Below are 144,179 nucleotides of genomic sequence, written 5' to 3'. Positions count from 1 at the left end.
AAAGGGGAATTACCGCCCCATTCCAAGGTTGGCGGGGCGGTAATTCCCCCTTCCACCATTGCCCTTCCCCATTTCCATTTTTGCCCATAGGGCTCTATGGGAATGGGGAAGGCGCTAATTACGGTAGCGCAAATTGTGGTACCGTAATTAGCTCCCTGGTCCCTTTGCGGGTTGGTTTTTAACGCCTGCAAAAAGCAATTCCCCAACCCGCAAAGGGACCTCGTAGTAAGGCGGTAAGGATTTACTGGTACCGGTAAAATACTGGTACCGGTAAACCCTTACCGCCTACCGTGTAATGAGGCCCATAGTGTTGCTGTATACAAAAATCCCACAAATGGCAACACTGAATATGGTTGAAGAGACATTGCTAGAATCAAGACCAGTAGGTAAAACACTGAATTCCTTCATATTATGGTGCACCGAAATGTCCCTGTGTGAGAATGACTTAATGGCCAACTCTGTAAGCAGATACATGATACTGCCATGGGCTCCGCAGTGGCACCCACTTTGGCCAATCTGTATGTAGAAACCATCTAAACCCATGTCAAATTGAACAACACTAACCCCCACAGACAATACATCAAACTGTGAAGAAGGTTTATCGACGATATTCTCATGATATGGTCGGTGACATTGTAACATTTGAGTTGTTCATTTTGTGGCTAAATGCACAAAATCCATTTTTGAAGTTTACTAATACCTTGAGTAAAGGTGAGATCATTTTTTTGTATTTGACTATTTATGTCAATAAAGATGAGTCAGTACTTCAAGTCAAACCATACCATAAAGTTACTGACAAAAATGTATTGCTAGTATACTCCAGCTTCCATCCAAACATACCATTCAGTCAGTACCTGAGATTGAAGAGGAACAGTAGAACCAAGATGGATGTAGTGCACGAAGCTGATAAATTGAAAGTCTTGTAGAAAGAGGATATCCCAAAAAAAATGGTAAAAAAAATCCTACAAGAGGGCTTCTAATAATAACAGAGAGGCATTACTTGAATATAGAGAGAGAAAGGAACAAGATGACAGCATGGTCTTTGTGAGTACATATCATCCGTTCACCAATGAAATCACAAAGATTATAAAACACATTACCCATTACCACAACTCTGATGTGCATTCAGGAGAAGAACGAACCTTAAAGAATTGACCAGTAGAAATTATGTTTTTCTTAAACCTAATGTAAAGACTACCCCTTCTGAGAAATGGGGTATGGATAAAGAAACAGGACATAGTCCTTGTGGCCAGTGCAGCTGCTGCCCTCAAATTAGAAGAACAAAACAAATAGATTTGGGATTGAGCAAAATGTGGGAACAGAGAGTTTTAACAAACTGTAATTGTACCATGGTGGGAACACTTCTACTGCAATTTTCCTTCGGGCAGTTACACAACGAGATGCCACACTAAAATCATTGTTCAACACTTACAAGTTACTACAAGTGTTCTGTAGAAACCACCCTATGTTAGACTTATTGTGGTCTATTTAACTGGCGTATTCACCCCTGAAGAAGTTCCTAGAGCAAGTTTCAAGTTTTATAGGAACGAAAGGAACGAAACATGTAGGGTTATTTACAACACTAAGTTAAGTGTTGATAGGGATATCAAATCCATATCTGATGTAATATAGACATTTTTGTCATTACATTTATTACAGAGTCACATATGAACTAAGTACTCTGAATTACGTCATATATCTTGTGGTTTGTTTACTTATTGGATGTTCTCAAACACCTAACAAACTTTTTGTATATGCATATTTGCACTGTTTAGATTGTACTGAGGTTCTCCTGTACTGTTTCCCTGTACTTTAATTGCACATATAATCATCATTTATGTGAAAGGTACGGGACACTTTTCTAAGCACTTGTCACTTTGGAGATTTTATGATAATGGTTTTACCTGTTTTTTATTAAAGATGTTGTATTTTAGAATAATATTTACAAAGTCTGGTTGAATTCTCCATGTACTTTAAATTGTTTTGGTGGGCCCAGTTCATAGAATCCAGCACAGAAGCAGTGCAAGCGCCGCGCGCCTGGAAGGAGCGTGCAGCACGGGTGCGCAAACCAGCAAATGCGCGGCACGCGTATTCATGGATTTCCCGAGGCATCAGTAGCTGTGGTGCAATGAACACCAAGCAGCACCAGTAATGCCCCCAACATACCCCCGTGCACAGGAAGGAGCCAGTGAAATGCCCAATACGGCACAAGGCCTCGCGCCATCCGTGGCCCAGCACACAGCACCCCAATCATAATCGTGTGAAAAATCAGAGCGTAACCCATTCGCACCAGCCAAATCGCATGGAAAGGCCCGCGCGTACCCTGTCCACACCTCAGCAAAATCACCTACCCCGCTTGCACCAGCCAAATCGCGTGGGAAGGCATGCACTTACCCCATCTGCACCCCAGCAAAATTGCGTACTCTGCTCGCACCAGCCAAATCGCGTGGGAAGTCTCACGCGTACCCAATTCCCAGCCCAGCGAAATCGTGTACCCCACTTGCACCAGCCAAATCGCGTGGGAAGGCCCGCACATACCCCGTCTGCACCCCAGCGAAATCACGCACCCCGCTTGCACCAGCCAAATCGGGTGGTGTCAGCCACCGCCTACCCCGTCCGCACCCGAGGGAAATCGCATACGCCGCTCGCACCAGCCAAATCGCGTGGGAAGGCCAGCGCATTCCCTGCCCACACCCCAGCAAAATCAGGTATCCCGCTTGCACCAGCCAAATCGCGTCGGAAGGCCTGCGCGTACCCCGTCTGCAACCCAGCAAAATCGCATACCCTGCTTGCACCAGCCAAATCGCGTGGGAAGGCCTGTGCATACCTCGCATACATGGACAACTTCCCTGGAAGAAGACGCCTCCTCACAGGACAGCTAGACCCCAGCAGTGGACCATACCCCAAAGGCAGCCCACACCACATGACCCCCAGCACCCGTGACCCTACCCAACAGGCAGGACGCACCACATGGGACAGCCATCACCTGTATCCAAACCCTGCAGGCACCCAACACCACATGGGACTCCCAACATCACCTGTGACCATACCCTGCAGGCAGCGCACAGCACATGGGACCCCTAACATCACCTGTGAACATACCCCGCAGTCAGCCCACACCACATGGGACCCCCAACATCAGCTGTGACCATACCCTGCAGGCAGCTCACACCACATGGGATCCTCACCATTGCCGTGACCATACCCCGCAGGCAGCCCACACCACATGGTCCCCCCATCACCCATGGCCATACCTCACAGCAGCCCACACTACATGGGACCCCCAACATCACCTTTAAACATACCCCGCAAGCAGCACACACCACATGGCACCCCCCATCACCCGTGATCTTACCCCGCAGGCAGCCCACACCACTTGGGACCCCATCACCCGTGACCTTACCCGGCATGCAGCCCAGACCACATGGAAACCCCAACATCACCTTTGAACATACCCCGCAGGCAGCCCACACCACATGGGACCCCCAACATCACCTGTGACCATACCCTGCAGGCAGCCCACACCACATGGGATCCCCACCATCATTGTGACCATACCCCGCAGGCAGCCCACACCACATGGCCCCCCCATCACCTGTGGCCATACCCCGCAACAGCTCACACCACATGGGACCCCCAACATCACCCTTGAACATACCCCGCAGGCAGCCCACACCACATGGGACCCCCACCATCACCTGTGACCATACCCTGCAGGCAGCCCACACCACATGGGACCCCCACCATCACCATGACAATACCCCGCAGGCAGCCCACACCACATGGCCACCCCATCCCTTCTGACCATACCCCGCAGGCAGGCTCCGCCTCATGTCCCCAACCCCCACCAGTGATGGCAACCTGCAGGCAGACCCCGCCACATGTCCCCACCAGTGAGGGCAACCTGTAGGCAGACCCCACCTCATGTCCGCACCAGTGAGGGCAACCTGTAGGCAGACCCCACCTCATGTCCCCACCAGTGATGGTAACCTGCAGGCAGGCCGCACCTCATGTCCCCACCAGTGACGGCAACCGGCAGGCAGGACCCGCCTCATGTCCCCACCAGTGATGGTAACCTACAGGCAGGCCCCGCCTCATGTCTCCACCCCTCACCAGTGACGGTAACCTGCAGGCAGGCCCCCGCCTCATGTCCCCACCCCCCACCCCAAAACACATTGGACCAACCTACAATCATGCAGCACATACCAAATAAAATGCCTCCACACGCTGCACCCGCCCTGGTGCTCCTCAACACCCATCCATTGGTCATGCTCCCTAGTACATGCCCTGTGGCATCTGAATCCTAACATCACACATGCATGCATGTGTGCACACACATGGACATCATTGGTGAACAGCAGGGACACACAAATGAGTCATGGAGGAGTGAAACATGCACTAAACCATTGAGACCAGACACCACTTCGATTTCAATGTAAAACAATTATATTAAAAAACATGTATCTAAGTCACACACAGTAAAAACATCAAATTAAACATGCATGAAACAAATCAAAAACCAATAGAAAGTGAAAACCAAACTCAATTGGGGTCATTACGACCCAGGCGGTAAGTACACCAACTTTACCACCATGGTGTAAACTATGTTTACACCATGGTGGATGGCGGATTTACCGCCCCATTCCAAGGTGAGTGGGGCGGTAAATCCCCATTTACCATTTACCCTTCCCCATTCCCATTTTTGCCCCATAGGGCATAATGGGAGTGGGGAAGGCGCTAATTACGGCACCGTAAATTACGGTGCCGTAATTAGCACCAAGGCGGTTTAGCGCCATGGATTTTAACGCCTGCTAAAAACAGCCGTTAAAATTGGAATCAGGCGTTAAGGGTTAACGATGGCGTTAACCCTTAACGCCTGAGTTGTAATGAGGCCCAATGTGATGTAAAAAATGAAAAGTCTCAAAAATGTGGTCCATGTCCATTAACGTATGTGGAAATGAAATCACATATCATGTGAAAACCATTCCTTCATGGTTAAAACAACTGTTCAAATTAAAGTCCAAATATTTACAAAGATCCAGGGTCCATGGTCCCAAAAGATGTAGAAAAATCCTAAAATTACAATACAAAAATAACTATATACAAGATGCAGAGCAAAGTCCAGGAACTCCAAATAAAAAGAAAAAACAAATGAAACCTACTCCTAAAGAACTATATATAAAGGCAGCGGGCTAGTCCATCTCCTCACCATGCTCTCGCATAGTCTCTGCCAGGGCGTCCACTTCCAGCAGGCGGGCCTGGGCTTCCCCTTCGAGGGCTTGCAGGGACTCCTTCATGCTCCTCTCAAACTCTCTGCAAGTCTCCTCGAGGACCTCTGCCCGCCTCTCTGCCCGACGCAGTGAATTCTCCACCCTGGCCATGGTGAGTCACGCCTCCTTTGTCCGCTGCTGCTCTGTCCCGATTTACTTGCCCAAACACTCCAACACGGAAGACATCCTTGTCGTAAGGTCCATGTTTGCCTCCTGCCCGATGGTCGATACCTGCCCCTCTGATGATAAACGCCCGAGTCCTGTTGTCTCCTACCCGGAGCCTGCTGCTGCCAAAATGCCTGGTGCCTGCGCCACCTCTGGGATGATGACACCCGGGGCCGTCGTGCACGTGCACTGCTGCTTGGTGCCTGCACTTCCTCCATTGCCATAGCCCCTGTAGCTGAAGTGACCTCCTCTGCTGATCCTCCTTCAACTCCCGACTGTGGCACGGATGTGATCTCCACCAGACTGGCTGCCAGGGTTGGGATAGATATAAGGGGGCCCTGGTGGTATCTGGGCCGGAAGATGACAGGGAGGACGGCTGGCACACAGAGGAGGAAGAGGAGGAGGGGGGTTGCAGTATTGACCAGCACAAGTATGAAATTTTTGACCAGGAATGGAGCTAGCCAATTAATGAGACAACAGACCTCATTGTGATGATGTGCAAGGCCCCGATTGGAGGCCTCCACATCATCATGAATGGGGCCTGTACACCTCACAATACCGGCTTGCACCGGTTCCACCCTGTCACAAATTGCTTCATCCGCAGGTAGTGGAATATCCATTTCCGTGGATACATCCGCCACCTGCGGATGGTTCCAGCCTGAGGCATGCCCGCAGGTCCATACTTGTGCAGTCGCAGTTCCAGGTAGAAGATCAGTCACAGGCCCCTCCACGGTGACCTGCACTGCCTCAGGCCCCTGACCATGAACTGCAACACTCACACCTACCTTATCACCCCCGCCGTGCCCCATGTGCTGGGCTGATGTGGCTTCCTCCTCCACCACCACCAACATGGATGACTCCCCACTGTCTTCCGCATCGGATTGCACCTGTGTGGGCTAACCTGTCCCTCCCACTGCAGAGGAGCCACGACCAACTTCACCCTCTTGGGCCTCCCCTCAGCAGCTGCGGCCGCTGTCGTGGACGCAGCACCAGTCTCATTGCTCCCGGAAGATAACGGTACCTGGGAGGAGGACTGGGCCCTGCGTCTGTGCCTAGTGGAGGCATCCCTGCGGCGGTGTTCCACAGCGCCTTCTCCGCCCTCTTCTTCCATCGTCCCTGTGGATAGGGTAACATAGAACACAAACATCAGGCTACTGAACATATGTGTGTATGTTTGTTTGTCACAATGCAAATCTACATCAGTGGCACTGTCAAAGGTCACAACCATCATCACCCTCCAATACACACAGGGATGCTATTCACACACATTCACAAACATGTCTGTCATTCACAACAGACATTCACATCCATGGACAAGGCACTGACACAAGATCATAATTGTGTATTCAGCTCACACACATCATGGGACATACACATCACATTCACACACATCACCTGACAGTCATGAGGCAGGCAATGGAGCTATCACGTCACAGTGCACTCCAGGGCAAATTGGCTGCATGAGGCAATCACAAATCAAGAACTCAAGTAACATACGCGCGCGGTGTTGAGCAGTCACACACTCACTACTCAGACACACGCATAGGTACACCATACATGTCCATGATGGTGACATATGAACCCATGTGTCACACCTCTTGCATGCTGTAGACCAGACACAGGTATGCAAACATGTGCGCATCGTTACATGCCTGTGCGCATCACGCATTGCAACACAGACACCAATGATGTGTGACACACTTGATTGGACTCACATGCAGCACTGTCAGGGAGATGCACACAGACATCTGTACAGGAGGCATGCCAAATATAAGGCCAAGGTGCACACTCCAGCAACACTTCAACATGCACATGCACTATGGTGGAAAAGAACACATGAACACTTACCAGTCGACTCCAGACTCTATGCCTCCTTGGCCCTCAAGACTCTATTTCTTCCTCTCTCTCTCTCAACTTGGCTGTCTTCCCTTCCTCTCACAACTGAAATTTTAATTCCTCTGTCTTGTCTATGAATCTCTCCATGACCTGGCGCCCCCCTACCTTTCCTCCCTTCTCTAATTTTACTCTCCCTCCCGCTCTCTCCGCTCAGAAAACCTCTACCTCCTAACTGAACCCCCAGCCCCATGTTCCTCCTCACGCTTCCACTCCTTCCAACTCTTGGCTCCCCTACACTGTAACTCCCTCCCGCTCTCCATCTGCTCCACCCCTACCTACTCATCCTTCCACCACTCCCTGAAAGCTCATCTTCTACACCCCCCCCCGACTTCCCTTCCCCTCCTCTTCTACCCTTGCCCCCTCATTTCCCCCATCCTCTCTCCTTTCCCTCTGACCTTAAATTAGTAACAAATACTACTTAAAGACAATGAGGACACCAGATCACTCCCGGATCACTCCCCCTTCCCTTCCCCTCCTCCCTCCCCCCACCTCAAATCCTAAACCGCAAATCCCTTCACCTACCCCCACCTCTACCCTATCCCCCCCCTCCCCTCGTCCTTGTAAATAGTTCTACTTATTGTTCTAATGACCTGTTCATGTTTGTAAACATGCTTCTCTCACTTTGTACCGGTTGTTATATTGTAAAGCGCTTTGGCTTAAAGCGCTATATAAATTCAATAAACATAAACATAAGACCTGGGGGTACAGTTTTGGGTAAAAGTGCTACAGGACCCTCATCTTGTCAGTGGTCAACCGGCCCCGGCGCCTCGCTCGATCATCACCAGCCTTGATGAGGAACCGGGCCTTGTTGTGGGTCCTGGACTTGAAGTCTTCCCAGTGCTTGTTGACATGATGGTAGTCGCGTTGATGGCACCCACAATGTCTCCCTAGATATTCTTCCGTCCTTCATTGCCGACTTGCGATGGGCCGTGGAAGAGGGCATCATGATGCTCCAGGACTTGCTCCACAAGGATGCCAACTTCCCTGGGTGAGAAGCTGACAGCCCTCTGCCTCTCTGCCGGGGGTTGCCACTTGCCTCAGATGGTGTTGTGTCAGACATGGCAACCCCCGAGGCAGGTGTTGGTGTGCAACGTGGTCCTGGGCCTGGGCTGTGGAGCGGTGGTATGACAGTTGGGAGTCTTCAGGATCAGCAAAGGTGGTCACAATGACAGGATCACTGGCAATGGCTTCAGAGCATGCACTAAAATACAGGGCACATGGGCAGCAGGCACACAGAGTGGGCTGGCAGCAGCAGGTGGCTAGTAGGAGGGAACTGGGCAGTTGGAGGCAGGTACATGGCCTTGTAGGCAGGAGTGTAGGTCTTCTGTGTGCTTTCGTGTGGGCGCCCAGAAACAGAGTGACTCTGCACGTGCGGAAACAGTGTGTTAGCGTGTAATCAGAGGAAAGGCCCTAAGCACGTAAGTTACGTGACACGCACTAGACGTTGGGCGTTGCCATTCAGTATTGGGTAAAGGTCTGCATAGGACAACAGTGCACTGTACGTGCTTTTCGTGGGGACGGATGCGTGAACTTCATATTTCTGTGGGCAGTGCATACTTCTTGTTTTGGTATGAGAGTGTCCTAATGATTTTTTTCATTCTACGAGGCAGACGGTGTGTTGTGCATGCATTTTTCCCACTGTGGTTGCCCCTGTGTGTCGCGTACCCCATTTCCGAGGTCATAGTATCCTACGTGTTCCTCGCGTATGCATTTTTTGTGTTCCTGGGTGCCACAGCGTACTGCGGGACGTTTTTTACTCACACGTGGGCTACCAAGGGGTCGCATACACATTTTTATTTGTTTTTGGGGTGCACGGCCTGTTATTTTCTCACCAGGGGTCACATAGAGCCTTGCTGGAGCACAGTGGTACGTTTTCCATCACATACCTTGCCCCCTCACTCCAATTGCCCAGGACAATTGTTGGCTGCACCTCCCATTGCTCTAGTCCATCAGTGCCATGACTGGGAGGGCAACAAGTGGGAAGGGAGGCAAAGGTGGGCGACCTGCCAGAGATGGCCAAGGTAGGCGACGTGGCAAGGGTGGCCAAGATAGCCGACATGGCCAGGGTGGCCGAGCTGGCCAAGGTGGGCGAGCTGGCCAAGGTGGGCGAGATGTGGCCAGGGTGGCCAAAGTGGACAAGGTGGGCGACATGGCCAGGGTGGCCAAGCTGCCCAAGGTGGGCGATGTGGCCAGGGTGGCAAAGGTTGTCCACGTGGGCAAGGTGTCCAGGCCCATGTAGCTCCTGCTGACATCCCCAGCACCCGTGGGCCAGGGCAACCAGTGCCATCTGCTGTTCCGATCAGCAAGGGTGTGGACGCTGCAGGGGCAGCTGCGGCTACCACCACCCAGGCTCAGGGTTAGCCAGCCCGGACTGTTGTGGTCCTGGCCCAGGCACAGGGTGACTCAATGGCCGATTTCCATGTCGCGAAAGCCACGACACATGCAGTGCAAGTTCCTGGCACTGGCACCTGGCAATCTGGAGCAGCAGTGTCATCTGGATTGGTCCCGGACCAGTGTGACTCAGGGTCCAATCCCCTTGTCACTAAGGCCAAGACACGTGCATCGCAGGGTCCTGGCAACAGCACCCAGCTACCGATACCTGCAAGCCGACGTTCTGTACTAACATCAGTGGCTGATTCCATTGGCCAGATTACCTGTACTCCAGCCCCTATTGACCAGAGCGGTACAATCCACTCAGGGTCTGCATCACTTCATAAGAGGCAGAGGAGTGCTTCAGCGGTACAGGCTGGAACTCCAGATACGGCACAGGAGTCCCACACATCGAGAAAGAGGAGTTTCTGTGATGAGGAACTGGACATGCTCATGGACTACATGTTGGAACATGGCCGTGACATGGTGGTGTAGGCAGGGAGCACACATATGCCTTCTCAGCGTATGGCCCACTGGCAGTGCTTCGCAGACCGTATTAGCGCCTTGGTCTATGAGAGGCGCACATCTGGTGATGTCGTGAAGCATTGGAATGACCTCCGACGCCGAGCAAAAGACAAGATGGCTGCCAAGTTCACCTCTTCTCTGGTGACTGACAGTGGGTCACCACCAAAGGACGATAAACTCACTGGACATGAGGAGATTGCTAGTGATTTCATTGCAGTGGAGCAGATCCAAGGCGTGGGAGACCTGCATATATATGAGGCAATGTGTGGTGATTGTCACAGGTTTCCCCTCTTCTTACCTGTTTTCTTTGCTTGGCGGAATCCTTCTCTGGGATTTTATTCTGTGCAGTTCGGCTCTTGTACAAGCCTGCTCGGCCGTCTTCGGATTCCAGGATTCGTTCAGCTTCTTCGCCCGGGATCAAGGGAAACTCCAGGAAACTAGGAAAGGAGGCAACACACGGAGGCGGGCTGCACGGAACGTGGAAAGAACAGGGTCAAGGAAGTAGAGGGAAATAGAATAGGAGGAAAGTCCGGGAACCAGGGAGCAACACAGTTCCAAGAGTACGAACTACGGCACACGTCAAGCCACAGCTATCAGTAGTGTTGAGATGCGTGGAACCGCATGGGAGTGGCTAATTTATAGAACGTGCTGCATAGGACTTAAAGGTCGATAGACTGCGTTACGTGTATACGGCCATGTTGGGTGTACTACAGCGAGTAACCCCCGACGTGCCAGGGTCCAGGAAGACCAGAAGGGGCGTGATCGATGGATCATGACAGTGATGCGTGTGTGTCCACGCCATGTGTATGTTGCTTGGGTGATGTGTTATGATTGTCTGCCAGTTCAGGCTACATTGACATGACTGCCATGTGTGACCCATGTGATGTTGGACTGATACATGCTTGTTGTCATGCAGACTGCATACAAACCATGTGCTGCACAGAGAGGCAATCCTCATCACCACACCTGCTCCCTCCTTCCATGACACTCTTTTTAAAAATATTTTACTCTATGCTTGTTACGTGCCGAAAGCCCGCAGGCATCAGGGCGCGGTGGAGCGCGAAGATGACCACTTACATTTAGTATTTCTCAAGTGGGTGAATGACTACGCTGGGGTGAAAATAGCCAGTTATTGGAAAAGTCTGGTTTGCAATGCTTTTCTAAAACTGGCGTAGTTTTCTTGTTGTCTTAGATGCGCAGGGAGCTCATTCCAGTATTTGGTTGCCTTGAAGGGCAAGGACTTGCCCCTTCCCAATGCCCGCTTGGCTTCTGGGATGTTTAAGATGCCAGTATCTGCCGATCTTAAGGCTCTTCGGGGGACATACCAAGAGAAATGCTTCTTGAAATAGGCTGGCGCCTTTCCGAATAGGCATCTGTGGACAATCGTCAGTGCTTTAAACTTGACTCTGTCCTCTATTCTAAGCCAATGTAGTTCCTTCCTGCTATCTGATATGTAGTCCCTTTGTTTTTTCTTTTTAATTATGCGAACTGCATCGTTTTGCATAACTTGGCATTTAGCTAACTCCTTTTTTGAGGCTCCTAATAACAGCGCATTTCCATAGTCCAGGCGTGATAACAGGATAGCTCTGGCTACCGAAGCTGCATTGATCTCGTTAATGTATGGTCTAATAGCTCTCAGGAGACACAGGTAGTACAAGTTGTTTTTATATAGGTAACTAACCTGTGCTCCTGATCCTAATGAGGCTTCAACCATCATACCCAAGGTTTTTACCTTGGGTACCACTGGTATGACAGCGTCTTTGGTACGGAATGTCTTATATTGGGGCTCCAACTTGGACCTGGCCTGATTGGATCCGAATATCATTAATTCCGTCTTTGTGTTGTTTAAGCACATCCAGTGCCTCTGCAACCAGTTGTCAATGATATTATATATTTTCTCGATCATGGCACTGTCCACTGGATGGTCTCCAGTTAACCCAAAAATTAGCTGCGTATCGTCAGCGTAATTGGTGAAGATCACGCCAATGTTTTCTAACAGCGAGCATAGACTTCTTATGTAAAGGTTAAAAAGGAGAGGGGACAGACTAGCACCTTGGGAACTCCAAATAAAATTGGGGTTGCTTCGGAGAAATTTTCGCCCCAATGTATTCTTGCCATCCTGTCTTTCAAGAAAGAGGCCTGTGCTTTTGTTGAGCACCCTACAAGTGTATCCAGTGCTGATTGTAGCAGCTGATGGTCTACTAGTCGAAGGCAGCGCTGAGGTCCAGCTTTCTCTGTCAGTTCTAACATGTGCGTCTGTAGCTCTAGCATGGCAGAGTCAGTGCTGTGCGCCGCTCTGAAGCCAGATTGTTGGTCATGGAACACGTCTGCAGATTCCACATGTTTCTGCAGCTGATTAGTGGCAATTTTATCCAGAATTTTTAGGATAAAATTGGAGTTTGTGATCGGACGGAGGTTATTGGGTCCTTAGGATCCAAGCCTGCCTTTTTCACAAGCGGCGTAATGGTCCCTTTTTTTAAGTCCTTAGGGACTACCTCTTCTAAGAATGAGGCCTTGACTAGCCTTGTCAGTACTGGGGCGAAGAGTTCTTTATTTTCCAGTATGATCTTCGTGGGGAGCAAGAGGTGGGTTTCATGCCTGACATTACCCTGCATAGCTCTTCCTCTGAAACCTCTACAAAACTGAAACTTTCCCTTTCTACTGATATGGGTTTTTCCCCAACAGGGGACTCTATGCTGGTGTTGTCTCTAGCCAGGATTATGTTGTTCCTGGCTAGATTTATTTTGGCGGCAAAACCCTCTTGGACTCTCTGTCCAGCCTCTCTTGGCCCTATTCTTGCTCCAACCTGTGGTCGCGGATAGCCTGTGATGATCTTCCACTCAACACTTGCCTTCTATCGTCACATGACTGACGTCTTTGCGAGGTCACCCTGCAAGCTGCTCCTCATCAGAGGCATTCTTCCTTTTCTGTTCAATCCCCAGCAGCTCACTGTCTCCAGAGGATTGGTAATTCCTATGGTGGACTACTGCAACAGGCTGTACCCGAATTTCTGTGAACATACACTCTTCCCTCTGCAACTCTGCCAGACCTGGACTGTGTGGAACGTCCTTTAGGTTTGGTGCAAGGTATGTACCTAGGACTGTGATGATGGCACAGGCTCACAGTGGCTATGAGTGTTCATTCCTGAACACTGTGTATTCTTAGCAAGTCCCTATGGGTCCTGGGCCAGCAATTCCTTCAACTCCATCTCCAGTATTTACTTCCTTCTTATGGTCTTTGATCATCCCTTTCATATTCCCTCAGGGTCAGTTGCTCCTCATGAAAATTAGTTTGTGTTTCTCGTCTGTGTTGAGCTGGGGCCCCCCTCTGGTACAGCTGCCTCTATGTAACTGGAGGTGTAGCTTCTACGGGTCTGGAGGTAATTCTGATGCCTCCTCATGTGTTGTGACTTCTGTCCTCCTCTCCCCTGCTGTAGTCCCAGATGACTGAGAGAATGCACTTGCCACCTGCCCACACTGTCTGATACAACACGGTCCTCTGAGCAACCATTTTGACCCATGCACTGCCTCCCAGCCATCCCCCGCCCTTGGGGGTGGGGTTTACTGTATCCCTAGAACCCACTACCAACACTTTACATATGATGACGGCACTTACCCTTACACTGCCATCAGGTCACAACATTGACATTACTGGATCTGTGTTTTTATTCATAGTTGAGGCCGTACCCATGTACTGCACTGCACCCACACACTTCTAAACCCTGTTATCCCTTTCAATATGCCTATTCTCTTGCGTGATGTCAATGTGACCTAGCAGTATTGAATCCGTATGCCTGCCCTCACTGTATTACAACACCCTAGCGTTGTTGCAGCCTGTGACACGTGTGTTTTCTAATTGTGAATTCCATGAAATGTCATCGGACATGCATTGTACATGGCTCATGGACAGTAGTATTCAACTTCCATCTGAGGCTGGTTGAGAGTTCTGGCATGGCTATGCTACGTGCCACCTGTGTATTGGCATCAGTCATGTTTGTGGAAGGACTATGCCAGTCACATGCTTGTGTGTGATGCAGGTGCTATGCAGCATGCAGTACATGTGTTATTTTGCCCTTTGACACGCATCCGTGTCTGCTTTCAGGCTCCCCTTCCATTTAATTGACACTATGTGCGTGCCTGAGTTTGAGTCATGTGTGACATGGCAGGTTTATTTGTTGGCTGACAACATTGTAATACCTATGTGTGTGGTCTATGCTATTAACTTGTGTATTCATGTTTTATTTTAATTTGTGCAGGTGATGAGGCACTGGATGCAGTGGAGGAGGACGTGGAGGAGGAGGAGGAGATGGTTGAGTGATGGGTGTGCTTAGAGAGGCTCAGCTTCACCTCACTGATGATGCCCAACAAGGCTGAATCACGTGTATGGGGTTGCTGTAGGTACTGGGCGGGACAAAGACTGATATGCAAATGGATATTTCCCACCTGTGATAGGTACATTGAGCAAAAAGCAATGGCTGCAAACTCTCAATGTGGTTAATAACCACTGAACAGGTTATCATGCCTTGTTCTTTCGAGAGAGGGGCGCCTGCTACCTTTTTTTGTATTTTTGAAAGGAACTTGGGGTTGGTCACCCTAGGTTACCTGGGGCCAACCAGACGTGGACTCCCTGCTCACTGTGCTTAGAGAGACTCAGCTTCACCTCACTGATGATACCCAACAAGGCTGAAACACGTGTATGGGGTTGCTGATGGTACTCTTGTTCAGAGAGGAATTGCCATAGCATTTCGGTGCTGGACTGCCCTTGTGGGCGGGACAAAGACTGATATGCAAATGGATATTTCCCATCTGTGAAAGGTACAGTGAGCAAAAAGCAATGGCTGCAAACTCTCAATGTGGTTAATAACCACTGAACAGGTTATCATGCCTTGTTCTTTCGAGAGAGGGGCGCCTGCTACCTTTTTTTGTATTTTTGAAAGGAACTTGGGGTTGGTCACCCTAGGTTACCTGGGGGCAACCAGACGTGGACTCCCTGCTCACTGTGCTTAGAGAGGCTCAGCTTCACCTCACTAAGGATGCCCAACAAGGCTGAAACATGTGTATGGGGTTGCTGATGGTACTCTTGTTCAGAGAGGAATTGCCATAGCATTTCGGTGCTGGACTGCCTTTGTGGGCGGGACAAAGACTGATATGCAAATGGATATTTCCCATCTGTGAAAGGTACAGTGAGCAAAAAGCAATGGCTGCAAACTCTCAATGTGGTTAATAATCACTGAACAGGTTATCATGCCTTGTTCTTTCGAGAGAGGGGCGCATGCTTCCTTTTTTTGTATTTTTGAAATGTTGGGAAACCCTGAAGTTCCCTGCAGGAGGTTGTTGCCTCCAAAAAACCAGGAGAGAGCTAAATTCCAAACAAGAAGACTGCATTGTGTTTCAAGGACGTCAGCAAACCTCCCGGGTGAACGACAGAGTTGGGGAGGTGAGGCCAAGCCTGTGGTATTAACTTTGACACCTGAATTGAAGCCGCAAAGTGAATGAACTCTGAATGCTTAATGGTTGAGATTAACCCCAGCAAAAGGGGAAGTGAAAAGGTAAGTGAATGCTTGAAGAGGAAGATTTCTTTTAACTTTTTTCTTATGGTACAGAGCTACCAAGGCCAAGAGACACTGGGGAAAGTAACACAAAAAGAGAGTGAAAGCGAAAGTCAAAGTGGTCCTGCGGAGGTCCATATTAAAAGCCTTGCTCATTTGAAAGTCTTCGACATTGGTGAAAGGTCTGAGCCTGACTGAGGCAGACCTATCATGTGAAATAAGTTAGGGGAAGGAAACCCCTAATGAATGTGAATAAAGCTTGGGGAAGGGAACCCCTGCAAGTGCTGTGATTGCGAGTTTCGAGAACGCCTCCAGGAGATCTATGTTGAATCAGGTACTTTTTGCTTTGAGAGGTCCGAGCCCAACAGAGGGAGAGCTATGTGAACATTTTGTTGAACTATGATTTTTTGAAAGGTCCGAGCCTGACCGAGGGAGACCTATGTGAACTTTCTGCTTTAAGAGGTCGGAGCTCGACAGAGGGAGGCCTATGTGAACCTTTTTTTGAACTGTGAAAGAACTTTGGTGAACTAGAGCGGAGTGTCAAATACATAACAATGAATATTGGAGCAGAAAGTAGCAATGCAGTGGGCAAGAGGTGCCAGTTAATGGTTGAAGAGCAAGGGAGAGAGGTTAGACCTCTGGGGAACACCACAAGCAGAGAGAGAGATACAAGAGAGGAAAGACTCCAGTTGGACCTGAGAGAGTCCGTCGGTGAGAAAGGAGGTCAACCAGGCCAGGGCCTGATCAGTGATACCCAGGTTGTCCCAGAGATGAATGAGCAGGATGGCATGGATGACCGTGTCAAAAGCAGAGGATAGATCAAGGAAAATGAGGAAAGAAGGGAGATTAGAGTTTAACATTGGAGAGCAAGTCTTCACAGGTGTTTAGGAGAGCAGCTTCTAGCAGTTCTGAAGCCAGAATGGTGGTCATGGAGGCAACCTTTCCAAGAGTTTGCCCAGGAAAGGATTGATGGAGATTGGGCGATAGTTAGCAGGAGAGGAAGGATTGGCCTAGGGCTTCTTTACAAGGGGGTACACAAGAGAGTGCTTAAGGAGGGAGGGGAAAGTTGCAGTGGCAAAGGAGTGATTGCAGAAATCGGACAAGGCATGAGCAACGGTGTCAATGTGGTCCTTGATTGCGCTGGATGAGCAGGGGAGAACCTGCGTTGATGAGACTTTCATAGAACAGACTTGTCTAGAAACATTGTGAGGGGTGAACAGGGGAAAGGAGGAGACAGGAGGAGGAGAGACGGCCTCAGATGGGCCAGGAGTTGTAGAGGTGGAGGAAGAGGAGGTAGAGGAAGAGAGGGTGGACAGGATGTCCTGAGGTTTAGAAGTGAAATGGGAGGCCAAGGCAATGCAGAGGGTTGGGAGGGACCAGGAGAGGTAGAGAGTGCTGCAGGATTGGACAGCTCCTTGCAGATTTTGAAAAGTTCAGCTGAAGAGTTAGAAGCTACAGAGATGTGGGCTTGGATGTAGACTTAGAGAGGACAGAGAGTCTGTACTGCCTTTGGAGCAGGCAGCAGGCCAGTTTGCCAGGGGGAGCGCCCAACACCCTCCTCTTCCTCTCCACTGCCCAACACTTGCATTTGAGGGCGGCGAGGTCAGAATCGTACCAAGAGTTGCACTTGGATTTGGGCTTCAAGCAGATGCTCATGACAGGGGCAAGGACATACAGAGTGTTAGGGATAGAGAGATGAAGGTTAGAGAGGGCTGTGTCAGGGTGTGAGTCAGCCAAAGGTGCAGGAGGAGGAAACAAAGTAGTAGTGAAAGCCTCAACTGACACATGCTTCATGGGGCAGATGACCGAGAAGGTAGGTGGCAGTGCTGGAGTCGGCTTGACCTGCGGGGAAGAGAGAGGTGGGTAGAAAGGAGAAAGGAGAAAGTGAAGAGAGAGGAGTGTTGTGAGAGTTATAGAAGGGGGGGTCTGAGGAGATAGAACATCCAGGGTGTGCCCTGCAGAGTGAGTCGGGCCGGAGGGAAGAATAGAAACAGAGAGAGAGAGAGAATCGCAGAGGTTATGAAAGAGTCGTGAAGAAGGTGGATTTTCAAGTCTCAGAGGAGGACAAGTTGGGTGGTAGGAGCAAGGAGCGAGCAGGAGAGGTCAGCCCATGCCGAGAAGAAGAGGGCGGCCTGTAGATAGTGCCCACAGTGAGAGAGAGGCCAGGAGAGATGGAGAGGCTGCAGACCAGGCGTTCAAAGGAAGAGTAATGCTGCATTGGAATGATCGAAGCAGGGATCTACTCTGGGAAAATCAAGGCTACACCCCCACTGGGACAGTTGGTTCTGGTTTCAGAGAGGATTTTGTATCCATCGGGAAGAAGAGTGTTGAAACTCGTGACAGAGCTGGCTTTGCACCAAGTCCTGTTGGGACCGAGTACATCCAAATCAAGGTCTTACAGGAAACCCTCCTTCACTATCTTAGGTCATTGCACTGGCTTGCACCCCCCCTCCCCCCCCAAGCCTCACACAGTAGGAGCTACTGCTGCACCCTCCTTGGCCATCTTACATCACTGCACTGGCTGGCTGGCTGCTCCTCTAAGCCTCACACAGTAGGAGCTACTGTTGCACCCTCCTTGACCATCTTAGGTCACTGCACTGGCTGGCTACTGTCATGGTCATGAACTCAGGGGCACAGGCATGCAGGGGTAGCATGCACAGGAGACCTGGGTGGACACTGTCCTGGCGCCCTTGGCACCAGGCTCATAAACAAAAGTAAACAAGAACATCCATTTAATACCAAAAAGCTTTTATTATGGACATAGCACTTCAGATGCATTAACCTTGAACATTCCATCCATTAAGCAGCCCAAGTGGTTGCCTTCACACGTGCTCACTCTCTAGGAGTGGCAGGGAGTGGCTGGTAAACCGCCCCTAATGGGCGTGCCCACGATCTCAGTTATATAAGCTGCCCCGATCCTCAAGACAGGCGCTTCGTGTTGTTCTGCACTTGCAAGCAGCGTAACGCTCACCGTCGCCTGAGGTCAGACTTACCTTTGAAGATACTGCTTCCTGGACATCCTGCTTCCTGCCAGCATACTTACCAACTGGGGGAAGCTGTTCTTACCTGTACATCTCTTTGGTGAACCAAGTATTCATCTTTACACTTTCCGGAACGCCAAAATCTACATCTTGGCAACGCAGCACGACATGGTCCATCGTCAACAGCAGCACCTGCAAGGAAAAACAGAAGATAAGGTTAGACATCGAAAAAACAGTCAGTTTAAGGTTGTGCTTCGCCATACTGCGTGCTTTTCCTTAAACCATCACTTACCTGCTGTCGAACATTGCGGTAGCATCCATCTTCCATCCGGCCGCGTCTCGCGTCTCACAGCTGCATTGAGGCCGCATTCCCATTTAAGGGAAGAAAACAGAAGAGAGACATTGCGGGCATAAATAGGAGCAACATATAAAGACATTAAACAGAACGAACAGCATCACAACAGCTCAAGAAAGACTTACCAATCATAAGGAGAAGCATAGTCACAGCTGAACTGGACTAATCCTTATCAGGGATCAGTGAAGGAATTAGATCCCATTCGACGCGCCCCTGCCAGAAGTAGCAGGACGGAGAGCTTATCTTCCATAATTCACAGGTGGGCTTTATGGGCCGGCGTATGCTCACAGAAATCGTACTTTGGAGTGAAGGGTTCGAGAGGTACAACAATCACAGATTGGCGCACTCAACACACTCTTATCTCCACACAGGAGCAGCATCACCGCTTACCATCGCTCACAGCTTTTCTACTGAGCTGACGGAGAGGCCTGAAGAGGGCGATTCAAGTTCAGGGAAGGCTGCAACCGTACCCCAACGCCTCTGCAGAGATCAGGTGAGTGTAACAGCTACCAGCCTAAGCCTCACACAGTAGGAGCTACTGCTTGACCCTCCTTGACCATCTTACATACTGCACTGGCTGGCTTCCCCCCTAAGCCGCCTCACAAAGTAGGAGCTACTGCTTTACCCTCCTTGACCATTTTAGGTCTCTGCACTGGCCCCCCCTCCCCCCTAAGCCTCACACAGTAGGAGCTACTGCTTCACCCTCCTTGACCTTTTTAGGTCACTGCACTGGCTGGCTGCCCCCCTAAGCCTCACACAGTAGGAACTACTGCTGTAGCCTCCTTGACCATCTTTGGTCACTGCACTAGCTGGCTCCCCCCCTAAGCCTGACAAAGTAGAGACTACTGCTGCATCCTCCTGGACCATTTTAGGAGGTCACTTCACTGGCTGGCTACCACCCTAAGCCTCACACAGTAGTAGCTATTGCTGCACCCTCCTTGACAATCTTAGGTAACTGCACTGGCTGGCTGCCCCCTAAGCCTCACACAGTAGGGATTACTGCTTCACCCACCTTGACCATCGTAGGCAACTGCACTGGCTGGCTTCTACCCTAAGCCTCACACAGTCGGAACTACTGGTTCACCCTCCTGGACCATCTTAGGTCACTGCACTGGCTGGCTGCCCCCCTAAGCCTCACACAGTAGGAGCTACTGCTTCACCCTCCTTGACCAACTGAGGTCACTGCACTGGCTGGCTGCCCCCCACCCCTAAGCCTCACACAGTAGGGACTACCGCTTCACCCCCCTTGACCATCTTAGGTCACTACACTGGCTGGCTCTCCCCTAAGCCTCACACAGTAGGGACTACTGCTTCACCCTCCTTGACCATCTTAGGTCACTGCACTGCCTGGCTGCCCCCCCCTAAGCCTCCCACAGTAGGGACTACCGCTTCACCCCCCTTGACCATCTGTGGTCACTGCAATGGCTGCTCCCCTAAGGTAAAGATGTCTTCTTGGGGCATGTCTTCTTCTTGGCTGTCCCTCTCCCCATCACCTGGTTTATCGCCAATGTTAGAAAGAAGGACGCAGCACGACATGGTCCATCGTCAACAGCAGCACCTGCAAGGAAAAACAGAAAAACAGAAGATAAGGTTAGACATCGAAAAACAGTCAGTTTAAGGTTGCGCTTCGCCATACTTCGTGCTTTTCCTTAAACCATCACTTACCTGCTGTCGAACATTGCGGTAGCATCCATCTTCCATCCGGCCGCGTCTCGCGTCTCACAGCTGCATTGAGGCCGCATTCCCATTTAAGGGAAGAAAACAGAAGAGAGACATTGCGGGCATAAATAGGAGCAACATATAAAGACATTAAACAGAACGAACAGCATCACAACAGCTCAAGAAAGACTTACCAATCATAAGGATAAGCATAGTCGCAGCTGGACTGGACTAATCCTTATTAGGGACCAGTGAAGGAACTAGATCCCATTCGACGCGCCCCTGCCAGAAGTAGCAGGACGGAGAGCTTATCTTCCATAATTCACAGGTGGGCTTTATGGGCCGGCGTATGCTCACAGAAACCGTACTTTGGAGTGAAGGGTTCGAGAGGTACAACAATCACAGATTGGCGCACTCAACACACTCTTATCTCCACACAGGAGCAGCATCACCGCTTACCATCGCTCACAGCTTTTCTACTGAGCTGACGGAGAGGCCTGAAGAGGGCGATTCAAGTTCAGGGAAGGCTGCAACCGTACCCCAACGCCTCTGCAGAGATCAGGTGAGTGTAACAGCTACCAGCCTAAGCCTCACACAGTAGGAGCTACTGCTTGACCCTCCTTGACCATCTTACATACTGCACTGGCTGGCTGCCCCCCTAAGCCGCCTCACAAAGTAGGAGCTACTGCTTCACCCTCCTTGACCATTTTAGGTCTCTGCACTGGCTGCCCCCCCCCCCTAAGCCTCACACAGTAGGAGCTACTGCTTCACCCTCCTTGACCTTTTTAGGTCACTGCACTGGCTGGCTGCCCACCTAAGCCTCACACAGTAGGGACTACTGCTTCACCCACCTTGACCATCGTAGGCAACTGCACTGGCTGGCTTCTACCCTAAGCCTCACACAGTCGGAACTACTGGTTCACCCTCCTGGACCATCTTAGGTCACTGCACTGGCTGGCTGCCCCCCTAAGCCTCACACAGTAGGAGCTACTGCTTCACCCTCCTTGACCAACTGAGGTCACTGCACTGGCTGGCTGCCCCCTAAGCCTCACAGAGTAGGAGCTACTGCTTCACCCTCCTTGACCATCTTAGGTCACTGCACTGGCTGGCTCCCCCCTAAGCCTCACACAGTAGGGACTACTGCTTCACCCTCCTTGACCATCTTAGGTCACTGCACTGGCTGGCTGCCCCCCCCCCCACCCCTAAGCCTCACACAGTAGGGACTACCGCTTCACCCCCCTTGACCATCTTAGGTCACTACACTGGCTGGCTCTCCCCTAAGCCTCACACAGTAGGGACTACTGCTTCACCCTCCTTGACCATCTTAGGTCACTGCACTGCCTGGCTGCCCCCCCCTAAGCCTCCCACAGTAGGGACTACCGCTTCACCCCCCTTGACTATCTGTGGTCACTGCAATGGCTGCACCCCTAAGGTAAAGATGTCTTCTTGGGGCATGTCTTCTTCTTGGCTGTCCCTCTCCCCATCACCTGGTTTATCGCCAATGTTAGAAAGAAGGATGCATGCCTCCATCACAGGTAAGTCCTACAGCAGCATCTTTATTAAGCTTTATAGGTTACAGGTAAGAACGTAACGTCAGGGGTAGATTGGCACATCTGTCCTCAGAAATGTCGCCCTTATCCCTCATGGACCTTCTCAGTGTAACCTTGGAAAAAAAAGATTACTTTTCTTCTGCTGACCCCTACAAAAAAGAAAGCCATCAAGGACGAGAGGTCATGATTCCCTAAGGAATGTTCTGCAACCAGCAGTTCTCCAGATGACGTAGACTGTGACTCCCAAGAACCTTCACAATTAACTGTGCTAACTAAGGATGATTATGACAGGCCAGAGAAGGAGGGAGGAGAGATTAGGTTTGAAATGTTAGCAGACCTTACCCTAAAGGAACTGGGGAAATTCATTCATAAACTGGGCTGCTGGAACTTTGATTTTGGACTCTGACTATTGTTTGTCACATTGTTTACTTGGGGCCATAGGGTTTTATTCATCCAGTTCCAGTAGAGACAAAACCACACATAAGTCTGGGATCAACCTTATCCATGCTATTCCTTCTCAATACCAGGATAGCCTCCGACACGCCCACAGATCTCTTCCTGCAAATAGAGAAGATGACTGCACCATAAACTAGTATCTCAAGTGCAAGTTCCCTCTGGCAGAATGTACATTGTGTCAGACAAAGAGGCACTGTACGACTATTTGGCACTTAATCTACGCAATGGCTTGATTGCAGAGTCCAAATTGCCTCTTTATTCTGTCCAAACAAAAACCCACTGATCCCAGACCATGTATCGATTACAGAAGCCACAATAAAGTGACGGTAAAGGATAGATATCCTTTACCCTTATTTCCAGATATCCTGTAAGCCTTCAGAGGAGCTAAAACATTCCTGAATTGTACCTGAGGGGCACCGACCACCTCATAAGAATACATGCTGGTGACGAATGGAAGATAGCCCTCCAGACTCAGTTTGGTCACTTAGAGTACCCTGTAATGCCCTTCAGGTTGGCTAATGCTGCATCTACATCCCAACGCTTTATGGATCACATCTTCACAGACCTACTATTACATTGGGCTGGGGTTTACTTAGATGATATCCTCATGTTCTCAAGAAGCCCTACCTACCATCAGCATCATGCCAGAGAGGTATTGAGAAAACATAATTTATTAGCTAAATCTCAGAACGCTCCTTTCATCAAAACTCCACTGCCTATCTGGGATAAGTACTTACATCCGAAGGCACAATCATGGACCCCCGGAAGGTCAGCACGGTCTCTGAGTGGACCTCAGCCAATACCATCCATGGGATCCAAAGATCTTGGGGGTTTTGCCAAATTTCTACAGAAAATGTATCCCTAACTTTCCCAATGACTACAACCCACCACCAGACTCTTAAAGAAAGGGAGATGATTTGTATGAGACGACACCGCAGAAAAAGCATTCCAGGACTGAAAAAGAGCATTCTTCACACCACCAACATTAAAACAACCAGATGCCAAGAAGCCATATAATCTGGAAACGGAGGCGTCTAATGCAGCCATGTGAGCTGTATTAAAACAGCCACAAGATGACAAAAAAAAGAGCATCCCATTGCTTATCTCTCCAGGACCTTAACCCGACCAGAGATACATGACACTCACAGTTGCTCTGTATACCCGAGTGCACCACGCATTCCCTGCTGCTCATGATCCGTGAGGAGAAAACACTTCATACACAGTGTCCTTTCAGAGCCAGTCTGTTATTAAAGATGGTTCAATATTTTTTCGGGAGTGAGCAATTGCCTTCATGGATAAGTGGGTGCAGACCTGGAGAGGACACATGTTCCTTCCAACTTCATGTCTTCTACTTATAAAGCCAATCATCAAAGTGCAGAAGTGATTGGAAACGTGACTCAGTGCAATAGCACTCACATTAGTCTTGTTTATATAGGAATTGACGTTCAAGAAACCCATATGTCTCAAAGCATCAGATTTAAAGTCATAGATAAGAAAGGGAGCAGGGGTTTAGTATTCAATGGGCCAAAATGCATACCACGATTTGGCTCAGAAGTGTTTCAATCATAAAGAGTTGACAGAATGTTACAAAAAGAAAATGGAATGCATGTATTCCTGGCAATCCAGGCACGTGTCTTCCTGGTCCATCCCGCCAGCACCACCTCCAGCATAGTGCCGCCTTTCCCTCGCTCATATATAGCCATATATGGGGTTCTGCAATGAATCCTGCTGACTCATCACTGATTCCCCAGTGATGATCTCCTCCCACAAGGCCTGGGGATGGCAGCCACTACCTGATCCTGACGCTAGGGGCGATATTATGAGGGAGGATCATATGGGAGAGCACGACTATCGGGAGGAGGTGATAACTCCATTAGGAGAGACACGGTATACCTCCCTTTTGAAGAAAACACTATAACATCTAAAATGCTAATGGCATACTGTCAATCGGAGCAGAATACCATTACACATAATGCTCACTTGACATCTCCTGTCTCTGATGGTTTGGATTTCAACCAAGATCCAAAACAATATAAAACTTTAAAAGGTCAAAGATTCCTATGGACTCCAACTCACATAGAGCCTCAAGTACTGAGAAGAGGAAGAAGGAGTTAACGTGGATTTAAGGAAACACCAAGCTAAACGCGCGGACTAGTTGTCACAATGGAAATCAGCTGCCCAGGACATTTAAACAGGATGAACACCTTCAATTGACAGATGCAGAGCAGGTAAAACAGGAAGCAGAACCGGAACCGGAGGCAGAAGCAGATGCGCTGAAGCAGACCGTGCTGAGAGAGGCAGTCGCTTCCAAGCTACCGCTTATGAACATAACTTACCCGACAGGCGGGAGACTGAGAATCACAGCAGATGCTCTGGAAGGACCGCTGAGCAGGAGAAGCCTTCCCAGAGTGAAAACTTTCCTGCATCAGTTTCCCGTGATTTGGAGCCGCCATCAAACACCAGTGAGTCTACCCATAGTTACTGGGGACCTGTCAGGAATCGAGGGTGGAAGTTGTGGGATCGCTGGACGCTCTAGTCCTCACCCATCATGGCTGCCACCACTATAAGTCTAGGCTCCGCCCCCAGCTCAGCGCGTTGTATGTGTATTGCTTTCACTTCTATCAACGCTCTGAGTTGCTCGCAACTTTCTTCGCTAGTTTTTTTCCTTCTCGTTCTCGGCTTCATTGTGAGCTGGTGTTTCTTTCCGTGTCCCTCTCCCCTTCTGTCCGCTCTCTGTTAGATCTGTGTGTATTTCATGTTTAAAGTTCTTTCTTTAGGTACTCTACTTATTTTTGCCTTGCTTACGTACCTGGCAGTTCCTTTCCTCTTTACCTGTGTTCTGCCTTTCCTGCTCGCGATACCTTTCGCACTCCGCTCCTTGCTTTGCCTTCCTGTTTATCTTTTCTCCGCTCGCGAACCCTTTCGCGCTCCGCTCCTCGCTTTACCTTCCCGTTTACCTTTTCTTCACCCGCGAACCCTTTCGCGCTCAGCTCCTCGCTTTACCTTCCTGTATACCTTTTTCCCCATTCACGGCTCCTCTCAGTTTCTGTGTCCGGAGCATTTGGATCCCCCGGTCCTTAACAGTTTCCTGACGTTAGAGATAGCCTTCGTTTCTCTGACCGGTATCCTGCATCTTCATTCATTCAGCCTGGGAGAACCTGCCATATACTCACCTTTTGGAACCACTCCTCATCTCGCCTGCAGATCTTTATTCAAGGGTTTTTTCTGCTGTTCCGGCTTTTACCCTTGGGGACCAAGGCTGGCCCACTGGGAGCCCCCCACGGCAGGTTTCCATAACTGCCAAGGTGGCCTCCGGAGGGGCCAGACCTTACTTGCACGATAAGAAGGTTAGAACACCTAAGGATCTTATCTCTACTAAGAAGAAGGAACGTCCCGAACTCGGGACACGGTAAAGGACTCTGTTTCAGAAGATTCAGGTGAGGAGAAGGGGGAGGTGGAGCCGAAGTCTGACAGCATACAACGCCCGATTACAAACATGGCATCCTTGGAACAATACCAGGAACTGGTGGCAGCTATGCAGAACCTGACTGCTGAGGTGCAATCCCTAAGAGCTGCCTCTCTCATTCGGCAAGTACGATGGTCATCCAGGAGGTCTCAAGGATTTCCTAGACGCCTGTAAGGTATACTTCACATTCAGACCTCATGCATATGAGACCTGTCGTTCTAAGGTCGGATTCATAATTGCTAACCTCTCGGGGAATGCCTTATCATGGGCAACACCACTGGTCTCCAATGAGGATCCATCTCTGAATAACTACGATCAGTTTGTGACAGCCTTTAAGGATCGATTTGATAGACCTGAGGTTCTGTACTCCTCATTAGAAGCCATACTTGATGTCCGTCAAGGAAATACGGACGTGCAGACATATATCACACGCTTCCTCAGATTGGCTGCAAAGGCAGACTGGCCGGATTCGGCTCAACAGACAATCTTCCGAAGAGGACTTCAGGACGAGATCAAGGACGAGCTTGCTAGGATAGCCAGACCACCGTCATTTCGAGACCTGATGACCTTGTCTCTCCAGATCGAGTTCAGGCTGCATGAACGCCGACAAGAAAGGAGACGCCCACGGGGAACCTCACTAACTATCGGCCTCCCGTCCTAGACTCCAGTTCAGAGACCTGTTTCTTCCACAAAAGAGCCAATGCAGGTTGGAGCAGCTTGCGGACCTCTGACTCCTGAAGAAAGGAAACGGCGCCGAGAGGCGGGACTGTGCATGTATTGTGGATCATCTAAACACCTGTTGAGAAACTGTCCAGAGGTTCCTCCTAGGAAGAAGGAAAACCTCCACCCCCGGGCTGTTGCAAGGGAAGTCTCGGGGGACCTGCCTGTTACCCTTGCAACCACTCAAGAATCCTAGAAGATGGCAAAGGCAATAGCTTAATGGTATTCAAGGTCCTCTTGATGTTGATTGAAGCGAAATCAGTGGAGGTACTGGCAATGTTGGATTGTGGTACCACTGGCAACTTTATGGACCTAAACTGGGCTAAGGAGAACTTAGTCTCTACAAGACCCAAGTCCAGACCCATTCCTGTCGAGGGAGTTGACGGTGAACCTCTTTCTTCAGGTCCCATCCTGAGGGAGACGATTCCATTGCAGATGAGAGTGGGCAATCACCAAGAACTCCTGGTATTCGACCAGATACGTGCAGCACATTTTCCTTTAGTTCTGGGAATACCTTGGTTGAGGAGGCATAATCCTCTTATCGATTGGTCAGCCAACACGCTGTACTTCGACTCTCAGTTCTGCAGATCTAACTGTCTGATTACAGCTGCGGCTAAGGTGGTGACTGGAGAAGGCTCCGAAGCTCCCAACTCCTTAACGGTAGCTGCTGTTCCGCTCCAATACCAAGAATATTCCGAAGTCTTCCTGGATACTCTCACCAAGCAGCTACCCCCACACCGGGCAGAGGACTGCTGTATCGACTTGGTGCCTGATTCTATGGTGCCTTTCGGAAGGATGTATCCCTTGTCCATTCCTGAACAAAACGCCATCAGAGAATATCTGGACGCTAATCTTAAGAACGGGCTGATTCAGGAATCCAAGTCATCCTGCGGTGCTTCACCGTTTTATATCCCCAAGAAGGATTCGGAAGAGTTGCGCCCATGCATAGACTTCAGAGGACTCAATAAGATCACCATAAGGGATAGGTACCCCATGCCCCTTATACAAGACATCCTGGAGGCGGTTCAAGGGGCCGGGTATTTCACCAAGTTGGATCTAAGAGGGGCCTATCACCTCCTTAGGATCAAGGAGGGGGACGAATGGAAGACCGCTTTTCGCACTCCGTTTGGCTTGTACGAATATAGGGTCATGCCATTCTGTCTTGTGAATGCCCCAGCGGTTTTCCAGAGGTATATGAACAAGGTGTTTGCTGACATGTTATACCTATCTGTGGTGGTCTACTTAGACGACATCCTCGTCTATTCCAAATCTCTTGCCGAACACAGATCTCAGGTCAAGAAGGTGTTGAAAAGACTCCTTGACCATCGGTTGTTGGTCAAGCCCGAAAAATGTCAGTTTGAAGCTACTTCTGTGTCCTACCTTGTATTCATCATTTCTCAAGAAGGTATCGAAATGGACCCAAGAAAGGTAAAGGCCATTCATGATTGGAAGGAACCCGGAAACATAAGGGAGCTACAGAGCTTTCTGGGTTTAGCCAACTTTTATCGGCGCTTTATCCCCAACTTCTCACAAACTGTGCTCCACCTTACCTCTCTACTTAAGAAGGGGGTACAGTTTTCTTTTGAAGGAGAACCTCAGAAGGATTTCCAACTCCTTAAGGAAAGATTCTCCACGGCTCCCATCCTAATCCAACCTGACCAGACAAGGCGGTTTATCTTGGAAACCGACGCATCCATTGGAGCAGTGGGAGCCATACTTCTCCAAGAATCTGAAGACGGTCTTGAGCATCCTGTAGCTTATTTTTCCAAGACCTTAACTTGCAGTGAACGGAACTACTCCGTATTGGAAAGAGAGCTATTAGCCATCAAATTAGCCTGTCAGGAATGGCGTCATCTCCTACAGGGAGCTGCTCATAGCTTCTTGATTCGTACTGATCACAGGAATCTCAGGGTACTCCAGCAGATGGAATGCACCAATGCCCGTCATGCCTGATGGGCTTATTTCTTTCTACAGTATGACTTTGAGATAACGTACATCCCTGGTACTGAAAACAAGAAGGCTGACGCCGTGTCCCGAAGTAAGGGGGAAGTGTCGGGATTATACCAAGGACATGACTTAGTATTTCTCAAGCTCAGGATTCTAGCTTCCACGACCACTTTTCTCAAGGAGCTTATACCCCTGTATCAGAGCTGCCCAGAGCTCCCACCTGCTATCACCCCAGGGAAGGATGGATTGTATTACCATGAAGAGGCGCTTTATGTTCCCACCAAGAAGCTTCAAAGAATGGTTCTTTCCTGGTGTCATGACTTACCCTTGACAGGTCATCCTGGCATAAGAAAGACATACGACCTATTGAGCAGGGGTTTTTGGTGGCCAACGCTCAGAAGGGATGTGAAGCAGTACGTCTCTACTTGTTCTGTTTGTGCCGCTAACAAGTAGAGACGGGTAGGCCAATTGGTTTGTTGCAACAGCCTTCTCTAGCTGAACGCCCCTGGGAACACATTACAATAGATTACATTGTGGATCTCCCGTTGTCTTCTGGTATGACGGTAATCATGGTTACTTGTGACTCCTATAGCAAGTTGGCACACTTTTCAGCCTTTCGACAACTGCCTTCGGCTTCAGAGACAGCTACCGTCTTCCTTCATGACATAGTCCGCCTGCATGGTTTGCCTAGGACTATAGTCTCTGATCGTGGTTCCCAGTTTACCTCAAAGTTCTGGGCCACTCTCTGTCATGTTCTGGGAATCCATAGGGCTCTCTCCTCGGGCTATCACCCCCAAAGCAATGGCCAGACGGAGAGACTCAATGCCAGCTTAGAACAGTACCTAAGGTGCTTCTGTAGTCCACAGCAAGAGAGGTGGTTTGACTTTCTCTCCCAGGCCGAGTTTGCCTATAACAATGCTATTCATACCACCATACAGATGAGTCCGTTCTTTTGTACTTACGGATTCAACCCACACCATCTACCCTGGGTTAATACACGATTTACCAACGTTCCGGCCTTAGATGAGGCTCTCAGAGATCTGCACGAGGTACAGGAGACGGCCAAGAAGGCTTATCTAGCCAGCCAGGGTTCCCAGAAGAAGTGGGCAGACAGGAGCAGACGCTCCAACCCCGACTGGAAGGTGGGACAATTGGTATGGCTGTCAACCAGATTTCTTCCCAGATGGATTCACAAGGGGAAGTTTTCCTCTAGATTTCTAGGATCCTTTCCCATCGCCCAACAGATCAATCCGGTGGCTTTCAAACTCAAACTCCCGGATTCCCTCAAGAGAATACACCCTGTCTTTCATGTCTCCCTTCTCAAAGTGTACAAGGAAGACCCATTTCAGAGGCCTGTACATAAAGGACTCCCCAAGGTGGATCCTGCCCCGGACGAGTACGAAGTGGCTTGTTTGATCGATTCCCGGTGCACAAGGGCAGGCTACAGTACCTGGTACATTGGAAGGGTTATCCCTGGAGAGAACCTGGGAGCCAGACTACCACATAAATGCTCCTCATCTTGTGAAGAGGTTCCATCGTTTTCGCCCAGGCAATCCGGGGGGACCCCCAAGGAAGAGGGGGTATACCATCAGGAATCGAGGGTGGAAGCTGTGGGATCGCTGGACGCTCTAGTCCTCACCCATCATGGCTGCCTCCACTATAAGTATAGGCTCCGCCCCCAGCTCGGCGCGTTGTATCTGTGTATTGATTTCACTTCTATCAATGCTCTGAGTTGCTCGCAACTTTCTTCGCTAGTTTTTTTCCTTCTCGGCTTCATTGTGAGCTGGTGTTTCTTTACGTGCCCCTCTCCCCTTCTGTCCACTCTGTGTTAGCTCTGTGTGTATTTCGTGCTCGAAGTTCTTACTTTAGGTACTCTACTTATTTTTGCCTTGCTTACATACTTGCAGTTCCGTTCCCCTTTACCTGTGTTCTGCCTTTCCTGCTCGCGATACCTTTTGCACTCCGCTCCTTGCTTTGCCTTCCTGTTTACCTTTTCTCCGCTCGCGAACCCTTTCGCACTCCGCTCCTCGTTTTACCTTCCTGTTTACCTTTTCTCCGCCCGCGAACCCTTTCGCGCTCTGCTCCTCGCTTTACCTTCCTGTTTACCTGTTCTCCGCCCGCGAACCCTTTCGCGCTCCGCTCCTTGCTTTACCTTCCTGTTTACCTTTTCTTTGCCCGCGAACCCTTTCGCGCTCACCTCCTCGCTTTACCTTCCTGTATACCTTTTTCCCCATTCACGGCTCCTCTCAGTTTCTGTGTCCGGAGCATTTGGATCCCCCGGTCCTTAACAGTTTCCTGACGTTAGAGATAGCCTTTGTTTCTCTGACCAGTATCCTGCATCTTTATTCATTCAGCCTGGGAGAACCTGCCATATAGTTACCTTTTGGAACCACTCCTCATCTCGCCTGCAGATCTTTATTCAAGGTTTTTTTTTTGCCGTTCCAGCTTTTTCCCTTGGGACCAAGGCTGGCCCACTCGGAGTCCCCCATGGCAGGTTTCCATAACTGCCAAGGTGGCCTCCGGAGGGGCCAGACCTTACTTGCACGATAAGAAGGGTAGAACACCTAAGGATCTTATCTCTACTAAGAAGAAGGAACGTCCCCGAACTCGGGACACGGTAAAGGACTCTGTTTCAGAAGATTCAGGTGAGGAGAAGGGGGAGGTGGAGCCGAAGTCTGACAGGACCTCACGGCGTGCCGAGAGACACATGATCAATTGAACACTTATTTTAACGACCAACCGAGTAAATTAGAAAGACAGAATGTACACAAATCCCCATTTAAGAGAAGTCAATATGGGGAATATTGGAGAAAATGCCATTTTAAAAAAAAATATATCTTTTATTACATTTTGGTTTATAACAAACCATTTAAAAATATTGGATAAAACAATCAAGTTAAATAGTAACCTCTCAAAACATTACAACTAGTAGGGCCGTCCTTATCCTTCAGTGTTTAAACAAACTTTTTCCAACAATGCTCAACATTACAATTCCCATTTCCTCGGTGTGCCATCTCGTTTGCTCGTCCTTTCTTTTTTTAGAATGCCAAGAATCGAAGGTGGTGGACTTTTCCAATCTACCATTGCCTTTAACGAGACAAGCCCTACCTCTTGCTGGATCACCTGGATAGTTGTAAAGTTTGGTAACTCCAACATCCTTTTCCGCAATATGCCTTGAACAACAGGCCATACGCTCCGTTGTATAAATAAGAAAGGTTCAGAGCAGTAGTTCTATGTCGCAGAGTAAATACTATCACCAGCAGATGAACATTAATGAAGAAGTTGAAGGCAAAATCTGTACAAGTCTCCATATATGAAATGGCAATTTGATAAAAATTGGAACAAGCATTGCCATAAGCAAATGAATACCAATGAAGAGGTTAACAGACAAAAACAGTGAACAGCATAAAGAGTTAGTGTTACGCTCACCTGACTCCCACGGAGGCGCTGGCCTGGTTCGTGCTGCGGTGACCTCTTCTAAGGTGATGCGCGGGGCTCAGAAGACGGATTGGACCGGACTCCCAAATCCTGCTTGTCCGGCTTGCAAAAGTATCCTTCTGTAGGCGAGAATAGGGGATTAACTGTCTGCGGGGTATGCTACCAGCCTCCCCCTTTCCCCTCTCACCCTCCTCGAAACCCTTCTGTGATTCCCGTGGCCTCTCACCTTAGGGTCTTGAAGGGCAAGCTCTCCTTCCTGCTTCTGATGCAGGGGCGCGTTGGTATCCAGTTACTTCACTGGATTCTTGGATTGATGAGAACCAAACTTGCTTGGCTTCCAGGTAAGTTCCTTGAAAGATTCCCCTTTTGTCCTTGCATCAATATGCTAATGCTAATGTCTTTTTCCCCTTAGGGGCCGGGGTCCGGAATGCCGAGGAAAAGGCACCGACCCGAGATGCGAGGTGCAATCCCTGTAGAAATCAGGTAAGTCTTGACGAGCGTTTTGTTGGTAATGTCTTTTCATTTGCTCATTAACGCTAAGGTCTTTTTCCCCTTAGGGGCCGGGGTCCGGAAATGCCTGGATGCAGCGCGGACCCGAAATGAAGAGGGAATGACCCAACAGGTAAGTCTTAACATGGAGGTTTAGCTTTCCTCATTCCCTTCTCTCTCTCACCTTTTGTTCTTGCCTTTTTCTCCCTAGGCGTGGGAACGTGGCTGCGAATCCGGGTGATCGCTGCTGAACATGGAGGCACCCAGTGAAGTTGAGTGGAATGCGGCGCTGCAGCGATCGATGCAATGTGCTTTTAAAATAAATGTCTTCCTTTGCAGGATCGTCGGCGAGATGACTCCGGGATGCGGATCTTGCAGGTAAAGACTTTTCCTTCTTCTATTCTCTCTTTCTCTTCCTTTGCAGGTGATCCAGGATGCTGGCAGGCATGGCAGAAGTCAGAATGCAGGAGCAAACACGGTGAGCGTCCAGCTGCTAGATGCAGAACAACGCGAAGCATGTGCTGCTCTTCGGGTGTGGTTTAAATAGCCTGTAAAGTAGTTCCAGGTATGTATCCTTCCACTCAGGTATGTATCCTTCCTCAGGCCACACCCGAGTGGTTACGTAGTCCAAAAGACCAAGTAGTCCCATTCAGGCCTCAAGAGGGCCTGGATGTAGCAGCACGGTCTGCTCCAGGTAAGTGCACATTAAAACACTTAAACACATGACTTGCTTTATGAGCCTGGCGCCTAAGGCGCCAGCACTGGGGCCCAAAATGAGCCTGGTGCCGGAGGCGCCAGGACTGCGTCCAAAAGGCCCCAACTTGGGCCCGCTGAGACGTCCTTGGGGAAAATGATGTCTGCCTCTGGGGTTGCTGGGCTGGGCCTGGCTCCTTGGAGGTAGGCATCATGACAGTACCCCCCCACAAGGCCCCTCCCAAGGTTGTTTCCTCTGGGGGTTTTGGCTTGTTCGGGAATCTACAGTGGAACCTTTGTATTAATCGAGGTGCGTGAATATGGTTACTAGGCTCCCACGATCTCTCCTGAGGTCCATAACCCTTCCAGTCAACAAGATAGAAGAGTTTTGACTTTAACATTTTGGAGTCTAAAATGTCTTTTACTTCGAATTCTAATTCCCCATCAATTTGAATAGGATCTGGAGGCTTGGAGAGTCGGGTTCCTGGTTGTACCGGTTTCAAAAGTGATGCGTGAAAAACGGGATGAATACGCATGTTGGAAGGTAAATCCAGTTAAAAGGCCACTGGGTTGATTATAGCTTTGATGGGATAAGGTCCAATGAATCTGGGATTGAAAGTTCGTGGGCCCTTGAGAGATAAATGTCTAGTTGCTAGCCAAACCTGGTCTCCTACTTGGTAAGGAGGTGTTTTACTTCGGTGCAAATCAGCGTTTTCTTTGTACTTTTTCTTGGCTTGCTGTAAATGAGCTGTAGCTTCTTTGAAGGCTCGGGTTATTGTGGAATGCAGATGATTCACTGCAGGCATTTCCAGGGTCAGAGGTGGATCTAGGTCAGAGGTTCGAGGATGGTGACCATACAAAGTATAAAAAGGAGTTTGACCGGTTCCAGAATGCATAGAATTGTTGTATGCATGTTCTGCGATCCAAAGAATGTCTTTCCAATTGTACTCGGATTGGTGCAACATGCACCGCAGATATTGCTCGAGAGTCTGATTTGTCCTCTCGGTTTGTCCGTCGGTCTGGGGGTGGTGGCTGGTGGATAATCGCACATCTATTTGTGCCAGTTGGCAACACTTCCTCCAAAAATGGGAAATGAATTGACTTCCACGATCTGAGACTAGTATGGAAGGGAAAACATGTATTCGAACTATATTCTCCAGGAATTCCTTGGCCAGGATGGTAGCTGAAGGCAATCCTTTTAGAGGGATAAAGTGGGCCATTTTGGAGAACAGATCCACGATTACTAGGATAGTGTTGTAACCCCCACAAGGAGGCAGATCCGTAATGAAGTCCATAGACAAGGTGTGCCAAGGTGCCGGTGGAATATCCAGGGGTTGAAGTAGGCCGGCTGGCCTGTTCCTTTGACCTTTGGTTTGGGCGCAAACTCCGCAAGACATCACAAAAGACTTTATGTCTTTTCTCCAAGAAGGCCACCAGAATTGGCGTTTGATCTTTTCTTCCGTTTTAGCGATACCAGGGTGTCCTTCCATTAACGATTCATGATAATGAGCAATAACTAGTTCTTGCAATTCCTTACTTGGCAGAAATAACCGCTCTTGGAAGTAAGGTAAGTTATCCTTAACGGTGAAGTGGGGACCCTTTTGAGTCCATTCCAGTAAGGCTGAAGGGTCAAAAAGTAGTTTGACTCGAGTTTCAACGTCCTCAATGGTTTGCAATGAAGTCAAACCTAAAATTCTTTGTTCAGGTATTATCGGCACAGGTTGTAAACATGAATTGGGTTCTTCCATGCCAATCCGGGATAAGGCGTCCGCTTTGCCATTCTTGCAGCCAGGGCGATAGGTAATTACAAAATCAAATTCTGCAAAGAATACAGCCCATCGGAGTTGTCATGAAGATTGGGCTTTGGTCGTCTTTAAATACTGCAAATTTCTGTGATCCGTAATCACGGTGATGGTGTGTCTTGCACCGAGGAGATAATGACGCCAAGCCTTAAAAGCAGATTTAATGGCCAGTAACTGTTTGTCGGTAATTGCGTAATTAATTTCAGGAGTTGAGAATTTCCTGGACCAAAAGGCTACAGGGTGTAGCTGGTTAGTTTTCGGATCCCTTTGCGACAGGACAGCTCCCATGGCTAAACTGGATGCGTCAGTTTCAACAATATACGGGAGATCAGGACGCGGGTGCTTCAACACAGGTGCAGAAGTGAATTTGGTCTTAAGGTCTTGAAAGGCTTGTTCGGCCTCTGGAGTCCATTCGAAACGTTTATTCTTACGTAAAAGAGCAGTAATGGGTTGGACTATTCGTGAAAACTCTGGGATGAATCTTCGATAGAAGTTGGCAAAGCCAAGCATACTCTGAACCCCTTTCACTGAACCGGGAGAGGGCCATTTGAGGATGGCGTCTACCTTTCGTGAATCCATTCGATTTCCTTTAGGAGTTAGAATAAATCCGAGGAATTCAACTTCAGTGGTATGAAAGACACATTTTTCAAGCTTGGCAAATGTGCTGGCGCAATTTCTCTAGAACTGCTTGAACATGTTTTCGATGATCTGACTCAGAAGACGAGTACACCAGGATGTTGTCGATGTATACGATGACACAAACATCGATAAGTTCTCGAAGAACATCGTTCATGAAGAATTGAAAAGCTGCAGGCGCGTTGCACAAACCGAAGGGCATAACCTGATATTCGAAGAGCCCGTATTTGGTGCGGAAAGCTGTCTTCCACTCGTCACCTTCTTTTATTCGCACTAGGTGATAAGCTCCCCGGAGATCTAACTTGGTGTATATATTCGAGCATCTTTTACTTGATCAAGAAGTTCAGGGATCAGAGGCAGGGGATAACGATTCTTTATCGTTATCTGATTTAGAGCGCAATAGTCAATACAAGTTCTAAGGTCTCCTTCTTTCCCTTCTCTCTCTCACCTTTTGTTCTTGTCTTTTTCTCCCTAGGCGTGGCAACGTGGCTTGCGAATCCGGGTGATCGCTGCTGAACATGGAGGCACCCAGTGAAGGTGAGTGGAATGCAGCGCTGCAGCGATCGATGCGATGTGCTTTTAAAATAAATGTCTTCCTTTGCAGGATCGTCGGCGAGATGACTCCGGGATGCGGATCTTGCAGGTAAAGACTTTTCCTTCTTCTATTCTCTCTTTCTCTTCCTTTGCAGGTGATCCAGGATGCTGGCAGGCGTGGCAGAAGTCAGAATGCAGGAGCAAACACGGCGAGCGTCCAGCTGCTAGATGCAGAACAATGCGAAGCATGTGCTGCTCTTCGGGTGTGGTTTAAATAGCCTGTAAAGTAGATCCAGGTATGTATCCTTCCTCAGGCCACACCCGAGTGGTTAAGTAGTCCAAAAGACCAAGTAGTTCCATTCAGGCCTCAAGAGGGCCTGGATGTAGCAGCACGGTCTGCTCCAGGTAAGTGCACATTAAAACCCTTAAACACATGACTTGCTTTATGAGCCTGGCGCCTAAGGCGCCAGGACTGGGGTCCAAAATGAGCCTGGCGCCAGAGGCGCCAGGACTGCGTCCAAAAGGCCCCAACTTGGGCCCGCTGAGAAGTCCTTGAGGAAAATGATGTCTGCCTCTGGGGTTGCTGGGCTGGGCCTGGCTCCTTGGAGGTAGGCATCATGACAGTTAGAGAGAAAGAGAACAGTGTAAAAAGTCCTGGTAAAAAAAAGAACATCACACAGAGAGACTTTTGGAGAAAGAAACCTGGCAGGAGAGTATACCAGGCATCTATAAAACCCAGAAGGGGGTTCCTGGCAGGGGATCATACAAGGTAATCCATATGAAACACATGAAAGAAAGAGACATTGGGCCTCATTAACCCATTAGCGCCTAATTACGACGTCCCTTTGCGGGACCCGACCTTAACGGCTGGTTTTACGAGCCGTTAAAGTAGGGACCCGCAAAGGGACCTTGGTGCTAAGTACGGTGCCGAAATTTGCGGCACCGTACTTTGCGCCTTCCCCATTCCCATTGAGCCCAATGGGGCAAAAATGGGAATGGGGAAGGGCCATGGAGGAAGGGGGAATTACTGCCCCACCAACCTTGTGATGGGGTGGTAATTCCCCCTTTCTCCATGGCGGACTCCGGCATGGACCATGGTGCTAATAGCACTATGGTCCTACGCCTGGGTCGTAATGAGGACCATTGTGAAAAGATACCCGGCAGGAGAGTACACCAAGGGATCTAAAGAATCTACTGAAGGATTTGTGGTGGGGGAATACACCAGGAGATCGCTACACCAGGAGATCGCTACACCAGGAGATCGCTCTAAGAAGTTATTGGGCCGCATTACGACTCCGGCACTAAACCATGGCGCTTTTAGCACCATGGTCTATGCCGGAGTGCGCCATTGAGAAAGGGGGAATTACCACCCTATTACAAGGTTGACGGGGCGGTAATTCCCCATTCCTCCATGGCCCTTGCCCATTCCCATTTTTGCCCCATAGGGCTCCATGGGAATGGGGAAGGCGGTACCGTACTTAGCACCAAGGTCCCTTTGCGGGACCCGACCTTAACGTAATTAGGCGCTAATGGGTTAATGGTGCCGTTAACCCATTAGCGGCAGGGTCGTATTGAGGCCCATTGTGTAAAAGAGACACTTTTGCCGAAGAAAGTCATGTGTGAACGAGACATTTCTGCTACTCTTAAGGAATCATTGTTTGAAAAGAACACGTTCACTATCCTACCTGAAATATACCAGGGAAAGGGAACCACCCCCTGGGTTCAAGGATTGTTTGTTGAATTTGCAGATTGGATTTTCACACCCTTTTTGCTAAATCTAAAACAGAGACACTTACCTGACACCAATTTCTAGTGTGAGGTCAGATACGTTTTGGACACAAGGACAGTTTGCATAATTTTGATGACAAGACATGACTGATCTTTAGTTTTAGTTTCCTAGGCAGGGAAACTTTCTTTAGGATTGGGTCAGAAAGGCCTTTATATTTAATAAAGATGTCTGATCTTGAAAACATTACAGCTTTGTGTCCGCCTCTCATTTCTCACCCTCACATATGGTGTCAGTAGTGGGATCAGATTCAGTTGGTAAAAATTGGGGGGCCCTTAAGTCTGAGAAACTTAGTAAGGGAGCCTCCAATCCTACCATTGCCACTGAACAGTCTATAGGATTTATATTGTAGTAGGGGAGATTTATTTCAACCTGCCGACTGAGCTCTGATACCAACCAACGTGGTCCTTATTCAACCTCCAAGTTCTTATATCAGATTGGCCTCCACGTCCTCTATGGCTCAGGCATATTGGCTGTTGTCTTAGACCCTGATTATAGAGGTGATGTAAAAGTGATGATACACAATAATTGGAAAAACCCTATAAAAATAAATTTAAGCAGGGGAGTGAATAGGCCAAGGGATTTTGGTGAAGGATCTATTTCCTAAACCCCAAGAAATCAAGGTTTGTGACGAAACTGGGAGAGGAACTAAAGGTCTTAGAGAAGCGAACAGAGTCTTTCCTTAGACCAGCAGTAAAATCCATCCCTATAGCAGAAGACGACTCTGAGGTTATTCCTGACCTAGTTTTTGGCCAAAGAAATGATCCCTTACTGGCAGAACATTTTATTTAGGTATTACCCGAGGAGGAAGGAAGTGAAAAGGGCAGACCTTTTTTCTTAAAATCTGGCTTGTTATAGAGGGGAGATGTTGGACCTGACGATATTCCTATATCACAAATAGTGGTAACTAAAAGTCATAAAGCCATTGACAGGTGGGCATCTAGGAACAGCCAGCACCCAAGCCTAAATCCTGAACCAATTGTATTGGCCAAGAACATAGGCTGATATAAAGAATGGTGCCAGTGCTTGTGCCCTTTGTCAGAAAATGAGTACCCAGGGGCCTCCCCCAGCTCCCTTACATGATAGGGACAGAAAGGCCTATATCCAACATCTTTATTTTAACACATTTTATTTATTTATATAATTGGGCACTTGTAAGGTGTTTATACATCAAGAAAATGGTGCACACATCTTTGCAAAGAAAACAAGTTTTATTGCATGCAAAAGTATCAGATGGTCCTGTGGAACTGAAATGGAACTCATCTAAATCCAGTGTGTTACATCTTTTATAGAGAGATAAGCTCTCATTAACATCACTAAGGTTACACCTTCATTGGCTACCACCTATATACAATTCTAATCATCCACTATAGACCATTGCCCTATTGGTCAAACATTATGTAAGCACATTCCTGTACATACATGGTATGCTAAATCATCACTTCTGAAACTCAGAAAGTGATTGGTTACCAGGAGAATAACATGTGTCTCTAATAAAACACTCTTGACCATCACATGATGTGCACCCCTCTTCTAGAAACTGATCACAGTTTTAACAGCGTGGCCAAGCCGGTTTAGATAATACACTGGACCTCCATTTGTAGGAGACACTCTGGCACACACAAGTAGCTTCCTGACCATGTCATCATCTCTTGCTGCTCCCATCTCAGAACACAGTACCTACTTAGCAAATCTTCCTCCTTAATTCTCTGGGAACCCAGGTGCCGCCAAATGACGTACATGGGCACCACTCTTAATTCTGAATTTCTCATTTCTTTTGCTTTTGGAGGGATGCAGCCTGTTCTAATCTCTGTGCAGCCATCAACGTGCCAGATCCTCGCGCCCCAGCTCTCCTGAATATAATCTTCTAAGAACACATCCCTACTCCAATCTTCCAGACTTCCATTCCATTACCAGCTATACGGGGCCTTGCATCTGAGTCTAATTCATGCTATTGCGCCAGGCTGATACCTTTGTCTTTGCCCAGATAACTTCACGCTGGGGCCTCAAGGGAAAGGGGGGGTTGTTCTGGAACTGAATAAACACTGCCGAGCTTCTTCACCAAGGACCTGCTTTTCACACTTTCAGGAAACCATGATGTCAGCTTCAGCATGGTGGAACTCCTGCTCGTTGGGCCTATAGCCCACCCTCATACGTCGTCACCTTCTCTGACTCCATTTTACATTACATTCCCTTCTCACAACATACTCGCAATCCACCTACTCGTCCCATGTATCAATCTCTTTGTGCATCTATATATCCTGCCGCAAAATACCCTGGGTTAGACCTCTGCATCCGCGACATATATAAACCTTGTTTCCTGCACCAGCCTCTCCCCACACTCCCCGTTATATGATATGGCATTTATAATGCACCTATACACAAGTCTTTCAAGTTCTCCTCTGCACCCCTTCTAAAACCAAACCCTAGACACACTCTGCTCTCCATTAGCTTCATTCTTCTCTGGGCCTCTGTGTGAGATGGTAAGATTGTCCATGTATTTCTCTGCAAAAGGGGGAGAGAGGGACTGTGGAGGTAGGTTTTCTCTGCATTTAACTGTTGTGTTTTCCATTTCACTTACAGACTGGCAGAGCCGTGCTGTGCACCTCCACCTTTTCACCAGTACAGTATCTCGGCTACTTCATGGGAATGGAACTATCCCAACCTCAGACAGAGAAAGTGAAGGCAGAAGCCTTAACAGCTCCCTAAAACCAAGAGAAAACTGGGCATTCCTATGTTTGGCTGGGCATCCCGAACTTCTCGGCTATTGCAGCAACCTTACGGATAAACTGAAAAATTACCAGACTATCAAAATGTTCTGGACTCGACAAGATCAACGTAGATTTGATGTGCTGAAGCAGATCCTTTGCAAAGCACCCAAATTAAGCAATGTGAGTACTTGTGTTATATTGTGCACTGGAAAACGTGCATTTTATATATGAAAACATACTGGCAGTTATTTTCTTCTGAAAAAGCAAATGCAAAGAGGGGACGTTTTACATTTGCACATCGGTGCTAACAGGTCACCCATGCACCGGTAGAGAAATGTTTTTAAAAACCAGGTGAAATCACCTGCACGCCCTCATTTTGCCTTTCGCGGTGCACATTTCTATACTCAAAGAACTAGAGTCCCCAATTGCTATACCTGATGTCTGTACTAAGGACAAAAGCTGGTGTACAGACATCCAACATGCCTTAGCTAAAAAAATGAATACACTCCAGAATATAATTCAACAAAAAAAAGAAGTACTGAACTTACAGCACTCACCCAACACCCTCTTGCCCAACGATTCACCATCAGCACACAATACTACCTTCCATTTTTCTAAAATGTCTATCCTGGAGGTAGAAACAATTATCCTATCACTGAAGCCCTCGAACTGCAAAGGCGATATTTGCCCAGCACAATTAATAAAAGATGCTGCCAGAGAACTCTCCCCATTCATAACTAAACTGATAAATGCCTCATTTGCCCCAGGTACCATACCTGCTAACCTCAAACAATCTTGGGTGCTACCCCTCCTCAAGAAACAGACACTAGATCCTCTTATTCCCACCAACTAACGGCCCATCTCCACGGTCCCATTTCTACTAAACATATTGGATAAAGCTGCATACATCCAAATTCAAAAACACCTGGAACTGCACAAACCTTTAGGCAATAGACAATCTGGTTTCTGTCCACTACACGGTACAGAGACAGCCTTAATTGACCTAAAGTCCCAAATAGACGAACAGAGAGACACAGGAAGGACAGTACTCCTGCTCCTACTTGATCTTTCTGCCGCATTTGATTTGGTCAATCATAAGGTCTTATGCCGGCACCTTGACTCTGCAGCCCACTTCTCCACGGGTGCCATCAAATGTATCGAGTCCTTCCTGAGTGAGAGAACCATGAGAGTCTTCTCCCCCTCAGCAGCTGCCGACCCAATACCTGTTCCCCAAGGGTCTTGCGTCTCGCCTACCCTCTACAATATCTTCACTAAGCCACTGTTCGACGATCTGGACCAGCTGCGTATCACCTACACTAACTATGCAGATGATACTCAGATTCTCCTCCCACTTTCTGGGGATTACAGTACGGACATGGGTTTAGTGAACAAAGTTTACCTTATCATCCAAGCATGGATGGCCACTCATGGCCTGTGTTTGAATGATGATAAGACTGAACTTATAATTCTGGGTTCGCAGGCCAACATCAAAAACCTAGGCCAAGAATTCTCCTCATTTAATATTGACGGAAACACCACTGTCCTTCGATAAACAGGTAAAATCCCTCACCTCTGCCACGGCTTACACCTGCAAGCTACTCAGAGCTGGTAAGCCGTTCCTCTCTGACAATAGTTGCCTGATCCTGGCTAGAGCTCTAATACTCTCTAGAATTGACTATTGCAATGCCCTATACAGTGGTGCCAATAAATCTACCATCCAAAAGCTCCAAACACTTCAGAATAATGCCCTAAGAGCAGCCCTAGGTATAAACAAGAAAACTCACATCTCTTCCCTGAGATGCCAACATAAATGGTTATCCACATCCAACAAAATACAACTAAAAACGCTTTCCTTGACCTACAAAGCCCTCAACAACGCAGCCCCTAGTTACCTTATAGATAAATTCCAGAGAAGAACCTCTCTCAGACCCACCAGAACTGGGAATGCTAACTGTCTGACTATACCCAAATATACGCTCACCACTTTTGGGGGCAACAGCTTTACTGTAAAGGCAGCTAAATTCTGGAACTCACTGCCTCAGGAGTTGAGAGCAGACCAACCTTACCTACATTTCAGGAAAAACGTAATAAAACACATCATTGCTACTGACCCTTAGTCTCCCATTACCCACTGGGGACCTGTCCACTTCCAAAGAGACTTGGTCATCCTGTATTAATAGTGCACTACTGCGCTAACTCTGAAGACCTTGCGATCTACTCGGGAGCCTAAGTGCTTTATGAAGGCCCCACCTTTGCACCTATATCCTCTTGTACAGTGCCTATTGTTTATTTATGTAACTATTCTCTGTCTTCGCCCTATTTTGTACATTGTATATATCCTGTAATCATGCAAAACTGTATATTTTGCAACCTTGTAAATACTGTATCCTGTGTATATTCGTAACTTTGTATGCTTTGCATTTCCATATTGTTGCGCCCTTTTACTCACTGGTCTGGTGCGCCTAACGAATGAATAAACAAGCAAGTGAATTTGATAGGAACCCACAGCATTTTTGCCACCATGAAAATAAATGTCATGCTGGCATTTATATATTTATTGTGCATTTGTTAGGCTCTTATACAGCAAGTAAATTGTGTGTTAAAGCACCCACAGGGCAACAGGGAGGGAACATGGTATTGAAAAAACAATTAAACGCTGAAGGATAAAGACGGCCCTATTAGGCCTGTGAGCATTCAGAATGTGCAAGTGCAGAGATATGAGAGGGGAAGAGGGAGTAGGGCTAAGTGCTGGGAGTGCCCGTGAGTCAGCAGAACATGTAAGTGCACAGTGGAGGAAGTGAGGGAGAGATCAGCTGCCAATAAATAGGTTAGTGCAGGCCTACAGTGGCATGGGCCAGTCGGTGCCAAGTTAAGTGCTGGGAGCGGGCTGAGGCTGAAGGTGATTGAGTGTGGGAGGCCAGGGCCCAGAAGGACACATGGCCCAGAAGGACACATAAGGGCCCTGGTAACCAATATCAGCAACAGTGGGATTAGCAGAGGGAGGAAGGAGGGGGTGGAAAGGAAATTCTTGAGGTGTTTCTGGAATTTGAGGAGATCCGACTCAAGATGAAGAGGAAGGGGGAGGCTGTTCCATGAGAGGGAGCCAGCTGAGGAAAGACATTGGATTACGGCCCTCCGTTTAGCAAAGATCTACAGTGAGAGTATTTAGTAAGAGCAAGTTGTAGATAGCTTGGTCCCTGGCCCCACACAGCCTTATGGATGATGCATAGCAATCTGAATTTGATCCTTGCAGGAACCAGGAGCCAGTGGAGAGGTTTTAGAGCTGGAGAGATGCAGTCCCTGGGCTTGAGGCCAGGGATAAGTCTTGCTGCCCTGGAGTAGCTGAAGGGGGCGTAAAGATGAAGAAGATAGATTCAGGAAAAGGATTTTGCAGTAGTCTAGCCTAGAGAGAACCAGAGCTCTGGAGACATCGAGCTTCTGGGAGAAGTGGGGAAGGTGAGAAAAGGGAGAATTCCTTTGAGAAGGAACAGTTTAAAGTTGACTTCTTGACAATGTCCTGAATGTGAGGGAGGAAGGAAAGAGAGTAGTCGAAGATGATTCCAAGATTTCGGCTTCAGATGAAGGAGATGGGGGAGAGCGCCCAAAGAGGGTGGCCAGAGTGAGGGGAAGAAAGGGGAAGCAGTAGTCACAATAGGAAGGCTCTCATTCTTGCTCGCATTGAGGAAGATATCATTGGAAGTGCACCAGGACTGGATGGCAGAAAGGCAGTCCAGAATGACGGAAGAAGTCAGGAAAGGGTCAGAGGGAAGTTTGAAAAACACTGGAAGTTAGGAGAGAAGGTGCAGATGAAGTGTGCCATTGGAGCAATATACAAGTTAAAGAGCCAGGGAGAGAGGAGCCCTCAGGGACACCACAGGTGGTGAAAGGGGTAGGGGAGGGGAAAGTGCCCAAAACACCTGGAATGGATGGTCACTGAAGAGGAGGTCAGCCGGTCCAGTGCCCGCTCTGAGATACCAAGGGTGTCTTGGAGCAGTTTTATGAGGATGGCGTGGTTGACTCTGTCAAATGCAGAGGAGAGGTCAAGTAGAATGTGGGCAGCGGGAGGGTTGGAATCCAGTGATACGGGCAGTTCTTCACAGGTGTTCAGAAGGGCCGTTTCCATGCCTTTGGATGCTCGGAATTCAGATTGATGGTCATGGAGGCAACCAACAAGTTTCCCAAGGAAGGAGGTGATAGATATACGGTAGTTGGATGCGAAATTGGGGTCTGCTGAAGGTTTTTTCAGGAGGGGTGCACAAGGGAGTGCTTGAGGGAGAAGGGGAAAGATCCAGTGGTAAAAGAGTGGTTGCAGAAATCAGCAAGTGCAGGGGCGAGTGAGCCAATATAGTCCTTAATAGTTGTGGAGAACGGGGAAACTTGTTTGGTGGAGACCTTAATGGAGCGGACAACTCTGGTGACTTCATCAGGTGTGATAGGGGAGAAGGCGAAAAAGGAGGAAGGACGGTGGCAGGCCATAGGAGGCAAGGGGGTGAAGGAGTGGGCGGGAGAGGGACGCAAAAGCTGCTCAGGATGTCCTGAGTTTTAGTAGTAAAGTGTGTGGCCAATGCGTTGCAGAGGGCTTGGGAAGGTAGGGGTGAAGAGGAGACTGCGGAAGGGTTGGCTAGTTCAATGCAGATTTTAAAGAGTTCAGCCATGTTGTTGGATGCACCAGTCATGCGCACCTGGATGTGGGCTCGTTTCTTGGCGCAGATGGAAAGTTTGTATTATCTTTGGAGCAGGCAACAGGCCAGTTTATAAGAGGGTAAGCCAAAAGTCTGCAACTTCCGTTCCGCAGCTCGTCACTTATGTTTTGGGACTGCAAGTTCAGAGTCGTACAAGATGATATGCTTAGAGGCAGGTTTCAGGTGCATCATCACGACAGTGGCAAGAATGTCCAGAATGTTAGTAGTGGCCAGATGGTGGTTGCTGAGAGCAGAGTTAGAATCTGCAGTGGGGGAGAGGGAGGGATGAAGGTGGATGTGAAAGGCAGCATCTGCCACCCGTTTTATAAAACGGATGTTTGTTTACGAGTTTGGCAGGGCTGGAGGAGGTGCCGTCAGAGGGTCAAGAGGACTCAGGTGAGAGGAGAGAGTGGTTTCACCAGGAAGGAGGGTTGATCAGTGGGGAGGAGAGTGAAAGATCAAAGTGGATGAGGGCATCAAGAATGTGTCCAGCCGAGTGGGTTGGACCAGAAGGGAGGGTGGAGAGGGAGAGCGAGGTGCAAAGGCCATGGAAGAGAGTGGATGCCATAGGGAGAGGGAATTGAAAAGGTCACGTTAGAGAGTGGATGCCATGATAGAGCAGTTCAGATGGATATTGAAATCGCCCAAGAGAAGGAGTTGAGAGGTGGTTGTAAGGAGTGAGGCCAGAAATAGGCCCATTCAGAGAGGAACAGGGAGGTACAGCCAGGTGGCCTGTAGATAGTGGCAATGGTCGGAGAAGAGGACGGAGAGATGACCACCTTGCAGACCAGGCTCTCAAAAGGAAGAGTAAGGCTGGATGGGTATGAGAAAGGAAGGGACCCACTCAGCTAAAATAAAGGCAACCCCACCACCTGCACAGGTAGGGTGAAAGTGAGAAGTCCCCCAAAACACATGAGAGAAAATAATGGACACACCCCAGGAGGGAATGAAACCAAGACCAAGTGCGGGTGAAGTTAAAGGTGAAGTTTATCTGAATCAAAATTGAGCAAGCAGAGGACTCTGCAAGCTCCGAGAGCAGTCTGCCCAACATTACACTGTCATTGCATTAAAAAGGGTTACAGCCTCATTAGTGACGAAATTGTATAAGGTACAAAAGTTACATTTCATTGGAGGAGCCTCCGATCCAGTATAGCTCCATAGGCGCCGCCTCCAGATGATTGGACAGTTGTTTGGCGGAAGGTGGACATCACGTGCATCAGCTGGGCTGGTCAGCGCGAGGTGACTGTCGTGTGGGTCTGGATAAGGTGATTGATACTAGCTCTCTAAACAAAACACTACTTCAAAGTATACAATAAAAGACACTCATAAAAAAACAACCTTTAACATCATGACAGTTGGGGGGAGAAGCATATATTTCACTTGTTAAATGTCCATACATTTGTCTTGCATCACTGATCGGGAGAGAGGTATGGGGGTCATTTGTGTCAGGGGGCATGAGGGTGAACACTCCGTGCGGGCCCAGTGGAGGGATGAGAGGATATATTTGTGCGGCGCTGCTGGAGGGATAGAAGGCCCTTTGACTCTCCAAGTGTGGCCTTTTCCAATAAATGAAGTTATAAGTAAACCATTAGGATGGGGTTTGAACATGTTTTCCGTGACTTCATTTGAAACAGTTAAAGAGGAGCTTCTGATTATATTGTGAGCTAAATCTTCATATATACAATGGTCACCGTGCTACAGGTTTGCTCTTTTTACTTTGGCTCCATAAGCCTGCCGCGCCTTTTGCATCACAACACATAAGTATCTTAGCATGGAACGCATTTGCAAGTGTACACGGTGCTGAAAGACAATGCACCTACATCACAGGACACGAGCATGTGGATTCTAGATTTCTTCTTCATTACAATCTGTTAGGTGCGTTATTTATCAATCGCTCTGCTAAATCTCATAGGCACTGTTTTATCATTTATAGTCACAGATGAGATTAGTATTGTGTGTGATAGCAGGGTGGCACGCAGTCGCTGGGCATACATCTGCTACATCAAAAAGGGTGCGAGGTCTGAGGATTATATAGGTTATATACCTTATGGGCAGCGTCTGTAAGTTAAGAAGCAGGTTTCCAGGACCAGGCCGTATTGAAAATGCACTATTCTGCAGCCGCAAACTCTGAAATAAACACAACCATACTGCTATGGTACCACAAAGCACACCCACTTCACAAGACCTAACAATCACACCTCAACAGCATTTGACTGCTACCAACCGAAAACACATCGATGCTCAGAGTCCAGTTTCTCAGAACTGAAGCTACCAACAGCACAAAGCTCTCTCGCTCTTTTCCCACTCAATCTAACAAACCCTGCCACCCCCTTGCATTGAGGATTCACCAGAGTGCCAAGAGACCACACAGGTGGCAACAGTGCGCGGTACAAGAACCTTTAACATAACAAAAGTTAATATAACTCTGTGCAGTCGCGCTTTGAAAGACTTGTGTATGGTTGTGCTATAAATAAAACATCATATCATATCACTCGCAGAGTTTCCCCCCAGGGTGGATCCTTCGATGGCTGCTTAGAGCCGTGGAATGACTGAAGCTTTTCTTGCACTCGGTGCACTTGTAGGGACTCTCTCCAGTGTGGATCATGAGATGGCTTTTCAGGTTTGAGGATTGACCAAAGCTTTTCTTGCACTCTGTGCACTTGTAGGGACTCTCTCCAGTGTGGATCATGAGATGGCTTCTCAGGTGTGCGGAGTGATTGAACCTTTTCTTGCATTCTGTGACTCATAGGGCTTTTCTCCAGTGTGGATCCTGAGATGGCTTCTCAGGGTTGAGGAATGTCTGAAGCTTTTCTTGCACTCGGTGCACTTGTAGGGCTTCTCTCCAGTGTGGATCATGAGATGGCTTTTCAGGTTTGAGGGTTGACCAAAGCTTTACTTGCACTCTGTGCACTTGTAGGGACTCTCTCCAGTGTGGATCATGAGATGGCTTCTCAGGGTTGAGGAATGTCTGAAGCTTTTCTTGCATTTTGTGACTCATAGGGCTTTTCTCCAGTGTGGATCCTGAGATGGCTTCTCAGGGTTGAGGAATGTCTGAAGCTTTTCTTGCATTCTGTACACTGGTAGGGCTTCTCTCCAGTGTGAATCCGGAGATGGCTTCTCAGGTGTGTGGACACAGTGAAGCTTTTTTTGCACTCTGTACACTTGTAGGGCTTCTCTCCAGTGTGGAGCATGAGGTGGCTTTTCAGGTTTGATGAACGATGGAAGCTTTTCTTGCACTCTGTGCACTTGTAGGGCTTCTCTCCAGTGTGGATCATGAGATGGCTTCTCAGGTTTGAGGATTGACTGAAGCTTTTCTTGCACTCTGTGCACTTGTAGGGCTTCTCTCCAGTGTGGATCATGAGATGGCTTCTCAGGGTTGAGGATGAACTAAAGCTTCTCTTGCACTCTGTGCACTTGTGGGGTTTTCCTCCAGTGTGGGTCCTTTGGTGGATGCTCAGAGCCGAGGAACAAATGAACCTTTTGTTGCACTCTGTGCAATCGTAGGGCTTTTCTCCGGTATGGACTCTATGATGAATGCTCAGCTCTGTTGAATCAGTGAAGCTTTTATTGCACTCTGTGCACTTGTAGAGATTTTCCCCAGTATGGATCCTCTGATGCTTGCGCAGTTTTTGGATCCGTGTGTAACTTTTCTTACACTCTGTACACTTAAAGGGTTTTTCAGCCATGTGAGATTAATTATTTAATCTTTTATTGCACGCTTAATACCAGAGACCGGTGTAAGCATGAGGCCAGGATTCGAACCAGTGTTGCTCAGCATTTCCTGCTTCCAAGACAAACCTGTTGCTTCTGAGCTATCCTCTCACCTATTTGATTGGACTGGACCTGTGAGTAAATTACAAATGCCTTTCACTAGGTATGGATCCTCATAGATGTGCCGGGCATTGGGCTCTCCCAAGAGGATGGTACTTTCAGTAAAGGTTCACTGGAATGGCAGTGCCCTTCTTCTGCAGTGCGTCCCTTATTCCTCAGCATATCTCATCGTTTCATGTTCACGTCCAAATCCTCTGTTTCGGCGATGGCTCTACTCTCTGTTGAAAGAAACAGAGGTTTAAGATATTATTTCATGTCAATGTAAACTCAGCAGGAAGTGCACCAATATCTTACCAGTAATCTTCACTTCTCCTAATCCTACTCTTCCACATCACAGGACATAACATACAAGGTGACCACCTTCCTGCTGGAGTCTATTCTCAATGTTGTGTTTATTGTGTCCATTGTATTCCCCTGTCCCTGTCACCCGGCATATAAGACCCCCATGAAAGACACTGTATGCAAGAAAGTATGGGGTATATGTCTTCTTCAAGTTAGGAGAGGTGGATGTGAATGCTTCAATGAGGAAGAATAGATCTAGGAGTAATGAAGATTATTCTTGACAATGAAGGCAAAGCCAAATGATTAATGATTGCACCCTCTGACTTTCCAGGAAAAGAGGCAGACACGTCGCATCTCACAGAAAAACACTTGGTTTTGCAGCAACTAAAAGCCACTTTCAATGGGGCAGAATGGGACATGGATGTGTGAATGCGAGGTGGGATCCTGCCATTTCCCGCTCCGCCTTATTCTGCAGCAGTGACTTGGTGACAGCTGATGGGCAGAGAGAAGACCTCTGCCGTGCGTTGTTGGCATTGTGGAAGGGGCAGTAATACCAATGCTTTCACACCACATCCCACACTGTGGAGAGCCAGGGACTGTGTTCACTCTCAATACCCACTCTCCGCCTATGGGGCAGGTTAGGTTATAGTAATGCCGTCTACCTTAGGTTAAGAAGGGTCTTTGCTCTTCTCTGACCCTGTCGCAATGTGCTTGCATTGAGAGGAATACTTTTGGTTTCCTTTAGTCCCCTTCATTTAGATGATGGACAGCACGGCTGGCATTAAGACTCTGTGGATGTGGAGCACTCTGTGTTGCGTCGGTTTGTGGAACGTTTACCGAGAGGTGCTGCAGCGAGTGCTGTCACCAGATAACTGCCAATTACATGGTATCAATCTGTTATAATTGAGAGCAGATTTTAGGCAAGTGTTCTTTCCAGAGGCCTGGGGAGTGTGTGCTTTTAGGCACACTGACGTTAGGTGGATATGAACCCATCAATGGCACAGCACCTGTCTTATCTCCAGACAGTAAGATGCATTTCCCCCTCACATGTCACTTTTACTGTGTTATTGGCAAAGAGAGCGCGTTGGTCTTCCTACGCCTTGCGGCCTCTGCTCATTGAGGAGTGAACCATTGGACAGTTAATTTGCACCTCATCCCATTTTCCTGCCCAGCGGTAAAAAGACTCAGTAAATCCGATGTAGGCCTCACGGAACACCACCAAAGCCCAGAAGTAGGGTCCACCTTGAAAATATGAGTATTTTGGATTTATTGATATTTATGAAGTGCTTTCTGAAAGCACTAAACATAATACACACCAAAAGGGCACAAAAAAGCACGCAGTAAGATGACTAAAGACATGCAATCAGTAGAAGAAGAAAATAACAAGCAGTTAATGAGTCGTTAGAAATAAGTGACAATAAATTAGATTTTAACCAGGTCCACAGGGGATTAAGGAAAGGAGAGGAATGAATGGATAGCGGAAGAGAGTACAGTGCTTGCAGGTGAGACACGCCTAAGAGCAAAATCAAGAAAGGGCTCAAGGTGACTGAGCACAGATAGGAGGTGCAGAGATTAGGAATGAGGAGCAAGCGAAGGAGAATACAGAGTGACTAACGAGGAAAGATAATATAGAGCAAAGCCATGAGTACATTTATGGTGAAGGAGAAGACAGGAGTCAAAAGCCAGGAGAGCGATTGATAGATGTGAGGAAGTGCTAGAGGAGCACGAGTAGAAGTAAGACAGAAGACAAATGGCAGAGATAAAAACAGAACAAAGGGAGTTTTAGGGTGTTACCCCATTTGTCCTGTGGGAAAGACCTAAAGGTTGTCCTTTTAAATTATTCCTCTAACCCCATTAAGATTCAAACAAGGCTTGAACATTCTTTAAAATCCCACTAGCCCTGCATGTGGAGTCATTTTTATCTACTCGACCTAGGAGAAATGCACTTGACCCACAGACTTGTGAGATAAACACTTTTTATTGAAACAACAACAAGCAACGAATATCAAACTTTACCAGTGCTGCTGATGTGCCTTTTCATAACTGTACTGATTAATATCCCAAATATTCTGAATATAAATCGCAAGCACTTTTTCTCAAAAAGAAATGTTGATGCAATGAAGCAATACCAGCACTGCCTATAAGGTTCCTTAGGCTTTCCCTAGCGATGACAAAAGGGGCAGTCTTACTGGAATGGCGAACGAGTCGAAGAAGGAAGGCTGGATGAGAGAAGGGAAGCTTGGTATCCTACAGAGAAAGTGTGTGCAGGAAATGGGATGTGGAGTGCAGGAGTGGAACGGGATGGAGTTGGGGAGCAGGAGGTTACTGAGCACATTGAGGACATGGACAGTCTCCACTGTTCATGCATCTGCTCACGATGAATAGGTCCTCATGACAAGTAAAGAGGCACTTGACTATATTGTGGGACTCTGACATGTTAGTGGCAGGATGTGGTCATGTACCTCTTCATGGGAAGTTCAGTTACGACGGGCTTGATAAAGATTCATCTGTGTGGGGCTATCTCAGAGAGATGAGGTCTTTATCAAGACAGTCGCAGGGGGACCTCTTTGTGGGCAAATGATGCGACATATGCGGGCTATTTGAGAGGAACCTCCTATGGGTATGCATATTGTGAAATTGTGCTTTTGATAAAAGCACAATTTCACAATTTGGACACACAATTTAAATCCTTTAAATGAATCCTCACTAGAGGAGAGTCAAGCCGGCTCAACGGGACTCAAGCAAGGATTTATTTAAATGATTTAAATTGTGTTTGCAAATTGTGAAACTGTGCTTATACTAAACCATGTTTAGTGAAAGCACAATTTCAGAGTTTGCACAAATTAAAATGTGTTGCTTCTGTTGTCTTAATCCTAACCAACTCTAGAGGAGTGTGGAGGATCAATTTAAGACCTGTGTGCACTTTGCAGTCACACATCTGCTCATGATGAACAGCTCAACATGAGGAAAAAGGAGGTGCATGGATATACGGCTGGCATGGCAATGAGGCATGGCAATGAGGCATGGCAAGTCTCACAGCACCTTCATGCACCTCTTTATGGGATCCTCGGCTGCATAAAGATTTCTCCGAGTAACTATCTCCGAGAAATAGTTATTAAGCTGGTCGCAGTATTCCTTCTAGGTGGGCAAATTATGCCTGTGGAATCTAAAACCTTTACTAAAAGCACAACTTCACAATTTTCACACATATTTAGGAGGCTGGCTCTGCAGAAGGACATCAGAGCCGCAATCATGCATAAATCAGGTGACCTGCTTAGATGAATAGGATTGTGACATAGGTAGCAATGGCTTGCTTAGCTTTGAAAGGGCAAGCAAGTGTGTCCGCCCTGGGCGAGCCCTACCACGACCTCCACTTTCAAATATTCTCTCTGGTGGATGGTGGCAGTTTGAGAGTGCTGAGTTCATGGCAGACCCCATGGGAGGGGGCAGGAGGGGGAAGAAAGAGAAAAAGAGAGAAACAGAAGTACAGAGGGAGAGAGAATCTAGCCAGAGCGTCAACTGTGTGCCGCTATAATGTAGATCGATGGTACTCACGTCGAGGACTCCACTTCAGGAGAAGCCCCATGTGTAGCCATAAATTATTGTGACTTTCAGACCATGTAGCATTATGCTGCATTGGAGATCTACGGCAGAATGAGTGTCCCTGCTCATGGAGGAGTCTCTTATTTAGAGAGGGGAGGTGTAGAGGAGCAGGTAGACATGTCATCCCTGGCTCCCACCCTTCACCCCTGTCCCCTGTCATGTTGGAACAACAGAAGAGCCCTATGTGGGACACCAGGTATCACCCCAATATCACATCGAGTGTATGAGACATGATATGCACTCGGCAACCCTACCCAAAGTACCCTCGCACTGAAATGGTGGAAGCATGTCTGCACACAGCATTGGACATCATGGAGCGATAAGTGAAATCTGACGAGGGCCGAATGACGTCATGAAGGACATATATGAAGACGCACTGATACAATATAAACACACAAGAACAAAGATTTAACTGAAGTAACAAGAAAAACATGTAATCAAAGATTGAGACAGTTAATGAATCTATATACATAGAAACTTGCTGCAGAGGAAAACAATGTGGCTAGGACGGCCATACTGAAAAGATGGATGTCGTGTCGGATTAAAACCAATCAAGCTACTTGAGAGGCAGACCAGGGCTGCAGAGTCAAGAGAAGGTGGATAAACAGCTTTGTGTGAGGAATAAAGAGGAGTCTATTTGGCTGGGGATCAAGGATGTTATTTCAAGAAATAATTACAAGGCGCAAGGGGAGTCAAAAGGTTAAGCCATGTACATAAAACATATTTTGCTTAGATTAAGGAAAGAAGAAAACATCTGCAAGAACCAAGTATTGGATAATTACAAATGCACAAAGCCTACACAAGGAGGAGCGAGTATGTCTCCAGAGGCCAAGAGAAGTAATGAAACCCAGTATAATTAAATCAAATAGCAGTAAAGAAAAGGTCGAAATTGAGAAATTTGCGGTCTCCTCACAAGTGATTCAGAAGTCGAAAACAAGGGCTATTCATTAAGCTTCGGATGACGATAGTGGTGTGTCTACACTAGGGGTGTCACGGTATTAGTTTTATGACGGTACAATAACCTTCTTGCCAAATGACGGTATATCATGGTTATCGCAGTATAGCAGGTGGAGTTAACTAATCTTAACAAATATTTTCTAAAAGGTCATAAATTGTCAGATTTATCATCACAAACAAAACCAGGCACCCAGTGGCAGAATTGGGCTTTTCAACATACTTTCCACTGAAATGCCACCCCTTGATTCCACCAAACACAAACACACGTGTGGAGAGGAGGGGGGTGGGGGGCGAGCCCTGCTGCGACTGGCAAAGCAATCTGAATAGCTTTTCTTAAGTGGTCATTTAGGCTTTTAGCTCCCCCACTGGCTACTGGTGAAGATGAACATGTTGCCATCTCGATAACCTGCATGTCACAGATCAATGGAGTCTGATGGTAGTATACGCTTGTGCGCATACACGTACACACGCACTCTCTTTACGTTACAGCCTTTAGTTTACTTGCGGGCCAAAAGGTGTTCAGTAATCACAGACATCTTAACCTTTGGTATGGCAACAAGGAATACCCACAGAGATGAGTACATTTCGCAGTGTGACTTATATGTACATTCAATGATAGAACCAGGGAAATCCCCATTTTCATATGTTTAGAAAACATTATCCATTATAAATATATAAACCCCAAAGTCTCCAACCCAAAGTAAACCCTTTTCCTTCTTGACACTGTATCTATTCTTCCTATTGCTAACATATTGATTTTGTGTCAGGCACGTGTGGTTTATGGAATGGCATTAAAAACTGCTGCAACTGAAACTACTTGGCAGACGGCACATCCAACAGTGCAAGACCAAGACTACGCAGCACTTGCTTACTGCAGCCTTTCCAAATCAGATTGAAAAGCAATGGTATGAACGGTATACCGGTATAAACAATGTGACGGTTATTATTGTTCAATTAAGTGGTTCACGGTATCTTTAACGGTATACCGTAATACCGTTACATCCCTAGTCTACACTTCCTTAAATGTCCTAGAACAGAAAACAGGCTGCAGGTTCAACTAAAAACTAGACATCTTGGCTTAGGGCTGGACTGATGAGACCATGGACTAACTGGGAAAAGTGGGCAATAGTCTGATGTTACTCTAAGCACCTGGGGGTCCATTTGGCTCACGTGCTGTTAACGAGCCGAAAGTCCAAGGTTGGGGCAGCATGCCAACCAACCAGAGGGTCTATGAAACAACATGCATTACAGTGTTGCATAGGCCAACCCGTTGCCATTGTTCCACTATAATCAGTATTATCTGTATTTAGAGGTGGCTCGAGACGTGCCTAACAGATAAGGGCAGCCAATGGTGTCGTTAAAACTTATGTATACAATAGGTAGCTATGTTCCCTTAACCAATACCTCCCTTCAATAGGTTATATAGTTTGCCACGTAGGGTGATGTCATCAATGAGGCATATCGAGGTATAAGACCTTTGTGTAATACATTTTAGTTGTGAGTGTGTGAACTTCAGCCCGTTCGCCAGATTGCCCAACTTTATTCTATGTTAACAATAATGTAATACTTTGCGATATTATTTGAGTCTGTCCGGTTCTTTGGGTCTGAGAACGTTATTGTTAATTCCATAAAGCAAAAGAGATGCTTCAAGGTGCTAAGAACACATTTTGGTAGCAGTGCGTATGGTTCTGGTCTAATTGACCTAGTGCCAGAATCCGACTCTCAGACTTTTGCCTGCTTCTGCCATTAGCAAGAAGACCGTGGAACTTCCTGTGGAGATTGGTGTGCAAATACACATGTGTGAGAAGAATCGGTTGGCAGGTACCACTTTGATGAAATGCTTGTCCGGCCCCCGCTGGTGCCCCGCAGACTGATGGTGAACTGATGGATTGGGGAAGATTCAATGCTGAGGGACTCGAGCTGAGCCACGGATGTAAGTTGAAGGGGTGGAAGGGTATGTACTATAAACTCCAAGTAGGGGTACTAAGGTTTCCTGACGCAAGGCCAAAAAAGAGTGTCTATCAAACTCCAAGATGGGGTAAAAAAGTAGATGAGATAAATGTACTAAAGATAGTAAAGGAAGGCGTAAAAAGGTGCACGTGTATGGGGTTATAAAAATATCACTATAAAACTATAATTGTGTTTAGACTAAGAGATAGAGGACAATAGTAAATAATTAAAGTGATTATTAGGTTTTTTAAATCAGGAGATTGACGTCAATCAGGAAGATAAAAATCAAAGGAGACAAATAATGACAAGATTCTTAAAATATCAATAATAAAACCATGCGAGCAAAAATTGATATAAAGTGTAAATGAAGAAACAGAAACGGTCATCCTCACAGAGACGTTTAAAAGTGGTTAAAAAATGTTTTGATGTTCAGATAATAAGCAGCGGTTGATGGTGCCTGCACAAATTGATAAAATAAAGAAAAGAATAAATGGCTGGGTATGTATTGACCGTCGAGATTGACTTTGGGAACCACTCCTCTTCTACACTTATGCAGGACATTGCCAAAATATACATCTAAGATAAGGCAGTATCACGTGGAGTGGATCTGAGGCACGGCCAATAAAACACTCATGCCATGGACTCAAGAGGGTTTGTTGTCAAAAACAGTATTGAGACATGTAGCAACGTATTTGCCTGCTACATATAACGGGAAGAAGCTACAGAAACGTTTGGCCGTTTAAGAGTTGTGGAAGATGCATCAGAGCGAGAAAGAAGATCCAGCTGAGAAGGAGTGGATGCTTAGTCAGCATAAAGGGGAGGATAAAACGTCTTTGGCTCCCTTTTCCCCTTCTGAACACAAGAGTGTAGTGTGAGAAACCTGAGGGTGTTCTCCCACGTAAACCTCGGCAAACCCTTATTCAGGTGGCCAAGGGAGGGCTGGCACTCTCAGATTCCAACCCTGGTGGCGGACGAGTGAGGGAGGATCACCTGGATAGAGGAGCCTGAGGTATGCTCGGGGGAACGCCCTAGGAGAGACGCAGTGCTATGCCAACGAAGAAGGCGAGACAAATAAAATCTCTGAAACCTTTATAGGCTATAACACATCAGCCTCACCTTCTCCCATTAAATCTCTTCCATCTAGATCCAATGACCCCACCGTACAGAAACAATCCCCTAAGATTTCAAACCTCCTTGCCTCCAAAGATTATCCATCCCAGAATCCCAGTTTGTTTGTCCCCTACCCGAATACTCTTGGGCATTCTTTTCCACATTCTTCTAGTTACTCTGTCCCGAACACCCACTCTACTCAGGGCACTACCGTTCCCATAATCCCCCTGGTTTATTTCACAATCCCAGTTATTCCTGCCTGCTTCAAGAAGCCTACCAATCACGTTCCTCTGATTGTCACTTACCGAGCTCCCAGGCTGCCTTGACAACTCACTAAGATTCCCACAATCCCTTATGTTCTGTTCTCCATCCAGGTCATGTTCATCCATTTCGCAAACCTTCCCCATCATATCCCGTAGGACAATCCAACAATACCTTTTTTTCTCCATCATACCCTGTAGGACACTCAGAAACTCTACTCCCCTCCTTTTGCATCCTGAACACTTCCTCACAATGTAACAGTCAACAGACTTGGAATGCACCTGTTTACCTGGCATGTCCCGACACAAGGATCAGGCAAAGCCAGGCAATTAATCAGCATCACAAACACCTGACAGCTCTTTCCTTTCCCCATAGGGATAAAAGGTGGAGCAAAAGAGCACAATACGAGCAATGTAAGTAAGGCAGACAACACAGCTACGCAGGTGTGGCAGTTCAAACGAAGGAAAAAGGTGGCAGCAATCGAGAGGGTAGCAAGGATAGAAGTGACCTTGCCCTTTTCAACCCAGACCCGCAGATAGTTCATGAAGGAGAGCTTAAAACCATGAACAATAGCACAAGTGTATTGCAGGAGATGTGAACGGTACACGGGGCAAACCTATGCCGATAAGCAGGACTGAGGGTAGCTCCCATGCATGTGGTACCGGCCTTGACTCCAGGAAAGCCAAAAGCCAAGCGGTCCATCTCAGCCGGTGAGTCGAGGGGTGAATCGATAAGAACTGGGCTGTGTTGAACCAAGTTTAATGAATTTTGTGAAGAACTGTAATAACTATTGAAGGGGAAACCAGCTGCAGAGAGAAACCGGCACCAAGTGGGTGCTAACTCGAGAGACTCTCGCCGAGCCCCATATGAGAGAAACTACGGATACCAGAAGGCCATAGGCGAGCCAGCGGAATAGGTCAAAGTGGTCATACAGAGGGTCAAGCAAAATCCCTGTACAATCGAAAGATTTTGCTCTCCAAGCACTGTGAAAGCAAGGGAAGTGAATCCCGCAAACATTGAACTGTGTTAAAAGATAACATTGAAAGTAAAGAGGGGTCAGCACCCAGAAGAGGGGAACCCAGGGGCGAGCCACTATCACTGTGATCGAGAGCCACAGTAAACCATGTGAAGGGATGCTAAGAATCGAGAGCCCCGCAGAGGGTGATCCAAGGATGAAAGTTGTAACCCTGAAGAAAAGTGAAAGTAAAAGTTAAGAAATGGCAAGAGTGACCCCGACAGAGGGAGATCCAGGGGTGAAGACATCACCCAAGTACTAACAGTGAAGAGGGGTCCGGTCCCAGCAGAGGGAGATCCAGGGGTGAAGACATCACCCAAGTACTAACAGTGAAGAGGGGTCCGGGCCCAGCAGAGGGAGATCCAGGGGTGAAGACATCACCCAAGTACTAACAGTGAAGAGGGGTCCGGTCCCAGCAGAGGGAGATCCAGGGGTGAAGACATCACCCAAGTACTAACAGTGAAGAGGGGTCCGGGCCCAGCAGAGGGAGATCCAGGGGTGAAGACATCACCCAAGTACTAACAGTGAAGAGGGGTCCGGGCCCAGCAGAGGGAGATCCTTGGGTGAAGCTCTCGCCCTGTGTTCAGGAGAAAGGAACTGATACGCAACAATGTGGTAAACAATAGAGAAGGTTCAGCGCCCAGAAGTGGGGGACCGAGGGGTGTACCCATCACCCAGTGAATCTTGGAAAGGAACTTTTATTTATCAAAAGAACTTTTGTTTTTGATTAGTTGAACGAGTAAGGCCCCGAAGGAAAGAGACATTTTAAAAGGAAATAAGACTCGGCCATCGACGGTCCCGAGAGCTGCCATTAGACCTGTTGTGTCATGCTAGAGAAGCCCAAGACTGTACTTTCTCCAAGCTCCCATCTTACCCTGTGTCAAAAACTTGGGGAAGGGAGACCCAGGCTACTGCATCCTGACATATTATTTCAGAACTCTTCTTTCTTTTCTTGAGAACTATCCCACACCCATTTTTTTATTAGTTCTAAGGCTTGGCAAAATGTTTCTTAGTATAGGCCCTTTTTTATTTTGACACAACACCACAAGGACTGCCTTATTTTTCATTTGATGGTTGACGCTTGCTCCCATCTTAGATTTAGGATTAGATTAGGCATTTTTCCTACCAGCATACAGCAGTCATTGTTCCATAAACACCCTTGAACTGTGATCACTTGTGTCTGTCTTACTTGTTGCCACCATGAGTTCCTCACAGTTGATACTGAGGAGCAGCGATTGTATTCTTTAAAGGAATTGAAAGCAGCAGCAGGGTATGGTAATCGGACATATGAGCCCCCGCTTTTAACAGTGAGGACAATGCGAAAGAAAGGAAAAGTAGAGAACGCAAATATATATCGACACACAATGAAAGTAAATGAGAGAAAGGACAAGCAGGCTAGACAGATGAAGATAGAGGCAGAGGCAAGGAGACCGATAGAAATAAAGGACACGGCTAAGGGAATAACAATAGTACATAAGAAATGGATGGGAGGACAGGTATTACTTAAGCTAGATGATAAGGGCATTAATGGGGTTCGAGAAAGAGAAGAAAGCGAAGAGTGGGAAAAGAAAGAATCCGAGAGAGCATACAAGGAAGAGAATGAAAAAGAGAAAGCGAAAGGAAGAACTAAGAAGGTACGAGGTAAGGAAAGAAAAGGAGAGGCTACAAGAGAAGAAACGAGAGGAGATAGAAGCTTAGAGACTGAAAGTACATATGTTGCAAAGACAGCAAGAGGAAGAAGACTTGAGAGAGAGGAGAAAAAGAAGAATAAATGAACAGAATTAGGTGATTCAAGGATGACAAGATAGATGACAAGCTAGATTATCTATTTCTTAGGAGTATAGTGTCGATCAAAGCACAAGAACGATTTGAGGAAGAGAGAGGGTCACAACAGCCCCGCAGGGAGCTGCACGGGATACCGAGAATATGAATACGAACATGGGCTGACGAACATGAGGCAGTGGACATAGGTAAAAGGACTGGGGATTTATACAGGCAAATGAGAAATAAAGAAGGGTAAAAATCCAAGAGAATGTAGAAGGATCTCTATCAAGGGAAACAGGTGGTAGGTCAGATGACGTCAAAACAGACGGGCACAGAACGTTATCTTTAAGTAGACTAGATCTTGATTATAACAGTCATACAAGCTGCAGCATAATAATGTCAATAAAAATCCAAGAGAATGTAGAAGGATCTCTATCAAGGGAAACAGGTGGTAGGTCAGATGACGTCAAAACAGACGGGCACAGAACGTTATCTTTAAGTAGACTAGATCTTGATTATAACAGTCATACAAGCTGCAGCATAATAATGTCAGACAAAGAACAGGAAGAAAATGAAAGAGCGTATGTGGGTTTTCAAAAGGATCGAGTGTAGAAAAAGGGATAAAATGGGCAAATCGAGAGGACCCTAAAGAAAAAACCCAGAATTGACACCATACACTGAGTCACCACAAGCTCAATCGTGCAGTGCAGTGGATGCATCCCCGCCTTATGTAAGCAGCTTAGGTGCACTACCAGGACAGAGACAAATGGGCGAGACGAGCCCCGCTGGAAGATGAGAAGCGTAGGTGGGAATGGATATGGATCACGTTTATCAATATTCCCATTATTAGAGAAAGGGGAAGGACGACCACAATACATTCTGTGGCCAGAAATGTATAAGGACAAAATAAAATGTAAATTAGAATTTAACTTCCGGTGTGGGAAATGGATTTATGAGCTAGAGATATTAGATCAGGGATGATGTTAGCCACAGGTGACATAAAAGGTCTGCTAGCAGACATATTTGGAGAGAGAGCTGACATTCGGAAGCAAGCAGGATACGCAGGTGTGACTGCACAAAACACGACACACAATGGAGCGCCATTTAATAATTGCCAAGCAGATATACAATAATCCGATACATCAGATATGGGTGCGATTATGACTAGAAAATGAGGGATGATGAAGACCCTGTTGCTTTTATTCAAGACATTTAAGAGTGATGGGGTCTTCAGACGAGAGAGGCTTGGGACAAAACAATGGTATTATTTTACCACATTTTGTGTCAAGGACTGCCCAAGCCAGTGAAACGGCAAATGAAGAAACAGGTAGGGATGGAGGAGAAGCCATAGCCAGAAATACAACGGACTATTGTGCACCATTGACGATTGTTACAGGAGAAGAAGAGCCGAGAGTAGGTTCCAGGAGAAGGCGAAGTTAGTTCAGAAAAAGTTGTCAAAAATAGCCATAGAGGGAGCGGTAATGACGAATAGTGAATGTGTGTGACACAAGAGATGCGACCAGCACAGCAAAACACGGTAGTGTATCCTATGGATCAGAGTGGGTATCATTTTTGGCCAAGAGGAAAAGGGAATGAACCTAGAGGGGGACGAGGTTAATTTCAGGAATCTTAGGGAAGAGGAGGATTTAATGGTGGACAGATGCAACAATGTTGGAATTGCGGAAGAATAGGACATATAGCCAAAACATGTATGATATGATATGGCATTTATAACGCGCATATACACAAGTGTTTCAAGACTCAACGAGGCAAAGAAGGGGAGGGGAAACAGAGGGAAGACAGAGACAGCAGCCCTAGTAGGCCAGGTGAAATTCAGATCGCACAAGTTCAGGGGAGGGGGAAAAGGGCGGGGGGGAAGTGGAGGGGCAGTGCAGTACATGGGATAACAGTAAAATAAATAAAGACAATAAATAAATAATAAATACATGTGTGGCCAGCTGGTGGCAAGTGCAAGGGTAAGTGCAGACATCGGGTGTCAAGTTCTAGTAGGGGCTGTAGGGACACAGAAACAGTCCCTGAGTGTAAGGGTTGCCAGGAGAGGGAGAGCCGGTGTGCAACTGGCAGGGAGCGGACCTGGGCCAGAGATCAGAGGGTATGCAGATGACCAGAGCAGTTTCAGAATCAGCCATGAGATCAGAAGGGGAGAGGAGGAGAGAAAGCAGAAGCAAAGAGGAAGGTCCTGAGGTGCTTCCAGAACCAGAGATGGTTCTCCTCAAGTTTCAGAGTGGCAGGAAGGCTGTACCAGGGGGAGGCCCCTGCAGAATAAAGTGATCTACCACCAACACTCTGCTTGGAGAAGCGCCAAACCCTGAGGGAGTTGGAGGCGGATGAGCTAAGAGCTCGAGAAGGAAGATATTTAGGAAGGGAGAGTTGAAGGTATTGAGGCCCCAGACCCCAGAAGGCCCTGTGGACAATGCAGAGGGTTTTGAACTTAATCCTCGCCGCTCTGGGAGCCAGTGCAGAGATTTCAGTCCTGGAGAGATACGATCCCCGGGCTTGAGGGCAAGGACAAGGCCCGCAGTCCTGTTTTGGATGAGCTGCAGAGTGCAGAGAGTAGAAGCAGGCAGATTTAGAAAGAGGCTGTTGCAGTAGTCCAGCCTAGAGAGAACCAGAGCTCTGGAGACAGTGAGCTTCTGGGGAAGGAGATGAAAGGAAGAATACCTCTGAGGAGGTGCAGCTGGTAGTGTGTCTTCTTTGAGACATCAGAGATATGAGGAGAAAAGGAAAGTGTGGAGTCGAAGATGACCCCGAGATTTTTATCCTCACAGTTGGGAGCAGGAACAGAGCCCAGAGAGGCTGGACAGAGAGTGAAAGAAATGGAGGGAGCAGGTGTGCCAATGAGGAGAAACTCGGTCTTACTGGCATTAAGGCAGAGATCATTGGTGGCGCACCACTCCTGGATGGCGGACAGACATTCAGAGATGAGAGAAGGAGAAGAGGTGGCAGGAGGGAGCCTGAAAATGAGTGGCGTGTCCTCCACATAGCACTGAAAGTTGGGTCAGAGAGCAGCAATGTGGTGGGCAAGAAGGGCCAGGTATTGGTTTAACAGCCATGGAGAGAGCTTAGATCCCTGGGGAACACCACAGGTTTTAGGGATAGAAGAGAGGAAGGACCCAAGTTGGACCTCGGAGGGTCGATCAGAGAGGAAGGAGGTCAGCCAAGCCAGGGCCTGATCGGTGATACCCAGGGTGTCACGGAGACGGTTGAGCAGGATGGCATAGTTGACCGTGTCAAAGGCAGAAGAGAGATCAAGTAAGATGAGGACACAGGGGGTGTTGGAATCAAGGTTGGAGAGCAGGTCTTCACGGGTGTTCAGGAGAGCAGTTTCCGTGTTTCTGGCAGCTCTGAAACCAGACTGATGGTCATGGAGACAACCAACAGATTCAGTGTGAAGATTAAGCTGGGAGATGGCCAGCTTTTCTGGGAGTTTGCCTTGGAAGGGAGTGATGGAGATATGCGATAGTTGGCCGGGCAGGAAGGGTCGGCAGAGGGTTTCTTAAGGAAAGGGTGCGCAAGGGAGTGCTTCAGGGGGGAGGGGGAAGACTCCAGTGGTGAAGGAATGGTTGCAGAAATCAGCCAGTGCAGAGCATGTAGAAGTAGAGGGGGCATGCAGCAAAATTGGAAAACTCCAAGAGGGGTCATGGGCTATGTTCCACAATTCAGTGCAGAATCACAAGAGTATTGTGCCCAAGATCACAAGTAGACTCAGACATGTGCGCCACAATCACAGCAGACACAGCAAGCCCCATTACAAATGCAATCGCCACAAGGACAACCCCATGCAATCGCCACAAGCACAACCCCAGCAAGTGCCCATGCAAATAAAACAGATACAAACCCAGCAAGCACAGACATAACAGGCCATGGTAGCACAATGGAATATGAATGTAGGAGCCCCACAAGCACCCACACTCAGACTAGGGAGTGTGACCATGGTAGGAGGAAATATACAGGGATGAATTTATATCCACAATAGGACCACCCACAGAGCAACCTGATGTGTTCAGTACGATCAGTGACACCGGCGGACCCCCAAGAGGAACCAAGGGTCAAGGTGAATATAGGAGGTAAGACATTCTAATTTCTTGTGGGCACTGGAGCAACTCGTTCCTGTGTCCGTGAGGGATGTCAGGCATTTGTATAGGCGTGTTATAAATGCCATATCATATCACTGACATGAATGCGCAGGGATTCTCTGGGGTGATGAGCTTAGTTCCTTTTACAGATGAATTGACAATCTATATAGGAGAACACAACATGTCAATGCCATTATTGACATGTTGTTAATGACAAAACATGACAATGGGCCTCATTACACGTTGTGCGGTAACCATGGCGCTATTAGCGCCATGGTTGCCATCGGTATTTTAACGTGTCCGCATTGGTGGATGGCGAATTACCGGCCTACTCCAAGGTGAGCGGGGCCAGTAATTCCCCATTCACCAAGGCCCTTCCCCATTCCCATTTTTGACCCCATAGGGCATATGGGAATGGGGACGGTGGTAATTACGGTACCGCAAATTGACTCGAGAGAGTATTGCTGCTTCAATTGCAGAAGATTGGTTTTCACCAAATGTATTGTAACACGTGGCACAGTTTATTGTAAATTGCATCGTGTGTCAGAAACTTACTGCAGGGGACACTTTTCGAACAGTAAGAGGAGCAATTCCTAAACCTAATGGCCCATTTCAGCATCTACATATAGATTATGTAGATATGCAGCAGACATGCAATGGCTATAGGTATATGCTGGTTGTGATAAGTCCTTTTTCTAGATGGATTGAAGCAGGTACATGTACACACCCTGATGCGACATGCACTGCCAAATTCCTCGTGCATGAGGTATTTTCAAGATGGGGGTGTTTGAAGTCCTGAGGTCGGACAATGGCCCACATTTGGTAAATGAGTTGTTTGAACAGATAGTTCTTCTATTAGACATAAAGCATATGTTTTCCTCGGCCTATCACCAATAGGTGAATGGCGTCTGTGAGAGATTAAACTGGCTGCTAAAAGAAAGGACTGCCAAAATTAAGATGACGTTTTGCTCTGTCACCGCCGCCGTTTCGGGGAAGCCTTCGGAACTTGGCATACTGCTAGCTCTGTGTCCATGGCACCCTCACACCGAATTTCATACGCTTGGCATTCCCAGGTCTGAAGTGAGACAAGTGCGCCCGGACCAGAGTAAACGCGGTTGCCGTGTTGCCCTGCGGTGGCAACAACTTGTGCATGTTCGCTGCATTTGTGACTGCCTTGACCCTGAATCCTGCTACCACAAAAACTACACGGTGTCGAGACGTCCTGATTATTGCATTCGAACCTGCCAGCAAAGTGAACTGAACTGGCGAAGTCTGGGTCTGCCTGCGACGGGGACCGGTGAGTAGTCCATACCCCAACCAGTGGCCCCTAGCGCAAGAGTCCATTTCTCTTCTACCGCTGTTGCGAAATAGCGACTCCATCCCGCACTCTCAACCTGCCTCTGGCTGCAAGTGGAGGCCCTGCTTGAGTAGTGGGGACTTGTTCTTTATCGACTGCATCCACCTTCCTGAGCTGCTAGTGACCCTTGAAGAGACCCCATTTTGTCCATTGGCACCAGCGCATACATGTACTATTGAGCATAAGGCTCCTCTCTTCGTAGGGCTTGGACTGCCTCTGAGTTAGGTGTATTTCTGATGTTGAGCCATAGTCTAACCCTATCCACCTTGTCGAAAGCAAGGGAAAGGTCAATAGAGGCCAGATAGATAGGACTCGCAGATTTCCTGCATGCCTTTTCGAGTAGTAGAGTAAAGAGCAGGCCTCCTATTTCTGTGCCTATGCCCTTTCGAAAACCGAACTGTCGGTCCGACAAGATGTGATTTGCCTCAGTCCATTCCACTATGCACCTCAATACTAGGCCCGCAAAGATTTTAGAGTCCACGTCCATAATTAAGATAGGGCGGTAATTGCTCAGACACCTTTTATCCCATTTTTTATATACTGGGATGATTTTTGAGACCCTCCATAAAGACGAGATGGTACGTGTCATTAAAATATCAGAAAATAGGAAAAAAAGTGTTTTAGCCATAAATTCTGAATTTCTCTTAAGCGTAATGTTTGTGAGTCCATTTGGGCCAGCCGCCCTAGAGGGATTAGATGCAGTAATCTGTTTTCCAATAGAGGGGATAGTAAGATTACATTCCCAAGGACCATTTTTTATTTCAGCCGTTGGTTTTGACAATGCAAATTTCCCTGCACAGAAAGAAGAGGAATACTTTGCCCAGGTGCCCTCCTGGACACACACTGATTGCACCGCCACCTGTGGATTCTCCATCGAGTTTATTAATGACCAGAACTGGTGGCCTGAGACTTCTTTTAAAGCTCTTAGCATGGAGGTGCTGCCTTTTACTAGCATTGGCATCTTATGATTTATTAGCCCTTTTTTATTGTTTGATTGATCTAATTTGCTTCGATTTTATGTTCTGATCTAAGTTGGAGCTTAAAATCGCACAGATGCTGCGATTCGAGTTTTTTTTTTTAGATCTCACCATTGGATCATATACATGCGTGCGTGAGTGTCTAGCGGCCCTGTTATTCAGGCATTTCACAGAGCTATCAATCAGACAACTTACATATTCTGGAAAAAAAGGCACAGAAAATAGAAGCGATCTAATAGGCCACGAGGTACACTGGTATTCATGACCAAATACAGCATTCGATTTGCTTATATTCCCGTCATGTCATTTTATATGGTTACCTCCAAATGAGACTGTTAAAGCTGTTTATTTCCCTTGGTTTATTGTGCTAAAATTCCATGTTAATGTAGCCTCTAAGAACCTGTGGTCACTCATTTCAGAGTCAATCACTGAAAATTTGAAACACACATCCAATAGGCTACGCGACATAAATATATGATCAATGCTGGATTTATAAAGCCCATTCGACCATGTAAAATCTTCTACAGAGGATTCAAGAGATACGTTAATGTGAGTAAGACCCCATGATTCAAAAACGTACGCCAAATCTGCCCCTGAGTAATTTTACGGGTAGCAGCAAAGGGCGCCCCTTCGATCATCCCGGAGTTCCCCATAGATCGAGTAGAAGAACCCATCTTTTTGTTCAGGCCTAGACCATATTTGATTTCGGAATTAAGATCCCCCGCTACAATGATATTTAGTCCTCTGTATTTAAGCAACATGGTCGAGAAGCAGGTATTCAAAGACACTATTATACTGCCAAATAATGCATGAGGATTCCAATATATATTGAGCACCAATAAAGGGATCGAGTGGTGACCATTAGATCGTTCCAAAACTACCGCTACTACCCCACACAATATTTCCCTCGATTCCAGAATTCTCGTGCCAATTGCTACTTTAACTGCAGTTAAAATGCCCTCGGCTGGCCTGCCACGGTGTCCTGATCTGGCAAGTTGGTGTATACATTCAAACCCATCTAGTTGAAGTGGGGAAGTCATCCATAATTCTTGAATGCAAATCAGGTGAAAAGTTTTAAATTTGGTACACAATGCTTTAGAAACCAGAAAGTTGGAATGCCCCCTGGAATTCCAGGATAAGAGACGCCAATGTTGAAATGCTTTAGGGCGACTAAAGTTTCTGATTCATGGTTTTAATTTGGGAGATGGACTCCCTCAGGGATACGCAAGCCATCTCCAATCCTCCCCCTGAGTTGAAACTTTGTCATCTTTACATTCCTGCACATCCTGCATCATGGGTTGAGGTCTATTCTGCTGGGCCCTCAAGTCCCTCCCTTGGTCCCACCCATTGTTGAAGATAAGTATATCGTACCCCATCCTGTTAAATTGCTCTCTTGTAGTATTAGATGAAACATTTTTGAGAGTTGTGAACAATTCGCACATGCTCAAATCTTGTTGGATGAACCATGTCAACCAGCCAAATATCTGCAGAGGATATCAACCTCAATCTTGGGACCTCATTAAACAGCAACAGGGCCCGTGATCTATGTAGGGACAGAGGACCTCCAATGTCACAAAGATTATACAATAAAAGGCTGGGATAATCAGAGAAGGCTATTTTCCGCCACTTTACATTCCGTAGGTCGCTGTCCTTAATATGAGCTGGCATGGTGGGCCCATGTGCCTCCTGGACCCCCTCTGCCAGTACCTCCTTTACCTGGGCAATGATTCAGGAATTAGCGGATGGTGCTGTACTCATCTCCTGCTCCTTTTCACATTTGGACCCGGACCTAGCAGCCCAGCCTGTACCTGGTATATTTGGCTCCTGTTACACAGACCTGTCGTTTTTCGGGGGACACTCCCCTGGATCCTGTGGGGGAGTTACGTTAATTTTGTGGGGTTTGGCAGAGTGGACCAATTGTTTAAGCCAAGATAGATCCGGAAGTAGTTCCATCATAGTTTTTTTTTTTAATGATCTTTGACAGGTAATGTTTTGGTCCCCATTCCCCTCCCCAATTATATGCATTCCAGGATGTGTAGACAGCACCGAAGCATGAACATTGGAAGCCGAGTATTCACCTGAGCTTTTGCGTCATTACAGGGGGGGGGGCTGAATGGTTTAATTCCACAGGAAGGAGCAGGCCCTGGTTTCCAGACCTTGGTTGGAAGAGAAACCTAATTTGTTAGACTCTGCTGATGTCATAGGAGCATCAGCCATCTGCTGCGCATTACCAGTGGCACAATCTGTCTGGATGTCTATTTCTCTACTACCCTATAGAAGTTAGACAGTTGCGATTGCTTCACTTCCTTTGAAGTCCCCCCCTTCAATATTTAGGGGTAAAGGAGGTTTCTCATTCTCTACCCCCGCATCGGTATCAGACAATCCAGTATGGCCCCCCAGTTGTTTATTTGCATTTTTATTTATTTTAGATTTTTTTAATTTTGTGTTTGCCAAAGTTGCACTAGTTGGTATGATACCAGCGTTGGTATTATGAAGCTGCAACGCCAAACGGCTTTCTTCATTCAGTTGGATCAAGTCTAAGAGAGCAACTTCATTTGTCAGGACATTGACTTCTTCTTTTATTTTTATTTGAGCCTTATTAGACTTCAGGCTTTTCTTTAGCAACCTATTTTTTGCTTTCAAAGCCAAACGTTTTTGACGCCTGGATAATGAATATCCTTCAAAATCCCTGCTTTGGACATCTTCCGGTATTTGGCTACTTATGACCGGTCCCTTTGCACGAGAGGTATTTTCTATGATGTCAGTGAGGGCAGAAGGGCTATCCGGGAATTCATATCAGGCAGGAGTTTTCATTATCTGGAACCTGCACAGACCTCCCCAAAAATGGAATAGAAGTTGTCTTCGACCCAGGTTTGTGAGTCCCTGTTCCAGACTAGTAATTTTCAAGGATAGCTCTTAATGGCTTTAAGAATTTTTTTCACGCTCTCCTTCGGCCCTTAAAGCGCTATTCCCGGCTGTCAGGTCAGCCTTGTTTGGTTTAGTTTGGTTTGGGAATGGCCCCCCTAATCTAGGACCCCCCACAGACTCCCTCAGGGGTTTGGGTGCCTTGAGGGTTTGATGTCTTGTTTCGGGTAGAAGAGGACCCGGTCTCCAGTGTGCCATATCCGTAGGACGTGCCCATCAGGAAGCCTTCCACTCTATTGAGTTTAGATTGTGTTTCCAATGAGATTCGTTTAAGCTCTCTCACTTCCCAGTGGGTGAGCTCATGCCCCTTGTCCAGGAGATTTAATATGCTGGTAGTGATTCCTCTAAATATTCATTATTTTCCGGAATAGGAGAGCTAGTCAGTGAAACCAATGGAGTAGGAGCTTGAGTAACAGGCAATGGGAGGGCTACATCAGCCTGTTTATCAGACATCACTGACCCTTCCGGTGATCCTGGCTCACTTGTCCCATCCCATAGTAATGCCGTTTGGACCTGGGTACAGAGCGTGGCAGGAGGAAGAGGACATTTAGCATTTGCAGCAAAGACTATGTGGGGTGAAAAGGTCCCTATTCGGGGGATGGTATTGAAGAGGTGTACATTATCAATGCCGTTTCGCGCAGCATTCACAGGAGTAGAGGGACCCAGTAAGGGTCTGGTTTGCTTGCCCAACTCCATTTTAACTGCCTACGAAATCATAGAGACATCTAGGTTTATGTCGTTTGCATCTTCACTGACATGTTGGGTTTATGTGGAACAATAGTTTCCTATTTAAGGAAACCCGCGTCCCCTGCACACTATCAACAAAAGGCTAAAAGCCTGTACAGAAGTGTTAATAGGCACAGTAAGTAACCTAGTAGTTTTCACAGTTTTTAAATAAATTTCATTGCTTTGTTTAGCTCACAAAGCTATTCTTAAATCACCTAATTATTTCTTGACAACTTTTCTGTTTATCCAACAAACAGTAGTTTATTCATTTTATAACAAATCATAAAACACAATATAATGTGGCCCAACGCGTTTCGAGTATCACTTTTACCCTTCTTCAGGGGCAATGTGTTCTGAATTCTTATCATTAAATACAATTTCTGTAGAAAAAGGTAATACATTAAATTAATTATCTAATGATATGTATTCATGTTTATACTTTTGAAACACAACAAGGTACTTCATTAGTTAGATAGAAGCACAAAAAAGAATATACGCATACTCTTGTTATGATTTCATATGTCTAATATGTTCCATTTGAACCCAGGATTTAAAGGGTTTTCATCCTATTTGGTAAAGAAGTGTTATTGGACATGCTACAAACTAGGGAACTTACTAAAAATCAATTAGATCTAAAAACTGTATGGTATTAAAAATAAGGGGTGGTCAAAGAAATAAACAGTTTAAGAGAAGAGGTACCATGTCTGTGTTTACAGATAAGTACACATGCTCACAAAAATGGACCCAAATAGTATTCCTCATTTAACCCTAAGGGGTACATAGCATCTAGTTTTTGTATCCAATACAACTCTCTTTGGGCTAAGATTTTTTGGAGCTCACCTCCTCTTGAAAGTGGGTGGACAACTTCCAGAACTATCATTCTCATTTGTGAAATGGTATGTTTTTCATCTCGATAATGTCTGTAGACCGGTGACTTCATGTCTAAATAGCACAGGATCAGGATCTTGTTACACCATTCCCCACTTTTTTGATCTTAATGGGTTATTAATCACACTCCCAATCTATTGATGATTTTGTCTACAAACTCAATAGGCTCCCAAGCATTTGGTGAAAAGGTTCATTCTTTTTACAAAACAAATCTCTTAAGCTAATGTAATTGGTTGAAAATATGCAATGATGCCATTAATTGTATATTCTTTTTTGTGCTTCTATCTAACTAATGAAGTACCTTGTTGTGTTTCAAAAGTATAAACATGAATACATATAATTAGATAATTAAACGCAACATTACTGCCAAAGCCCTACTTCATCTGGTCCTACCCACACTCAATGCTCTCCCAGCCAACACTGATTTAAACCTATTGATCGACACCTTCAATAACTCCATGGCTAAGGCGATGGACACCATTGCCCCCCTGAAACTATGTAAAAATGAACCAAAAGCTCATCTAAACTCGTGGTACACCCCTGAACTCAAATTACTCAGAAAAAAGAAAGCCAAGGCACAACTCACATGGAAGACCAACCCCTCTGTGGAAAATAAATCTAACCTCACAAACATTTCCTCTATACAAAAGTGAGATAATTCACATGAAAAAAGATGTATACAACACCAGGATTGCTCAGGCAGGGTCCTGCACTAAAGAATTATTTAAAATTCTAAAAGTATTAGAAAACCCTACTTCACCGCCAGACACCTGTTTGAAAAACAAATCCTGGTGCACCAGTATCCAAAACGCCCTCAACAACAAAATTACAAGACTCCAAACTAAAATAGAGGACAAACGCCAACAACTTGCCAATAACAAGGTCATCAACCCTAGCCTACCTACGCCCAACACTAGATCGGGCTTCACATTTAAGAAAGTTACCACAGCTGAAGTTCAAAAAATCATCACCTCCACTGTTATATGATTGCCTCAGCCTAGACCGGCAAGCTTATCAGGGCCAGCAGACCTTTCTTATCACCCAACAGCTGTCTCACTCTCGCCAGAGCCCTCATGCAATCCAAGCTGGACTACTGCAACAGCCTGTACCTAGGTGCTAACCAATCCATAATTAACAAACTCCAAGTACTACAAAATAACGCTCTGCGCGCAGCCCTCAACATTCCCAGGCGAGAGCATATCTCCACTGTTAGGAAATCCTGCAAATGGCTCTCCATACACCAGAACATTGACTTGAAAACCATCTGTCTCACGTATAAGTCCCTTAATCACCTAGCACCACCATATCTAGCTAATAAATTCACCATGAAACCTGCAACCAGATCCTCCAACACTCTATGCTTGACAGTGCACAGATCCCACTTAAAAAGAGCCGGAGGGACCAGCTTCACAGTACTCGCCTCCCAACTCTGGAACAACCTACCGCTCAACATCAAAACTATCGAGTCGTTCCAGATCTTTAGGAAGCAGGTTATAAAGAATAGCACCACTGACTCCTGACCTCACATCCCTGCTCGGTAAACTGCTGCGTGTATTGTAAATGACTGTATATTGAAATTGTATATCGCCAACTATATATTGTTTAAACATATGACTGTAAATTGTATTCCTTATACAATATATGTATGTAACATAAGTATGGATGTATGTATTAAGTATGTAACACAAAGATACTTCACATTTACTTAACCGTCATCTTAAGCGCCCTTCTACCTCTGGGTTTGGAGCGCTATACAAATAAAATAAACAAACAAACAAACAAATGCGATAACTCTAACTCCTGAATAATGTCTACCTTCTTTATTTTCTGCACCCCTCTCGAGCCTGAGGCTGCCCCGTCCCCTTTCACACTACCTGGGGCATCTAAGTTATTGTGAATGGGGTCCTGTACAGCGTCACTCAGCGCTTCACCTGAGCGTGTTACGGTAGTGGATGTGGATTTGCAGATTTTACCATTCCTTAGCACTGTTGCCATTTTACCAGAAATGTGTGTTGGACCTTGGTTTGTACTACACCCCAAAGAATCACCAAGTCCCCCCAAGCTTTTACCCACCAGTCTACAGACCAAAATCTCCCCCTCCCCCCCAGGACTGGGAGGAACACATCAGTCCGTGGGGAGAGCGAGTCAGACCTCAGTAGTGTATGGAACAGTGCACAAGTCACAAGGAAAATGGAAAAAAGGTTCTCCCAATAGTTACAGCCATTTCAAGGTGACAAACTCAGCGAATATGTAAACTACCATACAAATGCTAAAAAATAAATACTGCCAATCTTTCCCAGCAGTGGCGCTATGCTCACAATATTGAGACTATAGAGACAACACGCTTTCTTCCCCCAATACTCACTCACCCTCTCAGCCTAACAACCCAACAGCCACCTTCACTTCCAGCTCACTTCATGCGCGCGCGCGCACCATGCGCGAGAACCACAGCCTAAGTATTGAAAGGCAGGAGTCTGGGAGCCTGGGGGCGTGGTCAAGGCGTGCACAGAATCTATACCAACAAGAGAAACAAAGCACCGATTAGGAACGTGCTTTTACAGTCCCTCCTCTAGCTGGACACTGAAGCCCAACCCACTGAAAACAGAGCCCAACCACTCTCCCGATGGAATATGGCAAAGAAGCCGATCATGCCGAGTTTGGTGTACCCGGTAACTGCCCATTCGGGGGTGCCGGTAATAAGGGACTCCCCATCCCCATTCTGCCCCATTCTACCCCACCCATTCTCAATGGGAATGGGTAGGGTGGTAGCACTGGCACTGTTAATAACGGTACCGGTATTACCATCAAGTTCTGCTTGTGGGTGCCGGAACGGCCACCTGGTCAGACCAGGTGGCTGCAAGGGCACCCTCGAGCAGAACTCGTAGTACAGTGGTATGGTAACAACGGTGCCGGTAGGGATACCAGCGCCATTGTTGCCTTACCACCATACTCGTAATGAGGCCCCTTGTGTCAAAACCCCATCCTAAAAGTAAAAGACTTTTCGAAAGAATTTGTGTTGCAAACTGATGGCTCTCTTACAGATGTATGATGGATTAGAACACCCCATTCTATTCACTAGTCGTAAACACTTCCCATGCGAGAAGAACTACTCTGTGTTGGAATTGGAGGTCATTGCCATCAAATGGGCAATTGTCCATTTAAGATACTACCTTCTAGGGAGAAAGTTCACACTTGTCACCGACCACTCACCTTTAGTATGGAAAAGTCAACGGAAGGACTCTAACCCCCGAGTCATGCGATGGTTCTTAGACCTGCAACCCTACTGTTTGACTGTGGAACAAAGAAAACTAAAGAACAGGGGAACGTCGATTTCCTATCCCGGTATCCCTGTGAAACATATGCAGCTACATCGTACAGGGAAGGGGTATGTGAGAAACTAGAGGGTGCCTTAACAGCTGGTCCCCAGGGATCTCTCTGGCAGGTAGCCAGGGCACGGCCATCGCCTTTGGATCGAGACCCTAGGTGTGGACCAGTGAGGGAGGATCACCTGGGTGAGGGGTCTTCGGGGAGTGGGGGTGAGACAGCCAATGGTGAGACATGGAATCCCCCCCTTTTCTGTTCATCTACCTCATCCTATTTTGTAGGATTTCCCAACTCCCTTACTCCCCTTTTTACACAAACACTGGAAGAGAGTCACTGATAATAACCAGACCAACTCTCTAACATCGTACTGAACATGTCCCGTTAATCGGGTCAGACAAAGTCAGGCACTTTATAGTAAGTGCATAAACACGATACCAGTAAGCTCTCCTCACACAAATAAAAGGCAACAAATAAAGACACACTCTGAGCAAGGCAGAACACGAGTACGAGCAGAGCTTCTGGGGTGAAGGCACACCTACTTGAGCAGAGCAAGGGACCAAGGGACGAGAGCAGCGAGCCAAAAACCCCAAGGGTTTTCTACTGGAGGTTGTTGCTTCCAACAGGCTGTGAAAGAGACGTGTTGAAGGCCAGATCCCACGAGTGAAGATTGATTTGGGTTTCAAGGATACCAGCGACCCTCCTGGGTGAATGGCAGAGTTGGGGAGGCGAGGCCAGGTCTGTGGTACTAACCTTGACTCGTGAATTGGAAAAAGCAAAACAAGAAAGAAGCGCACACATCCAGTGAGTTGGCAAGCAACCTGAGAGACCGGTGTGTGTTAAAGCGAATTAAATGTCAACATTATAAAACAAGAGAAGGCGGAATACGTGTGGATGAGACGCGAGGAAAGGCAGACCTGTGAATGAACATTGAAGTAAAAGGCAGATGTAAGATCAGCGATACTAAGTAACGGAGTGGTACGGTGAAAGAAAGTAGCCCATTCGAAAGTCTCTGTAAAAGGTACATTGTTTGAAGCTAAAAAGTGAATTAAGCGAGAGTTAATGTGAACTTTGAGTCGAAGTGGTCCAGCGGTGGTCTGTAAAAAGAACCAGGCACAATCGAAAGTCTTCGACATCCGAAAAGGTTCTGAGCCCGACAGAGGGAGACCCAAAGTACAATAAGCTTGGGGAAGGGAGCCCTGCAAGTTTATGTTGAACTGTGACATGAGCGGTTTGAGCCCGACAGAGGGGAGCCTACGTGAACTGTGCACTGTTAAGTCTGAGCCAGGCAGAGGGGGACCTTGCTAAACTTTACATTGGAATACAATTTTGAAAGTAAAGAAAGAGACTTTAATGTAGAAAGCCAGGTGGGCCTCAATCCATGGTTTAAAACTGCTTAGTGTTAGAAACTGAGCCTGCGTGTGTCATCCTGCATACAAGGACAGCCCTACTCCGTGAGGTTTAACATGAGGAGGAGAGCTGGTTCAACTACCTTTGTTCTTTTGGACACTGATGATTTTTCCTTGGCATACATTTCTACTTTTTACACTTTGTGTACAAGAGATAGGGCAGGCATTAGGTTTTGTTTGCATAGGCCATTTTGATTTGACAGTCTCCATCCACTAGGACTGTTTTGTTTATCATTTGATGGTCGAGACTACTCCCATCTTATTTAAGGGGCAAAATAGGAGTTCCTACAACTTCAACATTTTTAATAATGGTTTTACAAATTGTAAACATTGGGCCTCATTCCGAGGTTGGCGGTAAGGGGTTAATGGCGCCGGTAATGGTACCGGTGCCGTTAACCCCTTACCACCGCATTACGAGGTCCTTTAGCGGGTCCCACTAAGGGCAGCTGGTTTTTCCAGGCGCTCTTAGTGGGAGCTGCTAAAGGACCTGCATGCTAATAACGGGCCCGTTATTAGCATGGTCCCCATTCCCATTGAGCCCTATGGTGGCTCAAATGGGAATGGAGAAGTACCGGGTCTGGGTTCCTTGAATGAGGAATTACCGGGCCCTCCAAGGTTGGAATAGCCCAGTAATTCCCCATTCAGGGAACCCAGACCTGGTATGCGGTAAGGGGGTAGCCATGGTGCTAATAGCACCATGGCTACCTCCAACCTCGGAATGAGGCCCATTGTGTCAGTGTCATACTTGTGATACCATGCCTTTCCTACAGCTTACACTCCCTTAAATGTCCTGGAACAGAAAACAGGTTGCAAGGTCAACTAAAAACAAGAATTCTTGGTTTAGGGCTGGACCGGTGAGAGACGATGGATTAATTGGGAAAAGTGGGGATTAGTCTGACATTACTCTAAGCACCTGGGGGTCCATTTGCTCACTTGCTGCTAACGAACCGAAAGTCCAAGGTTGGGACAGCATGCCAACCAACCAGAGGGTCTATGAAGCAACATGCATTACAGTGTTGCATAGGCCAACCCGTTGCCATGGTTCCATTATAATCAGTATTATCTGTATTTAGAGGTGGCTCGAGGCGTGCCTAACAGATAAGGGCGGCCAATGGTGCCAATAACACTTATGTGTTCCCTTAACCAATCCCTCCCTTCAATAGGTTTTATAGTTGGCCACATAGGGCGATGTCATAAATGAACATATAAGACCTTTGGCATAATCGTGCACGAACGTGCTCAGGCAACCAACGTTTCCACGGCAACCCCCAGCGTTGTCTGATACTCTGGAAACGCTTCGGCTCCGTGTGTTTTGGAATTGTGGAACGTGTAGTTTTGACATAACGCTTGATGGAACGGGGAGCAGACGCTGATTTCTTGACAGTATCCTCCCCCAAAGATGCCCTCACCCCCCGAGAGGCCAAGAACCGAGCCAAAAGAACCGGAGCATGTACATTGGATTCAGGCTCCCAAGTACGATCCTCGGGACCATAACCCTTCCAGTCAATAAGGAAATACCGAACACCTCGGGAAACCTTAGAAGCTAGAATAGCCTTCACCTCATACTCCTCCTCCCCCTGTACTTTGAGCGGAGGCGGACGAACGGGGAGCCTGGTCCCCTCTGAACAGGGCTTCAAAAGAGATACATGAAAAACCGGATGGATCTTCCAATTATACGGTAGTTCAAGTCTCACTGCAGACTGATTAATTATATCCTTGACAGGATAAGGACCAACATATTTGGGTTTCAAACAACTCCTCATGGGAATACGGAGATGTTTGGTGGAAAGCCAGACCAACATACCCGGGTGGTAATCGGGCGCAGGAGACCTATGCCGATCGGCGTACTCCTTAGAACGGTCCTGAGCTTCCTTCAAACGGGAATGCACCTGTTGATGTAGAGAAGCAATATCCCTAAGACTGTCTTGGACCACGGGATTGTCTGACAAGACTGGAAGATCTAATGGCAAAGAACGGGGATGGTAACCATACAAGGCAAAGAAAGGAGAAGTACCTGTGGAAGTGTGAACTGAATTGTTGTACGCAAATTCGGCGGTCGCTAATGCCGACAACCAGGATTCCTGATGCTGCATGGTTAGACAACATAAATACTGCTCAAGTGTGGCATTCAAACGTTCCGTCTGACCATCTGTTTCCGGATGATACGCAGTGGAATACCTCGCATCAACACCCAGGGACGTAGTAAGATGCTTCCAGAAACACGAGGTGAACTGCGAGCCTCTATCGGATATTATGATATCTGGAAGGCCGAAACGGCGGAAAACATGGCGAAGAAACAGATCCGCCAGAACCGGTGCCGTAGGCAAACCTTGACAAGGAACAAACACGGCCAGTTTGGAAAAAGAATCGACCACCCATATGGTGTCAAAACCCTGAATGGGAGGGAGTTCTGTGATGAAATCCATAGATATCATGGTCCATGGTTTGTTTGGAACCGGAAGGGGACATAATAAACCCACGGGTTTCGTGGTGAGGACTTACACTGGACACAAATGGCGCAGGTAGAGATGTACTCCGAGACATCTTTCTGCATTGAAGGCCACCAGCACCATCTCTTGAGCTGTTCCAGAGTCTTGCGCACGCCAGAATGGGCTGAAACCAAAGAATCGTGACCCCAACGTAATGCTGTTTGTCTGGAGTCGACATCTGGGAGATCCAGACGACCTTTGACATAAGGCATGGAGTTAATTATGGTCATATTCAAACTCTCAATCTCCGGAGGATTCCCCGAAACCCATTCTCTAATGGATTCCTTTAATAAAGGCTTCAAGGTACAGGAGCATATTACCTGATTTGGTAACAACATTCCACCAAATTCCTTGGGAGAGGAGTCATCCCCATATCTCCTTGAAAGTGCGTCTGCCTTGGAATGTAGAGCCCCAGGACGATACGTGATCTGGAAATTGAATTGTGAAAAGAATTCGTGCCACCTGGCATGCCTGGCTGTGGTGCATTTCACTGACTGCATGGCAAGAAGATTGCGATGATCAGTGTAAACTTGTACAGGAACAGCAGTACCCAGAAGATGATGTCGCCACACCTTGAAAGCATCACGTACAGACAATAATTCTCGCTCGGTGACAGTGTAGTTTGTTTCATATTTGGTAAGCTTCCTGGAATGAAACACCACAGGATGAAGGAAACCTGTGTCTTTGCAATACTGAGACAATACCGCCCCAACCGCTTGATCCGAAGCATCAGCCTCCACATAGAATGGTTGCATAGACTTGGGATGCTGGAGGACTGGTGCGGAAGTGAACGCTGTCTTGAGATTGTCAAAAGCTTTTTGTGCTTCCGCTGTCCACTTGAACCCATTCTTAGGGCTGGTAAGGGCAGTCAAAGGGGCAACAATAGCAGAGAATGAGCGAATAAAACGTCTATAAAAGTTTGCAAACCCTAAAAAAGACTGCAAGGATTTGATAGACGTAGGAGCAGGCCAGTCCAATACTGCCCTTACTTTGGAATCACTCATACCGACTCCCTGGTTCGTGATATCGTATCCCAGGAATTCCACACGCTGGGCATGGAAGATGCACTTCTCTAGTTTAGCATAGAGATGATTGTCTCGGAGCCTTTGTAGCACCGTGGAGACGTGTTGTACATGAGTATCATAGTCCGGGGAGTAGATCAGAATATCATCAAGATATACAATGACATAGTGGTCGAGTAAATCACTGAAAACATCATTAATAAAATACTGAAATGTAGCCGGGGCATTGCTCAAACCAAAAGGCATGACTAAATACTCATACAGGCCGTACTTGGTTTTAAACGCCGTCTTCCACTCGTCACCCTTCCGTATTCTGACCAAGTTATAAGCGCCCCACAAACCCAAATTAGTGAAGATGGTAGAAGAACCCAATTGGTCTAGAAGAACCGAGATGAGCGGAATTGGGTATTGATTACGGATGGTGACAGCGTTCAATGCACGGTAGTCGATGCAAGGGCGCAAATCGCCTTCTTTCTTTGGAACAAAGAAAAGGGGCGATGCTGCCGGAGAACGTGATGGCCTGATGAAGCCAGAAGCCAAAGACCTGTCCAGATACTCCTTGAGCACTAAGTCCTCCTTGTGGGTCAAGGAATGGACACGACCGGATGGTATAACAGCATTAGGAACCAAATCAATAGGACAGTCATACTGTCGATGTGGTGGTAGGATCTCAGCACCTCTCTTGTCAAATACGTCCTTAAAGTCTCGGTACTCCCCAGGTAATACCGGGTTCATGACTGCTCCAATGACCAGAGCGGAATCCAAGAGATGAGTACTGGGTCCCAAAGACGAGGATCCTGATGTCCCACAAGACGTAGCACAGTATTCAGAATGAAAAGAAACCGTCCCTTTAGCCCAATCCACTAACGGATTGTGCTTCCTTAGCCAGGGCAACCCAAGGATTAACTTGAACTGGGGTGCTGTAATGACGTCAAAGGCTATGGTCTCGGTATGCCCAGAGGACGTAGTCATAAAAAGATCTACCGTTTGTTCGGTAACCAGACCAGATAACAAGGTTGTGCTGTCAACGGCGTTGACCAGTTCAGGAGAAGGCTTGGGAATCAGAGGAATACCATGATTCTTAACAAACTGGCTGTCAGCATAATTCCCAGTGGCCCCTGAATCCAATATAGCGTCCGCTGTACAAGAAAACATGGAAGGAGCGCAGACATCAACAGTTATGGGAAACAAAACCATGGTATCAGAGCCCATATTCGAGGGACTCGATAAAGGGGCTCTCTCTATTGCCGAGCTTTGGAGTTTCCCTGTTTTCGTGGTTTTTTGGGGCATTGTCTCAGGAAATGTTCCGAGGAGGCACAGTAATAGCATAAGTTGTTCTTCCTATGATTCTCTCTTTCTTCAGACGAGAGTGGAGCCCTGAGGGTACCTATCTGCATAGGTTCAGGCGTAGCATGGCTCTGACCAGCAGCTACTGGCGTAGGATAGGGAACCAGACTCTTTTCCCCTTTGCGTTCTGCCCTCCGTGCATCGATTTCAAGGACTAGATCTACCAACTCCGAAAAACCAGTAGGAATCACTGGGACAGTGGACAAAACATCCTTGAGAGAGTCTGAAAGCCCTTTGTAAAATAGAGCCCCTTTCTTTGCCTCAGGCCAATCCGTCTCTGCCACCAGCTGGTTAAACTTGGCTAGGTAGGACAACAAAGACAAATCCTTCTGTTGTAAAGAGAGTAGTTCCAAATCCGAGGCTTGGGATTTATACCGTGTGTCAAAGACACGGGACATAGCAGAGATGAGAGCATCACAATCGTACAAAAGATGGCTCCCTTGTTCCAGTAATGGGTTTGCCCAGACCGCTGCTGTGCCCCCAAGGTAGGATAACACAAAAGCCGCCTTGGTAGTGGCATCAGGGAAAGACGTAGGACGGCACAGAAAATGCAGCCTACATTGGTTGATGAAAGTGCGGAACGTCTTAGGATCCCCCATGAAACGTTCCGGAGGGGCCAAGGGAAACTGGGCCGTCATGTACACAGGCGCGTTCTCTTGTCGAGGAACGCCTGCTCCAAGGGCAGAACCAGAAGGAGGGGCGCTAGCACCACCACCCGCCTGCAAACCGGCCTGAATGGCGTCGATCCGACGCTGGGTGGCATCATGAGCCGCAGTCATATCTGCGCGTAAACCAGCAACCAACTGAACCAAAGCTGCCAACGGATCGTCGGCAGTTTCCATTATAATGGATATACGGCTTCTGAATATGTGAGAAACCACCCACGCAAAACTTGGTAATACCAGGATTCAGTTGAGCGCGTAGTGTAGCCGTAGAAACCTTCCAGACAATGCAACTCCCAATAGTAGAAAAGGGACTATTTTGGAAGGGGAATTGCCCAGAAGATTATATGATTCGGAACACAGCTACCTAGACAAAGAACACAATGTCAGGAGTTGGGTTCATGGAATAGACATAAGCAAAGCAAAATAAATGTAGATCAAACAACGTACTCACGTAGGGAATACCTCTGGACAAGGATAGTAAATCGGGTAGAACGGAGGGCCAGGATATCCAGGAGACCAGATTTGGTGCTTGACAGTGTAATATTCTTGTAGTGGAAGGGAAGATGAAAGGAAGTCCGTCCGATGATGCCAGTTCCGGAAACAGGGACAATCCAACCTAAACCTATACCCGCCGGCACGCAGACGCCTAATGAAAATTGTCCGTGAATAATCCCAGTTCCTTGTGATAAGTTCCAAAAGAAATGTGTTCCGTGTGGAAGGTCCAAACAACAATGTTCTGAGAGACAGTATTTCTGAAGCAAGTGAGTTCCGTGATAAGTGAATATCAAGCCAATGATAGAAAAATGCAGGAAAAGGTCCGAGACGCCAAATGCAGAAAATGTCAGGCAAAACAATGGTCGTTCGTTCCGAGGTCGAGTACACAGGTGGAATCCAACACGAGGTTAAGGGTTGTTCAAGATCAATCCGTGAGACAAAAACAGGGTCCAAGATAACAGGCCAGACAAGAACACAGTAGGGAGCTCCAAAAGTCGAAAATTCAGAAGCTTCGTTCCGAATGCCGGGCGGAGATTTAAACTAATCACGTGACCCTGCGGGGAACGTTGCCATGGCGTAATCGTGCACGAACGTGCTCAGGCAACCAACGTTTCCACGGCAACCCCCAGCGTTGTCTGATACTCTGGAAACGCTTCGGCTCCGTGTGTTTTGGAATTGTGGAACGTGTAGTTTTGACATAACGCTTGATGGAACGGGGAGCAGACGCTGATCTCTTGACAATTCGGTGGCTATGCAGGTAGTGAGGGTGGAGAGACAGCTTTTGAGAGGGTGGAGTTCAGAGTGATGACATTTGTAAGTATATTTCTGTGTCCTTTGCATTTTGGTGGAAATGGCATTTGTGTTTGTGTTGTGATGTGCTTGTTGGTTTGGTGTGTGAAAGGAAGGAGGTGTGTTGTGAAGTGTGTGAAAGGAAGGAGGTGTTCTTGTTGGTGAATGTTGTGTGGTTGTGCGTCATTGGAAAGGAAGGAGATGTGTGGTGAAGTGCTTGCCTGTGAATGAGAGACCCTGTGATGTCATGTGGAATGTTGATGTGTAAATGCTGTATGAGTGTTCTACCTGAGGTCAGTTAAGCCTGGGTGATGGGACCCAGTCGTTGCCTTATATGACAGCTTAATTTAACTGACAATAAAGCCTATGTCAATAAGCTACAAGAGTGTACAGATGTACCATTATTACACTGGCGACGAGGATTACCAAGAACCCATGCGAGCTGGAGAAGAAGGTTGCTGTGGGGGGAGCAGCAGAAGAAAGGAAGGAACCACTGTCCCCCAGACATCAATGAAGTAAGTCCCATCACCCAGGGGTGCAGAGCGCAGGGCGTTTGAGAAGTGAAGATGGTCCCACCGCAGGACCAGGGCACAAGGAAAGAAGAAGGGGCAGCTCAGTGAAGTGTCCAGGGGGTTATGAGGCTAAAAGAAACAGAAACCCCAGGACAAAAGTAGGCCCCAAAAGGATACATTGGTGGTGCAAAGGGCCAGGAGAAGTGAAGAAAAGCCCCAAGAAGCAGTTGGTGGCAGAAACAAAGAGCAAGGGGAACTGAAGTAAAGAAAACCCCAGCATGGGTGCCATGGGACATTAGCCTCTAGAGTAAAGCACGTTCCCCAAAGCTAAATCAAACAGCATCACCCATCACAGGGTGTGGGGACAGAAAAAAAGGAAATGTGAGGGTCCCAGGAGTTGAAAACCAGAGTGCCCATAAAGGAGAAATAAGCTGCCGTGCGTTGCGTTATCAAAGTTTTAACGTTGGAACTTGAAGTAGAAGGTACCGTTATGTAAGGTAGATGTGGCAAACGGTAAAGCAGCAGTGTGACGGTTGGGAGCTGGAGATCCGTCCTGCTCTGAGGCCACGCAGTGACTGGTGACGTCACACATAGTACTGCTGGTGATGGCGATTGGTCGAGCGCCATTGTGAAGACCAGAGTGAGTGACCGTGGCGCTCAGAATATGGCTGAGCAGAGCTGTGCTCCGCAGTATGGTGAACGTTGAAGATCAACGTGAGAATTGAGGAAAGGACGCGGAGATAAGTCACGCAACGTCGGAAGCAAGCAGAATCGTCCGGGAGGAAGAGAAAGCCCTGAAGATTTGAGTTTAGATACGTATACATCGGACACCGCAGCCTTAACAGCAGGATCATCTTGCAGTGCATAAACAATTCGAAGCAAAGTGGTAAAGCAGCCGAGCCATTGAAGCGGAGTGGTAAAGCAGCTGAGTCATTGAAGCGAAGTGGTAAAGCAGCCGAGTCATTGAAGCGAAGTGGTAATGCAGCCGAGTCATTGAAGTGAAGTGGTAAAGCAGCTGAGTCATTGGTAAAGCAGCCGAGTCATTGAAGTGAAGTGGTAAAGCAGCCAAGTCATTGAAGTGAAGTGGTAAAGCAGCCGAGTCATTGAAGTGAAGTGGTAAAGCAGCCGAGTCATTGAAGTGAAGTGGTAAATCAGCCGAGTCATTGAAGTGAAGTGGTAAAGCAGCCGAGTCATTGAAGCGAAGTGGTAAAGCTGCTGAGTCATTGAAGCGAAGTGGTAAAGCTGCCGAGTCATTGAAGTGAAGTGGTAAAGCTGCTGAGTCATTGAAACGAAGTGGTAAAGCTGCTGAGTCATTGAAGTGAAGTGGTAAAGCAGCTTAGTCATTGAAGTGAAGTGGTAAAATTGAAGTGAAGTGGTAAAGCAGCTGAGTCATTGAAGTAAAGTGGTAAAGCAGCTGAGTCATTGAAGTGAAGTGGTAAAGCAGCTGAGTCATTGAAGTAAAGTGGTAAAGCAGCCGAGTCATTGAAGTGAAGTGGTAAAGCAGCCGAGTCATTGAAGTGAAGTGGTAAAGCAGCCGAGTCATTGAAGTGAAGTGGTAAAGCAGCTTAGTCATGAAGTGAAGTGGTAAAGCAGCTTAGTTGGTAAAGCAGCCGAGTCATTGAAGTGAAGTGGTAAAGCAGCCGAGTCATTGAAGTGAAGTGGTAAAGCAGCCGAGTCATTGAAGTGAAGTGGTAAAGCAGCCGAGTCATTGAAGTGAAGTGGTAAAGCTGCTGAGTCATTGAAGCGAAGTGGTAAAGCTGCCGAGTCATTGAAGCGAAGTGGTAAAGCTGCCGAGTCATTGAAGTGAAGTGGTAAAGCAGCTGAGTCATTGAAGTGAAGTGGTAAAATTGAAGTGAAGTGGTAAAGCAGCTGAGTCATTGAAGTAAAGTGGTAAAGCAGCTGAGTCATTGAAGTGAAGTGGTAAAGCAGCCGAGTCATTGAAGTGAAGTGCTCATTGGGAAGTGAAGTCGGCTCAGCACAGGAGGGCATTGTATGTGCCCAGGAAGGCGCAGAAGAATCATTACTGTCCATGAGCAGAATGATAATGTCGGACGTGTTGGAGTAAAGGGAAAACACATGAACATGCATCCTTTTAATGTCACGCTGTTTATGGGAAGTATATGAAATGGGTGCGAGTGTCATGCACGACAGGAATGAGTGTTGGAAAGCCATTACGGGGGTGAATAGCACAGTCTAAGGTTTTGAGCAACTTCAGGTAAAGATGGTCGGTTATAGACACGGAGATTCATTTGATAAGCTGATAGTGTATGAGAGAGCGAGTAGGGCTGTATGAGTAAGCAGTGGGAGCACTTTAGAGTGAGTGATTGAGCTAGTGTTAACAGCTTGAGGAATTTCTGGGTTAGGTTGCCTAGTGCAACGTGGACTTATAGAAGACGTGCGTACAAAGGAAGTAGGCCGCGAGAAGGCGGCATGGACTCTTAGGAATACAACATTTAGCAAGCATCTTTGCATAATAAGATACTGAAATGCTAAATGTTCATTTGGTGAAGTGAGTCGCCATTGTTACATATTGAGGAAGGTAGCGCCTCGTCTGAGTTGGGAGTGTCTGTGGTCAAGATAGAAGTGAAGTATAAGGATAGTATTCCTAAGAAGTGAAGTATAGGGATGTCCCGTGTGAAGTAGGGATAGCGTCCCGTGTGAAGTAGGGATAGCGTCCCGTGTGTAGTAGGGATAGCATTCCGGTTAAGTAGGGATAGCATTCCGGTTAAGTACAGATAGCATTCCGGTTAAGTACAGATAGCATAGCATCCCATAAGAGTAGGGATAGCGTCACTGAGCATAAGGATAGGGAAAGCGTCCCTGAGCATAAGGATAGGGAAAGCGTCCCTCAATATTATTGTTGGAATGGCGTCCGGTTAAGTAGGGATATGATATGGTATTTGTAACGCGCCTATACACAAGTGTTTCAGGGATAGCGTCCCTGGGCATAAGGATGGGGATAGCGTCCCGGTTTAGAAGTTTGAAGTTGGAAAGGGGATTCTGTCTAGTAGTAGGGATAACGTTTTCCGCCGGTCTAGGGATATTATCCTTGAAGTTTTGTTTTAGAGTTGCATCTCTCTAAAAAAAAAAATAAATAAATAAAATGTAAAAGAGAAGATGCAGGGTGTGGATGTCTTGTATGGGTGCTTTATGTGGTGGTGTGATGTGTTCCCCAGACTTGTGGTGGTTGTAAAAGGATGGTGATTTGTTGTGAAGTGTGTGAAAGGAAGGAGGTGTGTTGTGAAGTGCTTGCTTGTGAATGAGAGACCCTGTGATGTCATGTGGAATGTTGATGTGTGAATGCTGTGTGAGTGTTCTAACTGATGTCAGTTAAGCCTGGGTGATGGGACCCAGTGGTTGCCTTATATGACAGCTTAATGTAACTGAAAATAAAGGCTATGTCAATAAGCTACAAGAGTGTACAGATGTACCATTATTACAGTTTGCTAAGGTTTTATCCAAGGGATTCAACAGGAATGGAGACAGAAGAGAGCTGCAGGACCACATACACGACTAGAGTGGAGTTGGACCGAAAAGTGGGCATGGAGACCACGGTAAGGTAGCTGCACCGAGCTCTAGGGCTCAGGGCCTCCCGAGAGGGTTCTTGAACATCCCTTAGTTTCAGTCGTCCTCCCAGGGTAGGGTAGCTGCACCGAGCTCTGAGGCTCATGGCCTCCTGAGAGGGTTCTTGAACATCCCTTAATTTCAGTGGTTGTCCCCCCCAGGGTAGGGTTGATTCATCGAGCTCTGGGGCTCATGTCCTCCTGAGAGGGTTCTTGAGCGTCCCTTAATTTCACTGGTTGTCCCCCCGGGGTAGGGTAGTTGCACCGAGCTCTGGGTATCATGGCTTCCTGGGAGGGTTCTTGAACATCCCTTAGTTTCAGTTGTCCTCCCAGGGTATAGTAGCTGCACCAAGCTCTGGGGATCATGGAGTTCTGGGCGGGTTCTTGAGCATCCCTTAATTTCAGTGGTTGTCCTCCCAGGGTAGGGGAGCTACACCGAGCTCTGAGGCTAATGTCCTACTGGGAGGGTTCTTGAGTGTCCCTTAATTTCAGTGGTTATCCTCCCATGTTAGGGTAGCTGCACCGAGCTCTGGGGATTATGGCCTCTTCAGAGGGTTCTTGAGCGTCCCTTTATTTCAATGCTTGTCCTCCCAGGGTTGGGTAACTACTTTTAGCTCTGGGGCTCATGGCCGCCTGCATGCAGAGTGTACATCTGAATGGTGAAGAGGCAGAAAGCTGAACTGTGTATGTCTTGCCTAAGGAGTGGTCCGATTCGGCCCACTGCCAGATCTCCGATTCTGGATCCTTTTCTGCAGGAGTTGGACTACGAGGTTTGATCCCAGGAACCACGAACCTCCAAATATAAACAAGAGACTACGAGAAAAGGAAATTCTGAGGAACCTCCGTCTCCCATCATATATCCAAAATATGGAACTCTATCTCGGAAGTAAGAACGACGGGAGTCCACCGAACTTTCATAAAACTATTGACAAACCTGGCTTTTCACCTCACCAAGATCGGTATAGACCAACTTTCCAACAACCACACTCACGAATGGCATGAATGCCCAACCCACACAATTACTGCTGCTACCAACCATACACTGGAGACAAAATGAAAAACAATAACATCACTACAAATAACCAGAAATCACCTAATACCCACTATCATCTCTTCTCTCTCCCACACAACCCACACTTCCCATCAACATACACAATCCGCACATCGCTCTCTAACCGAGCTACAAACCCAATAACCTCAGACAACAACCCAAGCACTGGACACCACCCAAGCACAAAACACACACACCGCACATCACTCTCTAGCCAAGCTACAAACCCAATTACCTCGGACAACAACCCAAGCACTGGACAGCACCCAAGCACAAAACACACATCACTCTGTAGCTGAGCTACAAGCCCAATAACCTCCGACAACAACCCAAGCACTGGACACCATCCAAGCACCAAAACACACACACACAGCACATCACTCTCTAGCCAGGCTACAAACCCAATAACCTCCGACAATAACCCAAGCACTGGACACCATCCAAGCACCAAAACACACACACCGCACATCACTCTCTAGCCAAGCTGCAAACCCAATAACCTCCGACAATAACCCAAGCACTGGACACTGCCCTTACTGACAAAACAAGACCAGTGCACAGAATACACCCAGAAACCTCACATGCACAAACACCAGTTGCTCCTGGTGCTACACTCAGCAACAGATGTGCACAGCATCCATCCTAGCCCTCTCTGCTCTCAATAACCCACACATCCCACTTTACCTCACAGAGCCATGAAAGCGCCTGGAGACCATGAACATGGCACCACAGCAGCCTTAGCGTGAAGGTGTGCACACACACACACACACACGCACACATGCACAAGAGCCTGGTCTTCACAGCAAAGCAGGCTGAGTGGGGGCTTCCCTGCACACACCAGGAAAGAAGTGGTGCCTTGACCCCCAGCAGTGCCACCGTGACGGTCTTTCTGCACAGAGAGAGCAGCACACACAGTGCGAGTGTGAAGGTGTCCCTTCACACCCACAGCTGGAGTGGCCCTGCAGAGTGGCCCTTCGGACCCACAGCTGGAGGGGCCCTTCACACCCACAGCTGGAGTGGCCCTTCACACCCACAGCTGGAGTGGCCCTTCGGACCCACAGCTGGAGTGGCCCTTCAGAGGGGCCCTTCAGACCCACAGCTGGAGGGGCCCTTCAGATCCACAGCTGGAGGGGCCCTTCAGATCCACAGCTGGAGGGGCCCTTCGGACCCACAGCTGGAGTGGCCCTTCACATCCACACCATCCTGCGAATTAAAGGAGCGCCTTGAAGCACAGCAGCACACATTCTCTCTCTGGGGCACTTCTGCATGTAACTGCAGTGAATGTATAAAGATAACCCGTGGGGTCTCACCGTGGGATCCGGCAGACCAGGGTCTGTGCAGACAGGGAACCCCCAAATAGTTCACAAACTCGGAGAGGGAATGAGACCGAACCTCCCATCCCCCACATCCGGCCAGAGAGAGAAGGAAAACCCGGCCTGGATCACAGCCTCCGGAGCTAGCACTGGCACATGCCATGTAAATATCATTATCTGCGAGAAGAGGGTCGCCCCCTCCCCTCCGCTCCCCAGCCTCTAATGCCGACAGCCTCCTTCGCGGGCCCCCTGCAGTGAGTGTTAAATCCCATCTGGGTTATGAGGCATTAATGAGTCATTAATGACCTGAGCTGCGGGGGTCCATGTGCAGCTGTTGACGCTCACACGAGTGAATGCAGCCCACCCTCCACACCATGCAGTATGTGGCTGGGGGTGGAATCCAGGCCTGGTTTTCGTTCCTGCTCTGGCAGTCGTCGTGTCCCCCCCCCCCCTATTCATCCGTGCATGTGAAACGGGGACCCCATGGCGAGCAGTGCTGGGGCCAGGACAGGTGAGAATATGTACTGCCCCCCCTGTGTTATAGTGTGTGTTCTGGGGGGGCTACCGAGGAAGAGCTCCTGAGCAGCATTGTAACGCCCCCCCCCCCAGTGTGTGCGGCGTGCCAGTGTTATGGACTGTTTGGTATCCCCCTGGATAACACACACCCCGCCCCCGGCCCCCGAGTGCGGCTGCGCAGCTCCGGAGCACGTGCTGGCGCCGCCTCCTCTGACTTCCGCAGTGTCACGTGGTAGGCGGCCATCACGTGACATTGCGGAAGTGCGCGCAGGCTCCCGCGCCTCGCCGCCTGCTCTGCTGCTCGGGCTCAGGAAGAGGTGGGCGCCCGCCAGCTTTATTTCATGGCTTGTCTTCTGCTGTCTTCTTCCAGGTCCTGCACCCCTTTCCTTGTGTCTTCCCTGTCGGAGCTCTCGTGTGCGTGTACGGAGTGTGTGCCCCCCCCCGTGTCCCAATGTGTGCCCCCCCGTGTCCCAATGTGTGCTCCCCCCCCGTGTCCCAATGTGTGCTCCCCCCCCGTGTCCCAATGTGTGCTCCCCCCCGTGTCCCAATGTGTGCTCCCCCCCGTGTCCCAATGTGTGCTCCCCCCCGTGTCCCAATGTGTGCTCCCCCCCGTGTCCCAATGTGTGCTCCCCCCCGTGTCCCAATGTGTGCTCCCCCCCGTGTCCCAATGTGTGCCCCCCTATCCAAATGTGTGCCCCCCTATCCAAATGTGTGCCCCCCCTATCCAAATGTGTGCCCCCCCTATCCAAATGTGTGCCCCCCCTATCCAAATGTGTGCGCCCCCCCGTGTCCCAATGTGTGCCCCCCCCGTGTCCCAATGTGTGCCCCCCCCGTGTCCCAATGTGTGCCCCCCCTGTGTCCAATGTGTGCCCCCCCTGTGTCCAATGTGTGCCCCCCGTGTCCCAATGTGTGCCCCCCCCGTGTCCCAATGTGTGCCCCCCCGTGTCCCAATGTGTGCCCCCCCTGTCCAAATGTGTGTGCCCCCCGTCCCAATGAGTGCCCCCCCGTGTCCAAATGTGTGCCCCCCCCGTGTCCAAATGTGTGCCCCCCCCTGTGTCCCACTGTACTACAGTACACAGATATAGTGGGTTATAAATAAGGCTGCTGTAGTGGCAGTGTCGCTTCCTACTGAAATGCCCAAGTAGTCATGTAAATAACACATGTGGCATGTATTAAAGCAGAAAGCAGCTCTATTACCAATAGCAGAACTAGTCATAGTGCTTCATTCGTAATTGGCTGACCATTTTCCTATAATCCATGAGATTTCAGGTGGGTGTGTGTGCGCCAAAGGGTTTTCCAACACAAAGCCCACCACCTATGCTAGATAGCCCAAGTCCCCCCCTGCCCGTCCCCCGCCGGGAATGCAGGGAACACCTCCCAGCACCGAATGGCCTAAAGTGATGTGCTCTGACAAACTGAACAGCTCTTTTTGCATTTTTTTGTTACAAATCTACAAAATGTGCTGACCTGAGCGTAATTAGCTAATCTTAATCTTACATGTATGTCATTCATGTGTACATTCCCCGTATGGGTACATTAAAAGAGCCACTTTACTTGGAGACATAAAACCTAAAACCGTTCTATTGGATTACTTTAGATCTACCTGATGCATAAAGTACCATCATCTTATAGCGATAAGCGATATGTTTCTACTTAACCAATAGGAATTAAGAAATGGCAAATGTATTTTTATTGCATACAATATGGACTCCCAACTGGCTGTTCAGTCAGTCAGACACAGGGGAGTGATTTACTAGGCACACTTTTTACGGGACAAAGTTATACCTACACATTTATCAGTGTTATTCACACAGAATCAAATCCAGAACAGAACAAACTTACTCACTGCTGAAAGTGTTCATATTTTCTGAAACAACATTTTTGTTTAAGAAGGGGCCTTCCGTGTGTGTGGTTACGCATTACTTAAGTGTCAAGATGGTTTCAAAAGTACTACCTTTTGAATTCATGTTTAGAATGTGGCTATTAATAAGCTTCGAGATAAAAGGCACTACATCTCTAGCCACATCCTTTATAATTTGGACCGGACAGCTATCTCCCTTGCAATTAGATGGTTTTAGGGAAAAGATAATTTTCTCCGTCTCGAGGATGGATTTTAGTGAATCTGAAGGGTGTGGTGGTTTTGACCGGTATAGGTTGGTCAGTGTGTTGCTGCTCTGAGGGGGGCAAGGAGGCCTTTTTAATCACTATTTTTGATTGGAGGGAGGCAATTTATTCGACAAAGCATTTTGTATGTCGGTGCAGCATTGCTTATATTTGGGGGCGTTGGCAAAGTGCGGGATCAGAGCTTCCATTTCCCAAAGGATAGTGTATAATTCCTTGGTGTTGGATTTGGTGTTGGACTTGGCCTTTGAGATTCTATCATTGAAAGTATTTTGTTTTGTGCTTAGAGTTTGGAGTGGTCACATAGCTTAGTTTTATTCTCAGTGGTCAGCGAGTGATGCCAAATGGATTGTAGCTTTCTTTTTTTGGAGCCTTAATTCTTTTAGTTGGGGCGTAAACCATGCATTAAGGTGCGATTTTTGTCTGCCTTAGCAAAGTTTAGTAGGTGCAATAATGTCCAGCGCCTTGGTCATGGATTTGTTGAAAACCTCAACTAGAATGTTGGGGTCTGCATTATTGGCAAGGTTGTTAATGGAGGGAAGGAGGTGAGGGAGTAATTTTTCTGCTGTGATGTCCTTTTTACTTCTGGTAGGGAGTGGTGGTGCCATGATAATGGATTGAGGGCTAAGAAGATCTAGGGTGGCGTAGAAGGAGATAAGGTAATGGTCTGTCCAGGATTGCGGTTTAATGGTGGTGATAGCAGTGTTAGAGTTCAGATCGGCCACCCCATCCAGAGTCCTTCCTTTGTTGTGTGGAGGTAAGGACTTTTTGTGTGAGCCCATAGTCCGTCAGTATAGTAGCTACTGATTGGGCATGTTTATTATCAAGGTCATTGAAGTCCCCCATCAGTAAGGTCTGAGAGGAATCTTTTGTACTATTAGCTAGAAGGCTTGTTAAGTCCTCCTCGAAGGTGCCCAGTGGCCCCGGGGGCCTGTATACCAGGTGGATAGTTAAAGTTTGGTTACTGGAGAGGGGGAGTTTGGCTGCAAGTATCTCGCACGATTGGCATAAAGGTGGGGTGGCCAATCTAGTGGATAAGTTGGTTTTGGAGATGATGGCTAGACCGCCACCTCTGGCATCGGGTCTGTCAACTATGGTAGCCATCAGCATAAGTGCAGGTCCTGCTGCCTCGTGAAGCCAGGACTCGGTTATAGCAAGCAAGTCCAAGTCTTCATTAGTTAGGATGTCTGCTATTTCTGTAGGATGTGCCACGAGTGATCTGGCATTGATAAGCGCTCCAGATAGGGTAGTCATATTATTCGGTTTTAAGGTAGGTGGGAGTTTAATTAATGGGGTCAAGTCCCGCTTTGCCCGCTCACGCTGTTGCTCACTTCGTGTTTTGTGCTTCGTGCACGTTGAACTTTGGAACTTTTGGGGCACTCGTACTACAGCGACCAGAAAGTGGTCTCACCAGCAGTATACCACAAGTATACCACGATTGTACTTGGACTCTGTGCTTATTGTGATTTTCTTTTTTAGGCATTGCATGGAAATTTCTGTGGGCGGCTCCATATAACTGTTTTCGCGCGCGCGCAGCGGAGCAAGTCCCGGTTTAAGTCCCGCTTTGCCGCTTCGCGAGCAAAGCAAACTGTGGGATAAACTTCGCTGATTTATCAATTCATTTAGATCTTTCCAACCAGCACTCTGTGAACCTGAAACCCTGAGTCTTGCGACTCTAGTGTTGGAAACCAGCCGCATGAGGCTTCATGAAATGAAATATTTATAACCTGCGGACTGGAATGCCGGCTTTGACCACACAGCCTATAAACGCTAGTGGCATGCAGGAAAAACCAAAACCTGTGGGGTAGGTTCTGGTGTTAAGGACGGAATGCTTTGCCCTCGACCTCTAGCTGCTTGCAGGACAAAGCAGTCCCTTGTGTGTCGACCCCTCGGGCCTTAGGCTCAGGTACTGCAGTTCCCCCTGTGTCTAAGCTAAAAAAGCGAGTAAATTCTCGCAAAACAACCTGTAAGAAAAACTCCAAATTCAAAAGATATACGTTTCTTTTACCCGGACTGTGCTAATCAAAACCCAATTCCAAAGTCTCCCAAAGTCGATAACCAGGTTGGTTCTAACAAATCTATAAAAATGCAAGAGGTGTGTGGTATGACGGTGCATGTCTCGCTATCTGACAGCACAGTCTTAAGAGGGGACTCTCTGGCCCCTAATCCAGAAACCAAACACAGCTCTTCGTCAGCCAATTTGTCTGAAGAAGTAGCGGTACTTGATTTGTCTTCTCCTGAATCTGACTTTTTGTTAAATCAAACTCTGGGAGATTTGTCCTTTTCGCCAAAGTTGTTTTCTGTTGGGGGCTGTACAAGGTCGAACTTAACTTCCTCCTTTTTACATCCCACTCCGCGAAAATGCTCTCCTATAGAAAAACCTCAGCCAACACAAAATATGTCAAAAGTGGTGGAATTAACATTGGGTACAATGAATCTAACGATGCAAACTATTACCACTCTGTTTAATACATTGAATACCAAACTTGATGTATAAAGTGCTCAATTAGTATCTTTGTTAGCCTGGCAGGCCAAACAAGAAATACTTTGGGCTAATCAACGACCGGCTCCAAAGGAGATTCCTTTGTGTACTAGGATGACTGTTGATCAGTGCTTGTCACCTATAAAAACTGCTCCTGTTGTTGATTTAACCTTTGATCCAAATTCTGTTCTTCCACCAGCCCCTCCAAATCCGGTGGAAAACTCGAGCCTTTATCAACAGGTGGAAGCCCCAATGTCGCCAATTACTGTGGACAATTCAGTTATTCTTTGTTCTCTTCCTTATATTGGTCAAGTCGTCAGAGAAGTAATCCCTGATATTAACAAAGGCCCTGGTGATGCGACGAAAAATGTTTCTTTACAAGAACCATTTACAATATTCTGTTAAAATTCCTCATCTTCTGGAATTAAACTTTGCTCGTCTGTCAAGTCAAAATTGAAAGCCATGGCGGTTGCAATATCAAAAATCGAAATATATTAAAAGAAACTGAAATAAGTGCCCCAGTAAGCTCCAAACCATTCTTTAATATGCTTACCCTAGCTAAAAAGCAGTCCCAGCAAATCCCTTGTGCTATTACAAAAAAATATATGCAACTGAAGCAAATACGTAAATTAAAACTTGACTGCGTTAACAAAAATATTGCTGTAGCAGCACCTTATGCGCCGCTAGACCACCTAGTTCAAGCTGTGCAAAATTATGAAACTTTTGAAAAGCAACACGCTTGTTATAAGATTCAGCCCTCACTGCAAGCTGTTGGCAACAAATCCGTGAAGTCAGCGCCTCAAAGTTCTGGCAAGAAAATTACTAAGAGCCCCAAAATAACTCAAGTGTCTACCTTCTCACTGACTACACCGGCTGATCACGAGCAAGAGTTGTTAGCGGCTCGTAGATCAGAAATTAGAAAGGAAGTTGATGCCTATATGAGTGCCTTTGCAACTTTACCGACACTTAAAGCTCCAACCCCTGAGTTAAGCAAGTGTACAACGATAACCTCTCAGTTATCTGAGCTTAAACTATCAGTTACCTTTTAAATGTGATCATAATAAAGGGGATTCAACTTCTGTTCCACCTTTGACTACTCAGAAGGCTGAAATTGCCTCTTTATTAAAATCTTTACGTTCAGTGACAAGAAATGTTGATTCCCCCCTAAGGCATCAGTGGCCCCTAAGAACTCCTCCACAAAGTCCATCCCGAAAACAAAGGCGGATAAAGAATCCCATATTGCTTTAGTGTTGGGATGTCGGCCTGCGCCGCAGCCTCAATTCGTCCTAAACCGCCATAGCATATTACAAATATTCTCTGATATTTCTATGTTACAAGATATTGGCTCAACTGACATTGCTCAGGTTGAGTTCTTTAACGATAACCTCGTGAGTACAGCCTGTATCTGGTTAACGTCCCGTGTTGTCAGAATCTCATATGGGATACAAAAGAACAATTGTTGGAGTTAGGGTTTATACTCCTTTTAGGACCTTCTAACCCTACTAATGGATCACACAGTGCTGAAACCTGGATTGAATCGGCTTCTAAAGAACTTATAAATTCTGAAAGGTCTATTGAGGTTGCCACATCTGATGCTATACCATCCCAATGCTATTGTACTTGTGACTCCAGAAGTTAACTTCCGTGCAAGGCTAAAAATAATCGGCTCATTACTCTTGTCTCGTGGAACACGCGTGGGTTCCGTCATTTAATCAACAACACGCATGACCCTTTTAGCGATTATGATGTGATCCTTTTTACAAGAAACCTGGCTCATGTCTGTCCCCTCATGGGACAATCATGGTTTACATTTTTTGCCAGCACTAAAAGGAGTTATGGGTCGCCCGATGTCCTGTTTTATGACAGGTGCCAAATTAACATCGCAAATAAGCATAATATTTTCATATGCTCCACAAACCCCTTTGCTCAACTTACGATCCTATCAATCAAAAAAACCTTGTACGCGATTGTAAACTTATACTGGAATCCCAAAGGCATTGAAATCCAGAAGTTCTTAGCCGATCTGTCCACCATGTTAGACTTCATTGTATTAGTTCCGAATATCCAGCATATCCAGCATACAATTGTTGCCGGTGACCTCAATCTGCATTGTCTCCAGGAAAAGTTGGTGAAAGAAAATTCTAGACAAAGCAATTGATGTCAAATAGAGGGTTTTGTATGCTAAATGGTAGTCCATTTGATACTGGTATGATGGCTCACACGTGGCAACAAGGACCTTTAAAAGCCTCAATTGATTACATTTACACAGACGGTAGGTTATTTTCCAAAATCCAAACTTTTAATATTTTTCCAAATGCAAACAGTGATCATTGTATTCTTTCCATTAAATGGGTAGTTGATGCTCTTTCTATCAAAACTCCCTTAATGACGGTAAATGGTCAAATGTCTGTTTCCAATTCACTAAACCGAATACGCTGGAATGAATTCAATCTCAATAATGTTAACAATTCTTTGCGAGTAGCCTTTTGTCATTCACGAAATAGTCTTGCATCTAACTCCATTCCATATTAAGATCTTATGCAATTCTTCCCAGATACTAGAGAGCATAAAACTTCGACCCCAAGGTATACTCATATGTTTGACAGGGAAGCCCAAAACAAAAAAACTCACTTCTGATATCGGGAAGTTGTAAAACTTCCATGGTGCACGAGATATGAAGCACTCGCCAAAATCAAAACCTCCTATAGAAATTGGCGGCGACAGCACCGCAGTAAACTGTTCCAGCGAGATGGTGAGTTAATGTTATCATTGACCCGTGACAGAAATATGTCGCAAATTTGGAAGGTTTTATCTGATGCCTTATCTCCGGTTCAAACTATGTCCCAAATTCAGAGTGTGCCGGAAGCTAGCTGGATCAGTCACTTTTCCGAAATGTATGCGCTTCCCTCAAACTCTGTTAAAACTGTCAGTTTACCTTCTAATAATCCATTTCACATCAACATTTCGAAGGCTGACATACTTTACTTCATCAACAAAATAAGTCAATCCAGAGCCCCAGGCCCAGATGGTCTATCCAACAAAATCTTCAAACAACATCCTGAACTTTGGTCATCGATCCTGTTTCAAATTTTTGAGCACATTAATGATACCCAAGAAATTCCTCTCTCTTGGAAACACTCTCTAATTGTCCCTATCCATAAAAAAGGTGATTGCTGTCTGCCTGAGAACTATAGACCGATAGCCTTATTAGATGCCCCTGGGAAATTATACAGTCACATCATATTACAAGAGCTAACTAGATGGACTGCAGCTGACCTCAAAAGGGATCCATTCCAGACCGGTTTTGTGGCGGGCTTAGGGACTTCTGTGAACCTAATTGCACTAAATATGTTAAAGTCAAAATATGCCGACTTAAAACAACCGTTGTATATGGCATTTGTGGACTTCCGGCTAGCGTTCGATTCAGTTGACAGAACGTTACTCTTTCAGAAATTGCAAAACTATGGCTGCCCTTCTTCAGTGTTAACCATAATCAAAATGTTACACTCAAATACAACCATGCAAGTTAGATTGTCCCTTGAGGGTGTTCTTTCTGCGAATATTGAAACCTTAAGAGGCCTGAAACAAGGGCGCATCTTAGCAGCAACTTTATTCAATCTTTTTCTATTAGATATTGGAATCTCTTTTGAAGAAGCAATCTCTGATGCTCCTAAGCTAGGGTCTCAAAAGATCATATGGCTTCTTTATGCCGATGATTTAGTTTTAGTTTCGCAAACCCCAATAGGTCTTCAAGATCTATTAAACAAACTGGATACATGCGTTAGTAATAACAACCTAACAATTAACGTGAGCAAAACGCAAATAGTGATTTGTCAAAGGAAAAAAAACTAAATTCTGAACTTTCAGTGGGTGTTGCAGAAATCACCCTTAAAAATTGTCTCCAGTTATAAATATTTGGGTCTTCCCTTCTCAGGCTCTGTAAACAATCAATTTTATACAGCCACATTAAGGGCAAAAACTTTGACTTTAACATCGCAAGCAAAAATAATTCTGCACAAATACGGAAAATTTACTTCAACTCATGTAGTTAGCTTCTTCAACCAGAAAGTTGTTCCTATTCTATCATATGGAGCAGAAACTTTCTTACCACGTCAAAGAACCTTCTGGGATCGCCTGGAAGGTAAATTGTGGAAAGCAGTTTTCTGCTTACCACTGTGTACTCCGATTTGCCTTCTGAGATATGAGTTGGCTTTAATCTCGTTATCTGCATTGGTGGGGTGGAAGATGTGTAACTTTTACCGTAAATGTTTGCTTGGTCTTAACACGAATATTCTGAGATCGCTGGCAGTGTATATGTGTTCATCTCACAATGTCTTTCCTAAAGAGTGGGTTAAGGGTATTTTGAGGATGTTGGTTGATGCCGACATCTTGATTGAGTTACTGCTAACTAATCCAGACATAGTAAAGAAAAAAAATCTACTGGCATGATTGGGCTATAACACATAAATTGTGTACAAATTATGTGGATTATGATTTAAATCTCTTTCCACCTAAAAATATCTTCTAAAGTGTCCATCACACTTTGTCCGTGCAGAAATGCTAAGATTATGTCTTAATTTACATTCAACTAATCAAATTTTGGCGAGACGGGGATTGATTCCAAAAGATCAAAAATTCTGTCGGTTTTGTAAAAATAGCAAACAAGTGGAGACACTGATGCATTTAGTAGTTGAATGCTCTGCTCTGGTTGCTCTATTTTCGCAATTTATTGCAATTATCGTGTAACCGGTCCTCCTCCTGAAATTTGGACCATTTTAATTACAAGCAATCGAACTGTTATCCACACTGCACTAACATAGTTCATAAAATCAATTCTGCCACGTGATTCTGTGCTTTAAGAGATTTGTGCATTTATTTCAGGTGGATTTCTTGGTTTGAACTTCTTCTTCTTTTAATAATTAATTGGTTCTATGTATTATTTATGTTAATTAGTCCCAAATACTGATTTAATTTTGGTTTGAAAACATTAATTTTTTATATTAATGATATTTTATATAACTGAAGATTGATGATCCCATTTGTGTAAATGTTTTGTAATTGTTTTATGGTTTGCTATTGTGTAAAAAGCAATATGTTGTAACAAAGTTGTTACTTTTTGAAAGGTTGAATCATTCAGCCAATCAGATAAATAAAAAAAAAGTTACTCTTAATACTTATTTGGGTGGTGGCATGTGTTGCGTTAGCGTTGTTAAGCATACCCTTCTGCCCTGGTCAGGGGTTTGCCAGCTTGGGAGGTATTCCATTTGGGTGTATTGTTTTGTGAGCGTTTGAAATTTGTTTTAGGCTCAGAGTGGTGACAAGTTTTGCACTGCGTCTGTAGTTAATTTCCTGGGGTGGGCATGATGAGGTGGTCATGGTTGCCATAGTGGCGTAGAGTCCTAGTAGGATTGGCTGGAACCTCTGAGTTTTGCTCTTATTCAGTGGAATGTCAGGGCCAGAGTTGCATAGTATGCTGCTTACATTGTCACGGAGCAGTCTAATTCTACTTGTCACAGAAGAGTCTGCATATGCATTTCACAGAGTAAGCTCATTTCAGTTAGCGTGAGTTTGTCTAGATACATTTGGCACAGAGTAGGCAGAGTGCAATTGGCACATGATGGGCAGAATGCTGTTATCTAATGGGCTGAACGCAATTATCACAGAAAGGGCAAGGGCAAGGGCAGGTATCATATGATGGGCTAAGTACAAATGTCACACAATAGGAAAAATGCCATTATCACAGAATGGGCAAATTCATCCATCATATAATGGGCAGAATGCACTTCTCTCCGGATAGGGACGTTTTTTGGAGACATGATATGGCGGTATCAAGTTTGTTTCGGTTACATAGGCTGGTGTGGGAGACGCAATGTCAGGATCAAGTGGCAAAGGCTAGTGTAGGGTACTTGACGCTCGTTTCAGTAGGTTATGAGTTATGCTAGTTTAATTCGTACTGCATCATATAGGTAGCTACATGCACGGGGAGGTCCGCATTCGATCCGGTAGATCAACAGGCATGGCTACGTCTGTTAGATGTGGCAGTTTTTGGACAAGCAAAGGGGTCAAAATATAGTTTAAGCTAAATATAACTATCACACTGTAATGCTCAAATAAACGAACTGACTTGAGCAAAAAGCAACGATCAATGGTACAGGTAGGCCATGATCTCTAGCACCCTGTCTCGTGGGACGGTACGGGTAGGCCATGATCTCTAGAACCCTGTCTCGTGGGAAGGTATGGGTAGGCCATGATCTCTAGCACTCCATCTCGTGGGAAGGTATGGGTAGGCCATGATCTCTAGCACTCCATCTCGTGGGAAGGTATGGGTTGATTGTTTATTTATATAGCGCCTCTAATTTATATAGCACCTATACACAATGTGTTTCAAAGAGCTTCAAGGCAGGGAGGAACAAGGCAGAACACAGTGACATTCTTATAGGTCCTTGATACATTAAGAATGTGCAAATTAGCTATCATACTCAGCCCAGCGACATTTCTGATAGTGCAAGAGCTTAGGACATTGATAAGGAGGGGATGGGGGGAAGGGTGGGAAGGAGAATGAGACAGACAAGCAGCTATTTTACGAGGCGTGACGATGATTGAGGTAGTGCTGGAATTTAACAAGAGGTAGGGGGAGCAGGGAGAAGGAGAAGAACAAAACAAGCAACTATCTTACTAGGCCTGACATTTCAGATGGTGCTGGAGGGGGGGGAGACAAAACGAGATACTATTTTAGATAGAGTAAGTGCTTAGGATACAGTGAAGGGAGGGGGAGAGGAGGGAGGCGGGGATAGCAAGACGAGGGATACAAATAAGCGGACATCGAGCAAACAGGGGGGCGAGATACAACAGGCACCCAGGGGGGAGTTAGAGAAAGCGGATAGAAAGAGAGGTAAGGATAGGGTATAATATATTGGCTATGATCTCTACTGCTCCTTATTGGAAGGTATGCTTGGCCACGATCTTTAGCGCCCTTTCTCATGGTAAGGTAGGAGTATGCAACAATCTCGATAATTCTCCCTCATGGGAAGGTATAGGTAGCTTTTAGGGAATATACTTCCTTTCTGAGTGAATCATGGCCATCGACCCGAAATACTGTGCCTGCACACAAGGGGCACATGCGTATTGGGTTCTCTAGTAGTGCACACTTGTGTTGAGATTGTGTGGAAGATGTTAAACCAGTATTTATTGTTAAATAGATTCGTAGTGTTGGGGGTGGGGATATAGCAGCCCAGGCATTATGCTGCCTAATACATAAATCAAAGAAATGGAGTCCTAAACTAAAGGACCTCTACGCCCCCTGCACGCCATTAAACTGCTAAATCACATTTTAACAATAGTGTCAATACACATGTCAGCCATTGTTTCCACTGCCAAAGGTGTACAATGCATCAGCATTTTTAATCCAAACAGAAGCAAAATATTATTTCATCCAATAATTAGTTCAAAGCTCTATGCGTTTCGGGTGAATACCCTTCGTCAGGACCAACATTTGTACATCATAGTTCCAGAATCTTCAATTCACATCTATAAATCAAAAACACAATTCAATAAATGATTCTCAATATATTATGGCATATGTAAGGGGTATATCCTCCTGTGTTCAGGAGTTGTCATTCACCTGGATTTCATAGCTGTAACGATCGAAACGTCCAAATGGACGATGTCTTAAGTTAAAGGAAACAAAGCCACTCGTGTTCACACTAGAAATCAAGAGAAAGGGTAACATGTAAAAGAGAACCTAACTCAAAGCCTACTGTTAGCTGTTAGTCCCTAAGGGCAATTGCAATGTTTATTTGGTGGCTAAGCCAACAATGTAGAGGTCACCTAATGGTTAGATCATTGATGTGTGTTCCCTGAAATAAATGGGTGAAATGGGAGCCCGATTACCTTCCAGTTGTTGATATGGGATACCAATATCACGTTATTCCAGTTGCGTGACAACTGCCTTAGCATATTCACAATCTAACAGTATCTGTTAAGAAAATTACAAAACAGTAGTGATATGTGTGAGGAATCTGGGGGCGTCCTCACTTCTTCCCCCAATATATCCTCCTCCCAGGGTGCCAGGGAAAGGCCGTCGCTTTCGGATCCTGGTCCTGCGGGTGGATATGCGAGGGAGGATCACCTGGCTGGAGGAACCATTGGGAGTGGGGATGAGGCTCCCTTGGGTGCGACATGGTATCCCCCCATTTACCTCCTCTAATTAACCCAAAGTCCCCCAGCCTTTGTAGGTTATTCCCAGTCCCTTCCCTATCTTTTCCATGAATCCTCTCCCAGTGAACATCCGGCAAGTACTTTGACGAGGAAGTAACAAACCAGACTCATACAACCCCTCCCTTTATAGAGTCCTGTGCACATCAACGCCACCTAGGTACTCAGACGAGGAGGGCACCATTAACACAGAAGATGGACTGGAAGAAGAAACATGAGCGTTTGTTGGACTCATTATCCTTGAGCCTGGATCTTTAAAAATGGCTCAGCTAAGCAGCTGCGGAGACACTGGGAGAAGCCCAGAGAAGAGCGCCAAGGAGAGTTCCAGGGCAAAAGTCGTGGTGGCAAGAAGGCACCTTCCCGAGATGCTTGGAGGTACACAGAGCGTGATCCAGTGAAGCGAGCGAGATGGGCTCGTTGGCAGTCTGAAGCGGAGCTGAGGAAGCAGTGTGGCTTGGAGCGAAGGTGCCGGGAGTGCTGGAGAGGCTCCTGAACGCTCACAGGTGCAGAACCACTGACTGCAGTTTACCGGAGCTCCATCGTAAGCAGGGAAGCAGTGGAAGATGCTGTGCACCAGATGGAACCAGCGTGAGCTGACCGTGAGCAGAGACGATACTCTGGAAAGCTGCAAGAAAGTGGAAAGCAGACTGTGCAAAGACCGGTGAGTCTGCCTGGGTGAAAAGGGGGCCCGAGCACAGTGGATGGGCGACTTAGTGCAAAAGACATTTTTGTTTTGAATACCTGATTTGAATATGGAAGCTAATGTGAGAAGTAATGAATAGGAGAAGCCGTGAAAGCAAACCTTGCCAAGAGTAAAATAAGCAAGCATTGCCAAGAGCCAAGAATAATTGTGCAAGAGACATATAACAAAGCATACATGCAAAATAAACCTGGGAAAAGGGGGCCAGGTGTGTTAAAAGAAACCGGAAACCAAAAATAAGCTTCCTAGCAGGGGAGTGCACTGGGAAGCTGAAACGGAGAATAAGCTTCCTAGCAGGGGAGTGTACTGGGAACCTGTAGCCGAGAATATGCTTCCTAGCAGAGGAGTGTTCTGGGAAGCTGAAGCCAAGAATAGGCTTCCTAGCAGGGGAGTGTACTGGGAACCTGAAGCGAGAATAAGCTTCCTAGCAGAGGAGTGTACTGGGAACCTGAAGTGAGAATAGGCTTCCTAGCAGGGGAGTGTACTGGGAACCTAGAGCCGAGAATAAGCTTCCTAGCAGAGGGGTGTACTGGGAACCTGAAGCCGAGAATATGCTTCCTAGGAGAGGAGTGTACTGGGAATCTTAGATAGGATTGTGCAAAAGACATTTAGTAGTAATTGAGCTTCCCAACAGGAAAGTATATGTGGAAGCTTATGTTGGTTTGACAAGTAAAAGCTACTCAACAAGTGAATGATGACAGAGCAGGTGATGATAAAGCTTCATGGGCACTTGAAAGGATATTAAGTCCAGCCTGATGGTGAAGCTGAAACTGTGGCAAGATATCTATGAAACCAATCCAGATAGGTGTGCTGCTTGTGTCCTGTGTCCTCTCACCACACGTGTCACAAGTCATGTGTGTTAACTGCAATTAAATAACTATTAGTATTGTAAATACATATTTACTTGCATAATTATTTTATAAAATGAGACCGTGTCTTAATTGTAGTTCACAATAAGCTAAAAAGGGCATTATATTTGAACAATGTATGTATGATGGCGGATAAACTAAACGGGGCACGGCACAAGATAAAATACACGTGCCTCCCCCTTCCGACAGCTGCCCAGGAAAGCCTTACTCTCATTACAGTGATTGGACCATGTCTGGCAAAGTAAAAGTAAGCAATGGAATAACTTATGCAGACTTCACCCCCTTGCACATAATGCACCTTTGGTACCTCAGACCTACTCTTCACATGGGTGCCACGTTAAGAGTTAATGGCGGGTAATGGGTTGGGGGATCTGTAGTAAGTGGGATACCGACAAGGTGGTGGACCAAGGTGTAAGGGCATGTGTTGTAGGTGTCAGGATGGGTATGGGCATGGGTACTGCGGTGGGTCTCATTCCTTAGGTCTTGCCTTACAGACCGGTATTGAGGGAACGCCTTCCTGCTCTCTATGATTGTGTACCTACCTCAGAAGATGCATCCCATGCCCTGATACCATAATTAGACGAGTTGACAGCGCACACACCTTATACCTGTACCCTCAGGAGTCCTACAACACAAGGATAGGTGTGGAGGGGGAAACCACCGGGTCTCGAGAGAGCCCTGCAGTAGATAGCCAGGCCTCAGTATGCAATAAGCACGGGGGATGCTCAGTTTGTGCAAGATTTCCAAAGTCCGGACTTTCAGACAATGACTGAATAAAGCCACTCTTGCATGACATAAACACTCAAAAGGGATCTCGGAATATAGAACTACTAAAAGGTTCTTGCAAAACAAGCATTACAAGGTGCGTGCGTAGGTGAAATAAATGGCGCAGCCAAGCAGTGATGCCAGGGTCCCCGCTAATGCTGTTGAAAATGAAGAAACTAAATGGTCCGGAGAGCACCTCAAAAGATATTTGATCACATCACTCGTGGTTGAATCCGAACTTCGCAAGAAATGACTGGTCAGTTCCAGCAGCGATAAGTGAGTGCATGAGGACTTTGGTTCCGGGCCTTGCACGGGTCAAGCCACTCCTACTTACCTGGCTCTAGTCACTTATTTTGGTTTGCAAAAAATGCTCCCATCTCTCTGCAGAGAGTACAGATAATGCAGGAGTCTGAAGAAAGGAGGACAGGATGTACAGTTTACACTGACTTTAATACTCACCAGCTTAACTTACTCTTTGAAATACCCCCACATTTCTAATACCAGCAAGTGACATAAATTCATGTTTCTCTATATCAGTAGCTTCACTATCTTTGATGGTGTTATGAAGGTAAACGCACTTCATGTCCGAATGCCTATGTAGGTGTATATAGTTATGTATCTAGCTTGCAAGGTTGTGTTCCATGATAGAACTGGGCTCCTGCACCGCGTCGGTTCCGAGGAGAATGTTTAGTCTTGTAGTGTGGACTGTTGGGGGTGATCAGAAAGGCTTGTGGCGGCTGGACTTAAGAACTGAATAAAGATCTGTAAAAGCTTAGTGTCCAGGGGGTCTTTAAGCATAATAGATGGCCCTGCACTTGCTTCCTCCATCTGACAATGTGATTGGGCAATCATCCCTACACCTAAGAAGCCAGCATTCTGCCGACAGGCAGAACCGGCCTGTGCTAAAGGCTGCAAGTCCCAATCTCGGCCGGTCTCCGCCAGGCAAGCCGGATCCTCTGCTCGAGACATACACAAAGCTTCTATATACTCGCAAGGTTAGCCTGGCCACCTCTGTTTTGGTTGCAACCCGGCTAACCTTTTTTTCGTGGCACCACCGCTAATTGTAAAAGCTCTCTATTTATGCTCGTCCCCACCCACCTGGAGAACAATCTATATTTCACAGCTCCCCCTCTGCCGAGCCTAGCAATGCTATCCACAAACTTACCGAGCCGCCACAATGCAGCTACAAGAAAAAAAAAACTTTATACTCCAAACCTTGGTGCATTTACCCACACAGTTGTTATAGCCCTCAGTCATGCTCGGGGTGGCTCTCCTAGCAATCACTGCTTTCTTGACCTGCCTGAATGTGAACTCCTATTATATCGCTCCTTAATGACGAGAGCACCTGACACCGCTCATTACTCCCTATGCTTGCTGGAGGTGTCACGTGATCCCAACTGTGCATCAATGCATCTCTGGCAGGAGGGTGTTTGTTCGTCTCATCGATTTGTCAACTTTGATCCTATGACTTAAGCTGCCCATGCTGATTCTGCAATTTACCTGCAACCCAATGATCATGACTTCTCGGCCGCAAGCTGCTATTGTAACCTGCTACCTACCGATTGACCTGTGCAGCCTTGTGCTGCACATGTAACGTACCTGTAGCCTACCTATTGCATCCTGTAACACCATATCCATTGTAACTAGCGCCTTGATGTCTCGGGGCTTTGTGCGCTGCTATAAATGCAACAATTAATAAATAAATCTTGCAACCTTTGTTGCCCAGGGAACCATGTCCCGTAAAGAGGGATTGCACTCCAGCGCAGGATAGAACATGAGGGGCTTTGTCGTGGAACAAAAGGGTCCAGGGAGCACAGTGTTCGGAAGGCTGGGTGAGGAAACATGGGAGGAGGGAGAAGGCGTGGGCGTGCAGCGAAGACTGGGGTGAAGTGTCAGTCAGGTGTGACAAACGGCTAAATGCTAATGAGATGGTTTTTCTCTCGCTTGCTTTTGTCCCTTGTGCTATTTGGGGTGCCGGGCATGCAGGAGGAAAGTCAAGAGAAGTAGGACAAGCCTTCAGCTTGGAGGAACAGAGCTGACGCCATTGCACACCAGGAGACTGTGAGCAGAAGAGACAGCGGCAGAGCTACATAACAAATGGTACATCGGAAAGGACAGAGACCCAGCAGTGTGTAAGGAACTCATGGTGGCAACAGTAAAGACAGACACAAGTGATCACGGTTCAAGGGTGTTTATTGAACTACGTAATGGGTGAGAAACGCCTAACCTACACCTAAATCTAAGATGGGTGCAAGCTACGATCATCAAATAATAATAATACAGTCGTAGTGGCGTCTTGTCAAATAAAAAGGGCCTATACTAAAAAAAGAAATGATTGCCAATCCTTACCACTAAGTTACAAAAAAAGAGTGTGGGATAATGTTCAGCAGAGAAGTGTTCACAAAATAAGCCAGGATTGTATGGCTGGGTCTCCCTTGCCCACGTCTTTAGCATGGGACAAGGCGGGACTTCTGAGAACAGCATACTTCTGGGCCCCTCCAGCACGAGGCTCACACTTCCAGTTCAACAATACCAGAACCTTCAGCGGCCAAGTCTCTTCTTTGCAAAGTCTCTTGCCTTAGAAGGCTTGACCGATCAAAACAGACAAAAAGCTCCTTCTGTAATCTTGTACCTTGGGCGTTTCCTCTTAGCCCCTTGGACCCCCCTCCACCGGGCTCGGATCCATCTTGCATTGTCCACAAGGCTTTCTGGGGCCTGGGTCCAACATACCTTCAGCTATCCCTCCGCAAATACCTCCCATCTCGAGCACTCCGCTCCTCTACCTCTAACTCCCTCAGGGTCAGTCGTTTCTCAAAGAAACGAGCAGGGGGTAGATCTCTGTCTTCGGCTGGGGCCTCCCTCTGGAACAGCCTCCCTGCCACTCTAAAACTGGAGGAGAACCATTTCTGGTTCTGGAAGCACCTCAAGACCTTCCTCTTTGCTTCTGCCTTCTCCTCCCCTCTCCCCTGTTGATTCTACTCACCCACGGCACCATGCACATGGCCACCCTCTGTCCTCCGGGCCCAGGTACCTGCTCATCTTGCCACCCTCAGGCTCTGCCTCCGGGCCTCCCCTGCCCTGGAGCGAGAAGCAAAAAACAAAAATAATAATAAAATAATAAATAAAAAGGCAACAAACAATGGGAGTGCAGCCAGCAAGTGGCAAGTGCTGGGTTTATGGCAGCAGGCCATGAAGGTCTGAATGTGCAGGGGGAGGCCCGGAGGCAGAGCCTGAGGGTGGCAAGATGAGCAGGTACCTGGGCCCGGAGGAGCATTACTCTTCATACCTCAAACTGGGTTCACGTTTGCCAAATATAGAGTTCACTTTACATTATCACAATGCGGGATTCACTCTCATTGGCTTTCCCTTTGGCATCCTTCCGTCGGTTACACATAACCATCTTTACAACAGTTCCAGTTTCCAACACAGTTTATAGTGTGCCTTAACTCATCATAAAGCGGGGGGTCCCATTCCCTAGCTTCCCTTTTGCATCCCTCTATCGCGTCCACACTTGCCTTATTCCTCAATGTTCACAGTCTTTCCAAAGAGCGGGGGGGGGGGGGGGTTCCCGTCCCGTAGCTTTCTTTTGTCAATGCGTCAGAGACTTTCAATTGTACAAGGGATTTGTCGCAACCCTTGAAGGACCTCCCCCCCACCCCCCCCCCACCCTCCAGGCTGCCCTACCCAGGTGATCCTCCCCCGCTCATCCGTCCCCAGGGTTAGGATCTGAGAGTGGTAGTCCTTCCCTGGCCAACTAAATAAGGGAATCTCGAAGTCTACTTGCGAGAACACCCTCAGATTTCTCACAGGTGACATGGAGTTACTTGTGGCTTCCAGGACCATTGTGCTTTTCCCCTGAACCGTGAAACACTGGAAACGAGGGAGTCGCTGTGCACATTGGAGTTAATGTACTGCGGTGTGCCTGGCAATACCTGTGGTTAATTTATTAGTACCTTGTACATAGAACTATTAATACCATCTGCCCTAAAAGTCCAATTACATAAATGCACTGTGTGAGATCGTAACGTTTCTTTTTCCCTTCTTCCTGCAGCTTAAATGTCTGCACAACCCAGTGGCATTAGTAGAGACCAGGCCCTTCTGGCATGTGCTAATAGGGTTGATTTGGCAATGGCTGTCTGCGAATCCAGCTGGCATTAGTAGAGACCAGGCGCGTGCTAATACGGATTATTTGGCAAGGGCTGTTTGCACCACCCACTGGCATTAGCAGAGACCAGGCTCCTCTGGCATGTGATGATCGGGGTTATTTGGCAGGGCTGCCTTCTCAACCCACTGGCATTAGTAGAGACCAGGCCCCTCTGGCATGTGCTAATAGGGTTTATTTGGCAGGGCTGCCTTCTCAACCCACTGGCATTAGTAGAGACCAGGCCCCTATGGCGTGTGCAAATAGGGTTTATTTGGCAAGGGCTGTTTGCGCCATCCACTGGCATTAGTAGAGACCAGGCCCCACTGGTGGGTGCTAATAGGGTTTATTTGGCAAGGGCTGCCTTCTCAACCCACTGGCATTAGTAGAGACCAGGCCCCTCTGCCCTGTGCTAATAGCGTTGATTTGGCAAGGGCTGTCTGAGCAACCCAGTGGTATTAGTAGAGGTCCGGCCCCTCTGGCGTGTGCTAATAGGGTTTATTTGGCAAGTGCTGTCGGGCCAATCCAGTAGAGACCAGCCCCCTGTGGTGTGTGCTAATAGGGGTGATTTGGCAAGGGTTGTGTGCCCAACTCACTGGCATTAGATACCAGACCCCTCTGGCGGGTGCTAATAGCGTTGTTTGGCAAGGGCTATTTGCGCCATCCACTGGCATTAGTAGAAACCAGGCCCCTCTGCCGTGTGCTAATAGATCTGATTTTGCAAGGGCTTCCAGGGCTATAATTCACGGTTTTACTTGTGATTATGTCTGCTTAATTAAAAGAGCTGAAGTAAATATTGGCTATGACTGTAATTATCAAAAGAGCTTGTAAGCTCTTTGCGTTTCTTGATCTGCTATTCAAGCTCACCGAGAGGATTGAGGTACATAGCTCTCTATTCACGAGGATTGATAGCCTGCCCCTTCCAAGACAGTCATCACATTGAGTAACATGTTGTGCCTCTTTTTAAGAACACATAACATATACAGATGTATCATAAACCTCAAGCGTTCCTTTTCTGATAGCCTGGTAATGTTACAGGCTCATTTACTTACAGACTGCATTTACCAATCCAAAGGGAGGCATAAAATGGTGAATTCCTCGGCCATCTGCTCTCTAAACGTATGTGGATTTTAGTCAGCCTTGCAGAGAACACGGGAGGATACACTCACATTGTTTCTACAACAGATGGAAATCAAGATGCGAGAAATGGAGTAAGAAATGTAGGAAATCGCACGTTGCCACAAGAAATAGGTTGAAGCCGGCGAGATCCCCAAAAGGGCAAAGCGGCCCTAGACAGACTCTGATGGAATAGAGTGAAAGGGAGCCGCTTCCGATGAACTTGTAAAATGTTTTAGAAGAAATACATACTAAAAATTTTAGAAACTAAGTCTGCTAGGGAAGAGCATGATAACGATAATGTAAGAATTTTCTTTTTTCAAAAGTTTGTACAAACTAAATGAAAAAAATAAATACACTTCATAGCTATGAGGAGAACAATGCATACATAAAACTGTGCTCCTATTTTCAAAACAATTTCTAGTGATTTTCAGGTTCTTGCAGTTAAAGCAAATATAATGAAAAACATGGATGTGTGGATAACATATTAATATGTTAATGTTGCTAGAAAAACATAACCTCTTGTGGTTAGACTATCACATGTTGCAAACTTGGCTTTACATAACATTATGGTTTCCTTGCCTAACAGAAATCTTACTCTGTTGCTTGTCGTCGGTGATGTAGTCCAAATAAAATGAGTCCATCCTCTGACAAAAAAACAAATCTACGCTGACATGACCACTTAAGAAAAGGATCACCTGGACAGGCTTACTCGGCCTTGATAGCGTGTCTTCTCATGCGTCCTTGTAATGCTCTCCATCACCCCCTTCAGTGGCACTCTTCCACCCCCACTTGGGTAACCCGTGATTCCCTCTGTTCACAGTTCCATGTTTCACTATGTCAGGGTCTTGGCCCTTTTCACTATGGCTTTCTGACAGACTCTCTTTGGGCCTCATCACGAGTTTGGCGGTAACCCTTAAATGCGGCGGTAGCGCTATTACCGCCGCATTTAAAGGTCTGCCAGATCATGGCTTTGGTGGATTTCCCCCCAGCCCTGAGCTTTTCGGCATGATTACGGCCGACAGGAAATCGGCCGTGGTAATAGCGCAAATTTTCCCCATTGGGCCCATTGGGGAATGAGTAATTCCTGAATGGGCCCAATGGGGAATGGGTACTAAACGTTCCGCCAAACCAGTGATACGGCACTAATAGCGCCGGGGGGTTTGGCGGCAGGGCTATTAGCGCTAGCGTTACCACCCAACTCGTGATGAGGCCCTTTCTCTCCTCCCCACTGCTTTAACCATTCCTTTGCTTTAAGCTGCTCCTCCTGGTGATCTCAACCTTTTCTTCATTGTTCTACTGGGGCCAGTAGCCAGGTTACCCTTATCCAGTTCTCATGCACTTGTTTTATGATATTCCCCACTACTGGGACGAGGGCAATGATTCCCATAGTCCTCTTGGCTGGCTTTACTAACTGCAGCAATACTAGGATGGGGTAGATGCCTCCCGTAGTGTTCTTTACTGGTTTCCCAATTACTGAGACGAGGGAGAGGTCCCCCGTAGTGTTCTTTACTGGTTTCCCAATTATTGAGACGAACGAGGGAGAGGTCTCCGATAGTGTTCTTTACTGGTTTCCCAATTACTGAGATGAGGGAGATGACTCCTGTAGTGTTCTTGTCTTTCGTTATATTTGGTGTGCCCCAGTCCCCTCCCAGGTTTCCTGCCGCTTCTGTATCTTGACAGGTTGGTGTCACCGGTTCTTCCTGGGGTTGCGGGATTGCTCTGTGTTGGTAAACGCTCCCAGCATTTCTATCTGCTGTTCTCTGCAGCCCTGTGCTCTGCAATTTTGACATTGTTTTGTGGGCTGCTTGGTCCACCTCCTCGAGGTCATAACACCACCTTGACCTCCTTGGCATTCATGTGAGTCATCTCCCTGCCAACTCCTGGACTGCTTTACCTTCTGCTTTGCCTCATCCTCTCGACTGAGGACCTCCCGCCGGTATCCAGTGATATTAATGAATTGAAAGTAACGAAAACTTTTTTAATGACCCCCAACAATACTTCATTTTGGCCTTCTGGACTGCAATCTCGAAGGATCTGGTAGGGAAACCACCTGAGAAGAGGCTTTAGGGGCTGGTTGATGATTAGTGAGTAGTTGTACATTGATTGTAATCCGTTTTTGGCATGTTTCATGTCCTCTAGTGGAGGGGTTTGAGTGTTTTTTCAATCTTTTTTTGACCAATGTGTGCTATTGTGATGGGTTTCTCGTGTGTTTTTGTACCTTCTGACCCTGTTTTTCTGTGCTGGCCAGCATGCAGTGTGTGCAGTCCCTGGGGTGTAGTCCTTTGTTTGTGTCTGGCTTTCTCCTAGTCCCGCGCTCCCCTCTTGCAATTGACTGAAATAGTCTGGTGTGTCCCTTGCTTGCTCCCTCCCTGCAGTAATGTTCCGCTTGCCTTCTGGATTGCAATCTCGAAGGATCTGGTATGGAAACCACTTCAGGTAATGCCTCGGGACCTTCATTAAGGCTCTCACTTCGCTCGGGCCCGTAACTATGGGCAACAGGGCATTACCTCGGGACCTTTTGCTTAATAATGCAGCGGCCCATCGATTCTCCCAAGCATTGCAAAGAGGTCTCGCTGAATGCTTTGCATTCCTAGGCAGACTTTAACCATGCTGGGGGTCTCCAGCTCCTCCCAAGCCTCATAGGAAACATTTCTGAACTCTAACGTGCAATGATGCAATTCTGAAATAAATTCACAAACATGACATGCCGATCACTATGTTGCTGAGCCGCCAGTCGAATGGTTGATGGACTACATTATTATTGTATGTATTCAGCGCAACGTAGCTTCGGGAAGTGACAGTGGCCAGAAGCCACATAGCGCTTTATACCACCACCCATCCTAATCCTTTTTCTCTACTCCTCCCCACTATGTACCATACCCCCTGTCGTTGTCTCAATGCACCCTTTATTCCCCCATACTTCTTACCCCACACTACCCCCTTCTATTCCTCCATCCACATTACCCCCCCCCCCCCTCATCCCTCCTCTCACACTCTCTCTGTTTCTTAGCCTCTCACTCTGGGGTGTGATATGAATATGATCTACAGATTAAAGTTAAGATAACAGTGGCCAACGGGAAAGGAAGAATTGGAGAAAGATAGGATTTCTTTATAGAGGTTTTGTCCAATCACATGTGGCGGGACTGATTATAATAAAACATATGGGAGTGTTATAACTTTTGCAAAATTGTATATAATGTTTTAACTTATGTGGTTCAGTGAGACTTAGGTTTGTTTGGCTCGACCGGGTCATTTAGCTGCTCCCTGAATGATTGTACAATAAACATGCTTTCCGTACAAAAACGTTCACTCATTCCTTAAGTGGCGGGACTACTTTGTTGAGGTGATTAGGTCCCGCCCCTACACATTTGGTGACCACAAAGGGACCCCATGCTTTCTGAGACATTGGGGTGTCTCCTTTCTGTGGCGACCAGTCTTCTGAAAAAGTTTGTTGGTGCCATATTGGTTAAAGGCCCTTCTCGTGGTGCTGTGGCCCAGCTGTGCAGGACAACTTAACAGAGCACCATATCAGAGGACTTCGGGTTCCCATGAGTGCACTTTTGGGGTTTAAAGCAAGAAGGGAAATCGGGGTAAAAGAGGGTTGTTTGTTTGATTTAAGGAGTTTGGTAAGGGTACCAAAGTTAGTCAAAGGTTACTGGGATTGAAAGGGCGAGTGCTTTGAAGGAGTGAGTGAACTGTTTTATGTATATATTTTTTACTTACTTGGTTATTTTAGAGATATGAGGTGGTATCCTACCCAGCACGGCCATTAATGAGGTTTGTCCTGATAACCTTCCGTTTGCTTGTCTGGTTGGCTGGAGCTCTCACCTAGGGGCGAGATGGCACCTTATCGGAAGTCCACCTGTGGATACCTTCCTGGAGTATACCCTTGGCAGTCTTCATTTTGTATTGACAGTGCAGACGGAGCCCTCGCCTCACTTTTCTTTGTTAGTTGAAGTAGTGAAGGTAATCTTCTTGTAGTCAGGAAAAGACCGCTCTGTAGTAGATAAGATTGTACTAGTGATTAAAAGAGTGAGAGCAGTGGTGAAGGAGATATCTTAGAGATATTGGCCGACAAGTGTTTTTTTTTTTTAATAAGATGCTGTCTAGTGAGTAGTATAATTAAAGTGAATAGCTAAGCAAGGTGATTGCCGTGAAAGCAAGTGATGTGAGTGATTGTGGGGGAAGATTAAGAGGAAAATTTTTTTTTTTTTATTTTTTTTGGGTGGAGATTTTGCACCAGGGGTTCGACTTTGGTGTTTTTGTGAAATTATTTTGGATAACTTGGGTTGGAGTATGGAGACTCCATTGAATCATTTGTGCCAGGTGCTTCCTGATTATAAGGCGAAGATGTTATTATACCATCAGGAATGGCTGCGGGGAAACTAAGGGTAAAATGCTTAATACCTGACCTATCGTGGGTACTATTGATTCCGAGATATAGGAGAACTTGCATACCGTTTTAACCATAAGGCACAAGGGCCCGAAACTAGAGAAGCAGTTAAATATCTTAGAGCCATGGAGGATGTATGAAAAAGGCAGGAATGCCGATACTGTTAAAGTTTCGGAGGTGAGGCCAAAAAAGGAGGGTGCAGGAATGCCTTCTGCACCACCCCTATATGGGTGCTATCCTTTATCGCTCCCAGGAAGGTATACAGAACCTTAAACCTCCAATTTCCCCAGCGGCCACTCCAGTTGTTGCGAGATGGATGCAGGTAATGCCTCCATTGGCTAAAATTTCTAGGAAATGGAACATCGAGGAAAGTGGAAGGGTAACAGCTACAATGGTTAGGACTGCAGAAAGGTTGAGAGTTCAAAGGGAATAACTTCCCTGACTTCTAGGTTAGCTTAAGAGTGGAAGAGCGAGCGAGAGAGAGTAAGGCCGATAGCCAGAAGAGAAGATGAAGGATTGAGAATGAGGGAGAAAGGGGACACTGTGCCATTTACCGTTGGGATAGAGGATAGGCTGCAAACGGTAGTAGTGTCACAAGAGTGGGAAAAAATGGTAGAAGCGCTGAGGCTAGCCGAAGAAGAGTTAATGCTGTAACAGCGGCAGGGAAATGAAGAGCAGGAAGAAGGGAGAAGATGGGTAAGGGACTTAGAAGAAGGACGATGAAAGCATGGGCAAGTTCTTGTTAGTTTGGATAAATCTGTTATCAAGAAGGTCATTGTGGACATGGAGAAAAGAAATACTGCAACAGTGTTCTAGTAGGTAGGTGGAGTGCCGGCACCTTATGGTATTGTTGAGTATGCTTCCGTGCGTGTATAAGTATTGGGGGATGTAATAACAGAAGTAGGAGAAGAATAGGAATTGGATGTAGAGCTGGGTAACTGCCCTACCTCCCACCCAAGCAACAGAGGATTCTTAGAATGCACCAGGGTATTTGCATGGCCATAGCACGTAGCAAGAAAGAAATGGAGGAAGCCCTAGGAAGAGCGGGTGTAACTCAGTTTTGGTTACTCCAGAAGGCTCAGGGAAGGGCGTATTAGGTCCTGTGGTCACGCATGTACCGGAAGATCTTGATGAAGACGTTCCGTTCGCTCACTGCAGGGACGGGGAAGTGGATTTATGGATTGGAGAAATATACTTCCGGTGTCATGTTGGCAATAGGGGATATTAAAAGCCTATTCACGGCTGGAGGAGAGCGGGGTATTCGGGTGTTAAATTGGATACAAATACCCACGATGGAGCAGCTTTTAATAATTACTGGGCACAAGTATGGGGTGCCCTGCATATTATGTATCCCGATACGCTGGATATAAATTCTATTTGAACAAAAACAATTAAATTAGATTCTGAACCTGCTGCACATATCCAGTTAATTCAGGAAATGTGAAAGGAAGAGAAGTGAGAAGCATGGGACAAGAATGTGGCGAATTTTTTTACCACATTCTAAAGAAGGGACTCCCCAAGGAAGTCCATCACGATCTAGATAAAGTAGTAGGGATAGAGGCCAAGAGTTGCCCTGAAATTCAAGCACATATTGTGCAATTTTGTAAAAGGAAGTAAAAAAAAAAGGAAGTAGAGGGTATAGAACGGGCACAAAAGGCAGAGGCCAAGCTTATTCAGAACAAATTGGCCAAGGTTTGTTTGGAATGGGCAGTAATTACTAATTCTATGGCGGGACAGCAGGGGCAGTGGGGACAACGGGGACATGGTGAGTCGGGTATGACACAGGGGTACACTTCATTGTCAAGAACAGGAATGAAGATGATGGTTGTGGTGTTAATGGCCAGATTAACATAATCTTCACTACTCACAGATCTAATCTTCCTCTTCAAAGCATTGTGAGAAACCAAATGGTATATCACCCGCTAGTCCCCTGGAATTTGGCAGCCAGGTGGCCAGGACAGGGGCATCGCTTTTGTATCCAGTTCCTGGGGGTGGACCAGTGCTGGAGGATCACCTGGGTGAGGGGTCTTCAGGGAGTGGGGTTGAGATGCGGTATTCCCCCCGCCCTTTTTTATCTACGCCATCCTATTTTTTTGGGGGGATTTTCTGAAGTCCTAACCCCCAAACACTAGGCCCCGGAAGAGGGTCACTGAGAGTAACCAGACTAACTCTTGCATCGTACTGGGCATGTCCCGTTAATCGGGTAGGCAAAGTCAGGCACTGTAACCTAAGTGCATACACCTGATACCAATTAGCTCTCCTCACACAAATAAAAAGAAACACCTAAAGACCTAGTCTGAGCAAGGTGAAACAAGCAGAACTTCAGGGACAAAGGCTCAACTACTGGAGCAGAGCAACAGACCCAGAGACGGGAGAAGTGGGCCAAAAAACCCCAAGGCTTCCTTACTGGAGCTCATTGCCACCGACAGGCCGCAAAAGACACATGAAGAAGGCCAGATCCCACAAGTTAAGATTGCATTGTGTTTCAAGGACGCCAGCGACCCTACTGGGTGAAGGGCATAGTCGGGGAGGCGAGTTAAAGCCTGTGGTACTAACCTTGACTCGCAACTTGGAAAATGCAAAACAAGAAAGAAGCACACACAGCTGATGAGTTGGCAAGCGACCTGAGAAACCGGTGTGTGATGAAGTGAATGAAGTAGCAACATATCATCACAAGTGAAGGCTGCACGCGTGTGGATGAGACGTGAAGAAAGGCAGACCTGTGAAGTAACTTTAAAGTGAAATACAGCTGCAAGATCAGTGATATTAAGTAATGGAGTGGTCCGTTGAAAGGAAGTAGCCCATTTGAAAATCCATATGCATTGCTTGAAGCTAAAGGGAAAACAAACAGCAAGAGTGAAAGAATAGTGAATGTTGAGTCGAAGTGATCCTGCTGTTGTCTCTAAAGAAAGCCACAAACATTCGAAAGATGGTCCGAGCCTGATTGAGGGAGACCCGAAATGTATTAAGCTTGGGGAAGGGAGCCCCCCTTGCAACTTTGTGTGAACTGTATCGTGAGAGCTCTGAGCCTGGCAGAGGGGGACCTATGAAAACTGTGTGGTGAAAGGTCTGAGCTCGGCAGAGGGGGCCCTTTGTGAACATTTTGGATGAAACCTTTTAAAAGTCAGAGAAGTGAACTTTAAATGTGGAAGGCCACGTGGGCCTCGTGCCATGTTTTTTAACTGTGTACTGTTTTGGAAGCTAAGTATGAGTGTGTCATCCTGCCTACAAGGATCGCCTTAACTCGTGAGGCCTTGCGTGGGGAGGATAGCTGGTTCAGCCACATTATCATTTGAACACTTTCCTTTTGCATACATTTTCTCCTCGTTAGACTTTTTGTACAAGAGATAGGGCAGACATTCGTTTTTTTTAGTGTAGGCCATTTTGATTTGACAGACTCCACTAGGACTGTTTTGTTTATCATTTGATGGTGTTCTAAGGCAGAATAGGAATTTCTCCAAGTTTAATTAGAGGGGTAACCCCCAATACTAAAGGTGTCCCAGTAGGTTTGTTTTTGGAGCGCAATGGATTTAAGGAACATTGAGAAATTAATGTTCGTCACCAGATATGACATTTTGGAATATATGAACCTGTGCAGAAACATGAAGGGTTAAATGACATAGGGGGTCATTACGACCTGGGCACAGAGGGATACCGGGCACCAGTAATGACACCGGTGCCGGTAATCCCTTTGTGCCATATTCCGAGGTCACTATGCAGCACCGTCCTTATGGACGGGACCCGCAAAGGGACTTCAGAGCTAATAACGGTACCGCAATTTGCAGTACCGTTATTGGCGCCTTCCATTTCAGCCCTATGGGGGTTGAAATGGGAAGGGGGAATGGCTTTTGCAATGGGGACTTACCGGTCCCGCAAAGGTCAGACTAGACCGGTAAGTCCCCATTGAACGAGGGCGGACACGGTACCGGTATTGGTGCTAGTCATGGTGCTAATAGCGCCATGACTAGCACCAACCTCGGAATGAGGGCCAAATACTTTGTTCATGTTTTGCACTGAAAAGAGAAAGTACATTTGGGCAAAATTATTTCGAAGAATGAAAAAATAAGAGGATGGGAATAAATGTTCCATCACTCTGCACCTAAATATAAAACGATTTGAATCACAATTAACTGGTGATTGTGTTTTCCTATTGCCAATTATGCTGGTATGTTTGAAAAAATGTATTGTGTAAAAAACAATAGAAAAGTTGAATGCATGCCATTGTGCTCTTAAACCTACTGGGGGACCCTTAACGTTATATAGGAGTTTCTCCAACCCCAACATTTTCAATAACAGTTTTACAAATTATATCCATTGTGTCAGTGTCAATACTTATGATACCATGCCTCCCACCTCTCCTACCCCCAAGAAATGATTGTCCTTGCTTTCTTACAGTGTCTTTCATGGGAGTTAGCCTTACATGCCGGGTGACGGGGCAGGGTAATGCAATGAAAAAATATTTTTTTGAGAATGTCTCCTAGGGGACGATGGTCACCTTATATGTTAAGTCCTGTGATGTGGAAGAGTAGGATTAGGATAAGTGACACTTACTGGTAACAAATCTGTGCCCTTCCTTCTGAGTGTGCATTGACATGAAATAATATCTGAACCCTTTCTTTCTTTCTTTCAACAGAAAGTAGAGCCATCACCGAATCAGAGGGTCTGGATCCATACCAGATAAAAGCCCTACGAGTGCACAGAGTGCAAGAAAAGCTTCAGTGTTTACAGCAGCTTGAGCATTCATTTTAGAGTCCATGATGGAAAAAAAAACCTATCAGTGCACAGAGTGCAAGAAAAGCTTCGGTCGTTCCTCAATTCTGAGAAGCCATCAGAGGATCCATACTGGGGAGAAGCCGTACAAGTGTACACAATGCAAGAATGGCTTCAGAGACATCTCAGCTCTGATAAAGCACCAGAGAACCCATACTGGGGAGAAGCCCTACGAGTGCACAGAGTGCAAGAAAAGCTTCAGTCATTCCTCAACTCTGAGAATCCATCAGAGGACCCATACTGGGGTGAAGCCCTACAAGTGTACACAATGCAAGAACGGCTTCAGAGACATCTCAGCTCTGATAAAGCACCAGAGAACCCATACTGGGGAGAAGCCCTACGAGTGCACAGAGTGCAAGAAAAGCTTCACTCATTCCTCAACTCTGAGAATCCATCAGAGGACCCATACTGGAGAGAAGCCCTACGAGTGCACAGAGTGCAAGAAAAGCTTCACTACATCCTCATCGCTGAGAAACCATCAGAGGATCCATACTGGAGAGAAGCCCTTCACATGTACAGAATGCAAGAAAAGCTTCATTCAGTCCTCAGCTCTGATATGCCACCAGAGGATCCATACTGGGGTGAAGCCGTACAGGTGCACTGAGTGCAACACAAGCTTCAGTCGACACACCAATTTGAAAACCCATCAGAGGATCCACACTGGGGTGAAGCCTTACAAGTGTTCAGAGTGCAAGAAAAGCTTCACACAGATCCCAAATCTGCACAAGCATCAGATGATCCATACTGGGGTGAAACCCTACAAGTGTACAGAGTGCAAGAAAAGCTTCAGTAAATACTCCCACTTGAGAAACCATGTCATGGTTCATACTGGAGAGAAGCCTTACAAGTGCACAGAGTGCACGAAAAGCTTCAGTCGTTCCTCAGCTCTGAGAAACCATCAGAGGATCCATACTGGGGAGAAACCCTACAAGTGCACAGAGTGCAAGAAAAGCTTCAGTGACCCCTCAGTTCTGATCAGCCATCAAAGGATCCATACTGGGGAGAAGCCCTACAAGTGCACAGAGTGCACAAAAAGCTTCAGTGACCCCTCTGCTCTGAACAGCCATCAAAGGATCCATACTGGGGAGAAGCCCTACGAGTGCTTAGAGTGCAAGAAAAGCTTCAGTCGTTCCTCAGCTCTGAGAATCCATCAGAGGATCCATACTGGGGGAACCCTACACATGCACGTGCACAGTGTAGGACAAGCCTGAGTCATTAATCAGCTCTAGAGTCCATCAGAGGGGAGAAGCTCTACGAAGGCACAGAGTGCAAGAACCGATAGAGCGGCTCCACAGCTCTGATCATGCATCAGAAGATTAATAATTTTTTAGCCCAACCAGTGTGTAGGAGATCTTTGAAGACCCTACTGTTCCAATAGTTGCCACATGGAGAGATGTTGTGAATCCTGTCAGTAATCAGCGATAAGAAGCACCTAGGCCATCACCCTCTGGCGGCAAGTGACTAATAGCATAACTGAAAATGACAATCTGAGAAGAATAGAGAAGTACTGCACAAGAGCTGAGAGACACAAAAAGCGGAATAAATGAGCTACAATACCAGCAACATTCAGGACTTGCCAGCATGAGATGAATGGTGCAGTTACATTTATTAGTTGAACTTTTAAAAGCATACAATGGCTTATATATTGCACAGCAAAAGTAATTATTAACAGGTGAATTGAATTGCACCACCTCTGAAAATCACAGAATACAAATAAAGAATTGTCACATGCAGCGCAGATGTGGCATTACTCAAAGCATCTCTGAAAGGCATAACGACCAAAGTCCTGCGAAGGATTAAGGAAAAAGCCAAGGAGAATCCAACTTAACAGCAACGCAGGAAATTCATTGCATGTAAAAACAAAATCAAGATCCTTCAAGAAGCAAAAAAGTGAGACGCCCTACAGAGCAATCGGTTCAACAACAAATTTTCTCTGAATTGTCTCACAATCAAATAGGAATGTTAATGTTTGTCTTCTTCCCTCTACCTTCCTCCTGCTACTGCACTTGCACTAACCGAATGTCTCAAGATCTAGCAGGAACGTTCTTATTTTGTTTTCTTCCCTGTAGCCCCCTTCCCTTGCCGTGATGCACCTTGAAACACCATCTGGCTGTATAGACGCATTATAAACATCTATCCACAACACCTGGGCCTCTCCCTTGGGGCTGCACCCGGCTCAAGCGACCAGCGGGGTATTCGCAAAGCTGGGACCCACAGGAACCGCTCTTCTGTCTACGCGTTTATTGGGGACTGGTCAGCCGTAGGTGGGGGCAGCCCTACCGGAGATGCTGTGGATCTCGACGTACGGGGGTCTCGAGAAATATCACACGAGGGGTCACCAAATGAAGGCATGCACCCTGAAAAGCACATTATTTCCAATAGACCAGAATAATGGACACACCCCACTAAGGAATAAGACTAAATTGCAAAGAGAAACACAAATCCTAACATTTGATTGGAAGGGGCCCTATGGAACAGTTGATACTATAAGGGAGGTAGGATGTTAATTGGTTGTTGCTTTCCAGTTGCTTCATCCCCACGTGGGTCAGCTGGGCTCATCTCCGTGGTGTGAAGGTCAGGGCGAAAGTGACACAGTGCTCTCTATCTAAGCAAAGCAATAAAATGAACAATTATAAGAATAATGGCTATAATTCACATTCTTACATGGAAGGGGGTATTAAGAGAAAATGGGTTAATATACTGGCATTTCGACCTTTGCACTCGAGGTTCTCTTTGATACCTTTATCCCAACACCCAGGTGCCCACCCCAGATAATTGATCTGCCATCCTCCTTGCTTAGAACTCTCATGATATAGGTAGACGTGTGTTTATTTTGGGAAAATATACTACTGGTTGGGATTAGGCCTGTGGCGGGTGTTCTGTAATGCCCAACTTGAGGGTGTCTGATGGCTATCAGCATGAAAGAAGGCGAGGGGTCAGCGACTGGTGGGACATGGCCTGGTGAGGTGGGAGTTGCAAGGGCACATGCAGTTTAGTGGAGATGGATGGGCACTTGTGTTAGGAGTTTTCTATGATCTCATGCTTCACAGACAGCACAATCTGGGGAAGTGATGCAGGACAATTGCAACAATAAATGATTGGACTTCCGTGAGAACAAGGTTCGCGCTGAGCTGTCGAGGAAGGGAGATGGTGGGGGTTTGGCCTCTCCGTGCTGTGTATGGGGATGGGGAGAGCTGTTTTCTTTGCAGTGGGATGATTTCTGGGCCTAGTGCAAGGATGGTGTCTATTCTAATACAAAATGGCGTCTAGTGTCAGGTTGAGGATTAGGTTTGGCAGGTACATTTCTATATTGCACAACACAATCGGGTACTGTGGAGGTGGGGGTCCCCCCCCACCCCCGGCTCACATGTGCCTTAGACACCGCGGGAATGGCGAGGAGGGAGGGATTGGACCACCTCAACCCCAACAACTCTACGATTTATTTTTCTTGCTGTAACTTTTTAGATTATATATTTTTCTCATGGCCAACAAGCACAAAAAGCGATCTCCCTATCTCTCTCCTTCTGTCTCCCTATATCTCTCTTTCCCCCCCCCCAACATGGCTCAGCTCAGAGATCTTCTGATGTGTTAGGGCCAACCAGGGAAGCCAATAAGTTAATTGGTGAGATTAATGACCTGTTAGTGGCGTTGGAGGAGTATCCCTTACCTGCTAATGCCTCTCCTATAACCAAGAAAATGAAATGAGAAGGCCGATCACAAGTAATAATTGTATTTGTCACAATGTCCCCAGGATCTGTGTAGACATTGCAATGGCTCCCGGATATGTAACCGGTCGCACGTTGAACATCCCTTCTCTGCCGATTCCCCATTTCATGGCAAGAACTCCTTGTCCAAATCCACATTGAGTCACCTCGACACAAGGAACTATTGGGGGTAAGAATGACACTCTCCCAGTGGAGGTTCTGTACAAATCAATTCCAACGGCCAATGAGCACCTAGTGGAGGCAGACTGACGTACCCCTCACTTATTTATTTTATTTATTGGTCACTTGTTGCACGCTTATAGAGGAAGCACCGGGAGGGGGCAGGGGATGATATGTAATTACAACAATGTTAAATAATTAAATACAAAAAGAAGAGACAATGAGGAGTGTTCAGAACGTGCAAGTGCAGAGGGGTATGGGATAGGTGCTGTGGTGCTCATGGAGAGCAGCAGGTAAAGTGTCATGAAGAAGTGCAGTGGAGGGTGAGCCGAGGCAAGTGCAGAGGATAGACGGCAGCTGGGATGATAAGATGTGGGAGGTCAGGGCGCATAGGATGCATAAGGGGCCTGCACACCAGTCAAGCTACTGTGTGATTAGCAGATGGAAGAGGTAAAGAGGAAGGTCTTGAGGCTTTTCCGGAACTTAAGTCCTGCTCAAGACGTAGAGGGAGGGAGAGGCTGTTCCTAAGAAGGGAGCCTGCTAAGGAAAGCGATAAACCACCTGCTCTCTGTTTAGCAAACCACTTCACGTGCAAGGAGTTGGTGCCAGAGGAGCGCAGGTGTATAGAGGGGGGGGGGGGGGGGGGAGTATTTGGTCTGAAAGAGTTGCAGATAGAGTGATCCGCGGCCCCGGGCAGCCTTGTGGATGATGCAGAGTGATTTTAATGTAATCTGTGCTGCGATCAGGAGCCAGTGGAGACTTTGTAGGGCAGGAGAGATGTGGTCCCAGTGTTTGAGGCCAAGAATAAGTCTTGCTGCCCTATTCTGGATTAGCTGGAGGGGTCGCAGAGTATATGAAGTTAGATTAAGGAGGCCATTGCAATAGTCGAGCCTAGAGAGAGCCAGAGCCCGTGAAAGATTGAGTCCATGGAAGATGGGGAGGAAAGGTAGAATTCCTTTCAGAAGGAAAAGCTAAAAGTGGGACTTCTTGGCAATGTCCTGAGTATGAGGAAGGAAGGACAGAGAGGAGTTGAAGATGACTCTGAGGTTTTTGGCTTCCGAAGAGGGAGCACGGAGCGAGCCCATGGAAGAAGGCCATTGTGAAGGGAATAAGTCAGGTACCGTGGTCCCAATAAGGAGGATCTCTGTTTTGCTGGCGTTGAGGGAAAGATCATTAGAAGGACACCAGGCCTGGATGGTTGAGAGGCAGTCAGTGATAAAGGAGGGTGCAAGGGCATCTGTATAAAGTTTGAAGAAGTTGTGTGTCGTCAGCATAGCACTGGAAGTTGGGTGAGCAGGAGGAAATGAGGCGTGCCAGCAAAGTATGGTAGTTGTTAAACAGCCTATGCGAAAGAATGGAACCCTGGTGCCCAGTATGACTTTGGAAGAGCAGTCAGTGAGGAAGGAGGTAAGCCAGTCCAGTGCCCACTCCGGGTGTCATGGAGCCTTTTTATGAGGATAGAGTGGTTCACTGTGTCAAATGTACAAGAGAGATCAAGGAGGATGAGGACAGCAGGGGAGTTGGAATCGAGGGATAATAGGAGTTCTTCACAGGTGTTCAGAAGAGCAGTTTCTGTGCCTCTGGCTGCTTGGATTCCATACTGATGGTTGTGAAGACTGCCAACAAGTTCAGTGTGGGACTTAATGTGGGGGAGGGCCAACTTCTCAAGCAGTTTCCCCAGGAAAGTGGAGATGGGGTGATAGTTGGCCGGGGAGGAAGGGTCTGCTGACGGTTTTGTAAGGAAAGGGTGCACAAGGGAGTTCTTGAGGGAGGATGGAAAAGAGCCAGTAGCAAAGGAGTGGAAATGATGTCCTTGATGGTTCCGGATGAGCAAGTGGCAACCTTTTTGAAAGAGACCTTCATGGAGTTGACAACTTTGGTAACTTCTTCTGGAGTGACAGAGGCAAAGGAGGAAGGAGAATACAGAGTGTTCAGGGGAGGCACGTGGGGGAAGGATGAGTATGAAGAGTGTGAGATAAGGCTATTCAATATGTCCTGAGTTTTGGAGGTGAAGTGAGTGGTGAGTGCATTGCAAAGGTCCTGGAAAGGAGTAGGGGCAGAGTAAACTGTGGACGGGTTGGCAAGTTTCCTGCAGCTTTTGAAGAGTTCAGCCGTGTTGTAGGATACGCCAGATACTTGTGCCTGAATGTGGGCCCTTTTTTGCACTGATAGTCTTTAATGCCTTTGAATCAAGCGGCAGGCCAGTTTGTCAGAGGGTGAACTTGAACTTTGCCACTTCCGTTCTGCAGCCCTGCACTTACGTTTTTGATCTGCAAGTTCGGAGTCGTACCAGGTGTTACGCTTGGAAGCAGGTTTCAGGCTGATCCTCATGACTGTGGCGAGGATGTCGAGGGTGTGAGTAATGGAAAGATAGAGGTTGCTGAGAGCAGAATCAGAGGGAGAGTCCAAGTTGAGGGGGCAAGGGGGAATGAAGGTGGAAGTGAAGGCCGCAGTTCACACTTGTTTCATCGGACGGATATTTGTGAACGAGGTTGGCAGGGCATTTGGAGGAGATGTCACAGAGCCATATGGACCCAGGTGGGAGGAGTGAAGAGAGTGGTCAGACCAAGATAGAGGGGTAACCAGAGGTGATAAGAGGGAGCTTGGAATGGATGATTGCTTTCAGCGTGTGCCCGGAAGAGTGGGTTGGACCAGATGGAAGAATGGAGAGGGATAGGGAGGTGCAGAGGTCAATGCAGAAGGTGTTATGCTGTGCACAGGGAGTCTAAATGGATGTTGAAGTCACCCAGGAGTAGCAGGGTGGAGGTGGAAGAGCGTAAGGAGGAACAGAAATTATCCCCCTCAGAGAGACAGAGTAAGTGCCTGGATGCCAGTAAATGGTACCAATGGTCAAGGTAGAGGAGGGCGAGATGACCGGTTTGCATATTAGGCTCTCAAAGGACGAATAGAGCTGGGTGGGTAGGATGGAAGATTGAATCCACTCAAGGAAGATTAAGGCAACTCCACCACCATCCCGGTGAGGTTGAGGCTTGGAGGTGATCTTAAATCCATTGGGTAAGAGTGAATCAACGGAAGTGACTGAGAGGCATTGTACTAAGTCTCAGTGCAAGTATGTCAAGATCATTGTCTTCAGGGAGAAGGCAGATGTCAGCAGCATGTTTGTTGGCTGAGCGTGCATTGATGGTGGCCAGGTGGCTGCCTTTGAAAGTCTTTTTGAGGTGGGGTACAGGGGCGTGGTACTTCAGTCAGAGGTGGTGGAGCAGGGGGGAGCTAGGGGTGAGGCAGGAGAAGGAAGGGAGTTGATGAAAGACGGCAGGATTCGGTCAAAGAAAAGGAGGTTGGTCTGAGGGCCTTGAACCAGGATTGTGCCCGTGAAGTAGACATTAAGGCAGCAGCGAGATGGGAAGAAGCTCGCCAAGAGGACTTCCCGATTGGGGATGCCAATAATGGTAGTGGAAGAGTAAGGGGAGAGAGTAGAGATGAGAAGTTCATAGATCTGGAGATGGGAAAGAGAAAAGAATTTCGGTGAAGATTTCTCTGGAGGATGCACTGGTTTGATGACCTTCGAACAAAGCCACAAAGCATCTCATGTGAGGTGCTTCAAAAGAAGGGTATTCCGGAGAACACTACTCCTTAACATTAAATGTCTTTATACTGACAACAAGGGCTCACGTAGATGGGACCTGGGTGGGGAATTAACCAAACCAGTAGAGGCAGAGGAGGTGAGGGAGAGGGGGCAACAGGGTTGCATGAACCCCCTTCTCTTCTGTCTATATATTAACAAGATAATTAAAGAGCTCCTGGATTCTTGTCTTGATCCGCCCAAATTAGGAACTGACAGGAATCCTGCATTGTTCTTTGCGGATGACGCAGTAATTCTATTTGCAACTCCCATGGGCCTCGAACACAATCTAGCCATTATGTATAGTAAGTGCAAGGAATAGTGCTGTGTGCTTAACGTTGATAAAACTAAATATGTGGTTTTTAGGGACAAGCTTTTGGGAGAGTAAACTTTCTCCGATTGCTGATATACTGGTATGAAAACCTTGCTGTACTGGGTACGGAGTTGGACCAAGCCCCACTTAGTGAAATATCAGGCTCTCAGTCTGAATGGCGCTGCTTCGCTGCCCTGGTCCAGGTACATGCGCACAGAGCTTTCACTTTCTGGAAGTGTCTATGAAACTATGAACTCGGGTTCCAAGACACTGGTCAAGACAGCCGGCTCTGAGGCCACACGTTGTCAAATGAAGATGGGATGCATGAATTTGAGCACTCAATGCCTTTATTTAAGAACCAAACATGCTGGAGGTTGGCAGTATCTCTGTGGTAAACCCGAGATACCACTGAATATAATTACTGTTACCGCCACTTGGTCCAGCGGTATTACCGCTGCATTACAAGTGGCGGTGTAATTTCCCATTTTTATTTTTAGTCTTTACCACTATATAGGTGTTTTAGGCAGAATTACTGCGGTAATTTCACCGAAATTGGGCAGAAAGGCAGATTTACCCCCAGCTCATAGCTGGAGGTGTATCCTCCAACTTTCCGGCCATCTCATTGCATCAGTAGAGGATACGGCTGCAGCATGGAAGATACACATACCATTGCATCAGTAGAGGATATGGCTGCAGCATGGAAGATACACATCTCATTGCATCAGTAGAGGATATGGCTGCAGCATGGCAGATACACATACCATAGCATCAGTAGAGGATATGGCTGCAGCATGGAAGATGCACATACCATAGCATCAGCAGAGGATATGGCTGCAGCATGGCAGATACACATACCATACCATAGCATCAGTAGAGGATATGGCTGCAGCATGGAAGATACACATGCCATAGCATCAGTAGAGGATATGGCTGTAGCATGGCAGGTACACATGCCATAGCATCAGTAGAGGATATGGCTGCAGCATGGAAGATACACATACCATAGCATCAGTAGAGGATATGGCTGCAGCATGGAAGATACACATACCATAGCATCAGTAGAGGATACGGCTGCAGCATGGCATATACACATACCATAGCATCAGTAGAGGATACGGCGGCAGCATGGAAGATACACATACCATAGCATCAGTAGAGGATAAGGCTGCAGCATGGCAGATACACATACCATAGCATCAGTAGAGGATATGGCTGCAGCATGGAAGATACACATACCATAGCATCAGTAGAGGATACGACTGCAGCATGGCAGATACACATACCATAGCATCAGTAGAGGATATGGCTGCAGCATGGAAGATACACATGCCATAGCATCAGTAGAGGATATGGCTGCAGCATGGCAGATACACATACCATAGCATCAGTAGAGGATATGACTGCAGCATGGAAGATACAGATACCATAGCATTAGCCTTTGTTCTCTGCCTCCCTTCCCACACCTACTACTATCACTTCTGTGCACTTTCATTTGTGCACCATTTTCTCTTGCATTTAAAGCCTACTTTTGAAAAGTAGCTTTCCTTTTCAATTGCATTTTCAACCTTTTGTGTCTTCTAGGCCACCTGGTAAGTTTAGCTAGAACTGTGCAGTGCAGCCACTCTTCCTCACCCCTCTACTATCCTCTTTCACCCTGTTGGCTCTCACCATCTCACCCATCTTCTCTAACTGCTACACTATCACCTATCCACCCTCTTGATGTCAGGAAGAAAAAAGCACAAAATAGACATCTTGAGTGCAAACCCTGGGCTTCCCAACGGAGACACATATGTCAGTGCTTCTACTAGAGAGATTTTCACTGATATGCTCTTCTCTGTCCCCTCTCCAGGCCTATGGACCCTTCATCTTAGCTCTACTCTCACTACTTCCTCACCCTCTCCCATTAACAGTGGTTCCAAGTGAGGAACTCCCTTCGCCGGCTTCTCATCTTCACGTTACTTCGTTAATGCCTACCACACAGGCACTATTTTGGTTCAGGGTCCTCAACCCAACCTCCTTCTCTTTGACCGGATCCTGCTGTCTCTCATTAACTTCCTACCTTCTCCTGCCTCTCCTCCCACTACTCTCTCTACCCCTCCCCTTCCTACCAGTCTTTCAAGCCCTTGTACCCCCCCTCAGAAAACTTTCAAAGACCATGACCTCCTTCACCTGGCAACTCTTAACGCCCGCTCAGCCAACAAACACTCGGCTGCCATCTCCCTCCTCCTTGAAGACATTTAGACATTCTAGCTCTTACAGAAACTTGCTCCAATGCCAGCCCTGTCACTGCTTTTGACTCCCTCCTCCCTGATGGCTACAAAATCATTTCCAAGCCTTAACCTCACCTTGATGGTGATGGGGTTGCCTTCATCTTACCTGAGTGGGTTCCTTCCACCATCTTATCCCACCCAGCTCTACTCTTCCTTTTAGAGTCTGGTGTGCAAATAGGTCATCTCGTCCTCTTCCACCTTGACCATTGTCACCATTACTGGCCTATTGGTACTACCACCATGTTCATCCAGTTGGACTCCCCTGTCACAGCATCTACTCCTTTCATTGACCTCTGCTCCTCTATATCGGCTGGACACACTCTTGATGCCCTCATTCACTCTGACGTCTCACTCTACTCCCCACTTGCCACCCCTCTCTCTTTGTCACACCATTCTCTCCTCTCCTCCCATTTGGGTCCCTTTGGTCCTCTGACCGCACCCCCAAACGCCCTGTCAACTTCATACGCTAAGATCCGCCCAATGAAACATGTGTCAGCTTCTGCCTTCACCTCCACCTTCTTTCCACCTCACTCCCCTACCTCAGACTCTACCACTGCCTCGGCTCTCAGCAACCTCCATTTGTCCATTACCAATACTCTTGGCATTCTTGCCCCAGTCATGAGAATCTTCCTGAAACCTGCTTCTAAGCGTAACACCTGGTATGACTCTGAACTTCTGGTGCATCCTCTGGCAAACTGGCCTGCTGCCTGCTCCAAAGGCAATACAGACTCTCCTTCCGTGCCTTGAAAAGAGCCCACATACTGGCATGGATTTCCAGTGCAACCAACAACACAGCCAAACTTTTCAAGATCTGCAGGTAACTAGCCACCCCTTCTGCAGTTTCCTCCTCCCCTTCCCAGGCTCTCTGCAATGCCACAAAAACACAGGAAATCCTGAACACCCTTGCTACTCACCCTCCAAACCCTTCCCACCCTTCCCACTCCCCCTTGCCTCCCTTGGCTCATCACCCTCCCCCTTCCTCCCTCTCCTTCCTCTCTCCTGCCACACAAGGTCTCTTCTAAACAGGTTTCCCCTTGCTCCTCCAGAATCATCAAGGACAACATTGACTCACTTGCCCCTGCAGTCGCTGATTTCTGTAATCATTCATTTGCCACTGGATCGTCCCCCTCCTCCCTCAAGGACTCCCTTGTGCGCAACCTCCTGAAAAAACCTTCAGCAGACCCTACCCGCTAGCCAACTACCGCCCTATTTCCATCACCCCCTTATTGGGGAAACTGCTGGAGAAGCTGGCCTTGTCTAACTGTAACCAATGGCAACATCTTTATGCTCTTATCTGTATTTATTTGCAAATCGAAATTACCTGTAACCCCTGGTCGACTAACATGTGTGCCTGATGTAACCCTATGAATGTCTGTAACTCATTCACAAGTTCTCAGTGCCCAGTTACCACAGAGTTAGGTGTGCAATATAAATAATAAACTAAACTAAGACATGGATAACCTCTCTTAGGTCTTCATGATGCCAAGATGACCTACAAGGGGTACTTCATGCACCAGTTTTAGGAGGAAGGGTCTCACCTGAAGGGGATCCACTAGCCACCTATGGTCTCCTTCAGAGGACTCTGTGGGCTCAGTGTACAAGAGCCCACCTTCCCAATAGATTCTGTGTTTCCCAGGAGATTCACCCTCAAGCTGGCAATAGTCCTGTCTCCTGAGCTCTTCCAGAGATAGGGACTCACGTTGGTTGGCCATTACTAAACGTGTCCCTACATGGACCCCCTTCTGCAAATAAACTTTGCAATTCAGGGTGGTCACGGCTCAGGTTCAGGAGCTTCACCAGCCGCTTCCACCGCAGTGTTGTGTGAGCTAGGGGCAATGTTTTTTTTCCCTCTTTGTTTCTTTAGTGCTTTAGCTCTAGGTTTCCCCCTTGGCTGTAGCTGGGTCTCAGGCTTGGCTAAGGCAACCATGGTCTGAGACCTAGTGTGTGGACATTTCTCAGTGTCTTCCACAAGACCCAAGTCTCTGAGGTCATTCCCTAGCAGAACTTTTCCAGGGACTTGTCTCTGCACACTCACGGTATCCCAACTCCTCCAATATTCACAGCTAGAGTTACATGTATAAATGGGAACTTTAGAGGGGGGCAAGGCCATCTGGCTCGTTCATCTGCTATAATTAATGTGGAATCCACTACAATTCTGCTGGTTCCAGTCTCCCTAATGGCAGAGGTGTCTACGACATTAACCAGCACACTATCCTTGAAATAATGTCTAGTGAAACCCCACCAAACTTTGGATATTATTCGGAGTCACATCTATGTTGTTTTTGCCAAGTGTGAAGATTTGTCAAACAGCACCAAAGTTATAAGCTACCCAAAAACTGTTCTTCACCTTCACTGACCCCACTACAACTCCCCCTCCCCCCCATACATAAAACCACACCAAACACAGCAAAAATATTCATGATCCGGTCTATATTGTTGTCACAAAGTGATTGCATCAGTAATGTAATCTCCGATGTCATCGTGGTCATACTCTGCTCAACAGTAGGTGAGAAGATAAGGTGACTTTGCCTGAATTGTCTGCTGAATTTCAAGGGTTTTTCTACGTTAAATTTGTACCTTAACATCCAGTTCTCTTTAACTGTTTTTTTCAATGACTATATATACACACACACTTGACATCAGCTACGCGAACATCACTGATGACCTCTAAACTTTCATCCCTATAATGGGCAACCACATTGAAGACACTGACGCAATTAATAGGATTTATGGTATCATCAATATTGGATGGCCACCCACAATCTTTGTCTTAATGACGACAAAACAGTTACTCATTGTTGGCCCCCCACACTGTCTTAAAAATCTTGACACAGCCTTATCATTTCTCATCAATCTCACTGCAATACCAGGCCTTAAGCAGGTAAAATCTCTGGTGGTCTACCTGGATGCAGAGCTTTTTATTACTAAGCATGTTAACGCCCTAGCGTTTTCCACAGCCTATACTTCAAACCTTATCTCCTTGAGTAGGAAATTCCTTTCACCAAACCACTGCATCACACTCGAAACTGCCCTTTGTTAGGCAGAATCCTGTGCAGTGCCCTTAGGGACCACTACACACAATTGACCATAGGTGGCAATACAAGTTTTACCTTTGGTACAAGCCTGTACTAATATGTCAGAGTGGTAGCAGTGGCGGAGCAGCCAGGCTTATCTGAAGAGTATATGAGCAGTAGCAGAGATTACACAATTACTGTGACTCAAGCAAACACTGACTCAAGGTTTCAGGTAGAAAAATATAAGTACATATATTTTTAAACCATTTGTTATAAACACAACACTTCTATTAAACTTAAACACAAACCACACATCAAATATACTACAACTAACCAATTCACTTTGTACAGTATGTCTCAAGGTAAGTAGCCTGTATTTGGATGAACCGGTGTTACAAACAAAACATGTTACCGCGAATACGATTACGATCACTTTTTGACAGTTCGGTCTACTAATTAAACGCGTATCCGTGACATGAAATGCTACCGGGGCAAAAACACATTTAGCACCTGAGATACCCAGAGGGAGTTGGAGGCAAAAATCACAGGCAATATTTTGGTTAGGCAGACCGAATCGAGAAACACTCAGAAACAGGAGTTCAAGAGTCAAAGAGCCAGAGCCAGGGTTAAGTGACACCGGGGGCCTGTTGCCGAAGATCACACAGTCAGATAGTTCACGATTCAACGTAGCCAAGAGTACTTCGATATTGTCAATGTTCGGAAGCACAAGTTATAAGAAGGAGGGAAGACAAGGACAAGCCTTGGAGATGAAGAAAAGGGGTTCACCCAGTTTCCTCAAGCAGAACACAGTACCTTATTCCAATGGTGCAGCTGGTGCCCTGGCAGTTGTTCCTGTTGGTTTCCCGCAAACCCACGATTCCTGGAGCTTCGTTGTGAAGAAAGACGTTTGAAGGGGGTCTGCACCACACAGGGATGAAGCCGGCAGCAGCGACAATGAATAAAAAGGTGCACTCCTTAAAAACAGGAGAGGCTCTTCAAATGGCTATCCGGACCACCACAGCAGTGTGCAGCGATTTCGACCAAGGAAGAGGATCCTCTTGCTGTGGAAGATGAGCTGGTTATCCTCACCAGGCTCAAGGCAAGAAGACTCCGGACTGGATCTCCTCTTAGTCGTTGAATGGTAGATAGCTCAGGACTGCAGCAGGGCTTCACCGGGACAGGGTAGTTGCAGCAGTCGTCGTTCTCTCCGCTTCTCTTCGGTTCCTTGTTGTTCCAGTGGCGACTCTCTGACTTCTAGCCCAAGGGACCTGCCTTTTATGCGCAAAACTCCCATTCAAACAGCCTGTCTCAGCCAATCATGACAAAGTATGACTTGGGTTTCCTAGGATACCCTGTGCAGGGGGTGACTACACCCCTCCCTCACATTCAGCCCACCTAGACACCCAGGTGCCTGGTGGAGGGCTTCTGAGCAGAAGCCCGCCAAAAGACGGTGAACAAAGAAGGCGAACCTAGTTTGCCGCACAAAGTAAAAGACAAGAAGGACTTTAAAATAAATGGCGAATAAACCCAACCAGAGCCAAAAGGAAGACAATTTGGTCAAGCAGGGTTATATTTGAGGCTAATATAATAGCCAAGAACAATACCACGTTTATCTAATATAATTGCGGTAGAAAATTAGGGTAGATACCACTGCCACCAGCCAAGTCTAAATGTTAAAAGAGCGAAACAATGCTCTAGGAGGAACCATACTAACCTTATAAATCTCAACAAAGCCCTGGATATATCGTCCCCCTCAGTGCTCAATATCATTTTTTGATAGCCAACCATCGCTTCCAGATCCTCACGTGTATATACAAGTTTCATAGTAAGACGGGTTGGTCTAGTCGTTAAGGGGATACCTTAAATATCATACCTCTTGAGCATTCATCAACACAGTATTTCCTATCCGCCATTTAAACCTCTCAAGAACTCCATGAGTCCCCCCTGAGCACATCGTTTTAGTCTTTATTTTATTTACGACCATTTCATTTTCCCTGGCATAGTTGGATAATGCTTTCAATGTACGCTGCAAGCCAATTTGGGTCCGGTCGAATAGGATAATATCATTGGCACATGACATGCTGACTACTTTAATGCCGTTTAACTTAGGTGGAAAAGTATGTGTGATCTTAAGTGCAAGTTCCATGGTTGCTGTGTACCCATTATACAAGATGGGGCCCAGCACACAGCCTTGCTTCAGTCCCCGATTTGGAGGTGTGTATTCAGAGTAATTACCCTCAGAACTAAGGCGAATTGCAAAAGATGTATTTGTGTAGAGTGACTGCATATAATATAACAATTGTGGATCTATGCCCCCACTTTACCAATGTGGCCCAAAGTTTAGGTCTTGAGACCAAATCAAAGGCTTTAGAAAAGTATGCGTAGCAATAATACAGTTTACACTTCGCCCCAGTAGTTGGGTCCATAAGAAATTGTAAAGTGGCGATGTTAGCCATCGTATTATCTCTTTCTGAAACCCGTTTGGAAAATTATCAAGATGTTCTTCTCCTCTAACCAGGTAGCTAGCTGCTCCAAAAGTTTATTTGCAAACTATTTCTGGCTGGATCGCCATCTTTGTCAAAAGGCGATCATTTGATCGCTTCAGCCTATTTCCCTTCTTAAAAATCGGGACTAATATGGACCTCTGCCAGGAATCTAGACTATGACCGGTCCGAATAATGTGATTAAAGAGTACCTCAAGTACTGTTGCCCACAGAATCGGATCATCCTTGAACACCGTATTTGGGATACCATCCGGGCCTCGACACAGGAAGCTTTAGATTTTCCAATTAACCGTACCAGAATTTCCTTGTTTATTTCGACCACCTTGTGGGCCATGTGTCACCACGTCAATACGAACAGGATCGAGGATACCAACCAATTTAGGTTCCATAGAAGAATTGAATATATGATAACCATACCATCTGGGATATAGGGTTAATTTATGTCGGAGAGAAGGACGTACAAACATTATTTTATCGCCAGAATTTGCCCGCGTTTTGTGTTTTTGGTCATAGTCTATCAATGATCTTACAATTCCATTTGACCAGGTATATTGAGATTCCACATCACACATAGATGATAAACTAAGAAACCTTAAGTCAAAGAACTTGATGATTTTAAACCAGGAATTATATCTCGTTGTAGGGATATTCTCATACAAATGTAACGCCGTTTTATTAAAGTTACCTGCTAATAAGATGTGGCCATTTGGTGATCTCTCAAGCCAGTAAGAGATAGAATTAAGATATTTTGTAGAATGCCACCTGGAGGGTCATAGATGTTTATAATCAAAATGTCCTCTATTTTAATCGAGAGAAATTGCAGTATACCCATTAAAACATTTGCAGATGGCTTCCTATTTGGGAAAGGAGACAATCTTATATGTGCTTTTGCACCAATTACTAAACCACCACTAGCCCTACCCTTCTTAGAGGGGTTAGCGGTATTAGACAATATTTGGTGGTCGTCAATAACAATTGATTTCGTGCACCATGTCTCTTGTAAAACGACTATATTAGCATCTTCCCACAGTCTTTGACCCTCTGCGTCCAGCATAAATTATCGATGACCATGTGTATTCCAAGGTAAGCAGCTTTGAGGTGCTAGAGATTCTGTTGGTCAGATTGCCCCATTTTAAGGGCACACTGGCATCCAAAATTCAGTAGGCCTTACTTCTTCACGTGCTAGAGTACTTTGGGTTTCAATATCTCCAAGCACGTCATGTGGAGAAGGTTGGGTAGCACCTTGGATCTTTTTACACGCAATCCGGGTGCATCCTACTTGTAACAGAAGCTTTGCATGGGTTTTTAAGAGAGCCACTATTAGAGGGGACGCAAACTCAACCAGTACCCAATTCGTGGATCTGTTCCATAAGGGTAGCTCGATTTTCAGTATGTCCATTGATTGTATTACATCCAGATATGGGAGTTGTTTAAAAATGGACAAAAGAGTCAATTTATTTAAGGGACTACACATAGTTGGATCATTCTCTTCCAGGATAATCCACGTTCCCTTATCTTTAAGGGCATGTGTATGTATAATAGGTAAAATGACTTTAGATTCTGCGGACTGTAAAGGCGTATGATTAATTAGCGCCGTCGCCTGTTCACTCATAACGATGCCATCCGCCCCTTAATTTTCGGCTGTTTGATAGGTTGGACCTTTGTTAGTTGTGGTTTCTCAAGCTGTCTTTTTCCACCTATTTTCAGAGGACCTTGCAAATATGCCTGACGGATAGTACCGCCTGGAGCACATTTTTGGATCATTCTGACCTTGCGACAGCAGTCACTCTTGAAGCCATGAGAGATATTTTGTTTTATCTTTGCTGATACTGTCACATGCTTTTGTACTACAGGAGGTAGATATGGAGTCAGTAATTGACGCTTATTCTTGAGGAGTTGGGAGCTCGATGTTTTTTGAAGGTGTTGAAATGAGGTCAATCAGTTAAAGCATCAGCGATTTGTTGGCGCGCCGTGCCTCAATTATTAAAGCCAGAGTTGAGGACTGAAGATGAATCTCAGCTTCCACTGAAGCGAGAGAGACCTTAAATCCACCCTTATCTCTCCAAGAGGTATTACTGAGGTCTTCTGCCTCACCTTCTCTGGTGGAAGCATCTGTATGAGCGGAATCAGAATGTGATGCAAAAACCGCCATATCTGGTGTATTGCATAAATTGATATCTAGAACACCCTCCAAGTTATTTGTTCCAGTCAAAGTCAATTCCCAACCCATGGAAGCCTGTTTCAAGTTTACTACAAGCTTCAGAAACAAATTGTTGTTGTCAATGGCCTGGGAAAGTGATTGTTCATGTTCCTCGTCCAATGTGACGCTTGTTACGTGCGGCCGCTCTGTGCAGAGTCGCTTGTCGTGACATTTCTTTTACTGGAATAGTGTTTTTATAGATAGGAGGAGCGTAGGACGTTGTCAGCAGATGCAGGCATGGAGTGGAATGCTGCTATAGTCAATTGCCTCCAGTTGTCTGGGTTGCCTCTGTTGTCTGGGTCACGGGAATGCTTGAGGGAGCAGCAGAATACTCAACGCACAGGAAATAGTTGAATAATGTGTTCCCCCCCCCCCCCCCACCCCACGTGGGAAAAAAGCTGTACCCGTAGGAGGGTAGTGCTCACTGGCCTCTCACGAGTGCCCCCTATATATCCTCAGCACTCCACTAGGTATCTTTGTTTCCTTTGTGCCCCTGCTGCAGTGTGATTGGTCTCTGACCTGCTGTTAAGGGCCAATCTGATGCCGGCAGGTGGACGCCGTCCCTCCTCCCGTTCGTAGCCCGGTTCGCAAGGTGAGCCCCCCGTTGCTGCCTGTATACTTGTAGCTCTCCCTCCACAACCCCCGTTGCTGCCTGTATGCTTGTAGCCCTCCCTCGACCCTCCCCGTTGCTGCCTGTATGCTTGTAGCCCTCCCTCGACCCTCCCCGTTGCTGCCTGTATGCTTGTAGCCCTCCCTCCACCCCCCCAGTTGCTGCCTGTATGCTAGTAGCCCTCCCTCCATCCTCCCTTGTTGTTAGCTGTACATCTGTCTCTTCCCGCACCCAAGTTGATAGAGAGAGAGAGAGAGACAGACAGACAGACAGACAGACAGACAGACACCCCGACCCACCGAGACCGGCCATACCGAGAACCTAGCTCCACGTTACTGCTAGTTGATTTGCCCCATAGCAGTATGTGCCTGCTACATGGGCATAGCACCATACTACTCAATGCTGACATTAACCTTGCATCTATGTATAGATTGCTTCCTTCGCATCTATATGTTGTTGCCGCCATGCTCTTGCCTACTTATACCGTCCACGCAACTCTTTGTAGCTGCCACCATGTATGATGTGGCTGGCACCATTTTCTTGTCCACCATCCTATGTAACAACTGCTAAGCACTTACTGTAACTGCATATATTTATTGTAACATTCATGTATGCATGCCATGTATAGCTCTTATGTAACCAAGTAAGCCTTCTTTACAGCGCCACGATGCCACAGGGCAGTTTGGCGCTTTAGAAATGCAAATAAATAAAAATAAAATAAATAGATCTTGGGCTAGGGCACTGAGCAATGGTATCAAAGCTCTGCTGCCCTATACGTATCCAATCTTGTTTCAGACAGCGGGAGAAAGAAATATTAAAAAGGGCTAGGGGAGACATGGGTAGCGAGCTACGCGCTACAGAGAGAGAGAGTGCCATTTGGTGCTGTCCACTGTGTGTCTTTAACGCATATCCCCAAAAAGAGGCTTGCATTTCTAGAGACACACAAAACAGGATCAGCCGTCACGAGGGCTGCATGGGGGCGGACTGCACCTTCCGAGTTACTGCCCGGGACGTGACCTCTGCCCTCTGCATCAAGAAGTCACTGTTGATCGCCCGACAAGATCTCTCTCTCTCCCCCCCCACCCCACCCCACCCCATGCAGCAATGACGCCGTCCACCGACTGTCTTTTTGTGTGTGTTGTCCCCAGCCCAGCAGGGAGAGGAGGAAGCAAGCAGAGGGACAGTCAGAGCCACAGAGAAGGAGAGGAAAGGGCCAATGAGCCAGGGGCGTTGCTAGGGGGGGGTGAGGGGGCTATAGCCCCAGATAGAAGCTTAGGAGCTACAGTCAAAAGACTAGCTAGCCCCCAGCCCTGACAGCCTGGACATTAGCTTAGTCCGGATCTTTTCCAGACCTAGCAACTCCCCTGCCACGAGCAGCTCTCTGGGTGGGAAAACGTCACAAGAGCCACCCGCAGCCGCTTCCGACACACGAACAAAGTTCAATAGCGCGTCGTCGTTACTATGGGCCTCATCACGACCCAGGCGGTAAGTTACCGCCTGGGCCGTGACTTTACCACCATGGCGTAAACTATGTTTACGCCATGGTGGTTGGCGGACTTACCGCCCCATTCCGACCTTGGCGGGGCGGTAAGTCCCCAATCCCCATTTACCCTTCCCCATTCCCATTTTTGCCCCATAGGGCATAATGGGAGTGGGGAAGGCGTTAATTACGCCACCGTAAATTACGGTGGCGTAATTAACTCCATGGTCCCTTAGCGCCATGGATTTTAACACCTGCTAAAAGCAGGTGTTAAAAGCGCCATGGCGCTAAGGGACCTCGTAATTGGCGGTAAAGGGTCGGCGCAGCTAACGCTGGCATTAACCCCTTACCGCCAGGGTCGTGATGAGGCCCAATGTAGTACTGATCAGGAGGCCCTTTTCTATACAATGAATAGTAGCAATGGGGGATTTATTCTTAGCCTCTGTGAGTATGCTCGAGAAGCTTATATAGTTAGGAATGTGTTATTGAGACGATTTGATCTGGTTTTGGTCATTTTGCATTTGCAGGTTTTATCTTTTTTTTAATGATGGGTCAATAGGGACGCTGGAATGTTCTGGATGAATGTTGTAATTATTGCATATGTTTTAATGGATAAATACTAATAAAGATTTTGACTGAGTGACTACTTGGATGAAGGGTAAATAGTGAATAATGTACTTGCACCACGTTTCCCTGACCCACAGCTAGACTCTGTGCTACTGGTGGTTTATTCACTGTGGGGGGGTGGGGGGGGATATAATGATTTTCCTGCTGCAGTTATCTCAGCCTCAGCCACTCCCACCGCTTTCTCGAGGTAAGAGTCCAGAGATCCCATACGCCTCCCTGCAGTTCGTCTGTGGTGGTAGTATTCTGTACTTTTCCACATTCCCTACATTTATATAAAAAATAAGTTCTCCCAAAACTCAGCGTAGATGCTGCTTATAGCGCAATGCACAGCATTCTAAAAGACTACTGCAGGGGCTCCCCCCCGTGCATTTATTTCTTTATTTATGGCTCCAGGAGTCCAGTAAGGAAGTTATAAATGATAAGAAGAGGGTCCAAGGGAGAGGAGGAGGAGGGGGGGGTGTGTGCAAGAGGTACTGGGGGAGCACCCCCCTGCCCTAGCCCTGCCTGGGCATGACGCCGATAGAGCCGCACAGAGGGAATAATAATAAACGCTGCTCGGGGAAGATGAAGCCTCTGACCTGATCACAGGCTCCGGGTAAAGGCGACTCTGTAGACAAAGCTTCAGGAGGCGCCAGGGAAGCGGTGTCTCTCCACTGCGCATGCCCAGCACCATACAACCACACTGCGCATGCCCAGTACCACTTAACCATACTGCGCATGCCCAGTATCACTTAACCACACTGCGCATGCCCAGTACCGCATACCGGCTCCACGCAAAGGTGACTCTGCAGACAAAGCTTCAGGAGGCGTGAGGGAAGCGGTGTCTCTCCACTGCGCATGCCCAGCACCATACAACCACACTGCGCACGCCCAGAAGCGCGTAACCATTCTGGCATGCCCACCACCATACAACCACACTGCGCATGCTCAGAAGCGCGTAACAAATCTGCGCATGCCCAGTACTATACAACCACACTGCGCACGCCCAGATGTGCGTACCCATTCTGCGCATGCCCAGCACCATACAACCTCATTGCGCATGCCCAGAAGCGCCTAACCATTCTACGCATGCCCAGTACCATACAACCACACTGCGCATGCCCAGTACCGCCTACCGGCTCCATGCAAAGGCGACTCTGCGGACAAAGCTTCAGGAGGCGTGAGGGAAGCAGTATCTGTACACTGCGCATGCCCAGTACCATCAACCACACTGCGCATGCCCAGTCGCGAAAACCAGACCGCGCATGCCCGGCACCCTACCTTCACTCTGCGCATGCTCTCTTTAGGAGCACGCACTCCATAGCCAGCCGCAGGACAGTCACATCTGGACGTAACCCCTAAACTTTCTGTAAATGCAGAGTGCCAATCATCACGCATGTGCAACACAAACACACATTGCGGTGACCCAAAAATACATTGTGTTGCAGATCCAAAACAAAAGAAAATTGCAAGCTCGTCCTGAAATTCCTCAACAACTGTTAAATAATGCAAGTATGGAATCACTGCCAGCCAACACACTCTGCACCCTGCGACCACGCTAGCAGAATAAACACACCATGTTGCAGTTCCTTAAACATAAAATGGTCAGCATTTTGAAAGCACGAACGAAAAGTCTTCAATGAAAGAAACAGCCATAGGAATCTGCATAGCGTCTGTACAAAAAAACCACGCAGCCTGCCATCACCCAGACTGGCAGTGCGACCATCTATAAAAACATGTCATAACCTTTTCACAGAAAGGGTACAGCTGCGCTAATCCCACCCAGACTGGCAGTGCAACCATCTATAAAAACATGCCATAACCTTTACACAGAAAGGGTACAGCTGCCACAATATGGTCACCACCGCACAAATCTCACCCAGACTGGCAGTGCAACCATCTATAAAAACATGTCATAACCTTTTCACAGAAAGGGTACAGCTGCGCTAATCCCACCCAGACTGGCAGTGCAACCATCTATAAAAACATGCCATAACCTTTACACAGAAAGGGTACAGCTGCCACAATATGGGCACCACCGCACAAATCTCACCCAGACTGGCAGTGCGACCATCTATAAAAACATGCCATAACCTTTACACAGAAAGGGTACAGCTGCCACAATATGGGCACCACCGCACAAATCCCACCCAGACTGGCAGTGCGACCATCTATAAAAACATGCCATAACCTTTACACAGAAAGGGTACAGCTGCCACAATATGGTCACCACCGCACAAATCTCACCCAGACTGGCAGTGCGACCATCTATAAAAACATGCCATAACCTTTACACAGAAAGGGTACAGCTGCCACAATATGGTCACCACCGCACAAATCTCACCCAGACTGGCAGTGCGACCATCTATAAAAACGTGCCATAACCTTTACACAGAAAGGGTACAGCTGCCACAATATGGTCACCACCGCACAAATCTCACCCAGACTGGCAGTGCGACCATCTATAAAAACATGCCATAACCTTTACACAGAAAGGGTACAGCTGCCACAATATGGGCACCACCGCACAAATCTCACCCAGACTGGCAGTGCAACCATCTATAAAAACATGTCATAACCTTTTCACAGAAAGGGTACAGCTGCGCTAATCCCACCCAGACTGGCAGTGCAACCATCTATAAAAACATGCCATAACCTTTACACAGAAAGGGTACAGCTGCCACAATATGGGCACCACCGCACAAATCTCACCCAGACTGGCAGTGCGACCATCTATAAAAACATGCCATAACCTTTACACAGAAAGGGTACAGCTGCCACAATATGGGCACCACCGCACAAATCTCACCCAGACTGGCAGTGCGACCATCTATAAAAACATGCCATAACCTTTACACAGAAAGGGTACAGCTGCCACAATATGGGCACCACCGCACAAATCCCACCCAGACTGGCAGTGCGACCATCTATAAAAACATGCCTTAACCTTTTCACAGAAAGGGTACAGCTGCCACAATATGGGCACCACCGCACAAATCCCACCCAGACTGGCAGTGCGACCATCTATAAAAACATGCCATAACCTTTACACAGAAAGGGTACAGCTGCCACAATATGGGCACCACCGCACAAATCCCACCCAGACTGGCAGTGCGACCATCTATAAAAACATGCCATAACCTTTACACAGAAAGGGTACAGCTGCACTAATCTCACCCAGACTGGCAGTGCGACCATCTATAAAAACATGCCATAACCTTTACACAGAAAGGGTACAGCTGCCACAATATGGTCACCACCGCACAAATCTCACCCAGACTGGCAGTGCGACCATCTATAAAAACATGTCATAACCTTTTCACAGAAAGGGTACAGCTGCGCTAATCCCACCCAGACTGGCAGTGCAACCATCTATAAAAACATGCCATAACCTTTACACAGAAAGGGTACAGCTGCCACAATATGGTCACCACCGCACAAATCTCACCCAGACTGGCAGTGCAACCATCTATAAAAACATGTCATAACCTTTTCACAGAAAGGGTACAGCTGCGCTAATCCCACCCAGACTGGCAGTGCAACCATCTATAAAAACATGCCATAACCTTTACACAGAAAGGGTACAGCTGCCACAATATGGGCACCACCGCACAAATCTCACCCAGACTGGCAGTGCGACCATCTATAAAAACATGCCATAACCTTTACACAGAAAGGGTACAGCTGCCACAATATGGGCACCACCGCACAAATCCCACCCAGACTGGCAGTGCGACCATCTATAAAAACATGCCATAACCTTTACACAGAAAGGGTACAGCTGCCACAATATGGTCACCACCGCACAAATCTCACCCAGACTGGCAGTGCGACCATCTATAAAAACATGCCATAACCTTTACACAGAAAGGGTACAGCTGCCACAATATGGTCACCACCGCACAAATCTCACCCAGACTGGCAGTGCGACCATCTATAAAAACGTGCCATAACCTTTACACAGAAAGGGTACAGCTGCCACAATATGGTCACCACCGCACAAATCTCACCCAGACTGGCAGTGCGACCATCTATAAAAACATGCCATAACCTTTACACAGAAAGGGTACAGCTGCCACAATATGGGCACCACCGCACAAATCTCACCCAGACTGGCAGTGCAACCATCTATAAAAACATGTCATAACCTTTTCACAGAAAGGGTACAGCTGCGCTAATCCCACCCAGACTGGCAGTGCAACCATCTATAAAAACATGCCATAACCT

The 144,179-nt window shown here is 47.0% G+C and overlaps 1 protein-coding gene and 1 pseudogene across 3 annotated transcripts; one reads left to right on the top strand and one right to left on the bottom strand.

Moving 5' to 3' along the window:
• Window positions 1-46,648: 46,648 nt before the first annotated feature.
• On the bottom strand, window positions 46,649-89,747 carry LOC138551854 (zinc finger protein 85-like; annotated as a pseudogene).
• Window positions 89,748-89,753: 6 nt separating this feature from the next.
• Window positions 89,754-122,130, top strand: LOC138551818 (zinc finger protein 271-like). Of its 3 annotated transcripts, none has more exons than XM_069642506.1 (2): window positions 89,754-89,909; window positions 119,352-122,130. In XM_069642506.1, the coding sequence occupies exon 2, from the start codon at window positions 119,473-119,475 to the stop codon at window positions 120,697-120,699; it is 1,227 nt and encodes a 408-aa protein (XP_069498607.1). In that variant the 5' UTR covers window positions 89,754-89,909; window positions 119,352-119,472; the 3' UTR covers window positions 120,700-122,130. The 3 variants fall into 3 exon arrangements, with proteins under 3 accessions (XP_069498607.1, XP_069498606.1, XP_069498608.1); XM_069642505.1 differs by lacking the exon at window positions 89,754-89,909 and adding an exon at window positions 90,152-90,231; XM_069642507.1 differs by lacking the exon at window positions 89,754-89,909 and adding an exon at window positions 90,170-90,284.
• Window positions 122,131-144,179: the final 22,049 nt, after the last annotated feature.

Source organism: Ambystoma mexicanum, chromosome 1q (assembly GCF_040938575.1).
Source record: "Ambystoma mexicanum isolate Mex_15411 chromosome 1q, UKY_AmexF1_1, whole genome shotgun sequence".
Lineage (NCBI taxonomy): Eukaryota > Metazoa > Chordata > Amphibia > Caudata > Ambystomatidae > Ambystoma > Ambystoma mexicanum.
This window is presented reverse-complemented; position numbering and strand designations above follow the sequence as displayed.

Coding starts and splice junctions, on each gene's coding strand:
- LOC138551818 (XM_069642506.1), top strand. CDS start 119,473: ATGATGGAAAAAAAAACCTATCAGTGCACAGAGTGCAAGAAAAGCTTC.